The sequence below is a fragment of the Chamaea fasciata genome, unplaced genomic scaffold (genome assembly GCF_029207755.1).
Source record: "Chamaea fasciata isolate MVZ Bird 193981 ecotype frontalis unplaced genomic scaffold, bChaFas1.0.hap1 SCAF_1, whole genome shotgun sequence".
Lineage (NCBI taxonomy): Eukaryota > Metazoa > Chordata > Aves > Passeriformes > Sylviidae > Chamaea > Chamaea fasciata.
In genome coordinates this window covers 111,362,993-111,492,613 of record NW_027094086.1, presented here as the reverse complement: position 1 = coordinate 111,492,613, position 129,621 = coordinate 111,362,993, and the positions used below count along the sequence as shown (strand labels likewise).

The 129,621-nt window shown below is 39.9% G+C and overlaps 2 protein-coding genes across 3 annotated transcripts; both read right to left on the bottom strand.

The window, feature by feature from the left end:
• Nucleotides 1–8,271: 8,271 nt before the first annotated feature.
• Nucleotides 8,272–28,491, bottom strand: TCAIM (T cell activation inhibitor, mitochondrial). 2 transcript variants are annotated; one of them, XM_066193877.1, is made up of 11 exons: nucleotides 28,406–28,491; nucleotides 26,309–26,384; nucleotides 23,082–23,217; nucleotides 22,400–22,553; nucleotides 21,257–21,503; nucleotides 19,519–19,641; nucleotides 16,828–16,925; nucleotides 15,134–15,225; nucleotides 12,896–13,128; nucleotides 12,240–12,371; nucleotides 8,272–8,887 (listed from the first exon to the last, which is right to left on the bottom strand). In XM_066193877.1, exons 2-11 carry the CDS (start codon nucleotides 26,335–26,337, stop codon nucleotides 8,662–8,664), a joined length of 1,470 nt encoding a protein of 489 aa, XP_066049974.1. In that variant the 5' UTR covers nucleotides 26,338–26,384; nucleotides 28,406–28,491; the 3' UTR covers nucleotides 8,272–8,661. The 2 variants fall into 2 exon arrangements, with proteins under 2 accessions (XP_066049974.1, XP_066049982.1); XM_066193885.1 differs by lacking the exon at nucleotides 28,406–28,491 and adding an exon at nucleotides 27,664–27,753.
• A 2,269-nt stretch (nucleotides 28,492–30,760) lies between these two features.
• On the bottom strand, nucleotides 30,761–70,272 carry TOPAZ1 (testis and ovary specific TOPAZ 1). Its single transcript, XM_066193865.1, has 21 exons — nucleotides 69,048–70,272; nucleotides 64,747–67,660; nucleotides 62,288–62,349; nucleotides 59,744–59,874; nucleotides 57,698–57,753; nucleotides 54,439–54,545; nucleotides 52,131–52,216; nucleotides 51,274–51,411; nucleotides 46,864–46,927; nucleotides 45,586–45,737; nucleotides 45,285–45,377; nucleotides 44,867–44,982; nucleotides 43,930–43,996; nucleotides 42,762–42,936; nucleotides 41,167–41,267; nucleotides 38,289–38,454; nucleotides 37,285–37,449; nucleotides 36,064–36,267; nucleotides 34,806–34,989; nucleotides 33,970–34,162; nucleotides 30,761–31,369 (listed from the first exon to the last, which is right to left on the bottom strand). The coding sequence occupies exons 1-21, from the start codon at nucleotides 70,204–70,206 to the stop codon at nucleotides 31,286–31,288; spliced, it is 6,417 nt and encodes a 2,138-aa protein (XP_066049962.1). The 5' UTR covers nucleotides 70,207–70,272; the 3' UTR covers nucleotides 30,761–31,285.
• Nucleotides 70,273–129,621: the final 59,349 nt, after the last annotated feature.

Sequence of the window (129,621 nt, the reverse complement as noted above, 5' to 3'; positions counted from 1 at the left end):
CATTGCTTTTGTTGGAAGTTCAGTTATAACTGTGCTGAAGAATGTACCAATCTATCCTCTCCTTCATGTTGTGCCCTCCTTTTAGGACAGTAAAACTACAGGACAAAGCAAGTTCTTCCTTTCAAACAGAATATTAAGGGAAAAAAATACTTCTCACAAAATCTGTGCATTTGATCTGTTCATAGCAGGAATTAAAAATCTACAAAGAAATCCAGGACACGTGGTGCACTGTTGTTTTAACAGTAATTTCTGGATGAAAAGCATCCAACAAGGATTACAGCAACGCTACGCAATCCTTCATGAAAGGGGAAATATTATAGAACACATTAGAAAAAACTTCACTGACGCCACACAAGGGCTTGTCATCACATAATTGACAGCATTTCAAGTGTACATTTAGCTTACAGTCACACTGGTGCAATTCTCCACTGGAAACCCACTTCTGCAACAGTTAATAAACTTTTAAAAGTTTACTTATGGCTAAGAGTATATGTTTAAGAAATAGAACCAAAAAGAAACAAAATATGGGAACAAATAATCAGATTAGAGTATTTTATTATCCTGAATTCAACTCTGGCTCTCAAAATGTTGACATTTTTCTGGATACACTCTTCCCATAGACCCTTGTACACCTGTACATCTGGTGCACAAAGTGGAATGAGATCCTTCCCCACAGCAAGGATGCAGCACTGGCAGTATTTGAGGAAAAGAGCTTTGCTTTACCAAAAAAGAATCAGCAACAACTACAAAGTCCAAACCAGAATAACACTGAGGATAGAATAAAAGCAACTGGGAGTGCAAACTGCTGAGAAGATGGCTCCAGCATACAAGAAAATAATTCATATTGAAGCTTTGTGTTTCCTCAACTATTTATCATGCTCACGCATGATGATATATTAAAATTCTTGTTGGCAAAATGTCCATTCAAAATTAAATGATGCTTTAGGCTCACCATGAGGATTTTTGATGTACCAAGTCACGTTTGTAATAAACTTTATTAAATGCGATAAAATATTACACAGCTCCAACAGAGAAATCCAACAGGGAAATCATGTCCATTTTTGTTAAACCAAGTAGCAGAGCTTTGTCACTGGCATTAGCACAGCTCTGAGCTTTGCTAGAGATATGTTCTAGAAAATCTCCCCATAGCTCTTAATGAATAATTGAAGACAATATATAACCGAGACGCTTGCTTGCTACCTTCAGAGTTGGATCCTAGAGGACCATTAAATTAACTTTTAATAACCTATGCTATGGTTAAAGTTATAGGACACAAATATTCATTCTAAATATACTCATCATATAAAGAATAATCCCAAGGTTATGACTAAGAAAGCAGAAAGGGAAATATTAGCACAGCTTACAGGTACTCCAAGTTACTTTTCAGATATGATCTGTTTGTGCATCTTACCTACATGTTCCATGACTTTAACAGTGCACCATGATGTGAATGCTCGAATTTTTCAGGGCAGTTCTCCTTGCTTTTGTGATCACCTTTTCCCTCCAGAACCTGGGAACTGATGAGGCCTTTTGAGTGTACGGGTTCTGCACAAGATCTTACCCATCTAAATGATTTATCAGTGAGGAGGCAATTTCTGTTAGTGCCTCAGGGTGATGCTGCAAATGTTTCACAAATTTATTATCCAAGAAAAATTCAGTATAATAAGTTGTCTGCAAAATAAATTTGTAGAGAACAATGTAATCATTAGGAAATCCAGCCCATTTTAAGTAATTGCTAACTGCACCTAGGGCCTCCATTAATCACTGCATAATTGTGTTTCACCTAATATTAACTCTGTCCTCAAGAAAGGCTGGTTTATCTTTGGAATAAATGAACAGAATAAAAGAAGGGAACAGTGAGGGAATGACAAACGTTACACCAAAAAAGAACGGAGGAGTTACCAAGTACCCCATGCCATGGATGACTCAGTATTTGTATAGAACTTTTACAGTTTACCACCGAGATGAGCAGCATGCAAGAACATATATGAAGGCAGGTAGACTACATTTTGTGGGGCTGTGATGGAGCATGAGGGTTTAGAACACTGTGCCTGTGCCCAGCAAAGCTTTTGTTTTGTCAGAAGCAGAAAGCAGTTTTGGAAGCCCTGGTTTGCAATTTCTTGTATGCAGATATACCATGCTCCCTATACAGGCACACACAGCTTTACTTGGATGAGAGAATATATTTTCATTTTGGTATTTGAGAGAGCATCTTCCAGAGATTTTTCAAATAAAGGCATGAATAAATTTTGAGGCTTTTAAGAGAGACTCATGAGCTAAGAAGGCCCATCAGGACTTCTTGAAGACGCCTGAAGATACCTGCAAACACAGTAAGGTCTCTATGGCTTTCCCCTGTCACCCAGTTAGGGATATGCTACTAAATTATAATCAGAAATCTCAGCTGCACTAGGAAGGAGGTGGGTAAAATCTTGTAAGTGCCAAGCTAAAGCAATCCTAAACTTCGTTGCTCCTTTTCTTCATTTTCAGGCCAGAGCATAAACTGTAGATGAAATGTGGCTCCTGCCAGAAGATTACAGTTATGGTTTCTATACCCAGTAAAGAGGGAAAGAACCATACAGTATATGTAAATTTTTTTTACCTCCTGACTTTGGCCATGAGGGGTTTAGACCTGCAGGGCCTGTTGACCCACTCACTTTTCACCACCTCAAAATGAAGCACAGATTTCTGGCTAAAACCAGAATGCACATATATGCATCAATTTACAGCATAGCTTATTTTCCCTCCAAAGTCTGTCATGCCAGGGCAACAAAGACCTGAGCAGTGAAAAAACATTTCCAGCCATATGGGCTTTTAAATTCTTATTCGTTAATTTGATTTTCTTTTTTTTTTTGGTTGTGGTAATACAGAGTGCAAGAGACTGAGCTATTCCAGCCATCATACAAATACTGACCAAGACAAGCTTCCCTGTTACTAAAACCTTCGTGAACTGGTTAGTCACATCTAGATTAACACTTTGTGACCTTTTAGAGAAAGGTCTCGCAAGCTCAAAGATTAAACAGAGAGGAATGTGCATCTGATCATGCAATACACTAATGGCCCTGTGTTTAAATATCACCTGGCTGAAGGGATTGTGTATTTTGAAGACAGCAACATCATCCTCCAGGAATCTTCCCTTATCTGAATTATGCAAAATTGAATCAGAGAATTGACTCAAACCACCATAAGCTGTTAATTCTGCCAGCCCTGCTACAAACTCAGGCAGTAATTTAAGAAAGGCCATTCCTCACTTTTGTTTCTGTGGTTGTTTTTGTTTTTATTTTACTTATTTATTTATCTTTTTCTTAGACAAGCAGGGCTCCTCAGGTCACTTCACCCGGGAGGTTGCTGTGATCAGATGTCCTCCCCTGGGGCTGTGCAGGCAGTCCTGATGAAGACAACATTGGCTCACCCGTGGTAGCTCGACTTCTCTGAGACATCACCTTCACAGCACCCTGCCAGCAGGGTGAGCCCCAAATCATACAGTCTATGCACAGCAGTGCCCTAGCTACCGATTGGTGACAGAGATCAGATTAAAGTCACATCTAGTGCTCTTTGTTAAGTACGTAATAGCACTTTGAATTGCATGAAATTGAAGGATTTGCATTTAGTCTTCTTTTTTCAGCCCTTTGTAAAAGTTGCAGCTCTGTCTCAATGAACTGTCTGAAATCAATGCAAGCTGAAAATGGAAGTTACCCACGCCCTTGGATGATAACATAAGCAGGATTCAAAAACTCAGTCTACAACTACAACCCACTGACTCAATGAACTTGAAACATCCCATTAAAAAACAACAACAACAACAACAAAAAAACCTCTGAATGAGAAGTTCCCAGGAGCATGACAAACCAATGGGTAAAATAACGTGTGGGCTGGACAAAGCACTATCAAGGAAGTGCCTTGATCTTGAACTGTGGCCGCCAGATCACAGAGAAGTCTTGAGGGAGGACATCAGGTTCCCATCCGATTGCTGCTTTTACTAAATGGTCCCAGAATATCCCATTACAGAGAGAGGGTGCACACAGCTACCACAGGCATTAGCTGACTACTCAACTATGTCCTCGCAACATATAAAAATCAAATGACAAAGGAGATGATGAAAGAGAAACAATCAAAAAGAAATTAAAAACTGTTTGGTATCTTAATCTACAGTAAATTGCTTTGTGTTGTTCTGAGTAGCTAGGTAGGGATGTTGGTACTAAATAAGAAGAAAATTAACCCTGATCTTTTTATTTAATCTCAATGTAAAGAACCATTCATGTTGCCATTACAGCCATTACATTTGGCACATACTTGAGCTGCTCTCACTTTTCTGAAATCTTACTCCCTGTTAAAACCCAAGAGAACTTTACAAAGAAGATAAGCAGCTCAATTTCAGGCATGTTGGGAGAGTCTGTAGTTAGCATAGTTCACAGCATAGACATTTAAACCTGTGCTCTTTCGGTAAACACATTAGGAAAAGCAAAAAGGTTAAAAATCATTTAAAGTCACTAAAATATGGACCCACACAATAGCCCAAAGCTATGGAAAAGAATATCACAGAAAAGACACTTTCAGAATATAAAAGCTGGCAAGGAAATATTAAATTTCAGCTCTACTAAATAAAATATCTTCTAAAGGTTTTTTGCCTTAAAGACATTGCTGAGCTCATAATCAATCAGTCTGGCTACTTAGACACAGAGCCCCATTGGAGAGTTTAGCAAAAATGAAGTACTAAATTATTCAGCATTTAAGTAATTGTGTAAGGAATATGTAGCTGAAAAGGACAAACTACAAAATAAGATTATTTCCCTGTTACATCAGTATATACTGTAGTTTTAACTGGGCTTTTCAGGGAGATATCTAGACATTTTTTCCATGCACAGAATTGAGATCCCAGCTTTTAATCTTGTATTTTAAAGCCAAATTACTCTACTATTTATATGCAGCTGAAAAGGATCACCTTTCTCAGCTTTTAAAATCAACATTTTTACTGTATTTACAGCTATGTTTTCTCTTTCTCAGTTATGCTACCTTTTTTACAAAGAATACCCAACAAATACTCCTGCCCTTTCTCTATTACAAGTTTGCACAATGTTAAGCTTATAAAGAAATACTAGGAAAGTCTCATCTTTGTATACGTGTACTTCACACATACCGTACATGAGTATGTCCAAGGAGTCACAAGGGTAACACTTTTCAGACAAATACTAGCTATTTTCAGAAAGATAACTGGAAATTACTATGTGTAAAAATTTCAGTTTCCTCAGAATGGTTTTCTAAGCTGTCATGTACACAAACCAGATTACATTTTCCATGAAGACTTTTTATGAATTTTGGATATGCTTTGATACATCAGCTGTAATCTTCTGGAAGATTTTCTGTTTTTAAGTCTTCGTCAAGATGCATTATCAACCTTTTGAATGTCTTACATAACATGAATACAAGCCTACTAGTGCTGGAGACTGTATCCCAGCTCTTAATAGCCATAAGAACAATGACAAAACAGGCACTATTGCATGCAACTTCATGCAATTTTCACACACAGCTGTTAAAACACAGGCAGGAGTTCTGTAACACTGGAATTCACAAAGAACTGATACTGTAAAATGTTACACCAACACCTCACAAAATGGAGAATGTTGTTTGCCAGTGCCTGTATCTCAAGGTCACAGTATTAAACAGCATCAAAATAACTCGTTAAGGTGATAAATTTTGTCTCAAGCCCCCATCTCTTTTATTTTAGCATTGAATTTCCTTCTGGCAGCTGCACTAAAATACTAAACCACTCTCAGAGGCTGAATGACACGATCTGGGCATCACGGTTTATTGGCTCATGACAGATAACCAACACACATTTCAATTCTTTGATCAGTGGTAGGGTTTCTTACTTACCTTTCAAATGTATGCTGCAAATATCTGAACAGTAGAAAAACTCAAATCTAAGCCAAACAGTAATGATTAGAACAGCAAGAGATCAACTCCACCTAATTTAATATTAGGATTTGTTTTTAAAGAGGATGCTTCTTGAAACTCCATACCAAACATTTTCAGCTGCTGGTCAGAGAGCAAGCAGGAGTGTTGTGCTGGATAAAACTACAGTAGATGTTAGTACTCATTCAAATACATTTCCACTATGAGGTGACAGCACTGTCTGTTGAACAGAATTTGAGGTGTTCTGCACTATTTAAAAACACAAGTTTCAATTCATGCTTCCACCCTGCCATAGTGACAAAAGATTTTCAGAATTCTAAACCTTTTTTTTTTCCTGTCATATAATGTTAGAAATCAAAATGCAATTCTGACAGATTGAACTCATACACATTTACCTAAATGGGTAATTCTGTTACTTTGGTGACAGTCTTCAAAATAAATCAAACATGACCAAATAAACACCTACAACATGCACCTTTTCTCCCCACTGTTTTTCTAAGTATGTTAAAGAATGTAAAGAGGCCCCGTATGTTTGTAAAGGCAACTTGATCATTCACCAGCAAAACCAACTTAGAGAAAGTGCACTATAAAAAAAAACCACTTAAGACTCAGACCTTACACTGCTGAATTACTGACCTATACTCAACCTTCATTTTTATATTGCTAAACTTCTGAGCAGTTTTAGAGATTTCATATCTCCTTCAGAACTCAGGGTAAAAAAAACCTGGAACTCTCGTTTATTGCACAGTCCCTAGCCTGGAGGAACCATCAGGAAAGTAAGCTGCCATGCTATCCTTTGAGGGCTGACACATTCTGCCAGAAGATTTTGGTTATTTTCCCTAAGAAGGAATGGTGAGAATCTTCAGATGCATCCCAGACTAGAAATGTTTTACAGCAACTGCTTTACTGCAGTTTACTACACTTAAGCTCAGTCTCACTCCCCCTTGTCAAGCTTTGCCTTCTCCAACCTCCATTCCACGTCAGGGTCTCCATTACTTGTGGGAACATCCTATGCTCTATTTCATAAAGGCTCTTTGTGTCTTCTTCTCCAGCCAGTTCCAGTTGTCCATTCTGTGCTGCAGAGAGAAGGTGCAGTCACTGCTCTCAGTGATATTCACAGGATCACCTCAGGCTCTTGTTCACATCCACTCACCTTCCCTTAGACCCTTCGTAATCTCCTCTACAGTCAAACTGGACAGCTGCTTCTTCCCTCAAGCTCTGTAAGGGGTCATTCAACTCAAGCAAGAAAAAAGCCCTCTAGTAGAGTTTTTTTATTCCCAAAGACACCCTACTTCCAAAGAGCTGAAGGAAGGAATATTGCTGGGCTACAGCTGATGGGACTGGCTCACTTGCTTAGGACAGGTGGGGACACAGAGAGTAGCAGCAGTGGATGGACTGAGGGACGTCATGTGTGATGGAAGTTAATTACTTGAAGAAACTTGTCAACTGATCTTCAAAATCTCTCCTGGCACTGCCGGTAAAGCCCCTGGATTGAAGGCCTGAGGAAGTCACAGCTTCTATCCTGACATTTTAGAACAGACCTTTTTGAGACCACAGTGGGGGTTTTTGCTTTGACATCTTAATGAACAACTTGATACTGAGCCTTCTAACAGGAGAAAACAGAGAACTACACCAATTTCTCTGCTCAATACAAATAAAAATACAAGGCAAGTAAGCACTTGACAATTCTTTTTCTTTGTTATGGTAAATTCAAATCCAGAAATGTAAAGCAGTTGATCTTTCTCAAATGATATTTTGCAAAGTAGTAATCCAAATACCAAAATGCATCTTGGCATGTATTACAATGAAAAACTGTTGACATGCATTCACACTTTATTTCATTCTTTTTTCAAGAAATAAAATACCAGTAAGGATTCACACATGTGCCATACTGCAAACTCCTTGTTCTTACTGAGAAGTTCTTACTCTTGCAAACAATCCCACACAACTCAGTGCTTCCTTCCCTTAGATGTCACATTAAACTACTCAGGGTTTAAGTGTTGTGTATGGGATTTGCAATCTGTTATAGTGTTAGCAAAGAGGATTGTCGGTATTTATGGAGCAAATGCTGGAAAACAAGAAGAGAATGACATCTGCTTTAAAGTAACCACAGACAGTGTAACTGGCATATTCTGGCATTCTAAGGCAACAATGTTGGACCAGCATGTGAAATTCTGCTGTAGACTCCAAGTTAATGCACTGCTTTCTTCTGCAAAGGAGAAATACTCTGATTTTTTTTCCCCTTGTTTTTTTTTTCTCTAGTTCAGTGATAGGCAGCAATATGAAATGCCGGCATTGCTACCAGGTAACTTCTGTACTTAACTTCTGCATTCAACAAACCCCTTACGACAGCATGTAATGTCTGGCTGGAGTAGCACACTCTTTATTGAAGATGATCTATCTGGTGATATTCATGTATATTAAAAACACACATGAACACTTTTGCAGACTTGCAATTTAATGTATTTTCAGAATTCACTACAAAAATGTGGTAACTCACAACTGTAACCACACACTGAGACTCCTACAGTAGTATGGATAATGTACAGATGTCTTTCCCAGGACTACCAATACTGTGCATTGTGCAAATTGTCTAGGACTGCAATCCTTTCTCAGCAGCAGTTGGAAGAAAATCTGTGAGCTGAATACTGATATCAAAATACAGATTTAAATAATTTACTCTTAAAAACATTCATATTTATAACCTCTTACAGAAAATAAAACAATTCATCTGATTATCAGATACATCCCTCAGTTTTTCCAGTTCCAAGGTATACACAGGTCTCCATCCTGCAGCACAGAGTAGAAATGCGAAATACAAAGGTGCATGCCTTGTAGGTAGGGCAACGATTCCTCCAGCAGCCTCTTACAACAATCTATCATCTGTGCACTGGAAACACTGGGCTCCTTATACAGCCGATCCAAAGAAAATCTTTCCGTGGAAGTACTGATCAGCTCCTTCTCTGTAATCATCATCCTAGCAAATGGAGACAACACAGTGACAAAATTACAGCTGTATCTCTTAAAACCCCCGCTTTGGAATAAGCATTTCAATATATATTGAACATGTATTAGAACAAGAAATACTGAAATCAGTAGACTATATGCATGTAAACAAAAGTGTCAATTCATATACAGCTATGGTGGAGCTGAGATTTTTGCGCAGGTTGATACATGTGTCTATCTCAGAAGTCAGAGTGAACATTCTTCCATGACTATGGGCACCGCATGCCCATGGACTCACATGCCAAAGCTCACGCCATGACATCTTTTTGCTCACTAAGTAACAGGGAAAAACACAAAAAATAAAAATCCTGTGAGGCTCCATTTTTAATGAAAGGAATGAAAATACTTAAATAACACTGGAAGTTTAGGTTTTAAGCATAAAATCATGTTTATAATTACTCTGTCTTAATTCAACCAGTACTCTGTGTGTCATTAAAACAAACAACTGGTAAGTACAGTAAACAGATGCATATTAAGTGTGTTAGTACCTTTCCAGTTGCAGAACTTTGTTGACACGTTTGGACCCAATGACCTTAAAGGCCTTTTCCAACCTAAATGATTCTATGAATTTTGAATCCAAAGATTTTTTTCCTTTACCCCAGAGAAATAAGACACCACGTGGCAAGCGCAAACTACTCAGAAAGTAAGTTAATGTGTAGATTAAATTAAGTCACTGGAGCTGTGACTGATCAACTGATGAAGAGAGTTCAGGTTCAGTCAGCCCCACTAGCTTGGGCACTGTGCCACAGGAACACAGCTGCACTTCCAAGCCAGCCTGGCTGCAGACACAGCACCACTGCTGCCCTACAGCACAGACCCGGTGCTAGACAGGGGAGGAGCTACAAAGCAGCAGCAGCAGCACTGCAATGTGAATCAGCCCAAGCTAAGCACAGACACAGCTACTGAGACAATTTGCCTCACATGAAAATGCTACTGTAAGGCCTTGCCACTACTCTCCAGAGCTCAGGATGGGATCTCTGTGTACTTGCATGGCACTGAGCTCTGCACAAGAGCCCAGCCCACTCTGGCAACCAGCGACGAGCTGAGCCAGTGAGTTAACCTAGAGCAAGCCTGTCCTCTCTATGGACCATTTCCACACCACTTTCCTGAGTGCATTCCCGAACAGACAGGCATCAAGCTTTCCAGGTCTGTGAAATCAAATTCCCTTGAAGGAATTCCAGTTAGCTGGAGAACTGCAGGTTTGTCTTCTGTCACTTGCACAGGGAGGCTTACACCTTTATCACCACACAAATGTGATACTTTATAGAAGCATGGGAAGGAGAATCCTGCATCACTAGAAGACTGACATTATCCACACAGACAACAGAACTTCCTAGAGCAGCAGCGTTTGGATTTCCTTGTGCATTCTGGTCAGAATCACAGCCATTCTATGTTGTTTATTACATGTAAAACATTCAAGTCCATGTGCAAAGTACAGCCAGTACATCTCAATGTTTTTTCCTTTATCTTAGGGGCTTTTTAACCACCACATGAGGCTAAGGAAAATGAGAAGGACATGAATGAGTCCAAGGAAGCATTAAGGGGAAAAGAAGTTTCCAGCTTCGATAAAAGAGGAAATACGACACAGCTACAAAACAAAAGCACAGGTGATACAGAATGACTGTTATGTATTTCCTATCACACAAGAACAAAAGAATGACAAATTAAATCATCAAGCTGTGGATCTGTAAATCACAAAACACCTCCTCCCTTTTTCATATACACATGTCATATGTGATTCAAATATGCAATTTGCTGCCATTGGATATCTGGAGCCACAAAATGCAAAGTGGCTCAAAAAGTAATCCGACAATTAAGAACAGGGAAAATAAAAAGTCTATTGATTGCTATTAACATGAGATAATGTTTCCAGCTTCAAGTATTTTCTCAAGTGCAGTCAGACAGAAACTGGGAAGGAGTATGGAGTAAAAAATCCATCACATTTTTTGCCCCATGCATAAAGCTACTCCATAACCTAATGGATGATGGGGATACATTATGAACCAGTATAGCTGTTTACTGTTTCATACAAACCAGCAATTATCCAGCACACGAGATATGCATCTTGGCTCTTACATTCTTACAACACAGCTGCTTGTACTCTGAGGGCACAGTTTTCCTGGCTTAGTGTCTTTATGAAGTGTGGTAGTGTGAGGTTTTTTGGAGAGTGAGTTACCCAGATGCAAATGCATATATTTGCTACAACATCCCTCCCAAAATCTATACACAATACTTTCCCAGCTGTGACATGTGGACAGTTACACAGAGAACTATTCAGTAGTTACAATTTATATGGCAAAAATCTAATTCCCAAGACGGACTAGGGTTGTGGAAAATTTTTTAAAAAATCATGTTTACTGAAGTCCACCTGCAAAATGTATCTTTCCAAGTAATAAGGTCTTAATAGAGCTAAAACCACAGTGCCTTCAGCAAGACTCATGCCTAAAATAACTTCACAGAAATGTATCTGGATCTATACATCATGTATACACTCACGACACCGTGATAGTTCAACAACTCATTAAAAGCTTTTCAAAGCAGAAAAATAAAGTTGTAGTAATGACCTCTGAAAGGACAAGTACCACCCACTTACCTGTAACAGTATTTTATTAAAAAAACCCCAGTATCTCTACGTCATCCTCAAGGACACAGCATACAAGGTCAAGAACTAACTGTACAGTTCTGCAACTGAGCATGAATTCTACAGAGCATGCCCCTAATATTAAGTATGGTGCTGTAACTCCCTATAATAATCTCTCTAATCTCACTCACACCTGTGAGAGAGTACCCTCAAGCTGTTTCTCTCATCATTCTTCCCCAATTTTCATTTTCTTCGCTTTGTTAGGGACTAATTAATATCAACTAACTGACCAGCAACTAGAAGTAATGATTCTCTAGTTGATCTCAGTTATTTTTAGTTTAGATTTCACTGCTTTTTTGTCACATTTGAATTAACATTAATAAAAATTCTTCCTTTTCTTATTCGTTGAGAAGGTGTTTTCCACCCCTTAGTTGGGGAAGTAATTGTAAAAAAAATTATGCAAATTTGTCTTGTTAAGCAAAGATATTTTACTTCTGAATGAAGTACAGTTGTCTCTACAAGGTGAAGGAGAGTATTTTCTAATAACTGCTTGCATTTGCTATTGCTGGAATTCTTTACTTAGCAAAACCGATGAGCAAAAGCTCTATTTTAGAAACAAAAGGGGTTTTTCCACCAAAAGAGTATGAATACATTCTTTAAGATTCTCCTCCTTCTCCAAATAAAAAACAGGACATACAAAGACTTTAAAGAGCTAAATGTATCAGGTCACACAAATACTTACTCCTCCTTTCTTCTCAAATTCTCTCTTGCTTCCTGTGCTTTGGAAAAAATAAACCACTGAAGAGCTGCTGGATCACAGACTGTTGGGATCATGAAGTGTCCAAATTCATGTAAGCTTGGTGCATATCTGTCACTAATGAAACATGACGGAAGTAAAGAATAAGGTATTATTATTTAATGCAACCATTTATCTATTTATAGAAATTACTTTTAGAAAAAATTCTAAAGATAAAGAATATAAATTAATCACTACCAGAATGATTGGTAAAAAATTATCAAGTTTGGTTCATGAGACTACAGAAATATAGTAAGTAACACTTTTTAAAAATTCCATTTCAAAAGCAAGTGGCAAGAATACTCAAAAAATATAAACACCAGCACAACAGCACAAAACTTTTGATTTAACCCAGCACAACACTGTAAAATAGACATAACTTTGAGTCCAAGTTGAATGAAATTAAGCAGGATTTTCTCCAGTCTGATACCTTCTTAACCCATAAAAATGCACTTAAAACCTTCAGAAAAAAAAAGACTTTGACATAATGAAAACCTGAGACTGTATCACTTTTCTTCTTAGTGAGAGCAATAACCAGTGTTACAAAAAGAAGAAAAGAGTAAAAGTTCTAAAAGAAATCAACCTTCCCTGCCACTACCTACCTTTCCAGAATCATTTGCAAGCCTCGCAGACTGCGAGGATGGAAAGGTAGTCTGCTGTCACGTAGTTTATTATAGAAGGAGTTTAGAGTCTCAAAGTACTCTTCTAGAGTCAACAGAGGTTGCAGTTCTTCAATATATATTACTTGGATGCCTCCCAGGAGTTGGCTTATCCGATCTTCCAAGAGCAGTAGTCTTTTTTGAAGCTTATAATAATTTGGCAGTCTCTCAAAAATCTGTGTGTACACATGAACAAACATTTTCTATGTTACAGAGCTCAAAAGTTAATTCTAATAAATTTAAAAACAACATGAAACCATAAAAGAGACACTTAACAATGCAAACATAGAACCCAATGGGAAAAAATTAAAATCAAAGAATACCATAGGTGAGAAATAGTAAGTATATACATTTTGGGACAAGATATAATCTAACAAGCTTTAAAGTATTTTCTGTATTTGTAACATAAAGGTACCAAAAGGACATAAAAACATGGATGGATGTCCTCTATATATTCCGAAATTAATAGTCTCAGACTTAAAAAAAAAAAAATAAAAAAATAAAAAAAAATATATATATATAAAATCTGATGCCTATATAAAACATTTAGCACCACAGTTATAGTGGTAGAGCTATTCCTTACACAGTAGTCACTACCTACCATCTACCTGCTAATATTATTTTAAAGTAGTTTTCATACCAAAAAAAAAGCTGCTGCTGCAATAAGTCAAGTGATTTCAGAAAAGTATCTTTAGAAACTCAAGAGAACAGTAGTATAGATAGCAGATTGTTCTGATAGGAGATTCAGAATAGCTTCTGGCACAATAAAATTTGGTTCAGCATTTGCATTTGTTACAGAGAAAAACAGCAAAAATCCTTTAAATATTGTGGCTCTGACCAAACATTCTACAGACTGACTTGGACAGTATTCTACTGCTTCCTTCTTCTAGTAATTAGTAAGAAAAAAGTAACAGCACTTGGGACTGCTTTCTAAAATGAGGTAGAAACCAACTCACCAACCTCATCAAGATTTTCAATGACTTTCTGTGCAACATTTCACATGCTCTGTAGTGCATTTTAAAAAAAAAGGCTTTTGATTTCAAGTTCAAATATGTAACAGTCTTTTGTCATCCCAAGCAAATACCATCACTACAACTAACTACACACATTATTCCTGCATGGCATTTTGTGTGGCTTTATGATGCCTTTGGAAAAACCTGCAGCAAAGGTAAGAAAGATGAAGCATTTATCTTTTCAATGAAGTCAGTGCTTATTTTAGTATAATCAGAACACTTTTACTGCAACGACTATCAACACTCTCAAATCTCCAAGTTTTCTATTAAATTCTAGTTTCTCAGTTTAAATTCTTAGTAAATTGTTCACACTAACAAGCCATGGTTTGTTTTCCCCCCTCAGTGAAACATATATAGGCAAAAATTCAAAGCATCACCAAAAAAAGAAGATTGAGTGTTAACTTTTCATATTATTCACTAACTGGAATACAGAAATAGAATATTCTCATACTTTAGCAGGGTGAAATTCCCAACTATGAAATTCCACCAATAATCCCCTTTACAAAGAAGTATTTTTTGACAGATCTATCAGGATGTTTTAGTAACCAAGATTAAAGAAAAATTCCTCAAGTGACATGTTGATATTGCTACATATTTAGTTTTTGGTCCTTTGCATACAATGCTATCATTTAGGATGTCAGAAAGCTTATCAGCTCTGAACTTTACACAAGCAGCAGCAGAGTTGACATAGTCACTAAAGATAAAATTCTGCAACATCCACATTAGCTGCCTAAAAGAACAAAATGGAATGACAGGGTTAGTTAGTAGTCATTGACTGAAATGATCAGTTCACAGCTTCCTTTACATCTCATATTTACAAACGATTGGAATAAAATCCAATCATGGGACTGAGCTCTTTATGGATCACAAAGTATTCTGCCAGGACTCACTCCACAGACTGGAACACTGCATGACAGATTAGTTTTCTTTATGTCTAATCAGAAGTAGTACTGACTTACTAATGAAAGCAAAGATCTAGCAAAGACTGTTGTTAGTAACGGCACACACAGGATTAAATTTCAAATGCAGTGTACACCATTATGCTAAACACATTAGCTAAGTGTTTGCTTAAATCATTCATCAGTTATCTGCACCTATTAATATTTTTGTTATAGTTTAAAAAAGGCTATCACAACAAGGGGCATTTTAATTTAATTTGAAACCTTACTTTGGTCCAGTGATGGTGAACATCCATGGTCCCCAGCATGATGTGACCTGCTGCGCTCATACCCGAACGGTCTGTAAATACCACCGTGCGTCCTGGAGATCCAACAAAGCTCTTTACTAATTGGGGTTACTGCGATCATTCCTACAACTACTGAAGACTTAACTAGGCTGCTAACATGTCACAAGCAATGTATTTCTGTAGCACAAATGCATGTGAGCAGGTGCTTGTGTTATCCTCAGCCTTTTGAATGATTCTCGAAAAGTCCAGTTCAAGAATTTTTTTCATACAAACCTGACGCAGTATTTTCCTTCTCTCTGTTTGAACTTGATAGATTTTTATTTACTTGCAATTTTTTCTTATGACTGCTTTTAAAATGTGAGAAAATCTCATCAGAGAGGATATTCAAAGAATCTGTACAAATCATGTATAAAGCACATGCTATATGCTTGAAGCATATACAACGTAAAAGTTGGTCAAGTAACTGTTAGTAAGGCCATTCAACTCTATTTCAGAACTCTCAGTTTCAGAACAACTCACATGCAAGCTGTAAGAAACACTTGCACATTATGTTTTCATTCTTTTTAAAAATAGAGACAACATAAAAGGCTAATTCTAGGTGGATTTCTAGGGGGATACATCAGTTTTGAGTGTGAGTGTGTTTTTTTAAGTTGAGTACAAAGATCCTCAAGAATTCTTTAGGGTAAAAGCACAGGCAACTATTTATCAAAATAAGCTTCCACAAAAGCCTTCAGTGTGATGTATTAATCTACAAGACAAGGCTTAAGTAGAAGCTCTTGCTCTCAGAAATCAGTTTTCCAAAATCCCAAAGAAAGAGCAACACTGACTTAAAGGCACCTTATACCCTAAGGCAACATTAACTGTACTTGTATAATTACTGACAGGTATTTATCCAGTGCATTATTAAATATCTTCAAAGATGGAGACTACAACAGGTTCACAAGACAGACTTCTCTAACACTTTCAATCTTTAGCATGCTCAGGAAAAGAAACTAATTTGAAATCTGATACAATTTAAAACTACTATTCACTATCCTTCCCACTCTGTCTTTTGGCAAAGGATTAGGTGAACCCTCAAATGAAAGCCACTCAAAACTGATTTATCTGCAGACAGGCATAAAATGTGGAACTACAATTAGAGGAAACAGCTACTGCCACAGGTCAAACAGCTGTATGAGAAGAATGATAGGTCAAGCTTACAGAATATTTTAGTTTTTCCTGAGAAAATACTGACTTTAATATAGTTATTTTATGGAACACACATGAGAAAAGAAAGCAGTAGCATTTTAAAGGTATTCTGGTAATTCCTCGTTAGGGTTAGAGACCTACTCACATTTTTGTCTTGCATCTACCATGGGCAACAATCTATTGCTACCTCCACCCTTTGAGAGGTTCAGTTTAGATTTTTTACTTTCACTGCTAATATTAAGTATTTATGAAGAAGTAAACTAGAAGCTGAGTGCAGTGAATAAACTCTAAGGAAAAGTAAAGTGTTTAAAAAACACCCAGTAGCTTTAAATGTAAGTTCTCCCTAGCTTTTCAGTAAGCCTGTTGAGTTTGTTTTGGCAGCTACCAAAAGAATTTGTAAAAAGAACTAGAGCCCTTGTCACAGAAGACCTGTGCTCATTTCTGAATCAATACTGTATGAGGATATATGAAACAAGCAACAGAAATACCTTTAACATTCTCTAATATTTCAGGTCGCTGTTGGACCAAGCGACCCAGACTGTGTAGCTGGCTACAGCGGTGAGCAATGCCCCAGCTTCTCTGCCACCTAAATAAAAGTGTAATTGAAAGCATTTAATCCTCAATATTATTTAAAAAAAAAAAATCATGGTAGTTGAGATGCAGCTCAAAGTCTTATAACACAAGCAAAACAGCACCCCAACAGCAATAAAGGCAAAGGCTACTCAAAAGCTGTCCATGTCATTTGCTTTTTCAACTGATGAAAAGCCTAAATAAAATTCCAGTGCTTCTTGAAGTGAGTCCCAAAAAACAAACAAAGAAAACCAACACCAGGAAAAATAAATATAAAACCAGGCAGACAGAACTTTCCCCCAATAAGAAAGGGGTTAGTAAGAGAACAGCACCAGACAACCCAGTATTTGGTTTGGTCATGGAGCATGCAGTTTGTTTGGACACTGTGTAATGTTTGGCCAGAGGAGCAAATACAGTATGTACGGACATTGTCTTATTTTTTTTTTTTTTTTGGTTCCTAGCCCAAAGCATTACTGTGATTCCAATGCAAAGCTGCTATGTATTATTCATATTTTACAGTGGAGTAGTTTTTGTTACACCATACAGGAGTCAGGTGTTACCTTGTTGGCTTTAATACACATAGTTCTGACATCTTTTCCATCACAGACTGATCAGACTGATCGCTAATCAAATTTCAAAAATTATCCAAATTGTGAAGCTGTCCCAATGTATTGAAAAAATACACCTTTTACAGACTTTTAGTTGATATAAAACTGTCTCAAAGTGGAAAATTCCTATTCCTTTATTGTACTGTGTCTGGAATTTAGTTAGTTTTCTTCATAACACCCATATTTTATATTTTATTAACAGTGATCACAACACAACAATATTTTGGCTATTGTGCAGTGCTGGCACAACATCCAGGTCTTCACTTTTTCTTCCCACTCTGCCCCCCACCATCAGCAAGTAGGCTGGGGTGGGCAAGATGCTGTGAGGGGACACAGCCAGGCTGGGTGACTTCTACTAACCAAAGGGATATTCCAGACCATGTGTCATATTCAACAAAAAATGCTGAGGGAAAGGAGAAGGAAGGGGACCCTCACGGTTACAGTGTCTATCTCCCCAAGCAAGCATTACACATGCTGAGGCCCAACTTCCCAGAAGTGGCTAAACACCTGCCCATCAATGGGGAACAGAGAATTAATTTCTCCTTTTGTTTTGCTTGAACTCACAGTTTTGCTTCCCTTCAGCTATTAAACTTCTACCTTAATCCACAAATTTTCTTGCTTGTGCTCCTCCTGTTTCGTTCCTCCCATTCCACTGGGGGTGTATGAACAAGTGGTTGTGTGGGTACTCAGCCGCAGGCTGGGGTCACTCACATCATCTCATTTAGGGAAACCTAACTGGCAAAACCTCACTCTTTGGGATGCAGAGAACAGCACTATGCCACAGCACTTGTGAGGCAATTTAATCAAATACAAGTAATTCAAATAATTATTTGCTGTTACCTAGCAATATCACTCTGCTTTCAGCAGTACCAGATGGGAGCAGAAAAAGGTGGCCATTTCTTCATCTGTCCTAAACTTATACAAGAAATAAAGCCAGTGACCCACTTATTTTTCAAATCTCTGTGAACACTAGCACAAGGCTCCAGAATCACAAGTAATAGTGTCCTATTAAGATACTGGCTTTTCAGATTTCCAATACTCACATTCTTTTCTGAATTATAACAACGTAATTCATGGAGGATTAATAATTCTTTATGGAACACAATAATTTTAATGTATTTTAGAAGCACAAACTATTTAAGAAAATTAATATAAGCCATGAATAAAACCAAACGATGCACTAATACTGAAGACTGCTTCAGAATGTTAAAAACCCTCACCATAGCACAGTTACAGAGTGTTAGAAATTGTGTTCAAAAAACCTGGCTTCATCTTAAAGGAAACCAGGGTCTTTTGCAGGGTGAAAGGATAAAAGCATGATTTTAGAAGCTCCAACTCTCTCTTTCATGGTTAAAAAAATAGAACCTAACAGACTAGCCCTTGAAATAATCCCCCAAAGTTTCTTCTTCCATTTGTGAATACCTTCACTGCCACTTTTCCCACCTAGAATATCTCACCTCACAGCATCCTCACTCAAAGGCATAAAAATTAAAAAAGGATGGCAAATTATTTTCTGGAAAATATTCTGAAGAATCAAGATCTCCAACTGCACTCAGATCTTTCAAACAAACAACTCTCCTCTGGTGAGAAACTAAACACCAGAAGAAAGAACATTGTTATTAAGCATTCACAGGATGTCATTATGTACCATGTGCAAAGTTGCATTTCACTGCTGGTCTAGTTACCTTTGTAGATATTAATTTGAATTCAGGAAATCCAATTTTAACCAGCAAAACATCCAAACTTAACACATACACACCAGTTCTATTTCTGTGTTTGCCTCAACTGGAGTCTACCTTTTCAGTTACAAACAGAAGGTCTCTGGGAGCAGACTGTAACAGAAGAATACTTCTAGAAAAATACTCAGTGCAGTAACACTTCTTCAAATATGAAATATAGCTGTTTTGGTGAAAAAAGCTTTTAAAGTTCATAGCATAGTATTAGACAACACTTCCTTGCCTTGCTTGTCTTAATCCAAATTCAACTGATCTAATTAATTACCTGATATCTGAGAGCTGGAGTTCATGAGAGAGTTCAATTTTTAAACGTTCTAATTCTTTTCTAAGCGGCAAACTCTTTTTCAGCTTTTTTACTGCACTTGCTTCATTATCATCTAGCCAGGACCTGAAAAAGGAGGAAAAACACTCAACAGTAGAAGCATGCTGCTGTATTATGTAAGCAGTACAGGTAACACAACTCTTACTGATAATGTGTTTCAAGTCAAATTATCAGGTAAAGGGATTTTTGAAAAATAGAGGATAGAAGATGAAATTGCTAAACGCTTCACGCTAAGATGTCTACAGAAGAAACCCTGGCACTTATTGTCTTTGGAGGGGAATAAGAAAACAAACAATCAAAAACACTGACAGTTTTAAAACTGTAAGACTTGAATGTGTGTGTAAAAGGCATAAAACAACAGATCAGTTGACTTCAGGGGAAATCTTCAGAACTCTGTGATTTAAGGAGTTTCCACACATGTGTCTTTAAAAAAACCCCAAACAAACCCAAACACATCAAAACCTAACCAAAAACCCCCAAACAAAGCGATCATAGTAGACTATCAAATATGTGAGGTGGCACTAAAGGGCTAACTTAGGTAACCTTTACAGAGCTGACATGAACATAGATTAAACAGGTCAAAGTTTTATAGGTTTTTTGCCAATAATCCCAACCAGACAAACATGACTCTTTGAGTACATCAAAAATTTCAGAAGGGGATTCTGTTTCTAGGAAAATGTTACTTTTTAAGAGATTTAGCCTTTGTTCATAGTACAAACTAATTTTCATACTCTAACTTTTGCAAACAAGTAGTTCCATTCTCATTTGTATTTGAAGTAAAAAAATTCAAACTCAAGTAAAAAGGGAGGCCTGATGCCAGCTATGTATTAAAACAAGACAGTTAATATGTAACTGTATAACCTTGTAAATGTATAAAAAAAAGTAAAAATATTCACTAGAATGTTAAATCTCAGTTAAGTGTTTTATAATTGTGTATATTACAGTAGTTGTATTTGTGAGGTGGTAAGCAGGACAAGGGGCACACTTTGCTCTGAAGGTTCTTCCAGCAGAGCTCTGCACTCATTTCAAATGGCACCTAAATCTCACTGTTACAAGAAGTTTTTCAAGGCCCCAAAATGTGCGTGACCCAAAATGAGCACATACAATTTTTTTATACCACCAACTTTACTACAAAACATGCTACATGTAATGCAAGTCCAGCATTTATAACAACATTGACTTAAATATTAAGGTTTTCCTGTTGAACAATACATGAGAAGCACAACACTAAGATACCATGCACATTAAAACCTTTTAACCTTAGTTTTCATGTATTATCTCCCACCCTCAACAGAATGTGATGATATAGGTACAATAAAGATAACCATGTAAGTTTGTGTCACAGAAGTCCTATAAGAGGTAATGAGCTATTTGGAGCAAGTGGAGCCCCTGTCTCCTTTTGAATTGCCACCAATATTCCACAAATCTGAAAAACTAGATCAACCAAAACTTGATTGACCAAACATGACTGCTGGGCAAACAGACAAGAACGCTTCAGCTTTGCTGGCACTGTAGTTATTCCAGGAGCTCATTTGAACTCTAATTATAAAAACCATGGCAAACATGTTGGACAATGAAGTTTTGTATTGTTCAGCGTTTACTGCCTAGATTTAAAAAACTCAGCATTAGAACAACACCAATTTAGGTTTCAAAATTTCAGTTCAATGAAAGCATTACATACAGTAAAGTTGTTTCCACTCTCTGGGCTTGCTCTAGTTCCTCCTCAGGATCCTTGAATCCAGTAAATGAATAATAAGTCTTATCCCATTTGATAGGTCTGTTCACTGTGCTTTTTGCTTCCTTGTGGGGCTGAGAGTTCACATTCAAACTCTGAACATGCTCTGTAGACAAACTGCAGGAGTTGAGAATATCTAATACTGTGCTCAGGAGATCCCGAGTGTGTAATGTAAAACTGACTGCTCGAAACCCTGTAAAAACAAGTATATTTAATTAAAGCAATGTAAAATGCATTCCCTTTTCTTTCCTCTTACACAAGAAGCTAAACAAGGCACAGATAGCTGGAAATTATGATGATACTGTTATTTCAATACTCACTGCAAAATTCAAATGCAGTTTAACTATGTCCCATCACTTGGCTACTGGGCTTCATTTCCCTAATTAGGAAGTGAGCTTTAGACTCAAGAACTTCCAGTTCAAGTGTTATGTTAAGGAGACCAGACATAACATTACCATTCTCTTCAAAAACAGCATGATTTTATTTTCTAGCATGAGGGTCCGTCACAATTCGCTTAAGTGTTTTGAGTGTCAGGACATAGAATGTAAAACTCTTCTGTCAGGTAAGGCGTATTGGTACTGGAGACAAATACGTAGAATAAAGTGAATCAAAAGCAACATTCCAAATTTGGCAATATTTTTTGTAGTCTCAAAGAGAAGAGACAATGAAGTAAATTGAAACTTCAGATATTATACAGCTTCTGCTTAGAGAATGAGTTCCTACTGATTCTACAAGTGCCCTGACATTGTGTGCTATACACGAACTGCAATGAGGACAAGGATCCAACTGCTGCTCCAGTTAAACATGGCAATGGTATTAAAAGCAGAAGTATTATCATTTACATCTACCTTTTTTACTTCCTTGTACTGTAACCTGACCTCAGGGCTGTAATGTCTCATTCTTTCAAGGCTTTTTAAAGCTTAAGATGTTTAATTACTTGGGATGGTCCCACCTGCCTCATCTAATACAGATTTTCACGGTTTGACAGGATTTTATTCAGTTGAAAAGTTATTATGACTGCACAAGGCTAAGCAATGGTCTCAAGGAATCTCAATACAGGAAGATACATTCTACACACTATAAAAGCACCTGAAGCACTGAAGGACTCCTGAACATTAGAAGAGTTTGGTTCTCTTTCTCTTACATAAAAAGTAAGCTGAGTTGGCTTAAATGAACGAAATCCTGGTTTCTGTAGGTTCTCCAAGTACCCATTTAGCCTCTTCAGAGAGTTTTCGTTTACTTCCTGTTTTAAAACAAAAACAAACAAAAATTACAGATGATGAATTTGGCCATTTTTCATCTAAAATTTCTTAATCTTACATGCAGAATTAGGTTTCACAAAATGTCAGTTGCTTTTATCAAGTAATAATATGGTTCGTATTTCCAGCATTTATAATTGCCTTGCACGAATAAATTTGTACAGTGTACATTTGTGTACATTCCAAAACCCACTGGCTTTCAAACTTAAAGAAATTCATTGATTCAAATATAATGCACAGCATTTCAAAGGGATAAAGTCAAATGTATTATAAATTAGCCTGGAGGGATTCAGTATTTTCTTTAGAACAATTAGAAAAAATTATTAACAAATAAGGGACTTTTAAGGGACCTATCCTTGCTAAAAATTAAGGAAATGCATCTTTTTGTTCTCTGGTACCAAACATAATAAATTCTAACATTATTTTCATCTCTCTGACAGCAGGAAAACGAGAAAATTTCCATCCTTGGTATATGAAGTATTTACAAAGAAAGCATACTGAAGTATTTTTACCCTCTCTTTGGGATGCTGGCCAAAGAAATCTGGATGTACAGCAAAATAGAAAGGTCTGAGAGCATTGATGGCATCAGCGCCTGACAAAGTTCTTGACTGAAGAACACACTGCAGCAATATCTTGTCCAGACACAACCTAACAAAGCAGTAAAATGTTTATGTATGATGCTACCCATCAAGTGACAAACTGATACAATTACATTAAAATGTGACAGGAGGGAGTAAACATTCATAGTTGCAAGTACAATAATTTAAAACTGGAGAATTTAAATTAGGAGTCTGAATTCTGGATCTTTCCCCTTGGGATTAACAAAGCTGTGTTTTGACAGTGCCAATCCAACAGTTTTGAGGAATGGTAGATGCTAATGGTTAAGTAAGACATGTAAATAAGTACAGGAACTTCTACTTTCTCAAATATGCCCCAAATAAAAATTCTCCAGGCAAGCAATTCAAATTAAAAACACTGGCTTTAGTGGTATTTTTCGTAGCCACTGCTGAAGCTGCTCTTAGGAGCTAACCCTTAGATACCTCTGAACCTGTAAGTTAAAAAGTCAAACACAGTATTTTTCAAGCAGTGCCAAAATAATATTAAATTTTACCCAGGAATAAAAATCACAATTCAGTGAAAAGAAACTCTGTATTAGTTTCTGAGCTCCATACTTGTGTCCATTTAAAAAAAAAATCTACTTTCCTGAACATAGAAAACATCAAGTAAAAAGACAGTACTTTTTGTCCTTTCATTGTCACCGAATTACAAGAAACCAGCACTAAAAGAAATTTAATGGTAGAAGATTCTCAGTTCTGTAATGAGCACACTTGTGCAACAAAAGACTGAAATGGAAAGAAAAACCAAGTTCTGCATTAAAAACCACCAAAATATTCTGCCACAGCTCAAAGGTAATATTCAGGTTCAACAAACTAAGAAGCAAGAGAGCATATTAACATATATATAACAGCGAGAAAACTGAATTGGGAGATATACAACCATAGGTTTCTCCTTCAGCTGATTTCACAAGCTAACAAATTCAACAGGCCAATTTCAGTAATCAACATTCATTTGAGTTTGCTAATCAGAAGGGCAGGGATTCTGATCTGTTCAGCAGTACAATGCAGCTTCACTCCTCACAGTATCATTCAAACTGCAACCCCCAAAGAGGAAAATATATGGCAGATTAGAGACAAAGCTGCTTCCAACTCACGTAAAATTAATAGCTTTATTAATAATAGTTAGCAGGATTGTTTCACAGAGAGCTGTTTGTCCAGCATCCTAGACCAAATAATCATCCTGGACACAGAAACATGAGACTCTCAACTGCTATCATTAATTCTAAAAAATCCAAAAAAATCCCCAAATTTTTGCTCAGACAATAAGCAGACAGTTTTATTTTGGCAAATGATAAATGACAACATTGGAGCTGTCAAGCAGAAGCAGTGACCCATACTTTACCTTTTTCCTGTCAACCTTCCCAGCTCTTCAATTAGAAACATGAAAGCAATGAAGACTAATTTTTTCTGCCTAAGAGGTGGGCAAATATTTAATCAGCAAATCTTAAAAGTCAGCTTGCTGAAAACAGAAGTTATTGTAGAAAAGTGGGACAAAAACCTCATGATGTAACAAGGCCAATGGAATTCCAAATCTGTTATGACTTAAAAACAATTTTCATGCATGTGGATGAAATGTGAGTAAAAAAAAAGAAAAAAGATAAAATATATTACTGGCAAACACTTCTACCTCCTTGTTGGCTGCATCTCAGAGACTCTAAGACTAGGACTAGTCATCACTACAGCCCATGATCCAGCTCAAAACAGCAGGAGAAGGTGAAGTACCACAGCAATATAATGTTATTAGGGAGGGTGAAAGCTCTTAATGACAAAATCACAGCACAGTTGCCCAGTGATGCAGGAAAAACACCTCTATTAGACTAGGCAAGACAGGAAGCAAAGCACTCTGGATAAAAGTCCACCTGGTCATAGGCTTTACCATTTTGGACCTGGAAGCACCAAAATAATTCTTGCCCAGAAAAAAAATAGGAAATTTTTCTCTTTTTTTGGGCAGCAAGTAGACACAAAACAGTAAAAGGAAAAAAAAAATTCCAGCAAAGGAAAAAAGTAAACTAACCAGTTACCCTTCCGATTGCAGTTGACTGCTATTCAAGAAACTCACATCCCCCTAGACCAAGCTGCTAGGAGGAAGAGGAGCTCTGTTCACCTTATTTGTACACCATTTCCCACATCCACTCTCAAGCTACACTGCATGATGTTTCCAGTTATTCAGAAAGAAAGTTCAACATACCTGGAAACCATTAATCATAAAATTCCATCTGATATTCTACATGAGAAATGGCCAACTATGGCTAACTTTAGTTCCCTTGTTTTGTATCTAAACAACACTGTCATGCTAGAAGGAAGGCTCAGGATTCCAGCCAAAAGTCTATTTTGAACTTGCTTAAAAGAGAAATGCTCAAAGGCCAAAATTAGTCTGCGTGACAGAAGGAAGAACTCATTCACTGAAGGTGAAAGACAGAACTCTGAGGCATCTTTCAAGTGAAGTGACAAAGTGAGTAAATTAAAATGGATTTTGAGGGAGAAAAGGCAAGAAAGATGTTTATGGCTTCCCTCACAAGGACCAAAGATTGTTCCAAGAGCTTCATTTAGATCTGAAGAGCAGAGAAAGGCTTCATATTAAAATCAAGGTCACAACCACCGTGAGGACAGCGTCTCCACGACATGAAACACAATCTCTACTAGAACACATTATGCAATCATACCCCAAGACTGATTTAATTTATTGGTTAAATAATTCCTTTCAATTCCCTTTTTGTTCCCATCTCTCCAAAGTTCTACTTTTTGGCGTACAGCTTTGGCACTGAAAAGCTCTGGTAAATTAAGCTCAGAGTTACAGACTTACATATTTTGAAGCACTAAGCTTTAATAACTCAATAACGCAGTAATATATTGGATATCATATTCATATTCCTCCTAATTAAGCCATTTTAAACCCCTTGTTTTGTTAAGAGCCTTTTTAATGTCTCACTTGAGGACAGGCATATGGCTTTGGAGGATTTTCAACTGTGGATGCTCTGCTGAAAGCTTCAAGCTGGAAAGATGAGAATGTCAAAGAAATAAGCATGAAACAAAAAAACCAAACCAGTTTCACAAAAATGCAAGTCATAAGCAAACACTGAAACATATGCCAAAGGTAAAATTAGGTCAGTAAGATGCCATACCTTCTCACGGTTCTCAAGCAGCAAAACATTGCAACAACTTAATGGTTGAGCCAAATTCCAGCCATCCACTAACTCACTTAAGGAAAAAAAGGAAAAAAAAAATCCCTTTTAGAAATGGACATGGATAATTTCCCATTATTTACTAGTGTATTTTCTAAACCTTGGGTGACAACTTTTGAAGTCACAATAGTAATATAAAATTGAGCAACCACACATAAAACCTAAAGCTTTGCGTAAGAAAGCTTTCAGTCTCCTCTACTAACAGTGAGTCTCGTCAGTATTAAGAGTTGTTAAGATCTTGAAAAGAGTTATTAAGATCTTCATTTGAGAATGAACATTTAAAAGCACTCCAGTTAGGGAAAAAGATTTCCTAAGAATTTAAAAAGCAAACAAATAGAAGCTTTCTTTAAGCACTAACACATGGAATTCCATGTAAACTTTTACTAAGTCCTACACGCAAACAAATACTAATACTTTAAAACACATGCGCCAACTACTTTATGGGAGGCTAATAAAAAACCAGGGGGAAAAACACTGTCATACAACAATGCCTGGAAATCTTTATCAAAGGTTTGCTGATATTCATAAAAATGAATTAGCAATTCCCTCCAGTAACTTCTGCACTAGGCAACTATAGGTTAGAGTTTGCCAACAGGAGACAAATCACTTAGCATATGTCAGAGTGCAAAAATACACCTAATTATTAGGGATTATGAGGTAAGCTCCCTATTGGCAATGTTTTCAAGCGTTTTTTTTTAAATACACTTTGCACTTATCAAAACAGCATGCCTCTTATATATGCTGTTTTAAAGAACCCAAGACGAACAGCTATCAGAGAAACATCATCCGTGTTCTGATATAGCATGACACTTCCTATGCCGACTTTGCAAAACACTTGGAAGTTTCAGAAGTGCATATTACTAATACAAATACACTTAACCAGGAACCTTAATTTTTAGTCGAGGCGGACAGTGGGAGGAAAAAAAACCACTGAGCTAAATATTCCCAAAACATTTGATAATTTTTGTCTTCTGATCTTCAGATAGGTAGGCAAAACAGTAATCATGTGGTTTTCACTGTCTGTAACAACAATCCTAATCATAAATTAAATACGTTAACAAGCTCTCTGGTCATAAACCAGTTTTCCCTCACTGCAGTTTTAGCTTCAGGCATTTGGGCAGAGGATGGAAAAAACTCAACAATCTCACTTAATCCGCGGTGACGCTTTATATAACCAGACAAAAGCATCATTGTTTCTTGCTTTAAATGCTCTATTAACTGCTTGGAAATCGGTACACTGCTTAGCTGAAAAACAAAACTTCCTGGGTTCGACTCAGTTTCACCTGCAAACCCACCTCAAAGACAACCCCGCTGAAACACACACAAAAAAAGAATTATGCCGCAGGAGCCTTTGGCACCCCGACGTCGCAGACGGCTGCCAGCCCCCAGCTCCTGTCTGCTCCAGGTGTTTACCTACACTTGAGGCAGCGTGGAGAAAACAGCGTGAAAATCAACAAGATGACAGCGCTCAGAAAAACAAGCTCGGGTGAACGTGACTCGCTCACTGCTTGAAAGGAAATCAGCTGCAATGGTCCGACCACTAATAATTTTAACTACTGAAAGCAGAGCGCTGGTAGAATTCGCTTTAAGATCCACTAAAGGCAAGGTCCTCCCCGAGGGCGGCAGAGCTGACCGCGATCTGGCTCGCGGGCCTTTGGCAGCCTCAGGAACAAGCCGCGGGATAAGGAGCCGCCGATGCCGGGCCGGGCCGGGCCGGGCCGGGCCGGGCCGGGCCGGGCCGAGCCGAGCCGAGCCGAGCCCCGGGGCCGCGCGTGCCCGCGCGCACGTACCGCCACGCGCCTGCCAGCGCACGGGCGGCCCCCGGTCCCCGCCCCGCCGGAGGGCTCCGAGCGACGCGGCCCGGCCCGGTTTCAAAGCAGACTCCCCCACACACCGCCCGGGCTCGGCCTCGCACAGTCCTCCAGCCGCCGTCCGAGCGGACCCCCCGCGCAGGTGGGGCGGTGGGCCGCGCTGCCTTCCCTCATGCCCTCCCCTCGGGGAGAGCCGCGCCGAGGGCCCCCGCCCGGCCCCGCTTACCGCCGCGGCCGGACGGCGCCCGCCGGGGCTCGGCCCCATCGCCCCCGCCGACGGCCCTGAAGGGGGCGGGGCCGGGGGATTCCCGCCGGGGGCGGGGCCGGCGCGCGCCTGCGCTCCCGCCCCCTGGCGGCTCCTCCGCTGAGAGGCCGCTCTGGGCGGGCGCGGCTCTCCCCGCCCCGGCCCCGCCCCCGGCGCCAGGCGCGCGCCCCGCGGATCCCGCCCCAAGGGCGCCTGAGGGAAGAGACCCCTTCCCACTCCAGAGGCTGCTGCGCCCGTCAGCGCTGCTACGCCTGCAGCCGCTCCTCACGGGCACAGAAGGGGAAAACCCCGACAGAAGGAGTGCCTGCCCTTTTGCGGAGGGAATGGGAGCAATTTAGCCAAATGCCTGTGTGCGCTTCACGTCGCCTTTTCTGCAGAAAGAACACACCAAATAGGCGAAGAACCAGGCGTGAACTCTGCAGTCCCAAAGGGAATGCAAGAGCTGCTTTCCTGCAGCTACACAGAATCAGTTAGCTTGGAAAAGATCTCTGAGATCATCGAGTACAACCTGTGACCGAACACCACCCGGCCACTAGAACACGGCACTGAGTGTCACGTCCAGTCTCTCCTTAAACACCTCCAGGGACGGTGGCTCCACCACCTCCTTGGGCAGCCCATTCCAGTGTCTAATCACTCTTTCTGTGAAGTAACTCGTCCAATTGTCCAACGTAAACATCCCCTGGCACAGCTTAAGACTATGTCTTAAGTTAGTAATGCTCGATGTACACATACATTTACACACCCGTTTTTCTTCCAAGGTAGTTGATGTCAAAATGCAGCTGATACAGGGACATGGAACCTGGGAGCAAAAATGTCTATTGCTGCCAGCGTTCGAGAACAAAAGAACATTAACTGTTAGGGATTGGAGTTATTTGCATGTCATCTATTGCATTTCCAGCCAGAAAAGGTTAAAAAGAGAACTGTCAAGGTTTAGGAACTATCTGTAGTTCAGTGAAGCCTTAAATCAAGTTAACAATCTCACAGCCCTTGGGGGATTTTTATAATTTCCATAATGTGCAACGTGTTTTTCGCTTCCCAATAGAAGCCAATCAGTTATGTAAGCAAATTGGCTGGACAATTATGCAAATGAAAAAATAAATTTAATTGGCTGAACAGAAAAGCGTGCTGTTTGTTTCACCTGGAATTTATTTTAACTCCCTGAGGAATAAAATAAATTTGGAGAGGTCATCTGCAAGTGCCATTGCCAGATACCAGCTTTACTGCTTAGGGTGCACATTTTCAAACTGAACACCCTCATCCTGCCCCAGCCCAGGAATTCATGCTTTTTAGCTAAGTCTCAACATTTATTCTGCTGATGGCTTTATCTGGGCACAATATTCCCTATCCATACCCAGGCCACATCCCACTAGCTCAGCAAGAGCTGCACAGATTTCCAAAGGGAAAGCTTGTTTTATACCAAATAAAATTATCATCTGAAAAAGTTTGTATTTTGAGGTCTTGAGCCCTAACGGAGAATTTTAAACATTCTTGCTTCTTAACTCTAAGTTCTACAAGTGGCAATTGGAACTGTTTCGTCCTTGCTGTTTGTTTCTGTTTTCCTCCTTAGCCAAAGATCAAAAATTACCATCAGTTTCTCCTATCATATGCAATGGTCCAGAACTCTGAGAAAATCATGTCAGTATCATTCTGATACTTCACATCACTCTAGTAATTAAAAAAAAAAAAAAAAGTTAAAAAAAAGTTAAAAAAAAAAGGTTATGCAGGAGTTAAGACTGAAAATATAGAGCTGGATTTGCAAAAAAAAAAAAAACCAAACCTAAAAACCAAAACCCTCCAATAAAACCACAAAGACTCAAGATGCATCTGGAGAATGTGAAAGGACAAGAAATGTGAATAATTGCTTTTACTGTGGCTAAATTTTACTAAGCAAATTTAATTTTACTACTTCTCCTCAAGTGAAGCTCTCACTAACATCCATTTGAATTCTTCAGTGAACTGAGCACAGCCTGTAACCTTGGCTGTAGCTGGCACTTCCAGTTAAAGCTGGAAGCTGGCCATCACCACAGCTGGGAGTTTCAGCCCAATTTATTCATGAGCATTTGCTACATTGTGTGCTCTGGTGTGGTGAAGAACTGCACAGTCTGACTGATTTCACACTTTCTTAACCTCCTCATGCAGCGTGTCATTCTCTAGTGGTTACAAGATATTAAGCTCTCCACATCTACTTTGCTGCTTGACTATCTTGTTGCATATCTAAAGAGTGTTAATTACAGAAGTATGAACAGAATTAAATAATTTAATGACAAGACGGACTCATATTTTGAATGCTTTATATAAATATTAAAAAACGTTTATTAACAACAACTCCTCCAAAAATGCTCTCCCCTCCCACCATCATTGTTCTCACCTCTGTGCCACGTTTTGAAACTCTCAAAATTATCAATATATTGAAATGAAATTGTGGTTAAGTCTTCCAAACCACATTATCCTGTCATTGTTACAAGAAACTGTCCACACCCAACAAAAATAATCTTTCCAAGATAGCGTAATCAGTGAAAACTGAAGAAAGATTTTCACAGAGGGCATTTCTCACACATCTATCAACATACTGAAGGACAGCACTGAGTAGACAGCATTGTCTACTCCAAAGTACTGAGCACAGCACAGGGAAGTTTTTACCTGCACATTTTTCCGTCTCTTTCTGCAACCAGGTAAACATGCATTTTATTTCCTATATGAAAAATGATACCAAATAAGCTGTTCAATATCAAACATCAAAGTTCTTTCAGCTTAACTTACACTAGGAGAAAGCAAAAATACAGATATTGTCTACTGAGTGGCTGGCTCTGCAAAACTGCATTGCCTCCATTGTACTTAACTTTATTCTTCAGGGTATTTTTTCCATCTTTCCAGGCTTGTTCTCATTCCACAGTGGAGTTTTGTCCTGTTTGGCATATGCAATTTCTGTTATCAAAATACCGAGAATGTTATTCAAGAAACTTTTCCAGCCTTCTGATACACATCAAAATGACGAGATTTGCACCGTATTTCACGTGGACCCAGACAGAACAAAAATGTGAAACACAGGACTTAACAACAAAGTTGTTTCCATTGCCCACTGGTTTATCATGGTGGTACAGGGAGAGACACTATATTGACACAAACACCAGAAGCCTCAGTTGTAACAAAACTTCTGAGCAACGATGTGAGGAGCTTGCTTTGCTTGTTAATATAAAACATTAAGATTACATCCTATCAGCTGAAGGTGACACTCAGGAGATGGAGCCAGAACATTGCAAAAATTTTACACAGTTCCAAGTTAAGCTTGAAGGTCAATGATTAACCTCTGTCTGAAAAATAAAGCAACATTTGGAGTTTTGTTCTGGGGATGACCTAAGGGAAAATTCAAGGTTGCTTATAGAGGAAAAAATTCTGCTGTCTCTAGAACATCCAAAGTTTTGAAGCCATACAGATTACAAAGAGAATTTTGTCCTTCTGTGTCTGTCAAACACACTAATAGCCACATCGGGTACCACTCACAGAAATATGGGATTTAGCTGAGGGTCAGATAGCCTCTGTCTAATTCCAAGGGAGATTAAGCCACAAAGGATCTTACAAGAAGTAATTAGCAAAAACTACTTTGTCTCTTACTACCAGTTTTAGTTTGTCGGAACCTTCTAAAATTGCTCTTTTCCCTAATGTTGGAGTGGCTGCAGGAGCATCAGTTTAGATCCCTCACCTGAAATCTGATTACTTCTTACCCAGCCTTTCAGCTACTGGGAAGCAAAATCAGCAGAATCCGGTTGGATTTGACCAGGTGGATACCCTAACAAATGGCAGAGCCACCTTCTTGAATGTGAAGGGGCGGAACCCAAAGTCTGTTTGGACCAGTGCCAACTGTACTCTTAAGACTGAGGTGAACGGCTCCTACAGAAATGCCATCTGGTACCATTCACACTGGATCTACCATTTTTTACAAGGCAGACAGACGATCCCTACAGAAGAATGATACCCAGTGAAAAGACAAGAACCTCTATCCTAGCATTTTTCTGTAGGAGGAAAGTGGTGATCTTGGTGGTCACTAGATTCAATCCTCTCTCTTCCAGTAGCAACTCCCTAACAGATTGGATGAGAAGTGGTATTGACCAGGACCTGGCCCTGAGGAGGTCAAGAATCCAACAACTGACAATCAGATTAATGGCATAAACTCCAAGACTGGAGTGGCAACCTCCTCCAAAGAGAAAAGCCCCTGACACCAAAACCCTCCACACAACCATCCAGTACTAAGGTCATGACAGCTTTCATGATTTAAGCTGCAAAGAACACATGCAATAATGCTGCAGGAACTGGGAAGAGACTTGTGCTACCCCAAAGGAGAGACATTTTTCAAACACTGGGGTCCTGTGCCACCATTTTGATCTCACTTATGATAGAACAGCCTAAAACCTCATGAACTTCTATACCCAAAAGAGCTTAAGTGTTCAGAAAAAAAGGCTTTAAAAGGGATGGAGAGCAGGACCAAAAGAGCTGTATTATTGTCAAGTTTGTGAAGGTTGGTGCTGGAGATCCAAACTAACAACACTACGAAAGTGGTGAGCTCAGTAAGTACCAACTTTGACAGAGGCAAATTACTTTGACAGTATTGTTCTGCCATGAGAGGCTTTCTGGTACTAAATGTCTGGTTCTTCTTACTCAGGCTGTAGAGTGTGACTTGAGCAACTCATGCTCTGAATATGATTGGTTTTCAGGTGGAAAAAAAGCAGAAATCCTGAAGAAACAGGAATGGTGGAAGAAGCTTGCTACAAGTCTCCATCTCATCATGCAGTTGGCAGAAGCTAAAAGATGGGCAAACCCATCTCACTCTAAGACCACAATCAAGGGAGAAAGCAAATTTTCCTTTTCAGTGGAAGTATCCATATATACAAATGTGAAACCATACACAAGCTATTATCTATATCAAATAAATATCTAATTAAATTATCAACTAAACCTTCAGCTGTGAGCAACGTGTGTAGGCTCTCAGTTCTGTGAAGAAAGGTATCCTAAGTCAGGCATGTCTCAGGTGCTTTTGAAGTTATTTTATTCTCAGTGCTTTCTCTTGGGCTTTTGGAGCAAAGAAATTAAGATCTAAGGTGCAAACAGTTGGGACAGTGACCTCACAAGTTACCGTGAGGCAGACGAAAGGAAACAGGTATTACTACTACAGACCATGAATGAATGTGGAAAATGTCTCACTCAAGAACAGTAGATGCACTCAACCAAGGCACTTTTATCTATGCTTATACTACACTTGTATGATTACCTGCTGGGAGAGACAAGCTAAGTGCTAATTGTAAGAATGGAGAATGTAGGCTCTGAGGCTGCAGCTTCCTCATTATCTGGTGATGCCATTGCAAAATATCCATATAAGTCAGTGTGACAGTTTATATGGTAAGGGGAAAAAATTACTGTTTCTGAGCTACTGTCTGCATTATCATCAACATAGTATTTAAAACCACAACTCGAGTTTGAAACCTTGCTGTAAATCAGTGGGAACTATTTAATAACTACTGAAACAGCCAGACCTTCTCAGCCCATTTCATATTCTCCTGAAGCCATTTTAGAGCAGATGAATAGTCCAGGCTGAAAACTTCTTCCATATTAACATTCATTGTCATATGCTTAAGAAAAAGCTTTGGATCAGATAAATGAGCCGCTTGGATCAGCCTCTCCACTGCCCCGAGATAGGCACTGTTGTTCTGAACTGCATCTTCAGATCTGTAAGGGAATTTTAACAAATGTAAAATTAGGTGCCATACAGGCACAGTATCACTTGCCCAACACTTTGTACTGGCAGGAAAACTGCAAAAACATTAAAATAATGCCTTGTATTTTTCACAGATAAATATTATGCTAATTTCTAGACAGATTACATTATTGTTCTGAAGAATTAAAAAGTTATAGAAAGTGTATTTTTAATTAATGGTAATGAAAAGTAATAGGTTTTAACACCAGTACAAAGTAGCTCTGCAATATTCACAGCACACTTCATGAAAAAAAAGTCTCTGGGCTGGAAAATTCAGTGAAGGAATACAAACCATTTAATGAACTGAATATAGCAAGAATTCATGTACATGCTTGAATCCACAAGGTTTACTCAGTTTTGGCACATAATCACTTCTGGAACAAGGCTGTGGCTAAGTGACATGCCTACATTTTTTGCAAGAACAGAACTTACTGTTTAAGAAAACAAACAGATATACAGTAGCATATACATGGTAACGAGACTAAAAACTTCTCATTATCCAAGGAACAAAATGAAGAGGTGTATTCTTTGGGAAGGATAAGGAAAACAAGATCTATTACTTACATGATCACATGAACAAATACAATTAAAAGGGTACATATCTGACAAACAAACCTTTTCAGTATTATTTGAAGTGGCAGACTAGTAGTCCTTGGACTTTGAATATCACTGGCATTTGAAACAAGAAATATTTCAATGGTCAACAGCATCTCAACTTCAGACAGGTAAGATGGAATGTTCAGAAGTTTGTGATATAAATTTCCCTGCAGCTCTGGGTAGCAACCCAGTGATAAAGCATCTGAGAGTAAATGCAGAAACATGAGGAATTAGGATTACCAATACTAAAAATCGATCTGTTTTCTTCTGGGTCGAAAAACCCCAACCCTAAACCCTTAATGGATTTTACTATTTCACCTATGAAATGGCCTGATTGCGAACATAGCACACAGCATTCATGTGTAATACTCACAGTGGTAAAATGTTTGAATTTTTTTTTTAACGTGAGTTTTATCAGCTGTGATTAAAAAGCTCTGTCAGAAGTCTGACACACTTGGGACACCAAGTGTGTGATAACACAAGGACAATTTAGGCATGTCAGACAGAAGATTAAATCATGGTCAAAGTGAGAGAACGTTTGAACAGCATCTCCTGCTTTGTTCCCCTATCTTCTGTCAAGTGATCCCAACAACCCAACATACACAGCATTTCAGGGGAAAAAAAACCAAAAAACAAAAGATGAGGAAAACCAATCATTTCAATGTTACCAAAACCAAATATCCATCCCAGAAAGGATGGACTCTTAAAGCAGTCTGGTAACCTCAACAATTCTAAGACAATTGAACAGTAAATAATGTGACAGTGCCTAGAGACTCTAAGCAGAGTGGCAGACCCAGTATCATCTTAGCTCAGAAATGGAGAGTTATAAACAATTACAGAATATTAGATTTTAGTTGAAAGGAATTTTCTTATACGTAGAATAAACTAATTAGCCAGACTTCTCAAATCTTAAGTATTAATAATTTTACCACCACATTGATGGTGGTACACTCCTAGAGAGAAGTATCAGGAAATCTAATTTGCCTAGATGAGAAAGTGAATATGATGCACTTTTCAACCATTTCAGGGCTCACATATCTGAAATTCTGAAATTAAATATAAAGAATTAATTTAATCACAATTACACTTATGTCATCCAGGTAGTATGCACTGATTCTTATTTTCAACTCTCTATTTCCTAAAAAATATTTTGGTTATAAATAAATTCCTGAGAGTGACACAGAAAGTACTGTTTTTCTTCTTAATCATATTGAAATGTTATGAGCACATTACCCAAAGAATTTAAGGGGAGGATATTGTTTAAGAAGCAACTTACTTTTGTAATAGGTCCTAGCTTTGGACCATAAAAAACTTCTTCCCAAAGCTGTGATTAATCCTCTAAGTAGAACAAAATCAATAGCAATTTTTTTGGAAAGCATGAAGTCTACTGCAGAAGATGACACCCCAAGGTTCTTGTTCTCAAAACAGGCATTTATCAGCTTGTTAAAAAGGTAGCTGTATTGAGAAGCATCTACAGTATCTGAAATGAAATTAAGAATATAAACTACTGAATTAATTCAAACATAAATCTAGTTGAAGGAGTGTTTCTCAGTCAGTACCTAAATCAGAACTCTTGCTTCTATCAGCAAGATGGAACAAGGCTGGGATAATATGAATGCTTAATTCATCAAAAATCTTTTCATACAGTAGTTCACATTGTGAAGGACAAGTGTTAAGGTTTGAGTAATAATTTGCTGCCAAAACCAACCGAATCAGATAAAAATACATTCACTTACTCAAGTCTATAAATACAATCTTCACCTGATCTCTCAGGTTTAACATTTCCAGCAACAAACATCTCCTTGGTGTTCTGTTTCTACTCTTGCTCTGAACTGTCTCCTTTTGGGCAGGACTGAGCAGCCTTGTATTCACCTCACAAATAAATACATCCTTTGAGTACTCTAAAGTAGATGGTCTTTCAACCGATCTCTCCTAACATACCTAAGAGCATACAGTGGCAGTAGACTGAGACCTACACACAGGAAGCAGCTGAGGTTTCCTCAGTAGAGCCCAAGTAACTATCTATCTTATTTTGAAGTACTCATCCAAAATCTGTCAGATAAATTGAGCCTGAAAGAGCACTCGGTTCTTAACATGGTATGTAAGAGACACTTAGGTTAGCTAGCTCAGTTAAAGAAAAAAAACCCCACCTCATTAATCTGAAATTAAGATAAAATTAAATTAAAACATCCCTATTTTATCTCACTGTACAGACTTGTGTATGATCCTTAAAAATTTAACTGGTCTTTCCTGTTGCCGTGTTTAACTGAGCAAAAGAGGACAGGTGTGTATGCACATCCAAGTGTGTGTGCACAAGTGCCGCAAGAGTTGCGGAGCACAAGACATTTTAACAGACACTATACTCTTTGGAAAACAGAAACAGGCTTGAATAAATCCATCTTACTTCTTCAACAAAGTTTAGCTAGAGAACATTACAATAACACCACAGCATTTTTAAAATTTTAGCTCTTAACACAGGATCTTTTTCTTTACTTACCAGAATGTTTCTGCAAACCGGGTAAGTTCTGCAGAACTTCAAATGCCTGCCTGTACAAATTCTTCCTCAAGTATTTATGCACTATTGCACATAACAGATTATGTCGATTGAGGATGTCCATTTTATCACAGGGCGACAAAGGTGTATCTGTGATCCACTCTGACTCTGTGGCAAACAACAGTGCAGTGTTATTTCTAGGAACTGGAACTTCTGAGACTTTGGACCATTAAAAATGTACTGTAAACTGTACCATGACACAAACTTCAGAATTGCACAGAAAGTGCAATATACTCGATATACTAACAATTCGTTCTTTATAACCAATACTCCTTAGACTGATTCCCTGAACCTTCATATTGTACATCACCCTTTTTGTAAATATCACTGCAGTAAAATGGACTGTCAGTGGCATATATAGATACGTATATGTATCTATGTACAGCTATAAAACTGAACAAATTTACATCCTCAACATCACTTTACAGCATACATTCTATTCTTTATACTTCTGAATTTCTTCTCTCTTCAGCAGATCAGAATTCCAAAAAGCCATATGTAATAATTGCAGAAATATGGTACTGTTCTAAAGCAATTATATTAAATGGGGATACTGCAAGGTGCAAAGGAACACTGCATCGACCCAAGCTGGAAATTTGACACTGAATGTCCCCTGGTTCAAAGGAAAACTACACAGGACAGCGTCATTTTCCAAGCTGCACTCCTCCCTCATTATGGCAGATTTTTGGGTAAAATGGTGCTGATAGCAGAATACTGTGAAAACTTCTGAAAAAATCAGGCATTAGCTGTAATATTTCTTATACATATCAAGAAGAATATGTAACTAGTGATCCATCTTACTAACCAGTAAGATGGATCACATTTCCTTTGTTGCCCCAGTGTTATTAATTGTATTTAGTAACACAGACCAGCTTATAACTTTTATCTGAAATATGTCATAGAAGCAAACTGTTCAAATTTAAGTCAAAATTGTAAGACAGGCTTACCTCTCAATACCTTTGTTGCTCCATCCAAATTTCCAGAATGAAGAAAGATTTCTGCAGCTTTATTAACAATCTGACATCTGGATGCTGACCTCCCTGCACCTACAAGTCCTTTCAAGTGTGTAAAATGTATCTGTAGCTCATGCAGTTTATCCAGAACCTTCCTTCCCTAGTGTAAGAGGGATAAGGGAAAGGCAGAAGGTCACAAAAAGCAACGATATCAGTGAACACAGTTTGTATTTACATAAAATAGAACAGATTTAAGTTAGTGACACAGATTTATAGGTATCAATGGAGTTATCCAAACTGAGTCAAGGGTGAAGTATAGTAAAATTTCTAATGAAGAGTTTGGGTTTGACTATGTAGGCAAAAAAACTCTACCAACCTATTGTCAAAGTGCTCCAAATACACTATTACCCAGGACATTATTTCTACCTTATAATGTCCAATAGAGTATTTTTAATATACTTTGTAATTTATTTGTATTTGCTTACTTTGTTAGTATTTTTAATTGTGAGTCCATTCAGTACTACACAATCTACAAAATCCTAAAAGATCATATAGAGAGTTTTCATTTTGCAGCAGAGATGTAATTGTTAACCTGAAATAATTACGCCAGCATAAGTCCAAGAAAACACTGATGACTGTATGCAGCAGGGCAATAAACTGGAAGAAGTTGGACATATCTGGCCAACACTGTAACAATCAATGACTTTATCATCAAATTCCAGATTGATATTTAGACTGGAGCAAATCCATTACTACCTTACTTTCTGAATCACCTTTTAGACAAAAAAGACATGTTATCAAGTAGACACCACAGGACTAGGGATTTATCTGATACATATAATGGGGTGAAACTGGTAGAGAGAGGTAAGATTGACAGCTTCCTGAAGCAGAGATAAATTTGGGATCTGCCAGCTCCAATAAAAATCATTCAGAGCAGAGCCTCATTCACATTCTGATATGGCCTACACAAGCTGTCTACAAAGCTGTTTGAGGATCTTGGTCAGTAATCTCTTGAGAAGCAGGTTTCATACCTAACACAACACTCTCAAAGAAACAAAGGTATTTTGCTCTAGACATGAAAGAAATCATAGTATTATAAGAAGTGTCTACTTCTAGTAACTCATGTGGTACAAGAATAACACTACATGTGTTTTTCACACCCTGCACCTCTGAAATTAGGACATGAAGATGAATCTCCTTAAAATATCAGGGATTGTGCAATCCAAGATCAGGCTCTCCCTTAAGATGGATCTGGAAAACAGCTAAAATGTGTGAAGGCACACAAACATTATATGCTGAAGAAGACAGCCAAAACCCCAGGCAAACTAAACTCTTCAGTGAGCATGTGAGCCCTACCACTCCTCAATGCCAAGATTAGATTCTCCCTTCTGTGGTCGGAAGTATCTTGACTGTTCTAACTGCTAAGTTTCATGGAACAAAAATACCTGAAAAGTTCTAGTGCGATATTACTCAAGTGCTAATGCAAAGACCCTCTCTCCTTTCTACTCTTAAACAGTACCACACTGCGCTGCAGCTTGATAGGGACCTGGTGAAGGCCATTCAACTCAAGAAGCCAATGCTGCAAAATGAATGATTCATCAGAACAGGTATCCTGGCTCTAGACTTAAGATGCCTTAAGATCAGACTAAGCACCTCTATCAAGTATCTCCTGGGACCTGGCTTGACCCTGGAAACAGACTGAGCAGTGCACAGGATTTTAACATAACAGAATTCCTGAAGGTCATCCCCTAGAGACAATTGTGCAAAAGACAATTTAATTCCTCAATGCGAACCAGAAAGGGTTCCCTGATGGTAATTTGCAAAAAACAGGCAACTCAAAACCTCAAGAGACAAAAGGGGATGAGAGCATTTGCTTTTGTTCATAAAAGTGCATGCTTGAAATCATCTTCTATGGGATGAGGAACATCCATGTACAGCACAATTACTAGCTGAAAGGATCAAGCCCAAGTTCAGAATGTGATCCCTGACCAAAACACACTCTAAAATTGCTGGGGGTTTATTTACTTCTTTTGCTATCACTTTTCATGTTGCTTTCTGTAGGAGATCTGGCTTGGTATGCACTGGTTCCTTCCAGGATAAAAAAGACAAATTCAACATTGAAATGGATCTTCCTGCTGCGAAATTATGACCAATACTGCCTGAGGCCTAAGTAAAACATCCAGTCAAAAGTCTAGTCACTTAGCCCTGGCCCTGTGTAATATTTGACAGTAAAGATATTATTTTAAAGGTATTTCTTTGTGATGTCTGAGTTTTGCAAGATTCACAGAACTTAGATTCAGTGGAAGAAAAGCACTTCCAGCAGTGTTCTGGGGAACAGGCAGTTCACCAAGTGCAGCCTTGCTATGCTTCTTTTCTGTCTTCCTGGCCTTATCCATTCCATTTGAGAATGGATGATGCAGAAGCACCAGTGCAGCAAAGTGCCCAAACTTCTCTAAATATCACTTGAGTTGGGAGGTCTCAGAATGCAGCATGATTGCCAGGCAGAAGAAAGTGATGTTTCTGGGAAACAACCCCATCAGCACTTCACCCCAGAATCTCAGGAAGACCTGTCTCTCAGTTCACATTCAACCTCACCTCAGAAAAATCTCACAACGAATATGAGCAATCAGTTTCTAGGTTGCAAGACCAAGTTATAATGGGTTCCATAGAAGACTACTGCTCAGAAAGGCACAATAAAATGCTTTGGTCCAGCTGGACAGTCAGGAAGTACTAAGATGGCAGAGAGGCAGGTGGCACTAGAGGTAGGTGGCACCAGCCATTCCACTAGAGAAACACAGTTTAATATGCAGAAGAGAAATTACTAATTATTTTTCTCTTTTTCCTCCAGTCAGGTTCCTGTAGCTCAGCGTACCTTTACCCACTGCAGTACTTTGTGATATGAATACATCACGCTTATCCCAGTCCTTCCAATGAAAAGTTTGTCTGCTTTATTATGGTGTGAATTTTTCATTACTGGAAAGAAAAAGAAAAAGGCTTTTAATTTTTTTTTTTTTTTGCATGTAAATGCAGTTTTAAAGAAATTACATATTTCAAAAACACAGTAATTGTGAAAACACTAAATACATTTTCTGAACTATCTGCCATTTAAAGTAGCAACTTCCTAAGTCTTAACACCAGAAGCCAGATCAAATAACTATAGTTTATTCAGACAGTATTTCATAGTAATCTAAGTCATCCATAAAATGCTTGGACATGTAATGGCTATTTTAGTAACATCATTATTTGTAAAGTAAGCTTTACATTTTCTGGCATCACAAAGAAATTTTGGTAATTGCAGAACCGAGTAATTAGAGCCTCTTTGGAAGCACTGTTAGACTTTTAGAGCAGAGGTCTCAAAGCAGGGTAAGAACACAACAGTCCATTCAGCTGTGGGAAGGAAATATATTCTGCACTATTAGAAAATAAAAATAAACAAAATACTTTGTAAAGTACTGTTTATTTTATATTTATCTCATATTTGTGATTCCTATTTTTGTGTATGGTTAATAGTGAATTTAAGATATTGGTGTAGTAGCACATGAATACAATATGTAAATAAACCAATTGTGGGTGACTGCTCAAAAATTTTTCACTGATGGAGGCACCTATCAGCTGGGAGACCACTCGCTCTGGGAAAAACAGACTAAGTTCCAAGCTCTGACAAAATCTCCTCCTGGTGTCACAACTGGAAGCTCTGACAGCTTTTTTATAATATGAAAGTCTGTGGTCAGAAAGCATATATCACATATCTGAAATAAATATTCATTTTGTTTTAGTAGATAACACAGGTTGAAAAATATCTCAATAATCCTTTATAAAATGATTTAACATCCCACTGACACTTCACCAAGCCTCAGTAATCTGCAAACTTATTAGGAAGAATGATACAGATATGCAAATGAAGGGGCATAGGGAAGAAACAGGCAAGAAAACCTGCCAGAACTATTAAAACATTAGGTTCTTGAGCACCCAGCCCTTGCAGAAACCGTTGTGTCTTCACAGAATAAAATAATTCTGAAAGTCCAACTTTGTAAAAAAAAGAAGTACAAATTATATACATGATGTACCTGTTCATTGTGTTTTAAAATACACAACTGTATCTATATTTATAGCACTAAAGCTTATTTGTGCTATTAACAGTGTGACGCTTCAAATGACAATACTTAAATACATTTGCCGTTGTCCTGAGCATAGGCCACTTTTATTGAAAGATCATCAATTCTGGGTTCTCTTTTTGATTTCACAAAACTCCACTGTTCCTCCTTCAGAATCTTCCTTGACTTTAAGTGTAAGCAACTATGCACTTTACTTCTACTGGAAAATAGCTTCCACTGAACAGTACAGCTGCACCCCCCAAAATTTAGAATATTCTAACATAAAATTAACTAATAATCAGAAAACTATATGAATTAATTTTAATCTCTTTTAAAAACTCTACAAAAAACACTCCTTGCATCGTAATTTTACCTGCATCAGCAAAATCACAAAAAGGGACTCCTGGTCTGTCTGTCTCAGAATCTTTGGCTAGAACGTCAGCAATAGAGATAAACAATTTTTGAAGATCATCAAAATGTTCACATCCAGTTCTTGCCCTAAGATACAAAGCTCCCAGCTTGGTCCAATCCCATTTTTCCTTGCAATGCTGTAAAGAAGGCAAAGGGTAAATATAAGCAAACCTGAGAACCAAACACAAAATACATTCAAATTTGAGATATATACCTATGATAGACTTAAAGAAGAAAAAAATGGAGACCAAATGCTACTGCCAAGAGCCTTCATGTTCATACGGCAGTTACATATTGCCAAACTTGCATGGACTGCTAATTACTTCTATCCCTCAAGAAATTAAATTAATTTTTTCATGTCATCACCCCAATTGTGAAAGCTCAGAACTTATTAATCCTATTTAGGAACTGGCATTTATTGACCTTTTTTTTTTTTTTTTCCCATGAAGCACGCTGAATTTATGGTTATTTTCTATATGAATTAATCTTCTGCTTGCCAGATCACTTGATGACTTTGGTGTTAAAGGAGTAAAAAAAATCAGTACTGTTTTTTTCCCTTTTTATATTTCAATCTCTAGATCTGCACAGGACATGTGATAATATGTAAACTGTATTATAATTGTGCATAATGAGTAATCTGACCTTGAATATGAAAGACACAAGTGTCCAAATACAGAATGTTTTACAGTATTTTCTTATTCTTTAAAATACTGCTTAATGTTGTCAATTGCAGCTTTTACAATTATATATTGTAAAAGCTGTATTTTTATATTAGATATGAATTCTATCTGCTAAATAATGTATTAAATAAATTTTTGGTGAGGAATGATGTACTACCAAGCACAACAAATGTAAAGCAGAGGAAATAATTGCCCAAAGTTACAAAATTTTTGAATGTGATGCAAAACTAAGATAAAAACTGCACGTATGTGAATTAAAATATTGACATTACAGAAAGGCCAAAGACAATTTTCTCCTGCATTTTAAGCCTTCGCAAACATGGCTTTGCATAAAGGTATTTTATCATAAGCTCACTGTACTTAATAATAAATCCCATCAATTAAAAAATATCTACAAATTGCTATTTCACATATGTTTAAAAGAAGTCATGAAGAATGCACATACTGTACCTGAATTTCAGCCACGGCCAAGTTGAAGTCAAAAATCCATGTCTTTTCAAAATATCTTTCCTTAAATCTTCCACATGAAAAAAAAACCCAAACCTTATATTTTAACACATCCTATTGAACTAGCAGAAGGTGAACAACAAATTATCACATACGAGCATTAAACTGATGTGATTTTTGATCCTATTTGCTTCACATTACACAAACTGCAGACTGAAAATGCTCATTTAAAATCATGCCAAGGGAAGTTAGCACATGTATTAAACAAATAATTGAGCAGAGATATTTCCACAGATGCTGCATATTTGGTTTCCACTAAGAATTAAAGGTGTATGAATCACAAATTTAGTTTCTCAACTTGTATGTGCATGTGGATGCAGATGATACAAAAATTAGAAAGGATCACAATCTTGTTCAAGAGATGGGGAAGTATCAGCAGTTTTTGAACAGATTTAACATTTTGCCCAGCATATCCCAGCTGTACTCAAAAAACGACCCTCCTCCCTAGTGGTGTTGGCACAAATGTTTAAGTAGTCACACTGTAAAGGAAACTAGAAAACTACTTCAGATTATAACTAATCCTAGAAGGGTTGTTTATTGTAGATGTACCATTTGCTTATGTGGGCCTAAATGATGTATTAAACCATGATGTCCCTAATTTGGCTAGCTACATAAACTTCTATCACAGCTGGCAACAGGTTGTATAATGATGATTGATATGGAAAAATCAAATAATTGTGGTCAGAATCCAAGTTTTGATTTAACAATGCTTGATCTTTGAAACACAGTAGATTGACAGCACTTTAAAATACAATTAGGTGTTATATGATAGTATTTTCATTCAAGATAAGTTTTAAAGATTCCACATAAATTTATAAAAATAGATGCTGAAGAAGGAACTAGGCAGCTATAATTAGAAAACAGCTCCTTAAAGACATACCTGGATTTTATGTTTGAAACAGTAGTAATTTCCCAACTGGAAACTTGCAATTGGTGAAGTAACTTAATAATGTAGTCAAAATGTTCTAACTCAAGGAACATACCAGCATCAATGAGCTATAATATCAAACAAGGTAAGAAAAGTGAGCATACAAAAAGCTGTGATGACTTAATGCCTCTTCAGAGGTAAGTGGCAAACAACATTGGGAAAAAAAAACACATTGCAGTAAGAAGCTAAGAAGCTCAGTCAAAAACAAAGGAATAAATGAAAACTAATACCACAAATTCAGTTATTCATAATAACACTTTTAGTGTTATTTCAGTACTGGTTTTAAAATTGATATGTTTGAGTTTTAAAAAACAGGCAACGTATTTCAGAAATTCCAGCACGCAAACAAAAGTATAAATGAAACTTGTACCTTACAGAAGGTATTGATTAGTGTAGGCACAGCATTTCTTAAATTCAAAGAAGCCACATGCTCAAAAACTTTCAGAAGAACGTCAACAGCTGGCTAATGCAGACAAAAAAAAGCACAATCAGTTTTGCAACTCTGTTCAATTAGAAAGCTCAGAGATTTTATAATAGGATATTCTCAATTACTCCCCTCACCCAAAATTTGAGTACCAGAGTAAAACCAAACCCATTACTATAAATGGCATAGTACTCAAAGAACTAAAATTATGAAACTAAGATTTAAAAAATATTACAAAGTCACCTACCAGTGTCTTGATTTGTACAATTACATTCAGTATCTGAAATACTTCCTGCAACAAACAGTTTTTGAGCAATGAAACAAGAAGGTCATTCAGCACTTCAGAAGCAAAATCCACACCAGGTGCAACTTCTTTGTAATACTGCACAAATATTTGGACTGAAAAAGCAATTAAATTGAATTTCACTTGGGGTTAACTGATGCTAACTATTTGAACAAGTTATTTCCTTACATTTTACACAGCGTAACAACATTTAATTGTCCAAGACATTATGGGACAGGGATATGGAGAAATATGGGTGAAAGGATCCAGTTCAAATACAGTGTTAACCTTACCAGAACCAGACTGACTATTCTGAAATATCTTGTATCACTGAGCTGAGCACTGTAGGCCCTGTAGGTTCCCAGAAAGTTTAGCTGATTTGGTGCAGCATAAGAAGAATGCAGAAACCCAGGTCAGATTAGGTACATGCATCAGGGTAGTAAGACCCTTCCACACAGGAAACTCTAGGAAGTGAAGTGCTGTACTACAGTGGATGGTCTTACAACCTGTTCCAGGGCCACCCTTCCTTGACAAACATGTACTGTGGCCTGCTGGTATCCAGTGTTACCCATATTAAAAGACTCAGGTGTTAAGCACGGGAACACTGCAGCACAGGGTGCAACTGCTCATTCTGCTACACTCTAAGAAGCTTTCAAAAACTTAAAGACTGCTCAGGACCAGTATAAAAGGAATCACTGTCCAGAGTAAAAACAAAAGCCCCTTCTGACTGAACTCAAAAGCTCAGATGGATGTGAATGAACTGCAGTCCCTAAAATGTGTTATTCATAATCATTTGTGTATATGGTGTAAGGACTAAACTAAAGCAATTGGAGTTGGGTGCAGTAGGAACACTTAATTTCAAGAACTTCCATTCTCAAGTATTTGGGTTTTTCATGTCTGACCAGGGTGACCAAAAGCACCTTAATAAAATTTGGGTTCTGCTAAACCTCCTCTCTGCCCTATTTACATATTTCTACTCCCAAGTCTAGTTACAGTCAGGTTAAGTTCATTTTATGTGGAAGTAAGATTTCTAAGGACCCCCTGAGGTAAGTGCATATCTAAATTTCTAGCCTTACTGGGAAACTGAACCATGAAAATGCAGGGATTGCATATATACTTTCATTTGAAGTAAGAACTTTTTATTCATGGCTCAAGTGGCAACCATTTATCTCTTGACAGCCTATTTAATTTGCTTTAAATAAGCTAAATAAAGATACTAGAACAGCTACTACTATACCATACCTGCACGTTTTAGGAGGCCTGATTCTGTGATACTAATGTATGTCCTAAGAATTGCCATGCAAATCTGTAAAAAAAGTAAAAAATTATAGTAAAATCAACTTTCAGTTTATGCCAAACAAAAGAACTACTGACAAACACGAGTTCTATTATATAAGAGCTTTACACTGCTTCCATGTAAGCCATACATACTGATAAATGATATAAGAAGGTAATGGGGTCTGTAGGCAAAGGCTCTGTTAAAAGGCCAGCAAATCAAACAGAAAAATAATACAGATGAAATGTTTGGGAAAAAGGCTCCTAGGACAAGTGCCTGCATGTGTGTGTACATACTCATAGCAAACAAACAAACAAAAAGGAGAATTTGAAATCAAAATTAGTATAAATGTGGCAGACTGTAAACAAAGAAAGGAAAGCAAAAATGTGAAACGTGGTAAGTAAAAATTCCATGAATGTACCAAGTAAGAAAAAAAATCACCCAAAAAGGAAGCCAGTAACACTGATTATCACAAAAGATCATTCATAAGGACAGAGAACAAAAAACTCAGAACTAACTTGATTTAATGAGCCATTTCAACACTGACTTGACTAAAAAAAAAAAAGAAATCCACACCTAGATATTGTAATGTTATTTAGTATTGGAACATTCTTGTCTTAACATCTTAAGTTGTCAGGTTTGTGATACTTACACATTTTGCTCCATCTCTGCAGATGAAGAAATAAAGATGACTGATATTATATCTTAAAATTCCAATTTAGGGAAAACCCCCACTCCCTTTTAGAAATTCTCTGTCACTTCTGGAACATTAGAGTCTTTCTGTATAACCATGTAAATTGGTCATATTTAATACTATTTCATGGAATAGTTAAACATCAAGAGACAGAAAATGCCCTAAATTAGTAGTCATGGTATTACAGAACTGAATCAGGTTTATTTTTACATGTAACTTCAAAATGACACAGGATTCACTCATGAAGTTCATTATACAGCAAATTAATTATCATCAAAGCAAAAGATACTGGTTTATGGCCAAGACATCTTTCTTGTTTTAAAACCATTAACCTGTTTAGATCACCAAGGCAAAGAACACAAAAATGGTACATGTAAGTATAAATAAAGCTTATTGTTTTTATTTGGAAGCACTATCACAATGTTGGGCTATACTCCAAGACACACCTTTCAGAAAATCATGTCAAAATTTTTATCATTTATATACGTGAAGTGTCACTTGGGAACAGGTTAACTCAATCCAAATCTACACTCCTAGGTGGCTGAGGGCATTTCCAGGATAAACTTTAGCACATGCTTACAGTATGGAAATTAGTTTGCTTTCTTTTGGAATTCGTTTTTTTCCCTTCTTTGAACTGACTCCCAAAAAAAGCCAAGATTGCATCTGGAGCTCTGACTGTTCCAAGTATTAGTGAAATTGCTTGGACAACCACTTGTAGTAGTATTCAATCTGTATTGCTGTACTATATTAATAAAAGAAACTAAATGTGTTATTCATTTACACCTTCTAGAAGGCTTCAGTTGATTTAGTTGTTCCAGTTTTGAAAGGTGTAACTGCACCCACAGACTATGTAAAAATGTGAGAACCTTTAAATTTTGAGTTAGCTGTAATAGGTTTTGAATGAAGGTATGTGAAAGAGATTATTCCTATTTTCAAAAGGCAGTATCAATCACACTACTCTGTCATCTATCAGTTGATTCTGTGACTCATTTACATGACAATTTAATAAAAACCATAATAAAGGCCTCTGTATCTTATACAACCAACCAACTCTCCAGTAAAAACACGATCCTACTACAACAACACAGAGGTGCTTATTCAGAAGAACAAGCACAGGAATTCACTAAATGCTTCAGCATCTCCCAGTCAGTGCCCACTCTCTTGTTTAAATAAGGGAGAAACCCCCATACTACAGCCTTTATCTCAGTGAGATCAAAACCAGGATCCTTCTTACAGGAAGTTTCTGTACCCTGTGAAAGCTTTGAGATGCACAATCCCTATTCAGTGTGGCTGAAACTGACCAGAAGGTTCAAAGGTCATTTAGTGGTGGTTAGAGACAGTAATAAAAGGACAGTGTAGAATCTCATTTTTTTAGGAAGCCACACTAAAAACAAAAAACCAAAATCCACTACAACAGAAACATATATCCAAGGCCCTGAAATTGTAAGACAACACTAATGAAGGCAGAAATCGTCTTAGTTTGTATCCTTTTTGTTTCCAGTTAAGAGGTTCATAGGATCAAGGAAAAGGAGAATATGAAGTCACAGAAAGTAAAAATTTCTTTAATGGACAGGAGTCCAAAAAAATTAATGAGTAACGTTCACAAAGCTAAAATAAAATCACAAAGAGAAATACAGTTTGCATGACATGTTTTGAAACCACTTATTTAACCATGAAATGATTGTCTGTGCTACACTCTGAAGTGTCATTTGAGCGAAACAACTTACTGTATTAAGTTCACTGTCTCTTGTCTTTCCACTGAAGACCATGGAGAAGAGTCCAGCATCACCTCCTTTACCCTCTTCTCCATCATTGATACACATTGTTAAGATTCACCCTCCCTTAAATACTTTAGCAAGTATTTGAAACAGTCTTTTGTTTACTTCACCTAATACAAAACAGATTTTCACTGTGCGAAAACGAAAGGCATCCCTTACAAAAACCCCCCAAAACTGCAAATTTTTTCAACTTGCTGAGCTCAAGAGTACGCTGATTTTCAAAACACGATGCTTTTATGAATTCAAGCACTGCTGTATTGTGTGATCAACTGCAACTGTGAAGTGTTAAATACTAGGAAGTTATGCCTTAAAACATCAACCAATTACTTAATGCTAAAGAAAAAATATCATTATGGGGAAATGTATTTCTCTTCAAAAACTCTGGTAACTATTATCACTGAGAACACAGCTCTAAGCAAGTGGACTATCAGTCCGCATAACAGATCTCCTGAAGAGATTTATTCCTCCTGTATAAGATTAGATGCCTTTATTGCTTCTTTACCTGTTTTTCATTTATGTACTTTGGTGCCACCATGAGGTGCTTGGCCTATTATCATTTTTAAATGGACGGGTCTAAAACTATAGATACATACACAGACAAACAAAACTCAGGTGTACTTTCAGACTACCAGGAAAGCTTGGCAAGGTTTGGTGGGTAGAACAGTTGAAGTGTGCTGGAGTGCTGCACCACAAATAAAATCAAATAGAATGGATTTTTAATAGTTTTAGGCAAGTAATTTCTTAATGTGCCTGAAGCGCTACCAACCACAATTAATTCAGATAAAATAGCTGAAAATAACAAATATTCACTACAGCCTACCAAAGATATATCACACTTGTGAAAAAAGGAGAAATATTCCATACAAAACTACTCTCAAATTATCTTAGAAATTATTTTTAAAATGTCATATAAATTTTCAAAGGGGTTAGAAAGCATTAGCAAAAACATAAAGCAGTTTTTTTTTGGATACATATAAAGGAAAAGAGAGAACATTAAGAAAAAATAAAATGAAATTACACTGCTGTATTTTTAAAATTCTGATGCAGTATATTTAATGTATCAAGAAGATGGACAAGTTCTCTTAGATGTTAATTTTTTTTAGCAATTATGTCTAACAGGTTAACTGCAAGTTATTTTTTTCACTTTGATTCTGAAATTTTTTACTTACTGCCATCAATGATAAAATTGCACTCATACCAGTAAGATGGTAGGTAGGTAAGAAATAAATCTTGTAAGACCTGATGAGGACAAGTTTAGGGATTTGATATTGGTTACTTGCTTTGCTGTTTTTGTTTGCTTCCAGTTAACTTACAAAACTTTCAAACAGCCAATTTCAGAATTTTATTACATGTCAGTACAATTAGCTTGCCTTTCACAGTTCTTGGAAGCATTAAACTCATAATGTCTCTGTTAAATGTCTGAAAACACATTTACTTTGCCCATCATTGGAAAATTACTCTTGCTTGCACATATTATGAGAATTGTTGCTCCATTTAAGGAGATGACAGCATCTTAAAACAAACCCATTGTTGCACAAAACGTGCAGAAGGTAATATACCATAGATGGCTTTTGGCTTTAACAAAAGTCTTTGCCTGGTTTGCCTGAAGCCTCTGATGCCCAGGATAGAAATGTCTCAGAATCTGCTCATTCTACTACTCTATACTTGTACAGCCTAATTGTTGATGTGTGTTCTCTTAAAGCATCTACTAGTTCAAAAATGGTAACACGTTTAAAAAAAACTTCAGAAGACCCTGAGAGGAAGGATTTCTGGACATTTTTTTCACCCATCAATCTCTGATTGATTTCTCACTTCCCATATGTAACTGAACAAAGGAGATGATGTTTAGGTTTTGAAAGTGTTCACACTTACAATCTTTTCCTTACTTCAATAAATCTTTTTACCTTTTCATCCCCTTGTCCTGGAACATGACAGAACCAACATTTTGTTCTTTCACACCCACGTAAGGTCATGAAATAATATCTGCAGTATTTACGGGGCAGGTTAAGCGCATCAAGGATCTGCTGGACTGATTGAGAAGCCTGGAATAAAATAAAATTACAACAAGCAGGAAAAACCAAGTAGTATTTCTTGAAAGCAAAAATGGTCTTTGTTTTCTAAGAGTTTCAAAATATCTACAAACTCTAAATGAAAGCTGAAAATGTGATCTATAATTAATCCCCTGAAACTGTATATATCTCTATACTGTACTTGCAGCATTTCAAAGGACACAAAGATCAATCCCTTGTCATGTCACGTTAGTGTCTAATAAAACAAAAGCCTGTCTTGAAGACCACAAATAAGGATAATGCAAGAACTGCTAAATGAGATGGACAGTGAGTAGAGAGGAGGAAAAAAGGTGACAAGTTCCTGCACAGCTCTGAGTAATCACCTGAGAATTCTGCGGCAACAAACTCCTTGACCCTTTTTCAGTGCCTAGCACCATGCATAAAGCAGGCTGTCCTAAACATGTGAAACCTTGTCTACTTTTCAGTTCTACAAACACCAGTAAAGCAAAAATCATGATTTGATTTTGCTTAAGCTGAAAACAGAAATGAAGAAATATTCACTGTGAATAGCAGTCCCTTCATCACTGATTTTGTTCTCAGAAATGATATTACTCAGTGATAACATCTTTAAAAGTGTAAAAACACAGACATGTACAGATTCACAGTTTCTGACTTGATACATGGGGAACTGTCTAAATATCTGTAAGAAGTTTAGTGCCAAAGGATCAGAAATCAAAGATTTAACAACTCACAATTGCATTTTTCTCCATCTTCCATGGCTCAGTATCTCGACAATTCTTCAATAGCAGTAAAGTACTTTTCCCTGAAGATTTGTAACCTAAAAATTAGGATGAGGGCAGCAAATAACTTAATAAAAATGAATCACACTGAAACCACTCTCATTTATCTTATTTTCCTTTATATTTATAGTTCAAGTCACAGCAATGATTAATGAAAATTTGATTAATGCAGCCCAAAGCCAGTAATTTAAATTACAGTTTTCTTAATTATCCTAAAAGTGAGACTTTACACAAACTTCAAGTGTAAGCACATTTAAATTAAAAACTTCACTACTTTATCCAAGGTTTCTATTCTAACTTACAGAGATAAGAAAAGGAATAAAAATATCCAGAAGTTTTAACTTCAAAACCTACCCACTTTATCAGTAATCTTTGCATTCCAACATCACTAGCCCTAAACTTAAGCTATTTTTTCAGAACTGACAGAAAACCTTTCATACTCTTTATGTTTTAAGCAATGCAAGTAGCAAGTCTAATAAGCCCAGTCTAAGTTACTGGTTTCTCAACCATGAAACTTGGTTTTAGAACTTTAATTATTATTGAATGACAGTTTTCTTTCTTTGAAAACTGAATAATGTTAATGGGAGATAAGAGTTCAAATTTTCAACTCCATATCTAAAGACAAATGAGAGCTTTGAATGCCCTGCATTCTAGGATTCCCAACTGGCCCCTTCAAAGAACTGAGTGTTTAAAAGACGGGGTGCTTAGCCCCTTCTGGCAAACTAGTGTTACTAAAGAGCATGCAATAATGAATATTCTACTTGAGACTGCACTAGGTACACGGTTCTTAATCTCCATGCCTTCCTAACAGATAGGGCTATCACAGGATAGGAAGGAAGAACATAATGTAGAACAACGAGTACTTATCATTATGTGTTGTCACATGGCAAAAACTTGTGAAGTGAGGGTGGGCCACTCGATAAATTCAGGACTGGATACATTTAGTGACAAGACTGAGAAAATGGCCAACCACGAGCTACAGAAAAATGCCACTGGGAATTCGATCTTTTCTCCAGATTCTTGCCATCCCCAAGCACAGAGTTTTTCACCAGGTCCTTTCAGGAGTTTGTATGATCCCTTGCTGACTGTAGGTCAGACTCGTAGGGAAGCAGGCACTAAAGTGAAATAGCCAATGCTGCCTGCACAGTTCTGGGAATAAAAGGCTTTTGCCCAGTCCTAGTACAGAAAGTCTTGCTTTGGCAACTCACAAATGACTTTAAGAAGGAAGACTTAGAAGAATTATTCAGCAGGTGTACAGGCTTTGAAGGCCAAAGACATAAACAGTTTCAAACAACTGGAGTCTGAAGACGTATTCAAAACTGCTTTTTATACCATGTGTCTCTTGCACTACCTGAAAATACTGTCAAATGACATGATGATAAAATTGCTCTACAGACTCAGACTGACATTATAATTTGAAACTAAACAAGAACCCCTGTCACTGATCTTAATTCAAGAAATCCATGTTTATAAACATCCATATTAATAAATAATTCTAAAAACATTGATTTCCAAAGCACCTGTTGCAAAGAAACTGAATGCAGTATCTATCCACAAGTAATTGATTCCTGTTTTTCTCTATCTTGTACACCAAATAAACCATGCTTTATGCAAAGCTAAATGTCAGATTTGTTATGTGCAGTGACAGCATAACGGAATGCAGTTCCATTATGATTTCTCTGGCGGCACAGACACTGAAGAGGTATCTGTCCCACGTGTGAAATATACTGGGTCAACACGAAGTGCTACTTACTAAATCTATGCAATTATTTGATCCAGTCTAGTGAATGCCTCAAAAACATTTGAATTGGCATAAACAACAAAGTTCTCACCTTCAGCAAGGTGGGCAAACCACTTTAGCAAGTTTTATAAAGAACAATCAACCAACCAAATCTGCAGTCACATTCTCTGACCACAAATAAAGGAAAACAAGTTACTTGCTAATAACACACCTCAAACACAATGTGTCAGACATCTAACAATGCAGGCACTGCTGTACCATTGAAGTATCTGAGAGGCATAAATATCAGATAGAATTATTTCTATTTGACCCTACTGAATAGAATTCTGCTAAAAACCCAACCCCAAACCTCTCACTAACCGATCATACGAAAGCTAGCAGTTTTGCTTTTATATATGCAAAGTAAAATTCCAGCCAACGTCTTCAGGAACTAAAGACAGTCCTTAAGATTTCACAGGCAAATAAAGCACCCCCAAAAGAAAAAAATTCTAAAGGGTTCACCAACACAGCATACAATACCATGTGTCAAGGATTTCATCTCTGTAGCTTCACTGGAGAGATTTTCTTTTCGGTCATTCAATGGCAATCCTGACAGCAATTCACAGTTTGCTTTGTATTTACAGTCACTGTTGAGCATTTAAAAAAAAAAAAATTGTTAAAATGAGTTTGTTCACCCAAACTAACAGGGCTTTCTTTCATGTACTGCATGCCTCAAAAGAGGGATTAAGTGTATAAAAGATGAGAATTTCTTCAACACTTCACACAACACTTCAAAACTTGCCATAAATTTAAATAGCCAGCAGTCCCAACAATTTTACTTTCATTACTCTCATTTGTCTGGTCCAATGTGATTATGATTTTAGCTGAGATTATTCTGCCCTAACACATAACCATACAAAATTCAATAAATAAGTAGAAAAGGCACCTCTGAACCACCTCCCCCCCCCGCCCAATGCTGAGACGATTTCACCTCTGAAAAAGCATCTACTTAACATTAGTCTGTTATGCAATGTCTGCCAAAGGAGTAAACCTCAAGGCTTTTCAAATTACATCTGAAGAGTCAACTGTTGTCTTTTCTAAAAACTGACTACTGGACAGAAGATTTAGGTGATTTCAAAGGGAACTCCAATTAAAGACTGCACTTTTATTCCCAAATATGTACATCCCAGAGAATTAAATGACTGAAATGTGGTGCTTTCAAAAAGAAGCTAAAAATAATACTAGCAAAATACTTGGTAATCTCTTCCATATTTGTAAACAAAGCCACAGAAAAATATCATTCCCTTTCATGAGATCTTGCTCTCCTTCCCACTTTCAATTAAAAATTCTGGTTTAGTGCAAAGGACATTTTAACCTGCTTGCTCCTCTGCAGACAGAAACAGAGTAGCTACCTCCTATAAGGGATTCAAGATATTGAATACTTCTCATAGCCAGGATAATTCAAATAGTTCCTAAACTTCAGGATGTTTTCAATTCAATTTGAAATAAAAATGCTACAGTAGACAGGAAGAAATTCCATCTAACAACCCCAAAATTTTCAAGATCAATCTTTATTCTCGTCAATGGTTCAATTTCTAGAGGGAACAAAAAAAAACCCTGCAGTTTTAATTAATCAGAAATTTCAAATTACCACATAAAATCTTCTCATGCTTCCTCATGATGCCAGCCTCAGTTCCGACACAACAGGATTTTCATAACTGTTTCCCTTCAGATTTCCTTAATCTAGACACGGAACTACACACAATTTTGCCAGGAACTGTAAACTATATAGCTCTGCAAGTATTTTTTTTTTTTAGTAACAGCATCACTAGAAGTGGAGTTCACTAAATAAGAACAGCAACTACATTTTCTTCTAGATAAAACTTTGCAATGGTAACATTTTTCAATAAAACTAGAGAAAATAGTTCAACTCCAAATGAAGGCCTCTTCTCTAACCACACAGAGTACTGCACTGCACTGCACAAACATTTTATTCAGCACAATCTACTTATTCTATAATATAAAGAACTATTTATGCTGCTAAGGCAAACTTAAATGGGTATTTTATAGCAGAAGGAGGAGCTTGGAGCTCTCTAGTGGATTAACAAAATGATGCAGTATTCTCCACTGACAGACTTCTGGCACACTCAAGTCTGTCACAGAAATGTGAGCTGTGTTGGGAAAAAAACAGTGCTCTCTTCTACATCAGCTAAGGCTCCTTGGTTATTTTGAAAGTTATTGTGTCCTACTTCCAGTCAGGACAGGGTTAATTTTTGCAGTAGCTAATTGAGGACGACTGCTCCTAAACCACAACACTCAAAAATGTGTTACTTCTCTTCTAATTACTTAAGAATTCCATCTTAACTATACCTTTCCTAGAAAAACTTCTCCTACAAAAAATTCTCTGTCATTTCTGGACTGCTGGTAAATGAAAATGTCTCAGTCTGACACTAATTCAGGCTTGGACAATCACCCACCATATGAATTTCAACAAGGGAAAGTGACAGATTCTGTACCTGGGATGGGGCAACACTGGAAGTACAGACAGGCTGGAGGAATGAGAGGCTGGAGAGTAGCACTGTGGAAAGGGACCTGGGGGTGCTGGATGACGGCAAGTTGAGTGTGAGCCAGCAGTGTCCTGGCAGGCAGGAGGGCCAAGCATGCCCAGGGGGCATCAGGGACAGCATTGCCAGCTGGCCAAGGGACAGGACTGTCCAACTCTGCTCTGCACTGGTGTGGCCTCACCTTGAATATTTTGTGCAGTTTTGGGTGCCACAAGGTAAGAAAGGCACTAAACCATTACAGAGTGTCCAGGGGAGGGCAATGAAAATGGTGAATGGCCCTGAGGGGAAGGCTGGTGAGAAATGCCTCGGGTCACTCGGCTTGTTCAGATGGAGAAGGTGAGACTGAGGGGTGACCTCACTGCACTCTGCAAGTTCCTCCTGAGGGGAAGAGGAGGGACAAGCACTGATCTCTTCTTTCTGGTGACAGGACCCAAGGGAATGGCCTGATATGTCAGGGGAGGCTTAGGCTGAATATTAGAAAAAGGTTCTTCACCCAGAGGGTGGTTGGGCACTGGAACAGGCTCCCCAGGGAGGTGGTCACTGCACCAAGCCTAAGAGAGCTCAAGAAGCATTTGGACAGCGCTCTCAGGCACTGATATTACTCTTGGGAATAGTGCTGTGGTGGGCCAGGAGTAAGACTTCATGATCCTTATGGATCCCTTCCAACTCAGCTTACTCAGTGATTCTGTGATTCTGTAAATCAGACTAAGAAATGACGTGTACAATAAACACTGCAAACACAGCTTGAAGCAAAAACAGTAAAGCATGTCCTTAACTGCATGTGACATGTTTTTAAGCACCTTTTTCTACTGCTGTACAAATATTTGTCAGCCTGAATTTGAATGAGATCTTTCATAAGCAGACAAGAAAAATGAAAAGCTTCACGATTTATTACTATCTTTTGGTTCTGTTAAGTGCTATCGTGGCAAGAAATGCATCTTACGCCACACTCACAGTGAGATGCAAAAGAGAGACACCGTCATGAAGTTAATATATTTTGCCACCAGTCAAAAGACAAAATAAGCCCTACTGTCCTGTCAGGCCACGACTATACTTGTTCTGTACTTTGTAGAGTTAAATTATATTATTTCACATATTTATTTTCTTCATCACATAGTTACAGTAACATGGAAAACTGAATTAAATAGTGGTGGTGTTCAGGTAACAACATCACGTTTTATTTGTACAGTAACTGGGGAATACCACAGGTTACATGAAGGACACACTATATGTACCTTTTTTCAGCTTCACTCTTATTTTCTTCTTCAACACCAGGCACTCCATCTGCAAGCTTGAAATGTGAAGATATTTAAAAGTTATTTTCAGGTATAGCAAAGCACTACTAAGCCTGTTATGCTTTACTCTACAGACTTGAAACTGTCAGCGATCATTGCAAGGTGTGATAAGACAGTCTTAACTGTAGAAACTGTAATTTGGTGTGTTGTAAGGATTCCTTTTACAACACCTTTGTTAATGGAAATACTGCCTTTATACTCTGTTCTTTAAAATAGTGATTGTTAATTGGAAAAAAAGGTGATGTGACTGTATTCACTTCTCTTTCCTTCCATGATAATCTCAGCAATTTTTAGGCCCACTGCCCAATTTTAACTGTGCCTGACAGATGTGTGAAACACCACAAAAGTTATTCCATCAAGTTTAATGAAATTTAAAACTGCACCAAGGAGGAATTTAAGCCTTTTGCTCAGCTCTACACAATCGTGGATAGTTAAAAAATCCCCAACAATACAGAGAAAAAAGACACCACAAAACATATTTGGAGGAGAGAATCTGAAAAGATTAATACAGAAGGATGTCATAGAATCCTGGCTTTGTTTCATCCATTATTCATGAAGTAACTTAGGACTTCATATTCTATCACAAATTTATTATAGCCAAAGAATGAGAGATGCATATGCTCTCATCGGATTTCCAAACTTTATTTTACCAGTTCCTGAACAGTTTTAGCATTTCTCCATGGTTAGTTTTTGCCTTTCTCACTGGATTATTAATTGGAAAAACTATCGAAAAAGACAAATCTGGAAATCTCCCTGAATAGTAGAGTACCTGCAGTAAGTGTTCTGCCATTGCATCCCCCCTGCAAGTGTGCACTGCTATTTTCTATCCACATACAGAACAGGTTTAGGTAGGGCTTAATATGCATTTTGTGGTTTGAGTTTGGGTTGGGTGAAATTATTTGTACATATTTTCTGCTGTCCAACACAGCAGAGAAAAGCAAGCACTAGGACACTGATTTTATAAAGCCACAAGGCTGTGAAACAACCCAGCTGGGACTGACCTGGTAATATTGCAACAAGTACCTCACCTCCAGTAAACCTTACAGTTTGACAGACCCTTTTTGTCTCTCCAAAAGATCAGGAAACAAAATTGCACTGTTAGCTTTGTGAATTTGTTAGCAGCCTCAATTCCATTTGCTGAAGGAAATGTTTCCCTTCTTCTAAATGATTTTGAAAGGGAAACTGATTCTCTGCTGTTTGATTAACTTCCCAATTACTTACCAATTTTTAACCATATGAACTTTAGAGTTTAACTTAACCAGTTAAAACCACTAGCCACTCCTGAAGTAGGGGAAAAGAGTAAATGCTATCAGCAATTATATATGAGTAGCACGGAGATGTAAATTCCAATTCATTATCAAAGAAGCAGATAGTATAAAACTTCAGCAGATCTTAAAAGACCTAGACTTATTATCTAGAGGAGGGAAGACAGAGAAAGGTCAGATAAAGACAGTGAGCATGAAAATGATTCCCTCTGGACAGCCAGAAGTCTGTATGTTAAAGGCCCTTTTGGGCAAGTGATGAAGCCCAGAATGATTCTTCTTCAATGCATGATGGCTATGCAGCTCCCCAGCTCTCCAACACTGCCCCAGCCTTCTCATACTGAGAGGCATTTAACAGCAACATTTAAAATTAGGTATGTTATGTAATAATGTCATATATGCAAAGCATACTCACAGGTCTACACTGGAAAAGTAATTTTCATACCATTGGGAATACAGCTTTACTGCATCAACTGATATAACAATATCCTGTTTCACTTCAAATTTGAAGCTTAATTGTTGGTGACAATTAAAAAAAAATCAAGTTCTGTCAAGCAAAGATTATATTGCCAATACACAGTAATTTATGAAATGCTAATATTCTTTTTATTATAGGAAATTTAAAATTTTGTGGATAAAACAGCATTAGTAATTAAAATTATCCAATTATGTGGATTGTAATTTCTGAAACTATTTAAAGAGAGACAGCATAATTTCTCAGTACCTTTTCATCCTTGTCCAAACTCGTCAAAAGTTCATCTAGTTTGCTCTGTTGGGTAACTTTGAGAAAGTCCTCACCAACATCTCCTAAAGGACTGCTTCCTCTGGAGGAGTCGTGGGTTTTCGCATCTTCAGCTGAAAGTGTACAAACACATTGCTTTATCTGTTTCCCATGCTACAAGGCAACAAAGCTTTTATTCCCTAAATATTACAAAGGCTTGGAACGAATGACATTTAAGAATTCCTAGGACTTCCTAAATGTAAAATCTATATGGAAAAATATTTCATGCTTAAGGCAGGAACTATTTCAAATAAATATTAGGCTGAATCTGCAATTAAAATTCTGTCCAAGCTGTATGTTCTTTAATGGTCCCTGCAGAACAGTACAACAGGTTTACTTACAGAATATTGAATTAGTATTTTAGAAATAAATTCAGTTAAGCTTTTTTATGAAAACACGGCCAAAGATATGTGTGGTAATTTGCTAAGCAAAAAGACTTAAGTCTTTGTTAGAAAAGGGCATAAGTTAATCATACTGACATGATGCAACCCTGAACTAAATATAGAGAGCTCTGAGAAACTCCAAATTCCTGTAACATAGTAAACTCAGTAAGAATTTAGTGTCAGGAAATTTCAGCACCTTTTGCAGATGCCACAGGAAATGAACAACACACTTGGCTGGAACTTTCTGAAATGGCTGCTTATGTACAACAGAAGAGTTCTGCATAGAAAAGAAATTCATACTGGATCACACGAATGACTTTCAACTGCACTGTGAAGGTCCACATACCAGAAGAAAGAATCAGGTTAGTATTGGAAACGCTTTTCTCTTATAGTCACTGGTCTCTGTGATCACCAAGTACAAGACACATCTAGCTGAAGACAACGCTTCCACTTGAAAGGTAAAGAGGACTGATGTCATCCAGAATATTTTAACTGTAGTACTTTTGCCCCTTCTTAAATGGTGAAGCCATGAAGGCAAGGAGCCATGACCTCACTAAGTAACTCAGGGCACCAAAGCAGTAATGTATGTATTTCTAAATAAATACATGAATAGGCAGTAATTAACAAAACCAGGTACCTTTCTTTTGTTCTGTGAAGGTCTTTTTTAAAACTCATGCATGAAACGTAAGCTACTGTGTGCATATTCATCTAAGATCATGATAGGATCCTGCTTCTCAGATCTGGGAAGAAGGACTTTAGATACCACAAAAAGAACCAAAGACTTTCAGCCTCAAACTTTGCCAGAACATGAAGTAAAACAACAAAGAAAATGCAGAAGTTACTGAATAGTACAAAACTTGTTGCCAGGTTTGGCTCCAAACACCTCAACATTGCAGATTCCATGGCATAGGCCCCAGTCTATTTCCATGACCAGAGGCCTAACTGTGCACTTCCTCTTGACTCCTCCTCAGGGAACTCCTGTCTATTTCTTGGTATCTGAGCTCTTAAAACCTCATTACCTTTTACTTTGCCTTCTAATACCTGAAGCCTGAAATCTTCTCTTCCCCTAATAGTCTCTAGTCACTCCTTTCCAGAAGGCATTACCTGCTGAAATCACTTTTCCCACACAACCATAACACATTAATTTAGAAAACCAGCACAAGAAGCACTGTGTCACAGGCACCTTTCGAGCTTGAAGCAAAATCAACACCCAATGCCAAAATGTCAGATCAACAACAAGCTGACAAACTGATACCAGAAGGGACACACCATGAACCTCCAAAACCACTCTCAGCAGTCTGTGTGTACACCACTGTCAGTAATGGGCTTCTATTCAAAGTCAAAATCCTGTGCCTCCAACCTATCTAGTAGGAACTTCTACATTAGGTATACTTTGCACAGCAAGCTGCAGAAAACTAAACAAATCACATTCATGTGCTGCCTAGCTGGACTGTTCTGCTTTACATAAGAAGAAAAACCCCACTAAATCAGAAGTAGCCTTATTTCATTAAAAAAGGGCATACTTTAAAAACAAAACTGGTTCTCTGTGGAATGGGCATAGCATCCACAAAAAAAAAAAACAACAAAAAAAGAGGACAACCTGGAAATAAACCTGATTACCAAATTCTGCGTGCTGATGAACACAAGAGAAAAACCACCTCTAACTTTAACCTAATCTCCAGAGCAGTATCACAGGACTCAGGATCTTACTATAATCCCAACAACTAAACAAATTCTTTGCCTAAAACTATCAGAGAAATGTAAAAAAAAACAACCCAGAACCAAACAAAAAACCTCAATCCAACCCAGCAGTACTACCAACAGACAAGTACTACAGAGAAGTACATGTTCCCTCTATGACTCAGGGTTGTGTCACTTTGAAAGATGTTGATGTTGACCCAATATGCATTAGGAAATAAATTGCTGTTACAATAAAAAGGTAATACAGAACCAGAAAAGGCTTTTGTTTTGTTTTGGGGTTTTTTTGGGTTTTGTTTTTTGAATTTTTTTTGTGAAAAGGAGAAAGCCTTGGTTTTGCCACAGAACATCTTTTTAGTTTCTTTCTTCTTTTGATTACATACCAAAAATTTCCAGAGACCCTTACCTTTTAACACCAAATTACAAGAATTTTCAATGTTGCTTGACATTCCAGATTCTTGCATGCATCTGTTTTGAACAAAAAGTATTATTTAAGATTTCCATCTTGCACAAAAGCAAGAATAGTCTATTAGCTACATAAAATCAAAGTTCTCAGTAATACTTTTAGCCATGGACAGAATCCTTATATCCAACACACTGTTTTAAGACTCTCTTTAACTTTCTCTTTTGCCTTTCTTATGTTCATCCCTTCAGGTATACACTTAAACATGTCAAGTAAAACCAAGACATTTCAAAACCCAAAATTTTCAGTAAAAGCTCATGATCTCATTTAATCTTTGCCTAAAATACTGAGAAGTTTTCTCTGTATAGCAAAACAAGAAAATACGGCGCTATTGAGCCAATTCATCAGTTTCTAAAAAAATGTGATTTATAGTAATTTTATATTTGAGATTATTTGCATATCAATGACTCTCAAAAAGAGCAAGAAAAACAACCGTCCATAGGAAGATACTTACTTCACCTATTTCAAAGATAAGTCGGGGAAAAATAAATATTTCTTGTTAGAAAAACTCAGGAGAGACAAATATGTATTTAAATGTTACATACAGAATACATAAAGCTCCATCCTGATCATCACTGATTTTAAAAGGTTGTACCTGGTGAATGACACCAAGTGTAATGACAGCAAACTGTCCAGTCAAGGCAACAGAAAATGGCAAACAAAAGCATATGTGGAAAAATTAAGTTTTACAGCCCCTTTCAGGCTTCAGAACAGAATGTCTTCCTGACGCCTGGAAGTGACCAGCACTCTTCTCTATGTAAACTGCAAGCACCAGAGAAATAACCTGTTGAAGTCCCAGATGTATTTGGTAAAACTCAACAACAGTAACAAAAAAATAGTGTGAACTGGCCATGATCTGGTATTATCTGGTGATATTGCAAGTTACCCAATAAAACTGTGGTAAGGTCTGTTGCCTTATTTCAAAATTCTCATATTTAGGTCTTTAATATGGTCTTGACTGCTACCAACTATGGTTAATCCCCATCTAATAATCTTTACATCAAATTATGGAAGGTAAAAAGCAAAATAAGGAATTTTGTCTGTTTCTTTAGCAAATCAAGGGGAAATTCTAAGAAAAAAGAACCATGCATTTTTATTTTCCTTGGTTAATGGCAAGCAAATTCAACAGGTATCAGAAAGAAATGAACACTTCTTCTAATAAATTTACTATGCTACAGCCTAGCTGCTTCTCAAGAAGTTGGACACTCCTACTACAGACTTGCCCTGTTCTCCAGAGGCATGTTTTGGCAGAAATTTTATTCTATTAACATCTGAAAGTTTTATATTCTCATTCATAAAAGTGTTCAGCACCTCAAAGAAGGTTCAGCACCTCACCTTCATCTTTTGCACATGGGTTTAATGAAAAGGAAAAGGATAAGGAGAGTAGTGAGTTAAAAAAAAATCAGTTATAAGGTAGTACAATCCTGAAAATAACTGTAATGTTACTTAAAATACAGGTAACATAAAGCCACCTAGAAAGACCATGCAAAGAAAATTAAAACATCCATCCCAATAAAAAAAACTAATAGGAAAAAACTTCATAGGAAAATCTTGCATTATTTCTATTTAAACCTTTTTTTTTTTTTTTGTAAAATGCAAAAAAATCAATCTTAAAACTTTTTCACTGCACACAAGTATCAAAGCTTAAGAGAGAAAACAGACTAAACAAGAGAGGAGTTCATCCTCTCCATGAAGAACTACTGTCTCATTTACAAAAGCTAGTTTCTACTTTAAATTTCTTTACCCCGTCCTGTGACTTTTATTATAATCTCAAAACCCAGTAAAACATTAACATCTAATGATTTACACCAGGAACTTGCTGAATGAGGATGCAGGATCATAAACCTCTACAACACCTTAGCCAAATCACACATCTGAAAAATATTCACATGTCTGGGGATAGGAGAAAAAGAGTGAAAGAGAATGTCAGAATGGAATACTACTGTAGAGACAACCATTTACTCTCACAGATTCAAGAGAAGAATAAGCTACACCTAAAAAGTAAAAATATTTCTAAGTATCATACCACTTTTTTTTTTTTTTTTTTTTTTGAGAAAACTGCCTTCAAAGGGTATCTGTTCTCTCCAGTCGGGTCAGATTGAGAATATTATTTTTCACTATCTTTGTTTCTATTCTCATACTTCATTTAAACAAGCCCTTTAGGACTACCTTGTCCTGCAACTAAAAGTTTATCCCAGTTCTTATGAAGAACACATTGATTTATCTGCATTCAGAATACTGTCATGGCTCAATCAAACTTAAGACACTCAAAATCAAAAAAATAATTTCAACAGAAATCAGTGAAATTCTCTAAGGAAGCCTGACACTACAACTACAAAGTATACTGACGTGGGATAAAAGTATTTAGGAATATTGTGATAAAAGAAGAATAATATGCATACCTAAAACTACTCTCTACTGAATATGTCTTTTCTGGGATAACAGGAGACTCGGGCTTAATATACTCCTTTGTGCTTTTAATGCAGTCTGCAGAGGACTCTTTCACTGGACAATTTTCACAGCGTGCAGGTGCAAGTTCCTCTTCATTACTGGTTCCAAAAAGGTCAGGGTCATCCTGAATCACATCAATGACAAGAACATCTTGGTTGTAAGCTTCAAGGATATCTGGTACATTTTGACTTTTGCGTTGTGAAAAATTCCCTCTTGATTTTCTATCACCATTTATTTCTAATCCAACAGTGTGGTCGACTGCATTCCAAGAACGATCAGGAAAACCAGACTTCAGCACACATTCAGCACCATAGAAAGCAGGCAGAGATGGCTCTGGTTGTCCATCAAGAAGAGGATGTGGACATGCAGAAAAACGTCCAGGGAGCACGGACATCTCATCGGAGAGGTTTACAGAGCCATTGTGCTGGAAGTCCTTACTGTCAATCTCATCTGCTTTTTTCTGTTTAGAAGCTGGAGATGTAGCATCACTCATGACAGGAAGAGGATGCTGCTCAGATTTTACCAAGAAAATCTCTTCACCTGTCTTCTGCCTTCCTGGACTAGTGCTTTCAAGAAGCTCTAGTGGACTGCAAGTTTTGCTTTCAAATGAACAGAGAGATTCCAGTTTCTTGGATTCAGGTTTGTTCCTGCATAAAGGAATTTTGAATTTTGTCAGGTTTCCAGAGGTGAATGGTTTAATTAGGTTTAAATCAGAAAAAGTCGGGTTCACTACTGACACTTTGGGGCTGAAGTTCATACTGTTGGTGTTATTTGCAGAAGTACCATTCTGGACTGTCCCAGACAGGTTTCTGCTTGTCACCATTACTTTACTTTTATCCTTCTGTTTTGTTGTACCATTCTGTACTGTCACAGACAGGATTCTGTTTGTCACCTCTGCTTCATTTTTATCCTTTCGTTTTGTTGTGCCATTCTGTACTGTCACAGACAGGTTTCTGTTTGTCACCTCTCCTTCATTTTTATCCTGTCGTTTTGTTGTACCATTCTGGACTGTCACAGACAGGTTTCTGTTTGTTACTTCTCCTCCATTTTTATTCTTTCGTTTCGTTGTGTCATTCTGTACTGTCACAGACAGGTTTCTGTTTGTCACCTCTCCTTCCTTTTTATCCTGTCGTTTTGTTGTACCATTCTGGACTGTCACAGACAGGTTTCTGTTTGTTACTTCTCCTCCATTTTTATTCTTTCGTTTTGTTGTGTCATTCTGTACTGTTACAGACAGGTTTCTATTTGTCACATCTCCTTCATTTTTATCCTTTTGTTTTATTGTACCATTCTGGACTGTCACAGAGGGGGTTCTTCCTGGTACATCTCCTTCATTTTCACCTTTTTGTTTTGCTGTAAAATTCAAGGTTGCTCTAACTTTTCGCACATCGTCATGGTTAAAACCCAGGGCACTGCTATCTGTATTAACTGATTCCCCATTTTCATTGTTCATTGTCAAAGTCTCATAAAAACCCACAGGAGAGGATTCCATTGTTTCAAGTGAAGCCTGACAGTCAATATTTGGATCTATCTTTTTATGTGTAATTTCTTTTGCAATTTCTGCCAATGATGTATACAAACCCAGCTGGCTCACATTCTCAGTCACTCCACTGAGTCCTACAGCTTTAACACTGCTTTTATCAGGGGAATCCTCAAAAGCAGCTTCTAAAAGTCTTTTTCCCTCTGAGATGGACCTATGATTTTTAAGAAACCATTCAGAAGTCCTGGCACAAGATTCAACAGGCCAAACTTTTTTACCAGTCATGGGTATTGTTCTTTGACAGGTAAACTGCTGCAATTTCTTACTAACTTTGTTCAAATTTCCTCCTGTTTTGCTTTTGTGATGATCAGAAGCTTCATGGATCTGAGCTAACACTCTCAGGCTACCTGAGGCAGCTGCATAATGTGCCACACTGCTTGAATTTCCTCCTTTTATTATTACAGAGAGCTCAGATGTCTTCTTCAAGCCAGTTTCAAATGCAAGTAATTTGGCATTCTTCTTTCTCCAGGTTGATACAGTTTGTACCTCATGAGTATATTTTTCTGTATCAAAATCTGATGTATGATCACATGAAGCTGAGAGAGTATGATTTAGTCCTGAAACTGCAAACGAGCTTGACGTGGCAACTGCTGCTTCTGTCCGTAACTCACACTTCTCGCCTTCACTAGCCATGTCTGCAGATTTCTCGGTGGCTTTCATCCTTTTTCTAGGCTTTCTACCAATATTCCACTTTTTTCCCCTCAAACACTTGCTGCTTTCACTCAGGCAGCATGAAGCACAGCCTTCTTCATTTTCATTCTTTTCTTTATTAGATGATAAACCACCTTTTGTGAGTGATCTCTCATTTTGCATTCTACTAGTGCTGCAAATTCTATCATTCAGGTTTCCAGTACCATGGGCTACATGGAAGAACCCATTCAATTTATAACTGTTGGTAGTTCCACTGGCTGAAGGCTTCACTAATGTATTGATGTAACTACAGTCCTCTAACATCACAAATGGATTCTTTTGGGTTGCACAGAGCAGGCCACTACACTGGTGTAGGGCAGCACTGCAATGTTCAGCATCGTATTTTGCAGACATATTCATCACTTTTTCAGCTGCAGTCACACTTGAACTTTGCAGGTGCGTGTTTTGACCAGATCTGTGTTGCCTTTTTCTACACTGCACACCTGGCTCTTTTGTTACAGCACTGCACAGAAAGCTCTTGCTTTCAGTGTCACCTGAAGTAGAAACTGTAGAAGATCTAGAATAGTGAGATTCCTTTTCCTTGGAATCTTCTGCCCTGTTTTGCTTTGTCTGAACTTTCTTCACAGCCTGTGAAGTACCAGAGTCTTGCCCAATGGCTTTCAATTGTTCCTCTGCTGATGAACAAACCAAAGAACTGTCATTAAAGAAAATTCTTAAAGAGAAGAAGACTACCCTATTTTTTAAAGAGAACAAAAACCCCCAAACATTCAAGGCTGCTAAAGAACATGACACTGTGTGAGGCTAAAATATTTCTGGAAGTTTTATGGTTTTTTTAAAATAAACACTATTGGGACACTTAGAGTAAAAAGGATGTATTATCTACAGAAACAAATGCAAAGAGGAACAGAACCTTACGGTGTCATAAGGACATTGTAGTTGTATATTGATTGTGTATTCCACATGGGTAGAAAAGAAATTAGGGCAAATCTGGCAAGAAAATGCAGATACTATCTGCACATTCAGCCTTAAAATCTTTTGTTTATACAGCAGGTTCTCTGTAGTAGGAACACTTATTCATAAGAATATCTTTCAGAGACACAGCCCAACCAAATGTATCAGACTGACCAAGAAGATCCAGAAAAATTGAAGGACTTGCATTTTTAGCGACTACTACTTACTATTTGAAAGCAAATACAGATTATGTAAAAAACTGTGCATCTGAAAATTTAGACTAGAGAATGGGCTCAAGAGTAAACTAGTGTAATGTTGGGGTTTTCTAAACCTTCGTTTTCAAGGTAAAACATAATGTTAATGCCTCAGTTTTTCAGAATACAGTTTTTTACATAAAATATTAATGATCTACAGCAAGTATTTGTCATCTGAATGTATCCACTTAAAAAAAAGAATGTTTTTAGACAATCATCCTGAAAAAAAGACTTTTAAAAACTCTTCTTTCAGAATTGTTCCAGTTTGACTCAGCATTCTCTTCAAACATCAAAACACATTGCTTCTATATCTTTTGGGATTTTAGAGAAAAGAGCAACTAAAAAGTTCTGAGAGCAAACCTCAGCATCCTATAAAGGCAGACACTGAAACAAGACAGCATCATACATAACCAGAAATAAACAGATAATAGATGAATAAGGAATTGACTGTCTTTTATACTGGCATTGCTGAAACTGCTGCCCCCTTTCTTGCTTGTGGCTGACCACCTCTGCAGAAATAGGGAATACTTTTGAGGGAAACAAACTCCCAGCACTTCCTACCACAGGCCTGCCTGTTTCTGTCCATACCCCTCCCCCCCCTCTCTACCCCCCTTGAAGGGCTAACTGGTCTCCTCTCCTTGGTGTTAAACAGGCTCCTTTTCTCCTTCAAGGAAACCCTTTCCTCTTTCTGAAAATCTGTCTCCTTTCAAGACTGGTGGTGTTCACAGTATTGGGAAGCACACCCTAGCTTTTATCAAACTAAGTTAGCAGCCAGTTTTTAAATGGGACTTACTGCAGCACCAATCTGGGAGCCCAAATTCTGGACCTGCACTTCTACAGCTCTACCAGTGCTTACCACTTCTCCCTGGGCTGTCTGGTCCTTTCTGAGGGCTTGAGCTCTGCTGCTCTTCTTTCATGCAACGCTTCTGAGTCTTTCTTCTAGTTGTTGGTTGTTTTTGTCCACTCACATCCTGCAGCTTCTGTGACAGCAATGTATTTCTGTTCCTCATACTCAGAGATCCTTTCCTGGACTCTGGACACAGTGTATGCTGTTCCAGCAAGGCAGAACTACCCCTCTCTCTGTGACTATGTACTTTTGGTTTCAGCACTGATCTCCTCCTTTTCTTGTCCAAGCATCTCCTTTCTTTTTTCTGTGTCCCTAGTGTTCTTGATCTAACTAATGGACACCTATTCAACTTCTCTGGTACATCAACCTCTTCCTGGGGTTTTGGTTCAGACATGGTTTCCTGAGCACCCAAATTCTTCCTAAAATTTGGGATTTGCATATTCTGCATCATTATGGAGTCTGTGCATTTCGCTTCAGTACTCCATGTGACCTTTACGGGTTGAAGACCTTCTGGTTCTGGAAAACAGCATAGTCCATGTCCCTCTGTGCTCTCAATTTCCCTGTTCAAGGATGGGACCTGTAATTTTATTTCCATAAAGGAATGTTCGCCTTCTTTTCCTGAGCTCCTTGAACCCTTGTAGAAACCTGAGAAGTTCAGGTCTTCTGAGCAATGTTCGTTCCTTTCAATCCCTGCTGAGAACTTATCCTGCAAAGTAGTTCCTGAGAAAAATAGCTGTTGACTTTGACCTGTCCCTCTTAGAGTCTCTTCCCAGCACATTGCTGCAGCTGTGGCTGCTGCTTGCCAATCTTCACACTCACCTGTGTCTGAAACTGGTGAAACTACACCCTTGCCTCTTCTGGGAGACTTTCTGTGTTCGATTCTCTTGGGTTTTTTACCTGGGAATGTCTGTCTGTTCTCACCTTGTTCCTTCTGCACAGGCACAGGAAGAGCAAAACGCTTAAAGGAAGCACCAGAGAGCCTAGCAGGTTGTGGAAAGGAAGGTAAGGGCTGCTCAAGCTTCCTCTTTGGTGCCAAGTGAGGATTCTTGACTACCAGCTTTTCCCCTGGCTCACACCCTCTCTCCGAAGAGGCGGGGCTGCTGACCTTTGGGTCAACCTGCTCCACCTCGCTGGCTCTTACCACCTTCCCTGACCTCAAGTGCGGCATCTGGCTGGCGCAGGGACAGAAGCAAAGCCCACAAAACCCACTCTCCAGCGCACCTTTGGCTGCAACCTCGCCTGCCCGGCACCCACAATGGGGGCAGGCCCGACCTGGAGCAGGGAACAAGCCCTAGCAAGCTGCCGCCTCAGGGGACACCGGGGGGAGCCCACACCGACAGAGAGCAAGCCCAGGTCGCCCTGAGAAAAAATACGGCCACTGACAAGCCCTTCCTGACACCCCCGCGCACACACCCGGTGCAACCTCTCACACAGCAGGGCGGCGAAGAAACAGCCCCGCACCCCTCCAGACTCAGGAAGGCCGCTGCCTGCAGCCTCCCGCGCCACTTGCCGACCCTGTCTCCTTTACTCTCTGCCCTCGTCTACCGATCCGTCCCTCGAAGCCTCGTCCAAGCGCCGCCTGCCCGCCCAAAGAGCCGAGCAGCCGCCGCGCCGGCGGGCGATGGTGGGGCGGCGGCGTGAGGGCGGCTCCGCGGCGCGGCGGGGCGAAGCGGGGCGGCGGCCGGCAGGAACACCAGCCCGGCTGCGCTCGCTCGCTCGCCGGGGCGGCCGTGCCGCCTGCGCGCTTAAACCCCAGCGCCGGCCAGGCGAACGCGGCTCCTTCGGGCGGCCGGGGCCCGGTGTCGACAGCCCCCGCCCAGGCGGGCGTGCCTTGGCTTGTGCTGCGCAGCTGCCGCGCTGCCCCCATGGTGCCCGGAGGGACGTGCGGCGCTGCCGGGCCTCGCCACGGGCACAGGCGCAGCCGGGGCCTCATGGGGCACCCAAGGTAGCGGGCTTCGGCTTGGAACTGCCGGAGCCCGTGAGCAAACGCCCGACTCGCCCCCCGCTCGGAGCCGCGTGGGTAAACAGCCAGGCTCACCCATATCGTCAGGTGTTCCATCCCGCTCAGTGATGCAGTGTTCCTTCCTTCGAGCTCAGCGCTTCAGAAGCTCGCCAACGCGGAGGGGCCGTGCGGTTGTTTCCACACAATCACTGAATGGGTCAGGTTGGAAGGGACCACAGTGGGGTCACCTGCTCCAACCTCCCTGCTCAAGCAGGGCCATCCCAGGGCACATGGCACAGGATTGTGTCCAGGCAGTTCTTGAATATCTCCAGTGAGGGAGACTCCACAGTCTCTCTGGGCAATGTGTTTCAGTGCGTGGTTATGTGCACAGTAAAGAAGTTGTTCCTTGCATTCCAGCAGAGCTTCCTGTGCATCACTTTCTGGCTGTTACTTCTTGCCCTCTTGCTGGGCACCACTAAGGAGAGCCTGGCTCCATTGGCATCCCCCCATTAGATACTGGCAGACATTGATTGATGAGGTCCCCTCTCAGTTATCTCTTCTGGAGGCTGAACAGGCTCAGCTCCCTCAGCTTTTCCTGATGGGATGCTCCAGTTCTGTGATCAATTTTAAAACTCTCCACTGGACCTGCTCTAAGAGCTCCAAGTCTCTCTTGTGCCGAGGACATCAACTTTGTGTTTCAAGTAACACAGATCCTTAGGACTTGAGTTGGGGGGAGAAAATCACTCAAATTGATTTTATAGTCAGAAAACAATAGAAGTTGGTGTTTGAGCTTTGAATGGGGTGATAGTTTCAACACAGGTGGAGACCACCAAATCTTCAGGACCATCCACTGCGTGATAATGTGAACATGTAGAAGTTAGCCTAAAAAAAGCAATGTTGTACAAAGACTGAATCTAAGTGGCAGGTGTTATGAAAATCCCGAATTATTAAACTTAATAAGGTGGTACTCTAATGGCAGTGATGCTGTCAGTGAAATTGCATGTGGTTGATAAATGACTGTGTCCTAAAGCAGTCTCTTTTTGTTTGCCTCAGGTGGTCTCTGAGGGATGAAATACCTTACTCAAATTCATTTCACCATGGCTTAGTGCTTTCTGGTGTTCACATTTCATACATCCTAGTTTGAGATCCATGTATAAAAAATAAGGTTCTTTATGTCACAACTTCCTAGAAGTGCAGTACTGTGAGTGTAAAAGAGTAGTTGGAAAGGTGTATTTTCCTAATTGGCATTGGCTCACTATGTGACTTCAGCTCTCGTAACTCACTTTATCTCCATTTCTCCATCCAGAGACAGAGATAATACATTTCAGTCCAAATAAAGACAGAGAAAATTGGATTTTTGCTAAAATCTTTCCATAGATGAAGAAAGAACAACAGGGAGGCTGGGTAATGGTTAAATTTCATTTGCTTATTGTCTTTTTAGATTGCACGTACATGCTTAAGTACAAAAAGTAAGCAAATGGCTAACTAAAATTAATCGAAGCAGAAAATACAGATTTCTTAGGCAGTTTCTCCTGTGGCTCAGTATTGTGCTTCTGGTCCTTGGGACAGAAAGGGCCCAAAAAAAGGGAGTTAACTGCATAATATTTATCATTGTCAGTGTTCTGCAAGGCTGGTATTACGTAAAACATTCAGCTCTGGTGAAATTTAACCCTTTAACCTTTCAGTTCAAACCTTCTTCAGTGTGTAACAGAGTCTTTTAAGTTTTATAGCAAGATGAAGAAGATATGCTGAAAAGCAGTAGTAAAGGAAATCTGGAAAAATGTGAATTATCTTACTTCTAACTCTAATTTTTAGGATTTTAGTATTTAGTCAGCTATTTGCAACTATGAGAACTCTCCTCAGACCAGATCTTTATGAAATGAATAAAAATCTACTTGAAGTGAATACTAATTAAAGGCATTCTTCATTAAAGTACTTTGAAAAAAGCACTAGAGCTTCAGAAAGGACATTTTGAAGCAGCTGTGGATTATGTTAAAAAACAGATTGCATTCAGTTTACAATGCTGCTAAAAAGAGGTAGTATAAACATTGTCTTGCAAAGTGGATCAATTTAACCATCTTTTAAAAATACTTGAAAGATAAGAGAATTTTAATATATCGGCATATTTAAAGAAATCCTGTGTCAAGTGTTTATTAAAACTGTAGGTTATTAAAGTGGAAAAAACTTTTAAAAATCATATAAACAGCTTAAGGATGAAAAATTAGTTATTTTCACATTTCAACAACATTTGAATTAGTAATACTGCAAGGAAATGTTTAGACTTTATTTTAAAATTATATCTTGTTTAGAAATAAAGATAAGTGCTTGTTCTTCTTGAGTTTTATAGTTATCTATCTCAATGCTGTATCTAAATTTTAGAACTAATCCAACTTTTGCTGATCCGTTGCTTTGTTTCATTGATTTCTTTTTCATTCTAGACACTTCAAGACAGTAATAGAAAGATGAGGTACCAGGTGTCTGAAAATAAAAAGGGAATTGTGGTGCCCAAAATATTTTTTCCCCCAGAATTACCAGTATACTTAGAGATGCCTGGCAAATTTCAAGCGGAAAAAAGGAACTTGTGTGACTACATTTATGTAAAGTCCATAATTTTTTTTTTTTTTTCTCAGAGGAGTATGTGCACTTGCCTCCCCAACTGATGTAATTTACTCAATTTCTCTCACTGCTGTGGAGAAATTGTGGCTGCAGATCTAACAATGATACATTTGAGCAATCTTCCAAAAGTTTTTGAAAGATTGAAATTTATCAACACATAATCCAGCTACGTAGGTGAGCAAATCATATGAATTTTTTATTGGGCTGTATTTTAGACTTTGCTAATGTACTCACCTAGCAACAGGAATTAAGCTGTCTTTTTTTTTTAGCCAGGGAACTGGAAAGAATTAACTTGAAAATGAACTCTTTTTTTTAGTGAAGCAATGTGAAAAATGTCCCCTTGGACCACTTCTTTTTACACTGCTTGCATCTTTATGCTTGACTGAGGGACAGATTTGTTATCTCTAGCAAACCATGGTGAAAAGAGTTTGAGGATGCTGTAATAACTGAGACTGAGCTCCAAAGAGTATGTCTAGTCTGTTACATTCTTAAAACACACCAAATTGAGCCCTTAAATGATATAACTAAAAAGGAAAGAATTTCAGTCCGGTATGTCTAAGAAACTATCCTTTTATAAACACACAAATTTATTAACAGTTCTGAGCTATTGGTTTTGCAAAGTTAGAACCCAAAGATAGTAAATGTTGATATGATTTTTAAGTAACTTCTTTATCCCCTGCTTTCTGTTCAAATACATGGGTGCTTTGGAAATAGGTGTACTGCTAATCTGTTGAAGTAAGAAGTTGGCTTTTCTCTCAAGCCATTCATGTATATCCCTCTAAAGTTGCCTTTGCTTTTCACTTCAAGGCTCTGGAGTCAGGAGCCACCTTTGATATGGCATCTAATGAGAACGCTGCTAAATGCCCTTGTATTGGGCTTGAGGTACAATGTTTGTGGTCAGCTCATGTCCTTGGTAGCTCCCCTGTGTAGGTGTTGACCCAGTTCACACTGACAGCTGTTTCCTGTCTGCGCTGACACTGTGAACTCTGTTAGACAAGGGCCAGTAGGGTGGTGAGAGCAAAGATACCTCGGTGAAAATACATGATCTGTTCTGTGAAACTACTGAGTGATTACACTGCATGGCAGACTAGGTGAATCCAGTGAGTAGCTGGATACGTCAACCTTTATTTTCGTGTCTGTTTTTATTCTAGAGCTGTACAGGGCAGATTAAAGTAACTTCATTTTCTACCAGTTTTAAATGAGTCATTGGAGGAAAAAGGACAGCTGCTATATTTTGTAATGAACCATCTGGCATTTCTTGGTAGGTCCTCTGATTCCTAATTTGCTACTGAATTGTGACAACATGAAAATCAAAATTATTGATTGTATGGAATCAGTGTTTCCCTCTGGCAATTCTGTTTCTGTCAAAAGATAGTCATAGGAGGGGAAACTGGGTTTTGCAATCCTTGAAAGTCATCTGTATAATTTGCCTTTTTTTTTTTTTTTTTTTTTGTTTTGTTTTGTTTTGTTTTGTTTTGTTTTGTTTTGTTTTGTAATTATGCTGCTTGAGATTTATTCTGGGAGACTGACTGCAGATGATCACATCTGATCTGAACCTTACAGATGTGGCACTAATCAGTTTTAAGGTTCTACAAGGAACTCCTGTGTAAGGTTTGTATTCTGTTTTACTCCCTTTCATTCATGTATCTTTAGAAGTTTAAGAGTAAACTAGCTAGCTAGCTAGAATTAGAAATTTAAAAAATACACAAGCAATAGAGGATTAACTGGTCAAGTAGAGGACGACTACACATTCAGTCTCGATTTATTTTAAAATTGTCTATATAACGCATACCTTTGCTTTCACATAGATAATACATACCATGTACCTACCACTAAGTCTGCCTTTAGAATCAACACCTTCTAGTGGCTGGATGAAAAAGATGGGAATTAGGAGGAAAGCATCTGCACACCAGCAGATACATGACATCTCCATCCCGCTGCCACAAAAAAGATTATAAAATGTGATTTCTAAATGAGAAAGTTAAAAAAGGAAAAGAGGAAATTAATTTGAGTAAATCAGAGCTGGTAAGGGCATAGGATTAGAAATGGTAGGGGTGCAGTAAGGTATAGATATAATGCAGTAAACCAGTAGATAGTCAGGGAAAACAGTGCTAGACAGAACACAGACAAAAAACCCCAAATGGCTTCAGAAAATCACTCTTAAAAACCAGAAGGGAGTGGTGAAGACTAAACACAGTAATAGAAAACTTTCCTGTGGTTTAGACTGACTGAAGAAACAGTGGGGGATCATCTTTAGCAGTGCTCCTAGGAAAAGTAAAGAGAGCCTGAACTTTGAATAGTGACAGTGATCAATCGCAAACTTGGGACCCCAATCTGAGACCTAATTCATCTTGCTGTTAGGCATTGAAAGTGACTGGCTCCTACGTTCAATTTCTTGTGCCTTGGTCATCCATTAAGGCCTTACATCTTTGTCTACTTAGTAGTGTCAAGGTGGCTGACGTACTGAGTGTGAAGCCTCAGAACAACCTGCTGCGTCTTTTCTTCCTTGAGTGATTCATCCATAAGCATCGAGTCACTCCACATTCCCCAGTAGGTTACATAGTTTGTATATACGGTTTTGAACCTGAGGAGTGTATTTGCAGTTACTCTGTGTTTTTAGAGCTGTAGATCTGGGAAATGTCTGCTACTTACATATTTATAATTTTTTTGAGGCAGTACTACTCTCTAGCAATGGGTGTACCTTCTACAATTGATGAAACCATGCTGACTGTTGTGCAGTGCACTAATTGTATAGCTTCCCCTAACCAAAGCAGCATGCATCCATTTTGGAGTGTATACTGACTTTACCACTGAACATTTTCCCACTGACATATCCAGGCTAATCTATGGGAGGAGTTGCATGAAAGCTGACATTATTGGTTCACATATACAAGAGTGCAACACTTGCTGTGTAGGAAAGAGCAGAGTAGATCAGAGATTTACTTACATTTGCATTCATCTGCTTTTTCACATGTAATTAATTATGCCATTTGAAAACAACAGATAATGATCTTCAGGTAAACCAGGCCCATACTAGGTGCTGTAGTAAGGGTTGGAGGCAAAAAATTTTGATGCTAAGTCAAACCAAGGCACCCATTCAGCATAGAATTGCATCCAGCATAAATTACTTGCTCAATACTGACATCACTTGCATATCTTCATACTTTGGTGGGCTGAGTGGCTGGATCATAACCTCTGAGTGGTATCTCAGCCATTTGCATTTCGTGTATGAGAAGACAGTTTCATTTAAAGCCTAAATACTCTTTGTCTGTGTGTTCTACTACCCAGCATTTGGGGACAGACGATTCCTTTTTCACCTCTTCACCTAGATAAATATTTTTCTAATCAGCCTGGGGATTGTTGATGTGTTTGTGATGGCCCAGGTTCCATGCTGTGCTAACTGCAAGACTGTCCACTATTTGGCTTGGCTGTCATTCAGAGGGTCAGACTGAGCACATAAGTAACTGTGGAAAGTGTGATTTCTGGAGTCATTGCCCCTCAAGCAACTACTCTGTTACTGTGGAGAGCTGATCGGAATATCTCCATGCTTGCTGGTGTAGACAAATATGTAATTACTGAAGAAATTAGATGTTTCACTGTTACAGGAGGAATTATTTGCTGGACTGCCTGTCAGCCTTGCCACTTTCTCTAGAAATTCCTTTGACACAACATAGAGAAAACATTCTATAATAATATAACACAACAGCTCTGAAACCCTATTATGAATGTAAGTTTTCGGTATAGTATTACTGTTACTATTATGTTGGTAGAATTTTTAAGTGAGTAGTTTAATTCCTGGTCCCCAGGTCAGTCAGCTGAGGACAATTGAATGAGCCATCTCAAGTGCTAATTTCATGAAGATGTGAAGACTTTCTGAGCAGGCACTGTACATGGATGGTTTAAAGACTTTAGTTCATGATGATAATTAAAATTGTAGTTTCACATTCACAACATTTGGCATGTTGCTCAAGATGAAAACTGGGGTGCTTTGCATTAATCATGGTGTGATGATCAGGTAGGAAATGAGGTTATGTATTCACACAGCACAGGGTACAGAAGTAAAGAAGAGTAGGTCTTCTCTGATGTCACAGTATCTATGCAGAAGTACCTTCCTTACACCTCAGGAGCTTTTCTTTCAAATGTGTAATTTCTTTCACCTGTAAGAAGGCTGGCAATAAGCGATAATTCTCAGTGAATAGCAATGTTGTTGTCACCATTCAACACACAAGTCAGAACAGCAAGGCAGTCAATTTCCTTCTTGGCTGCAGCAATTGTGTTGCATTCACTCTTTGTGTGCCTGTTTATGGCAGTCATTCCTTCCTGGTCTCTGAGTAAGTACTGGGGAATTTTGTCTAAATTTGACTGTCATGGGATAGAGACCAGGGCTGTTAAGTTCCTGCATATTTCAGGAAGATGGACATACATGTAGATGAGAAATCATTGATGGAAAGAAAGACTTACCCTTTATTAAACACGAGTGAATCCACAGAAAAGAGAGATGTCAGATACTAGGTCTTGTCCCACTGCTTTCAGAGCTACAGATTATAAGATCTTGAGCAGGATTTCAGGCAAGACTGAAAGGCAAGGTGTCAAGGGGACATCTTGCTTGTGAGGGGAGAGAACTTCCACGAGAGTTAAAATTGCTGGCAGAACTTTATGACCAGAAGGCCCCAAATACTGTTCCTGAGGGAACAACTTCCTAAAGTTGGGGCACACAAGCTGTAAAGCAGCATTAATCCCTCCATGGAATCATATGTTTCCATACATGGCACATCTGAATGATTTTCAGGACTGTTCCTTGGTCCATGGGAATTCAAAGGAAAATAATTTATATATGTAGTTCGGGTTGTGTGGTGAAATTTCAAACGAATGTAAACAATATATTTATTTACATTAGAATGATACAATTTGCTTTTGTAAACATGCAAATAGTTATTTATCTTTGCAGCTTATGTTTGAGTTTCCTACTCTGTTTTGAACCGTGAACAAGCCAGGTATTTGTATTCATTTCACGTGCTCAACAGTCTGAAAATAGACAACTGAAATCAGTCAGTTGCCTTATGTGGGCTAAGAATGATGCTGGCAGGGATTCAGGTGATCAGGGCTGGGTGAATGCTGAACTGAAACCTCTTCCTGTGCTACAGGAATACACTCAGTCCCTTGCCTTTTCCCCCACCCACCCGTAACATTTACACTTCAGGTAGTGGTTTGTCACATAAACTGCATTGTGGTCTTCCTGGGGGCTGTCAGCTTGTTTGCTGAGGAAATTAGTATGTGTAGCCAAAGACAAAGAGTTATTTCCAATCAGGAATCTGTTTGGATGTTTTTAACTAACATCTTTTCTTTGGAGTAGTTACAGGCTTTTGTGAATGCAATATGTTTCCTTACTTTATAGGCTGTATTTATTAAAACAGGTGAATTAAAAAATTGCTGCTTCATTAAAAAAGTGAGGCACTGTATACAGCATTTGCTTTTTCAGAGACCTGTTTTCTGATACCCTCATCCTCCTCTTCTCTTTCTCTAAGTAAATGTTTTCTGTGAAATGAGATGGGAAAGTTACTGTAAACAGCTCAGAGGCTGCACTGAGCCCTTACATTCACTTTGGAATTTGTTGGTGCAGCTGAACCTCCTGGACTGCCAAGAGGCTACACATGGGGTTGCGTAGAGCTCTGTGATGGGTTTTCTTGATCTTGTCCTTTTATGTGTGAGTAGATGCTAAAGGCACACCCCAGTGTGAATGAGAACTGATATTCAAACAACAAATCTCTCCATGCTATAACCTCACCTTCCCCATGCTTAAACACTCAGCTTGGGCTTTGTGTCTGTTTTTCACTTTCAGAGTGACAGGTAAACCTGCTTGACCAGCCTGTGCTGGTCCCATGAGCTGGAGCGTGTGCTCTGCCACCGCAACCAGGCTTCACACATGTACAAACCTCTGCGTTTTGGGAGAAGAAAAAGAAACAGGAGAAGCAGGAGACTACAGAAAGAGAAATCCTGGCATGCTCTGTGAGGACACTACCATTCCTTTTCCCTTGTCTGCTTGCTGCTCCACCATGCATGAAAGCTTCAAGCCATATAATATGAATTAGTACATAGCCTATAAAAAGGCTATAGTATATTGCCTGTTTTTGCTATAAAAACCAAACTAAACCAGCACGCCTCATTAGTCAAATGGAGATGCAGAGGTACCATTCTGAAACGAATTATATACACTGCAATAGTATTCACTAGGACTAACAACCTATACATTTTATTATCCCCTTCCAGATAACCCTTTATGTCATCCTTTTGGGGAGGCTTGCTTTTTGAACTGTAGGCTTTTGGGTCAGGGACAATTATTTTGGGTGTTGCTGATTCTCGGAGTGAGGCATCAGATGACAGAGCCTGCAAGTTGCTGCTGTGCCCTCTACCTGTGAGATAACAGTGGTAACTTTTGCAGGGGCAACTGAACAAAGAATTTTATCATATACGGCCTTTAAATATTGACTAATTGATTTAGCACTCAAGAAATATTTGGGGCTTGTGGATTTGTCTATTGAAACTGTAAACAGCTGCTGCGAGCAGTCTCCAGCTGGATTCAGAGAACACTGTTGGTCACAGTGACCTTCCCTCCTGTTCATTTGTTGTTACTAAAAATAGTTGGAAAAAAGAATTAATCAGGACTGTCAGGGCTGTGAATTTGGACAATTCACATTATCCAAACTCTGTTAATTCCTATGTTAAAATGTACCTTTGTGAAATGAAACCATTTTTATAAGAAGGAAACTAAAGTATGTGGAATTAAAATTCCAGAGGTTGTTACAGCTAGGTATTTATATAGATTTATACACTCAATTTTCCTGCTATTTTATGAAATCCTCATGATAGAAATTGTTTTCCAGAATCATAAAATGTTTTAGCAGAAATATAAGCTGTGGGTAGTAGATTGGATTTTTCAGGAATGAATGGCTGCCCTGCTTGCAAATTCAATCGTGGAGCAAATGACACAGTTGTGCAGTGAATTTGCAAAGCTGTGGCCACGTAGAGATGTAAACCTAGTAATATTTTGATTCAGTGATAAACAGGGAGCATTTATTTGAAAACATGATGGATGACTCTTTCTTGATTGTTAATCTATGATGACATTCTCAGTGAATAAAAAGTAAATTCTCACTGGAAGTTTGAAGACACAAGCAGACTTGTCTCTGCTAACTCAGTCTATGGGGTTACCAAAAGAAGTGGAAGAGTTTTTCAAACAAACTAGATTAATTGGCTCTCCTAAGTGCCTCTGGTCTTTAAATCTCTGATATATTTTGCCACTTTACAGCGTGCATGACTGGTTAGCTGATACTGAATAATGCCTACCATTCCACCAAGAATTTCTGGATATTTTTCCTGTCTTTCACTCAATGTAAAGTTTATACCTTAAAATAATAGAACTTAGTTTGGCTCACTCTAAGCTACATCATATTAAGGGATCCTTAGCTTTCAGAGGTTTTGTGTTGCTTTTGAAGAAGATCCAAGAATCAGGGTTTTGCCAAAGATGTCCCACCCCAAAACTGTGAAACCCCCAGGAGTATCACTCTGTATTTCCTTCTGTAAGCAAAAAGTTTAGACATTTTTCATTCATGTCTTTCTGGCCGTGCCTGTGCCAGTCAACAGGATGGGATAAGGAGATCCCTGAGGAAGGACAAATCGAGGTATTTCCCACAACAGCAGCAGTATGGTGGTCTCAGAGTGTTGCCTATACCCTTAACCATCCCTTCTGAGGTTGCAGAAATTCTGTCCTGCAGTATCATTTCAGGGCAAAAGTTTTCTTAATTTCTGTCAAAGGTTCAGACTCCTCCAATGAATGCTTTTCTGAGAGAAAAAATAAAACCCTGCCAAAATTTTCCACCTGGCTCTTGTTGTTAATGCAGGGAGGATGCATGGTGTTTTTCATAGCTAATAAAGATGTTGATGTTCTATTTTATAATGAACCTTAGTTTTGACTGTGGAAATGTGTCCGATTCTTCCACAGATTTAACACTGACATAATAACTCAGCAAGTGCTATGCTCACTAGGTTAGATCTCTCACCTAGCAGCACCTTTAGCTGAATTAACCCTTGCCTTTTCTGTCTCAATTTTGAATGTCTGAAACCAGTCTCCTTGCAAGGTTTGAACACCCAAAAAAATTGCTCAGTCCACGGGGCCCTGCCTTCTGTTCCTGGCTTCATTTTGGCATCACTAACCTGTAACTGTATTGAAATGACTTCTTGAATAGGACCTTAAAATGCCATCTTTCTGTGTATCCTCGTGCTTTCTGTGAAGTCCTCTGAGCTGTCAGTTGCTCAGGTAATTGTCTGATTAGCCCGTGGTGGTTAATCACTTTGTATTTGCTGAAAAGAAGGGCAAAAAAGCAGGGAGCTGGAAATTTTCTCTGTGTGTTGTGTTTAGGACAGGCGGTGACAAACGCTGGTGCTGGAAAGATTTGTCCAAAGTGTCTGTGTTCCCAGCAGATGGTGCTGCACTGGTGGCCATGAGTGAGGGATGTGTCCGGGACTGTCAGCTCCTCGTTCCAGTACCATCCCTTCTCCAGCCCTTTGTGAGATGCAACTTGAGATGCAAAATTTATTGAGGGAAGGGGTTCTAGAGGACGCTGGAAGTCACCACTGTGCAGTGTGGAAGTGTCTTGTTTACACATGTGCATAGGTGCTTTGCAGTCTGAATTTTTGTGGTGTTTTTTTTATGTTTATGTTAAATCTTTAGTTCATTTGCACTTGTGGCTTTGTATCATATTCCCTCAAGGTTTGCATAATTTGTATAAATATACATCTTTCTTCTGGGGCTAGAAATTATGTGCACCTTCATTTTGTCAGTCATCTTAGATGGGTCAGGGCAGTGCTCCTCTTTCATTCTTGACTAAAGAGTTATAGAACCTTTTGGTAAAAAAAGAAAAAAAACTTTGTTTCACTTCCTTCTCTTTATTATGGAGTGATTTGTAAATATGAAAAGCACTTAACAGGTAGGTAAGTAAAACTGCAATTTTTATAGTTTGCATTATAAAAATCATATTTTTGCCATTGTAACCACAAGCACTGAAATGAGGAATTAAAAAAAAAAAAAACCCCAAAAAAACCCAACAGAACAACAACAATAAAAAAATAAAATAAAAAAAAAGAGATGAGTTTTCTCTAAGCTCTGGCTTGTGCTTCTCAAACAAGAAGAGACTGGTAACAGTCAGAAATGATTTTGGAGATATCTTCCTGCCATGTGGAGGACTATTTGCCTGTGATCCATGTAGTGACTAATAGGGGGTCAAAGGTCCTGAGCAATGGGGAGGAGACTGGCAAAAGTAGCTTTGTAATATTAAAGTCTTCTCAAGATTTTGTCTAATAGTCTGAACAGACTAACTTTTTAGGGCAGCCTTCATATCATTGGCATCTTATGTGCCTCATCTAAATACATTTCATAGTGCTTAAATGCTGTGTTTTAAGTATGTGGGAGGAAGAAAAAGCATGCACAAAATACTGTGAATTACACCGTGCTTTGGAATGAAACTTGATTTTTAAAGACCTTACTACAAAGGTCATAGTAACAATGTATTAGAACCCCTAGCATTATTTAGTAGTAATTTTTTATCAATCCTGGAGTCAAACAACCTGATTGTCAGTGTTGAATGTAATCAGGTAGAATGAGCATATAAGAAATCTTCACAAGCAACAAAACAAACCAGCTCAATGTTTTCCTCTTGCAGGGCCATGGCCTTTTCATCACATTGACCATGTAGATATAGCAGGACTTGCAGTATTTTCTTCTTTGCCTTTGTGATTATCACTAAGCAACTGGCCCCTCACTGTTTCTTGGCTCCTCACTGTTTCTGTGCTCAGATCTGGTTTAGAGATATTTGCCTAATTTTGAACTTCTTCTCTTTTAGAAACTGCATCAGGAATTAATAGACTAAAAGGAAAGTGCCTTGGATGAGTGACATCTCTTTGTTGAAGAATTAGAAATTACATTGTCTTCTCCAGCCGTCTATGGAGAGAACATGAGAAGTGTCTCTGCCACCCCCACAGCATCCTACTGCTGTTGAAATTTTTCAGGTTTGGAGAAGGTGAATTTTGGAGGTGCCTACAAACAATATAGCAAATGTATGTGCTTGCACATAAATGTCCTAGTTCAGCAGTTGAGTAAATCATATGTGGTCAGTACAGTTCAGATGGTTTTCTACACTGCAACACATGACACAAGACACTTCTATGCAGAAATCCAATTTGTATAACCTGTTTCCCCTTGAGGATGAAATCCATTGAAAAAAAAATCTTTCTGTACTGCTCCTTTTAGGTTATTTCCTGGGAGGGGGGAGCTCTGTATAATCACAGAGTTTGAACTGCACTGCTGCCTAGAATCTTAGAATGTCAAGGGCTTGGAATGGACCTTAAAGGTCAGCTAGTCCTAGTGCCCCTGTCATAGCCAATAAACTTTTCTGTCCCACTCCAACATGTGTGTTGGAGACAGTGGGACATCACACATTAGATATGGGAGAAATAATTTTTAGATATATGCCTAGATTCCCTTTCTACACACTGGGCATAAAAACGAGTGCAATGAGAAGTGTGTGTCCTACACTAGCTCTAGTCCATGCTCACTGAATCTGCTTAAAAGGAGTGGTAGCTTTTTCCAGAGATGCTAAGCTCTTATATATTGCATCGCAAATTTTTCAGGGTATCAGCTGAGTAGAGCCTTTTGTTAGCCTCTATTTAGTATCAACAAAGAGAGATAAAAGAAAAGGATGTCCTGGAGATTTTCCTAGGGCAGACATCATCCCTTTTTATTCCACCATGAAATGAAGAGACATCCCTAAAGGTACCACACGTTTATGATACAGGAAGCACAGAGATGCTTTGCAGTAAAGCAGCAAGATACAAAAAATTATGTGCACCCCCATCATTATGAAATGGCTTACATGTCATGTCTATAAAGTGGCTGTTACTGACATGACTTGCATGGTTAGTTCCTGGGAGAAGCTGACCACCTTCAGTGTCAAATATCTTCAGGGAATAAAGGAAAATCAAGTGACTCTCAACTCCTTTTTTTTTTTTTTTTTTTTTTTTTTTTTTTTTTTTTTTTTTTTTGTGTGTGTGTGTGTGTGTGTGCTTTAATCCACTTTTTTAATTCAAGTTTTAATTCCGTAAATGATCAGGTTCTTCAATTCATCCTTATACCCGACTTTCATTAATAAGGAGTAGGAAATTATCTAAGAAACTTCATTGCTTGATACAGATGATTGTGGCAAGTTAATTACTGGTTCAAATTTTCCCCCTTATGACCAAAGTTTCAGAGAGCCTCATGACAGAGTTATGGGACACTGCTTTTCTTTGAGAGTAGTTGTCTTTCGTTAAAGACTAGTTTTACAGCTTCTGGTATTGGGTATTTCATTTGAAGAAACTTCATTTTTTTCCAGGGAGGTAAGAGCCATTCTTCTCTCTCTGGTGAGACTGAATTGAAGGGGGGCATATCATCTTGGTAAAGATGGTATGAAAAATCCCATTTCTGGACGACAGGCATAATAGGAGATACCATTCCCACATTCCACAGACACACAAGGGAAAGCATGCTTTGGCTCCAGACAATCAAACCTTTAATTGTAAAGCTAATGCTGATTTATTGCAGAATACAGTGTGATTTTTTTCCCTTGGCGCTTACTCAGAATAGTCAGGTCTCTCCCCTTTCCCTTGTGCCATTCCCGGTGAATGGCATACGCCATGGACTAAGGTAGCTGCGCTCATGCCTGGAGTCGCAAAACTTCCCCTTACAGCAGCACAGCAAGCTACCATTTATTTTTAATTGCTCCCCACCGTGTAGGCCAATTAAGGATGAAGCCAGCAGGGCAAGGATCACTGGCAAAGCCTTTGAAGGGAGCAGACCCAGCATTTGCTTCGCCGGAAGGCTGCCATTCACACATTTGTGCAAGAATGCAAACAATTGGGCTCACTCAGTGGGATCAAGTGCTATCTAATTCAGTCTGAACCACTTTCTAGTGCAGATGGCAGTGAGAGTGGCAGCGCCGCTGAATATTATCCTCGGGGTTAGAAACTTTCCAAATGAGATTTCCATTCGTGACCCTCCCCATTTCAGCAGGAAACACCTGCTAAAGCAGCTTTAGGAAATGCCTCTCATTAGCAGCTTCTGTTTGAGCTTAAGTTTTCCTAGCCGTCCGAGTTCAGCAGGCTTAAGAACTTGATCTTTTGATAGTGTGAAAGGGAAAATATTAGAGGATAGTGGGTACAGCCAACATTTTGGGCTCATGTTTTCTACCACCTTAGTTATTCCTTTGAAATCCTTGTTTGACATATTTATTTTTCCTAGCTTTTGAACCTCCTAGAAAAGAGGATTGCTGGGCATCCTAAACTGCTTGGCCATTCCCAGGAAATCCTGGATGAAGGGTTTGCTGGTTAGATTGGAATTAGCAACCCAATATTTTTAATGGTTTAGGGAAAGAATGAGTCTGCAAATTTGATCATGAGTGTTGTGAGCAGTCTGTGCTTTCCCACTCTTGCAGAAGAGACCCAGGATTTATGTCCAGTTTCACAAAGAGCTGGGAAATACCAACCAGCGTGTACAAACCCAAAAATCACTGCAGAGAAGTAGGAAACTCAGTTTTATCCTGGGAAAAGTTTTCAGGAGGGCTTGCTGTTCCTTGCAGTGGGTTTTTACAGCCCGTCAGTTGTGGCTCACATGTCAGCAAGGCTGTGTGCTCAGTTTTAGGGACACACAAACGCTGAGCTCGGGAGGGTTTTGGCATCCCTTCATGTCTGAATGCACAACATGCAGGTAAATGTTAGTCAAAATAAGCCCAAATTCTGTCTCTATTCTTCTGCTCATTGCATGAGGAACCTGCTGGTATCCCCATGAGCTGCTTTCCCAGGGAAGCTTTCCAGTTACCCACTGGTCAGGATGGTGAGAGCAGTGGATGCAGCCAGTGCTTCTGCCTAATAACAATGACCTGCCCTGCTGATCGTCTGCACATCTCAGTGATGCCAGCTCCACAATTTTCATCCTTAAAAAACAATTAATTTATAAATGCCTCTGTGTTTTTCAGTGGAGGAGAAGACCCTCTATGAGAAATCTTAGATTATTAACAACCAACCTTTTAAGAATCACTTAAAATTCTGGCCAAAGCTTATATATATGCATAGGGGTCTTTTCTAGTTCAAGATAGCCTTCAAAGTGCTCATTAAACTTCTTACCTGGGTAATTGTTTAGTCATCTCTCTGGGGAAGCCCTGTGTGACTGAAAGGGCTGATGTCAGGTTTTAAATGCTATTCTTTATACTACAGCAATGGAAAATGATGCAGCTGAACTTAGACTGCAGTTCCATCATGAGTAGGCAGGTTTCATTTCACATGTATGCCATGCAGCCTGGTTTTGCATGTCATAGAAAACAGCCACTCCCTGTTTTGTCTGTATATTGGATTTCCCCACAGAAACTCCTGCAAACATCTATGAGGCAGAAGGCCAGTGTGGCTTGGGTTATTCCCAGCTGCTTCCTGCCTCCCCAGGCCCCTGCAGCACATTTCCCTCCTCCCTTCCCTGATCTGCTCCTACTGGCAGCATAGCCACTGCAGCCCAGCCAGTGGAAAAGAGGAGCAATTTTCTGATACATGCCGTGCCCCAGGAGCATTGGCTCCCCAGGCTGCCGGGCTCTCACTGACATGGCATTGATGCTGAAGATGAGAGGACTGGCATGTCTCTAGGGCTGGAAAAGAAATGGAGCTTCTGCGATTACTTCTGTTCTGATCCTAGTTTCTCTCTCCCTGTGTGACTGCTTTTTAAGATTTCCCTGCATGTAGACTTCTGGGGATACTGCAGCTTTCAGTGCCACATGAAGTCATTGTGAGGATCACTTACTGATGGCTGTTAAAGCAAGCCAGCTATTAACATTGCTGTTTTCCTTTTTGTGGTTACATTAAATGTATTTCAGCAGTAATGTAAGATTTAAATTAAATTTCGTCTTTCATGACACCAATATACAAAATACGTATGAAATTAATTGCCGCATTCTTTTTTTTTTCTTTTTCTTTTTTTTTTTTCTTTAGATACCCATAACATTAATATGTTAGAAAGATGGAAATTCTCAAAAATTCTTTTCTGGAAAGAAACTCAGCTTCTTAAAACTGTGTAAATAATAACTGAAAAAGATGTATTTGTGCTTTGCTGATAATAGAGTAATATGGTGTCTCTGCACACTTTAATCTGGCATTCGGTGATTGTACAGCATGGTGATCTAACAGTCTTCAGATTTCAGAGCCTGGATTCAGCAGTACATGCAAAATTGTTTTCAGCATGGTAGGGAATTGTAGCAAGGGAAGAGACAAAGCTGTTCAGTGTTAGACAAGGGTTTACCACACCTATTGCCAGTAGTGTATGTTTTACAAGTTAGGATATGGCTGAATGTCTATTTATATGGCTGTTATAGAAATATATGTGTATGTGTGAGTGTGTGTTTGGAATGTGATTTTTCAAAAGCTGGATATGCATTCCTGTATGTAGTTAATCGTTTCACTATGATGCTTGTATCATGAAAGCTCAATAATTGTGTTACAACCCCCCCAATATTACGATGGTTTGTCTTGTTTTCTCCACAATTGATAAGTTCTATATTACATCAATACATCAAAACCAAGTTTATCTACTAGAATAGGAACCTGTCATTTCAGAGGAAAAAAAACCTGTTAGATAAAAGTAAACTAACTTATATTCATGAGCACCTATCAGCTTTTAATAAAATAGCATCTAGTTCACACCAAATGCCATATCCTGCCTTGTGTTGACAATGCTATCTCAGCCTGGGGATTTGACTTGTTATATTTGCTTCCCATATTTTTGTAGCCAGAAAGTCTTTGAAAGAAAGCTTTTGTTCTGATTTCTTACTGAGATGAGAATGACATTTCCATCGACAGGGAGTGGCTAGGTCTGCAGGTGCTGCTGTAGTTTTGGGTAATTTTTTTTGTGCCTGTGGTCTGGAAAGCGTTCTCTTGCATCTCCCGAGCCTTAATATGTGTTAGGGAAGCTGAGATGAGAGGACAGAGAGTCAGCCTACCATGACTGCCCATGCTGCTAAAACGGAGTGTAGGAAACATAGCAGGTGTTGGAGGCTTTAGGTATCACACCCATTGCGGCTGAGTGCAGGCCTGCTGGGGAGGGAAGTTGGCCATGGCAGTACAGGCAGGCATGGTCAGGGAGAGAGGATGGCCAAGCTTCAGGAAAGCAACTACAGATAGAAAGAACAATCTCACTTTGGAAACAAGAGATGGGAAGAAAAGCTGGCTTTGGCTGTAATTGTGAGCGAGACCCCCAGGACCTGGGTTCACTATTTGCTTTGGCTTTGGCTCCCTGTGTCATAGTGGGTAAAACAAGTGCAGCATTTCTGTCTTTCAGTCACCCATGTGCACCCAAGGAGTTCCTCAAGGATTAAGATGATCATAATGTAAAAAAGCTTCTAGTCAGCAAGGTCCAAACACCTTACTAGTGTTCTTTGTTTGAAGGAATTTCTTTGCTGGGGGTCTGTACAGTTCAAACCTCTACCGCTTTTCCCAGGAGCCATCTGTGGCTTTCAAAAGACAGGTTTGTCCTATCTGGGTACAAATATTTGCCTTTCAGTTTTCATCTGATTTCTGTAGATGGGCAACACCCACTATTCAAGAAATGTATGTTTTCTCTTGCTAGAGGGATTGCTTTTCTTTCCCCTGTTGACACCAATCACAGGATCAAACATGTTCCTGAACCCTTGCTCGGGTCACAGAGCTGTAAAACCAGCACTGCAAAGGAGCTAGCATGAAGCCTGTGCTGGCTCAAAAAATCAGTGACGCTCTCCAACATCCCTTTTACATGCACAGTGAGGGGAGACAGCACAAAACTGGAATTACTGCATGTCAGCAAATATCTGGAATAGAACAAATGAGGATGTGTGTTTCAAAGAGGAACTGGACATGTAAATCTCCAGCTTGTTTGAGATTTATTGATCTTTCATGGTCATACTGAGAAACAGTTGTACAGGGGATGGTAAGTGGTATGCCACAAGAACTGTCCAATAAGACTTTCTATCTGTGTATTTCAAATCCCTGCTTTTATCACATAAACACTAAAATTAGAAATGTGTTCTCAAAATCATTATGCCCAAAACATTAGCAAAAATTACTTTTGCTAACAGTGGTGCGTTTAATTCTTCTAGTGCAGCCCAGCATCTATCTTACTAGCTCAAATTTGCATTTGATGTAACTGCATGCCATGGATTTTGTCACCAATTATCATTCTTTTCAGGGGAGGATGTTTGTGATTTGGGCTGAAATATGCTAATTACTGAAAACCACCGACACGTGAAGAACTCAGTATTTCAGCCTACTCCCGATACCAGCGAGAGCGGTGAATGTGAAATACCACCTGTCAAGCACTCGCAGCAGATACAGCACACAGTCTGCAGTGTCCTGGGGGGTAAGAGATGTGGGAAATAAAACTGCTGGAAGGGGCGATGCTGCTGCTTGCCTCTACGATCTGGGCACGGAGCAGCCCGGCAGCGTGGCATGTCAGGAATTCCTCCGCTGAGTGGGAAAGGCAGCATCGCAGCAAGCTGCTGAGCTCGGCAATGCTTCCCGTTCCAAAGGGGGAAAAGTTTGCAAGGGGATTTTTTTTTGTTTGTTTCTTTAAGAATCCATACTTGCAAACCAGCGACTTACACACAAGAATAACACCGAGGATTATTTTGAAAGTGCTTTAAAAAGATTCCAAGAGAAGGGGACTGCTGATTGTTCAGAGCCACGCAAAGCTGTTGCTGCCTATTCATTTCATTCATCCTAAATACCCAGTCGCAGTTTAATTCCTAGATGTACTGTATGCCCTTTCGTGTATAATCAGCCTAATTTGTCTTCAGCTGCAAGCAAGTGAACCAAGATTCATTTAGTTAAGCAAGCTAAGCAAAAACATTCTTTGCTCACAGATGGGTAAGCCAGCCGATATCTTAAGATAAATGAAGGGAATTTTGTTTTCTTTTCTTAGCTACTGTAAGGACTCCTACGGACGGAAGAATGACAAAACAAATTTTGTCCCTCCATGTCTTTAATTAGTTAAACAAGGCTAATAGATCTCATCCTGGACTCTGGAATCCTAATTTGCAATATTGGATGTTGTTTTGACTTCAACTGGCACTTTTAACAAATAGACTTTTCACTAGAGGTTTTCAGAAAGACCACATGTAATATTAGGTGAGAGGTACTTAATTAATGTAGGAAAGCGCCAACAAACTATCAGCCAGCGCTGACTTGTCTTGGATTTGAAATAAAAGGTATTTGCTCTGTGCTGCCTGCTTAGCAATTACCATTAAATGTGTGTGGATTTAGGCCAATTCTTAATGAAAAAGGGGCCAGCTCACAATAAATGTCACCCGTGTTGTCTTGGGTTACCCTTCCAGCATGGTGAATGTATCAAACAAAATACAAACATTAATCTGGCTGACCCCAGGGCAACCAGTGGGAGGCAAGAGATCAGCTATCACCCCCCTTATCCCTGTGCCCTGTCTGAGGGCACAAGGGAAGAACCAAATCTGCCCATCATACCTCCCACATGAAGAGCAAAAAGATTTGCAGAATAGCTTCAATAGGACATCATGTTGTCAAAAGAGAGTGTATACAGAGCAATGTGCTGGGAATTGAAACACTTTTAATCCCAGCGATCAATTTGCATATTAGCATGACTTCCTACCAAGAGAACTGTGCAACCGTTTTTCAGCCATATCCTTCCTCCTGACTGTGTGCAGGTGGAAAGCAGGTGGAAAGCAGGTGGGGAGGGGAGAAAAGTCCACCTTTCCAGGCATTGGCTTTTTTTTTGGTAGAGTAGCAAAGTCCAGGACAATTTGGAAGTGTCTCAGCCCTTAACCTCAGTGTTGCATCCTCACAGGGTCAGAGAATAGGTGAGCATGAACAGCTCTTTCTGCTCGTCTCTGTCTTCCTGGGACAAATTCTAGAAGGTGCAGGAGCAAGGGAGGACAAATCCTGTTCTCTCCCCTGGAACCAAGGAGCCCCTCTAACTAGGGATGCAGGGGAAAGAGGAATGGTTTGCTCTAGAGTCGATGGAGAAGGAAGCTTTGCAGTGAAGAGGTTACTTTAGGAAAGAGGGGACTGTATCTCCCCAAGACTATCAAGAGAACTCAAAGACTGTGAAAATTGCAGAAATTCTAATTCTCCAGCCTAAAGTCTTCTGTCATCATCATTACCTTCCTTCTCTTCTTTTTGAACAGTTTGCAAATGGCAGTTTAAGGTAAAGATTTTTTTTGCCACTGTCCTCTCCCTGTGTCTTCACCTGCTCCTGGCCAATCTGTACAATAGGCATGACAAGAGACACTTTTTGCATGTGAATATTTTTCTAATTCAAGCACTGTGCAAAGGGAAGTTCAGCCCTGCCTGGGGTCAGGTCTCTGCATGCCCTGCTTGCCGGATAGAGCCTCTTCTCCATTTCAAGCTCCTTCAGGTCTTTCAGCTCCTCCTGGAACACCTGAAAGCCAAAGCATGTCCTGTGTATTGCTCCCCCTGGTAAACACGGGCTCATCCTGAAGCAGGTCAAGGTAATTACTTGGAAAATAAATTCTGTTTAGAGAACTTGTTATTTCTTCAGGTTCAGAAGAAATCAGTCAGGCACAGCAGTCAAATGGGGATTTTCTTCATGATCTTCAGAAATATGAGATAAGCTGCAGTTATCTGGGAAGGTAAAGTTATATTTTGCCCTGGCCACTCACCAGTGTAATCATGCCTTCAGTCTCACAGCCTCAGCTTCTCTGTGGTAATGGTGCTCAGCAAGCCTTTCTCTTCTGAGCCAGCTTCAGATGCACCAGAGGAGCAACCTTTGGTATCCACCTGCAGCCCTGGTTGCCTCCCATTAATTCCCTTTGGCCCCCTGCCATTTGGATGAGTTCTTTCTGTTATTACCTTTTTTTTTTTTTTTTTAATCTCAAAAAGCAATCAAATTCGTAATAAATTGAATTACTTTTTCAGTTACGTGGTTGTTTGGGTAATTGAAGGAAGTGGTTAATTTTTGAGCACCGTGGGTTATTCACAGCACTAAAATTAGTTTTTCTTTTGTTGGACCAGAGATACATTTGCCACTAACACAGTTGAGGCACAAACCAGTATTTAGATGAGAGGTGAAAAATGAAAAATGCATTGATTGACCAAAACCTTCTGTGCCATTGAACACTGTGCAGTGATCTAACTAGCAGTGAAACAAATAACTTATCACAGCATTGGAATTACATTCACGTATTGGGAAATTCTCTTTTTTTTTTCTTTTGTTCACAAAAGGACTTGATCACATGCCATTATTCAGAGACTAGCTGAAATCTCTGCAGGCCTTTGCTCTGTAATCTAAAAAGCCCTTTGCTTTTACTATGGTAGGCTTTGGCAGCTACAAGAAAATGCAAAATGATGGCTGTGCTTGTATTGATTATCATCCTAATTCTGCTCTCAGTGAAGTCCATCACAAACCTGCCACAGCCTCCCGTGGGAGTGAGTGCAGGCTGTGTATAATTGCAGTTACTTTAATACAAATTTACTTACTTGACACTTGAAATTCTGCATTCTTACTGCAGTGATGCTGTGAGTAGCATTAAATGAAGTCTCCCAGAAACAGGCTGAGACTGCTCATACTCACCTATGGCCCTGTTTTCCTCACCTACAGTCCTGTTTTCTGCTGGAGGAGTGACAGCCCCTAGCCTGGAGCAGCTTCTGTAGCAGTGCAGGGCTTTCTTCTGCTTCCCCAGGTCACCTGTGAGATCCCTGCGATGTGCTGTGTCTTTGTGATGGATGCACTGCCCACTGGCAATTGCTCATTTTGATGCTCTGCGTGATGTCTCTGCTTCACGTCTGGTCCTTATCTCCTTATTTGTTTTATGACCTCCCTACCTATTCTCATCTTCAGTCACTCCAAATTCTCTTTGTTGCCTACTTTTCCTGTTTGGTTTGCTCAGTTAGTAGCCTGCATCTGGTTTTTAGGTCACGGGGAATGAACAGGCTCTGGCTGAATGCCGCCTTCTTCAGGTGGCATGTATCTATAGTTTTAAAGCCATTCAGTGCCTTTTATGAGTTCTTTGCATTGTCCAAACGCAGTATGTATAGACATTTAGCTTTGCCAATAGGGCACCTTCAATTATATCTCTAATTCAGTCTGCATGAGAGGGGGTCAGGAGGCTGGGGCTTTTTGCAGAGTCTATTTTAGGTTTGTGGGTTGGGCAGAGTAACAGGAATTAAGCAGTTTCTGCCATCTCTTTACGAGGGACAGTGTAAACCTGAACAGCCCTGATGCTGTGTTGCACTCGGGAGGATTCACCTGCTCACAGCTGCTCTCTAAGTGTGTCACTGGAGCAAAGCCTCTTGACAATAACCCTTGGATTACCTGCTTCTGCTGTGTGCCAGCACAAGGTCAGGACCTGGTTTTAACCTCGTATTAGATGTCAGGTGCCTCCATGTATCCACTTTTTGCATACAAGAATCAGCAACTTAAAAACTGGCTGTTCTCTCTGCCTGCAGTTCACCACCTGCCTGTCAGTGCAATATCCAGGTTCTACAGAGAGCTGCTGAGGGAGGAGGCAGAGCAGTGTATCACAGCCTACTGGGTTTGCCTATCAGAGAAATCTCTCTGCCCTAAAAGATTTGAAATACCTTAAAAGCATCATTTGCAAATGCTAATATGGAGAGTGCTGGGTACCCAGGGGGTACAGGCATCCAGTTAAACCTTTAGAAAATGTTTGTCCCAAAGCTGGAGGGGTCTTGGATTTGTGTTCCCTATTGAACTTACAACCTGTTGCAAAGAAATAAATTAAAGATCTCCAGCTTGTCATCTGGTATAGTGCTGTGTTTTGAACTCAGTATGAGAATAAAGTTGGTAACATGCTGATGTTTTGGTTTTTGTTGAGCAGTGCTTACACTAAGTCAAGAATTTTTCAGTTTTCCATTCTCTGCCAGTAAGGAAGGAGGTGCACAAGAAGTTGGGAAGAAGCATAGCCTAGACTGTTGCTCAGAAGTGGCCAAAGGGATATTCCATACCACAAAACATCATGCCCAGTATATAAACTGGGGGAAGCTGCCCAGGAGGTACTAATTTCTGCTCAGTGGGTGCCCGGACATCAGTCAGTGGGTGGTGAACAACTGTAGTGTATCAAACATCACTTGTTTTACTTGGGATTTATTTTTCTTTGGGTTGTTTTTCTACTTTCATTGAATAGTAACAATAATAATAACAAACAACAACATAATCACCATGATGATGATGATGATGATGATGATGATGTTTTACTTTGTTTCAAGTCTTAAAAATTTCAATTATTACTATCTCAACCCATGAGTTTTTACTTTTTTCCAGTTCTCCTCCCCATCCCACTGGGACTGAGGACGTGAGTTAGGGGCTGGGTGGTGCTTGGTTGCCATCTGGGGTTAAAATATGACACAGTTAAGTATCAGCAAGTTATGTCTATCCCTGCAAAATCTTGGGGACCCCATGACTACTTTAGGGGAGGACTGTGCAAGCGCAGCTGGTGAGAATGTTCAAAATTGTGACCTCGTGATAGGCTTCTGGTTCCATGGGCAAAGTCCATACTCCACAGAGTTGGTAGATGTAACCAAAGATGAGAACAGTTCATGCAGCTGATCTTTTCATGGCACTCAGATGAGTGCACCCAATCCCGTATATCCAAGCTCCAGTGGTCCTCTCCACAGAGATACTCTGTACTCTCACAGCAATGGGATGTGGCTGTACTGTGTGTAATTATTTTTTTTTAAAATTTGCTGAAGAAGTGAGGTGATCACATTGCCTCCAGGGAGCTTCCTGGGTGACTAGAGCAGAGAGATAGGTTTAGGAGGAATTTAGAAATTAAGCTTGCACAGAGAGTTTGCTTCACCACATTTCCTCCAGCCTGGGAGCAAAGACCACTGGTTAGGCTGGAGACAGCTATGTAGTAGAGGTTGTGATAAAATTCAGTTTAAACAGGGAGAATACAGTGCATAATTTGCAGCAAACTGTTTTTATGTCACAGAATGGGTAAGGTTTGAAGGAACCAAGGTCCTTCAAACCTTTTGTCACAGAATGTGTAAGGTTTGAAGGTTTGAGGTCATCAAGTCCAGCTTCCCTGCTCAAGCATGTCAGGCTCATCAAGCTCAACTTGTCCTATGATCTAGGCTCAATTATCTTGCAAAACAGAGCTTCCAACTCTGCAGAAAGTTTAGAGGCAGAGCCCCATGAAGACCCTGAACACAGCTGGTTTGCACCCTGGATTGGTGCTGCTGTGACTTACACCAGCACACACTGACAAGCACTTCACGGGAGTCAATCAAAAGTGACGTAGAGGTGTCTTTTCCTTCCTATCCCCATATTTTCCCCTTGAGGTGATCAAATACATAAATATTAATTTGACAAGACACTTCTTAAATCTGACAGGAGAGGAGAGACTTTGAGAGTGGGTACCAGCCTTAATGGGGCAAGTTTCAGGCAACTTCTGGCCTGTTGCTGAGTTCCAGAGATGCAGGTGGGTAATGGCAATGTGTTATAGGGCTCTGTCCCTGCAGACAACCAGGAAAAGAAGAGGGATGTGCACATGTATGTATGAAACTTGGTGCCTCCATAATCAGACTGGGGAAATTTTCATGTGTGGCTGAGAAGCTGTGCTGAATCCATCCGTGCTTACATCTGTTGCAAATGAGTGATTTTACGAAGCCCTTGGTGAAATATAAGCCATGATGGATTTTTTTTCCCCCGCTCATCATGAAATCAGATTAAGGGAGTAGCAGAAGACATCAGATGAAATAGGGAAGGGATTCCATCAGGGATTCCCCATCTGGGAAGGGCCTGTCCACTGGCTGCCTGCACTAAGGAAGGAGGTGAGGGCCCAGGGTACCAGGGGCTTGTATGAAGCCCTGGTCTCTGGTTCCTATTCAGCTGACATGTCTACAAACTCACTGAACACTGTAGAAACTACAGGGGCTTCTCTGGTAATTCAAAAGGCAGCATGTTTTATTCCACTTCAAAGCAGCCTACAGAACTCATTTTACCTGGTAGTGGCACATGACAAAAAAATTTGAGAGAAAAAACTTCCCGTTTCAAGTTTTCCAGCCTTCCCAATGCAGCATGCTTGAGAACCAGCGTCCCAGCCCTCTCTTTCCCAAAGATCAGGCACTGACTCTCCTGCAGAGGCTGAGGCTGAAGGCACAGCTGATCATCTGTTGAAGCTGAAGAAACTTTTTCTGGTTGAGACTTTTGGTTTTTGTTCAGCTGACAAACAAGAATTATTGGAAACTCATTTGCATTGCAAGTGTGCATTAAAATGCATGAGGCGTGTAAGGCTGGGGCTGGTAGAAGAAAAATGTGTGCAATTTGTGGAAACTGTGGATTGTTATGACTCCTGAATTGGCATATTTATATGCTTCATTGTTCTTAGATTTGGGATTTTTGGTTTGTCAAATCTAGTGTGTGTGTGACATACATACCATGACAGACTTTTTGTTGTTTTTTTTTTTTTCATGGAAGACCTTTCAGTACAACCAAGGCCAGAGCATGGCCATCACTACTGGGCAGCAGGCTCGATGATCCAGGAGAAATTCTATCCAGCTCAAATCATTCTTTTTCAGGAATACAGTTGCCAAGCTATGATATTTCTTGAGAATTCATCATACTACAAATCACAGTTGGGGAATGAATAAAAATCCTGTCTGATGTCTCCAACTGAGACAGTATTTTTAATCTTCCTTTCTCGGTTGTCTAAAGGCAGTAAAATTGAAGGCAAGATTAAGACCTGTTATGCACAGGATCAAAAATTTTTTTGAGGCATAACATTAAGAGGTGTTTTTTGATTTGGGGATCCCAAAAGCAGTGGTGCTTTGGAAAGGTAATATATGCAGACATGTACTGATAAATGACAAGCTCATTTGTCTTAGTCCTCTTTGCAGAACACCTAGAGGAGCTTTATGGATCCTGAAAAACTTCAGATTCTTGCAGATAGAAAAACCACTGATGCAAGGAGAACATTTTAAATTCTTAACCACTTTTCATATGCTGCTCTATGGGACTAAGAAGTCATATAATGCCATAGCGTGTAAAACATTATGTCACTAATTATATAAATTGTATTCCTTCTGGTCTCCTAAATACACAAATAAAATTTATGAGACTGTATCACAAGTTGGATATTGCCACATAAACATGATAGATACTGCTTTTTCACCAGATGCATTCAGCATTCCTCTCAGATAACAGATTTATTGGATAAGGTATTTTCCATCCCCAGAATGATGCAGGACAGCCTCACCATTACCTCCAGGAGCCCTGCAGACCTCTACTGTACCTGCTGCAAGCTCCTGGTCCCTGTTGTGCCTGAAACCACAGGGCTGTGAGCTGGGTTACCTCACAGCACACATCTCTAGTGCCTGACAGAGAATGAGCTTATTGGCAGCATGAGCAAAGCATCAACAGAAAAGGAAAAAAAAATTTAGTATCTTGTGGTTTTTATCTGCCACAAGCTGCCAAAGAAAAGAATTATTGACCACTGCTGGTGCTGTCTAATGCTAGACTTGGATTTCAGGAGTCAGGAATATGGCAGGTGTATGGGAACTGCGAATGGATGAGGAGAAGAAGGAGCCAGGGAAGTTCCTTTTGTTCAGAGCTGCTCTGAGGGAGGGGCCATAAAACTGGCATTCTCTTGTGTGACAGAGATGGTGACAGAAACACCCCAGTTCTCAGTGAGGGATAATAAAAAGGGAAGTTGCATAGCTTCAGGCAAGAACAAGTTATCCCTTAAAAACACAGGGAAAAATACACTATATTTTAACATTTGCGTGGCACTTTTAGGCTAGAAATTGTTAGGAACACTAAATATTATGTTCTCTAATGTGTAAAACGGTGACTAATACTATTACATTCTGTTATACAAGAGCCCTTGGGATGCAAATCAAAGAGACACAATAAATAACCGTAAAAGAAAAAAAAAAGAAAAGGAAATAAGGAGAACAGAGCCCCATTTCTCATTTCAGTGGAAATGTGCTCATTGACACCAGACTCATGGAGACATTTCTCCTCCCTGCTTGGGCTGCAGAGCCCACACCCTGTACAGGAAGAAGGGAGTAGGAAAAAAAGGGGTCTGGCTGTCCACTGCCTGCCAGAGCAGCTGTGCATGGGCCCTGCCTGACTGCAGGGGCCCCCTGTGTGTGTGTAGTACCCCTGGTTATAGACCAGACCCTTCCTTCCCCTCACCTATTTCAAACCAGTGAATGTAAGCAGCAGTGCTGCCCAAGCCTTACATTTCTGAGATGTTAAAGTAAAGCTCTTGGTGGGTTTTTGAGAGGCAAGCAGCAGCTTTTCCTATGATAGCTCTGTTTCAAAACTGCTGCTTGGGGAGAGCGGCATCTCACTGCCACCCACTCTCCTGACTCCTGCTGGACAGTGCTACTGCTTTGCAGTCAGGGATACAGCCTTCCTTCCTCCTACGCTGTGTCTGCATTATTTTTTCTTGTTTTTTTCAGAGTTTTTACATCATTTGTATGTGCTATTATCAAATGAAATTGCTACAGGCTGGGAGAAGAGTGGCTGGAAAGTAGCCCAGTGGAAAAGTACCTGGGGGTGCTGGTTGACAGCCAGCTGAACATAAGCCAGCGTGTGCCCAGGTGGCCAAGAAGGCCAATGGCATCCTGGCTTATGTTAAAAATAGTGTGGCCAGCAGGACCAGGGCCGTGATTGTCCTTCTGTACTCAGCACTGGTGAGGCCACACCTCAGATCCTGTGTGCAGTTCTGGGCCCCTCACTGCAAGGAGGACATTGAGGTGCTGGAACGAGTCCAGAGAAAGGCAACAGAACTGGTGAAGGGTCTGCAGCACAAGTCCTGTGAGGAGCAGCTGAGGGAGCTGGGATTGTTTAGCCTGGACAAGGGGAGGCTCAGGGGAGATCTTATTGTTTCCTAGAACTACCTGAAAGGAGGTTGTCGCAAGGTGAAGTTTGGCCTCTTCCCAGGTAACAAGCAACAGGACAAGGAAATATGTCCTCAAGTTGTGTCAAGGGAGGTTTAGGTTGGACATCAGAAAAAAATCCTTCACTGAAGAAGTGGTTAAACATTGGAATGGGCTGCCCAGGGAAGTAGTGGAGTCACCATCCCTGGAAGTGTTCAAGAAACAGCTGGGTGTGGCACTTAGTGCTATGGTTTAGTGGTCATGGTGATGTCCCACCAAAGGTTGGACTCAGTCTTGGAGTTCTTTTCCTAACTTAATGACTCTATGACTGGTTTGTAATCAGTTTTGGGGGGAAGCAGGATTGTGCCTGACCAGATCTGTGGTTGCTGTGTTGAGATGACCACCTTGGATCCCAGGCAATGGGGAATGGTGGTGAATGCCATTTGTCCCTGCTGTAGCAGGATTTTTGCCGCAATAGCCCACACTATCCTGTAGCCAAACAGATGAGATGTGGTTAGGGGGTCATTCTGGGGCTGCTACAGCTTAATGTTCCTACCTGAGACCTGGGTAAGGTGACAGAGCACACCCATGACAAGTTCCTGATGGCATTCCAGCAGGTGTCAATTCTTACAGGCAGAGATGGCCCTGTCTCAATGCCCCACACCACTGGTGACAGCCTGGTCAAAGCCCCAAACAAGTCACAGCTGTGGATGTCCTGCAGGTCCTGCTGCTTGCTGCTACTGGCTCTGCAGAGGGGCAGGGTGCTGGAGGCAACGTGCAGTGGGAAAACCCAATCCAGAAAGAGAGTAAAAAAGTAATGGGATTGTTTCCCTAAACCCAGATATAATAAGCAGAGCTTCATGAAATGTGCTGGGTGAGTGCATTTTGCATGCGGCTGTTTCTACGGGAGTAATTTTTTTCGTTTTGCTTTTAATTAGCCAGGCTTAAATTAGTAGCATCTACTGTTGATATTCCTCCTTGAACAGCCAGAACACTTTCAATCAGGAGACTCATTAATATGCAAAAAAGTGATTTGTTTTGATTTGAGTCTAGAAGGGCTCCCCCCCCCCCCCCCCCCCAAGTTTCCATTTCAGTATCTTCTGTTCTAAATGAAGGTGAAATTGCTGTGGCCATGTAGGAGAACTTGGGTTATCTGGGGAAAGAGAAAAGTCTTGATGGAGAGCTTCAGAAACTCCCATGTGAGTTGGTATTTGTTCTGCTGTATTTTACTATCCTGAAACAACACCCTGCCACGGGATAGCAGGAGACTCACCCAGGCTGCTGTGCTCCGTCACAGGATAATTAAAATGAACACCATACAAATATTTTTTGCTTCCCAAAGGTACTCAGCTATTTCCTCCTCTCCCAACCTACAATTTTGGATGGGAGGGAGGTGTAAGTTTTTTCACTCCATAGTTCCTGAATAGTTCCAGTGTTTGCATCACTGTACTTACACTGCAGAAGACTGATGCTGACCTGCACATATAAAGACAACCCAACAAGCCTCATGCATGGCAGACAAACTTGGGTCTTGCTAAGAATGTCAGGTCCAAGCACCATTTCCTTGCTGTGAGTTTTTTGGGCTGATGTGGCAGCAAACTTAATTTATTTGTCTAATCTGGAAGTCTTTGGAGAGGTATTGGCATCAAGAGTTAAACTGGGCTGAAATGCTGAAGCAGGTGGCTGAGATGCAGTTTTGGGCTGTAGAGCATCATGGGTCTCCTCCCCACCTTGCAGTGGTGGGACTTAGTCAGCCTCTTTATAAGCTCTGTCCTATCTGTAGCACACTATTTTAAGACCACGGGTCTCTAAATCCATTTGTGTGAGATACCCAGATGGGGATGATCTGGGCTTTTTATTACTACTTTTGTGAGTGTTTAAAAAACCCTGCTGTGGGTCATAACCCTGCTGTGTTGTATGCGATGCACATACAGAGAAAGCTGGGGAAATGCTGAAAGGAAATCTGAAAGGGGACAAATTTCTTGGCCTTTAAGCTCTCTTGGCACAGCAGGAGTGGCGGAAGGGGAGACCCATGCCTCCCCAACCTGCTCCCTCATGGAGGCATCTCAGGGTACCCAGACCCTTGCCACTGCACTGCAGAGCAAGGTCAGTGTGGGTAAAAGTTTTGCTCTCCGCCTTAATGCTTATTTTTGTCAGAAAAATGTCATTTAGAAACGGTTTGGACTTTTATTTTCCTCTAAGAAAATCCCAGAGTCTGTCACTGTTAATCTGGGTTCTATTCAATAACAGAGTGTCTGACTTTTTCTATCAAACTGTTTCCAAATATGGATTTTTTCTTCTATAAACATATGGGGGAAAGTTTTTTTGTTTTGTTTTGTTGTGTTTTTTCTTTTTTTTTCTTTTTTTTTCCTTTTTTTTTTTCTTTTTTTTTTTTTTTCTCCTTGATCAAATGTAGCAATGAGACTTGGTGAACACCAGTCATGTGCTTAAATTCAGAGACTTGATTTTTCAGATGCAGAGTCAGATTTGTCTTGGGTTTGAACCAAACAGATTGTGAAAAACAGTGATTTACAAAGTGCAAATCATCCGGTCTGGCACAATTTGCCTTAGGCTGGTTGTGTAATGACAAGTGTTGAGTAAGAGAATGTTACCTGATGTTCAAACCACCTCCCCAACCAGGTACACCTCCCAGCTGGAGATGTGGGGACACGAACTCAAGAAAAGAGGCTACCCCATAAGAGAGTCAGAAGAGGACCTCAGTGCAGGGTGAAGTCCCTGTGCCCCGCTTCAGCTGGGGACCTCCCTGTGAGGCCACAAGCAAGCCAGAGAAACAGCCCCTGAAATGGGGCTTTGAGTAACCCAGTGACAGAACTGATGGACAAACTGATGGACTGACAGACTGACGGACAGACGATGTGGGTCCAATGAGTAGAAAGTGTTCCAGGGTGCTACAGCCGTGGCTCCTGTCTGTGCTCAGGGACAATTTGATATTCAAAAAGCCTGTGAAGAAAGGGACTTGGACTGCCAAGCTGTTGCCTTCAAAAGGAAGAGTTTGTGATTGAGAGGCATAACAGCAATGCCTGTAGGTGACATTTGCTTGGGAGGATTGGAAGGACACACTTTTAGTGTGTTTTCAGTGTGCCTCTCTTCAATTGCAATTCCTCCTGACTCCAGGGAATTGGAGCCCAGTGTGTCCCTGGAAATTAAAACAAAAACTGGCTTCAGTGGTATTTTCTGAAATGCGTTTTCATCTCATTGAATCTGTCCTAAGAGCAGCCCCAAAGCATCCAAGATTTCATTTTCATCTAGTAGTGATCAAAAACAACATCAGCAAGGAATAAATAGACAAAGCCATGCTGCAGGGATATTAATTCACATGACAAGGCAGAGCAGTTTGCTTTATTAAAAAAGAAAGCTCATGTGAGGGTTTTCTTGGTCACTGAGTATTTCAGTCACTATAAACATCTGTATTTTGCAATCTGGTATTTTTTGGGGTCTTGTCTTGGAGAGAATAAATCTTCAGTTTCTTGTGAATAAAGCTGCAGCCCTGCTGAAGGTGCCTGAATTTGTGATGTGCCTGGGACACAGGCAGGCAAGGACAGGGTCTGAGGGGGAAGCTCAGCTTCATCAGGATGGAGCCATCAGTGTTAATGGTATTTGGCCATTGGGAATTTGCTTGCTCATTCTGGCAGGGACAGGGGGGCTTTTTGGTGAATGTCTCCCTTTTCCCCAGCACAAGTTTAACTCCTTTGTTTATCCCCAGCCATGTGGATTGTCTTTCACATGGGTTAAAACAAGCCAACTCCACCCAAAGCTGCCCAGGACTAAGCCACTATGGCTGCCCTGGCCCTGGGGCACACACCACCTCCCACGCAGGCAGCTGCCTGCATGCCCACTGCTGCATTGCTGTGGGCTGGGAGGATTTCTGCATTTCTTTTTCCTGACAGCAGACAAATCTCCCCCATGACAGGATGAGTGATGCTGTTCCCTCTGCAGGTGCTGTTGGGAGCAGTCACCAGATCCACTTCCCTTACCTTGTCATTAAGCAGCAGAGACATTGCCATTTTGAATTCAAGGCTCAAAGCCCGTATGATTTTGAGTGATAAAACTAGAAGGGCTCTTACAGCAACACAGCTTCCAGAATGCGATTCAATACTTTTGGGTTTAGACTAGCAGAAAGTGGGAAGAGATCAAAACCCATTCCTGGAGGAAAAGAGCTGCTGCTTCTCACCAGAGACTTATCACACACTGCAGCTGACATGGGAGATGCTGTCACTGTGTGATGGATCTCCCTGGAGGTCCCCACAAATGAACAAGAAGAAATTTATTTGGAACAATAAAATAGTAAACCAGATGTGTTGAAATCCAGCAAAGGGAGAGGTTATGCAGTGCAGGAGTACTTTCCCTGGTAACACCCTGTGGATGTGCAGCAGTTCCCCAGGCATTTGGGGATTTTTAATCTCCAAGAGTCTTCTGCAACATACCTTCAGAGCTGGGTTATGTGCTGACCCACATGGCTGTTACTGTGGAAACCATTATTCCAACAGTAAAAAATATTAATGTAAATAGTCATGTAAACCCCCTAAAAAGGCTTAAGCCTTTTGCCATTTATCAAGAAATAAGACTGTCAAGTGTGTGGGGATAGCAGCACCTTTTCCAGAAGACTGGCTCTGTATCAGGTGAGGGTGGTGGGCACCTACAAAAACCAGCACAAAGCTCTGCCTCCTCAGACCCCCACCAGATCTCACATCTGCAGTGGTGAGATTCAGCTGGAGCTGTGGAAATGAAGCACCATTTGCAGAGTTCACAGCTGTTTCAGTCCACGGCTGCTGTTCACATGGAGAAGTTGCTTTCCTAAGAGCCCAGGGACACATGCTACCACAGCTACACATCCCCAGTGGCAGAGACACCAGGGTAGAAAGAGTTCAGGGCATGACACCCCTATGCAAAAGAAGGAATTAAGGTTTAATCATCTCAATAACCACTTCACTAAAGGCATATAGCAGGCAACGTATTGGGATGCTGAGTTTTTGACATATGCCAGAATTCTCTAAAATTGAACTTTTCTTCCCAAACTGCCAAAATTTTTTAGCTGAATCGTGGAGATGCCATACACTCAAAGTACTAAAATAGACCTCAGACATTTCAGACATCCCAGCTCTGCTTTTTTTGTACTATTCCAGACCTGGAATGAACCAGACTATCACAAGCCCTTGCCCCAGTCTTTGCAGACAGAGCAGCAGCAGGGACAAAGCTGCAGTGGTACAAGGGTGGCCACCTGGTGCCAGCCTCCCTCCTGACACCCAGACCATGCCCCTGTGAGAAGAGGTGCTTTCCTGGCATGAAGTGGGTATCAGAGTGCAGCTGGCTGGATTGCTTTGTACATCATCATTTTCAAAATGGTCTTTGACAGCAAGAGCTGTGTGCATTAAGCTTGCATGCGTGGGTGGGCAGTGCTTTCCTGCTAATGCATGGTTGGAGAACTAGGTCTAATCAAATGCAACGTTAAAACTCATTTATAGAGGCACAAGTAGTTAGTCTTGTTAAGGAAGGAGGCAACTGTTTGTCAAAGCATCATCATATTTTTTTCAATTTCCCATATACATAAAGACAAAGAGTATGACACAGCAAAGTCTCTGCTGCTTTGGCTTTTAAGTAGAGAGAATCTCCTTAGAGGATAGGTTATAAAACTTCTCTGAGTAGTTTATGTGATCTTCAGAGACTGCTTGCTCCCTTCTGTTGTTTACATCAACCTTTGAGCGAAAGTTATCTAGACTTGGTTATTTAGCCTAGTGATTTTTATGCTCTTTGTAGTGCCATTTCACTGCACAATGGGGATGTTTCTGGCCCTTTTATGTACACATTTGAGGCCTGACTATATACTGTGAGGACTCTTAGTTTTTCTAAAAATACCTATCTAATATACCTAATATGCTGTGTTTAAAACAGTAGCTGTGAACAAGCCTCTTTTCCTCCTCCTTAATGTCACCTCTTGCTCACCGTGTTAAGATGCCTGAAGACTGTTTCTGTATTTTCTCCCTCCCGTTGTGAAGCTTTTATAGCACTGAAATAAAACCTGACTCAGGTTTGTTGGTACCAAAATTCAGCCCCACCTACTGTTTGCTTTGCAATGCTGCCTGAAATATCATTTTAATTTCACATTAGTTGCTTGCCAAAGAGGAAGCCCAATTAAAGAGACGAAGAGGAAATCTGTTAATGGCACTTTTCATGAGGAACACCACAGTAACAAAGCAGCGTGCATGCGAACACAGAAAGTGAGAGATGCTGAGCCCCACTGTGCCTGTCAGCTTGGCTGTTGTGTGCAGGGAAAAAGGGAACAAAATTTACAAGGCTGCTACTCTCTGAAGTGGTGTGTGAGCTGCTGGTGAGCCCAGGAAGGAAACAAAAAACCCATTCAAAACAATTGAAGAACAGTGTGGATGTGCTGAGGAAATAAACCCATCGCATTCAAATTTCAAAGGGTTCAAGGGTGAAATTAAATACTATTTGCTTAGATATAAGAACCACTTTTGGAATAACAACCCCATTAAAAAAATCCCACAGGAGACTACAGCCCAGCATTTCAGGTTTGATAGACTTTTCTCTTTTTTCTACCCCCCATGGCTGAGTACAGTGTTTTATTAAGGTTATAAAATCAGGCCTTTCAACAATTCTAATGGGGTATTTTTGCAGGCTAAACTTCCACTTTTTTTTTACAATAATACACAAGTAGGAGAAAGGATCTGTAAAGCACCAGAAAACTCTCCAAGTGTACCCACACTGCAAGGGCCTCTTTTTTGGGGGGCTGTCCAGAAACCTGGTGAGCACCTATTTTTCCATCTCAGCAGCCAGGACTGGGGCTGACATGAAGAGGAACTGTAGGCACTAATTAAGAATAACACTCCACAAATTTAAAACCCACACTGAACTATTTATTTTGTACATTCACCTTTTACTGCAGCACGTGCCAACTGCTGAAGGGAGCAAACAGAAATTGGTTCCATCACCTGAATCTGACAGTCAGCTTTTCAACCAGCAATCCTCCTCATGAGATGACATGATCAGGCTGCTTGATGACGAGCAAGAGTGCTTGATTTTCAGGAGCAGAGCTGCTTTATGGGCTGCATTAATTTGCTAGGAAATCGCTTTAGAAGAGCATAAAGGGTGATATATTCAAGTTAGAGTTGTAGCACAATAAATGCCCCAAAGGTACCTCTGAAGTGGGCTGTTCCCATGAAATTCTTTAACAAAAGGAGCTGAAAATGACCTGTCTCTATATATCATATTTGGAGAAGTATGGAGATAGTCTATCAGGTCACCTGGCAGTCGATATTAAGCATTAACATATCTCAAATGTTATGTGTATCTACTGACAGAAACTGAATAGGTCAAACAGGTTTCTGGCTCACAACAGATGATGAAATTTAGTTCCATATATGAATAGCTGCTCATGTAAATTGGTGTGTGTGTGTGGGTGTGGGTGTGGGTGTGTGTGGGTGTGGGTGTGTGCATGCAAGGGTTGTTGGGACTATTTCCTTGATGCCTCCTGTTTCTAAAGAATTTTATGCATTACTCCATGAAACAAACTCAGTAGAGAAAAGTTTCAAGCTTTAAAACAAGGTTATAATAAACAGTGAGATTACCACACGGAGCACATAGTTTGTGTTAGCAGAAAACAAGTTTAATAAAACAGTGTTCTTAAATGTTGGATTCACAAATTCATAGTGCATGAATGAGAAACGCGGTCTGGTTTTTCCTCTCATCAAAGACAAAATCCCAGTGCTAGCCTGCATCCACAGGTTGCCCTCCTAATGTATGAATGAGCCTCCCAAACACCTCTTACATTGTTCAAAAGGTATTTGACTTTTTGCTATAAAAGGAAGTCAGGGCTACTTGTGCAGGGAGTACACCTGAACAGAAAGATTAGGATGGGTTCAATGAGACCATCATTGTCACCTTTCATTTGCATTTCCAGGCCGTCCCATGCTATTTCAGATCTTGTGCATATCCTGAATCTCCCCTACATCTATCTCCCTGCCAGCCCTCCAGGATGGAATTTAAGTAACTTTTACTGCCATCTTCAGTCAGATGAGTTAGGATATTGAAGAAAACTTTCAAAAACACCTTCATTGGTTCTATGTTGCTTGTGTAGTTTCTCTCTGCTACTCTCCATCCTTTGCTTTAGACATATCTAGTGGTTTGTATCATACAAGGGAACAGCCAGACACACCTGAGAGCATGGAGCCATCCTGAGGAGAGGGAGGAAGGGAAAACCCACCAAAGAAAACCCCATCCTGAGACCAAGAGCATATGCCTGCTTCCTGAGATCAAAACTGAGCAGTGTTTCAGTTTGACTTAAGGGATTGTATACCTGGCCACCAGGTGTGTGCCGACCTCCATGTACATGAGCCAGATTTGGATGGAAAGCACTCTTCCGTAACCCACTCCTCCCAAACTAACATCACACTGGTGGTGTGGTAAAAAGGAAGAAGCAAAGAAGAGCCTGTTTTTAAAATCTGAAATGCGTGGCACATGTTACAGGGTCACTTGGTTTGAGTGTGCCTCACTGTCCCTCTAACACCTAGGGATTTATGAGGCGCTGTTTCAACAATGTTTTCTCTATTTTAAGGACTGCAGTTATTGGTACCACTTCTAGATGACACCACCATTTATTTTTTCAGTCATCACAACACACCCAGGGCTGGTTTAGACAGAGGCACGTTAGCAGGGGCTGACCAGGTTTAGTATCAATAGCAAGGAGTCCCAGTTTTTCCTGGTATGTACAGGACCTTTTACAGAGACTACGCAGTTAGGTGTCAGAGATAGGGAAGGGATCAGAACAAGTCACAGGCAAGGACCACAGATGCGACTGTCAAGGAGAATCACACATGGAGCTTGCAGAGGGGTTTTATTTACTGTTTTCCACAGCTTAATAAAAGCTACCTGTTCCTTAACATTCATATGCATGTGAATGGGCAGTGACCACACTGCTGACAGTGCTGCCCTGTGCCTGCTGAAGCTCTGCACTGCACAGCGACGCAGGGTTTCGGGGCCAGACCCACAGAGATATTTAGGGGCCTAACTTCTATTTCAGACTTCAGTGGGAGGCTGGTGCCTAAATAGGAGTTGAGCACCTGATTACCTTTGCAGGTCTGGGCTTGTGTGGAAGCAGCCAGGAGGTGCTCCACGTCCCTTGCCTGCCCACAGGAAACGCTGCTCCTCTCCAGCCGGCGGTGGAAGCGTGGTGCGGTGCGACCCTGGTGTTGTGAAGTAGCCGTTCTCCGACTGGTGACGGCCTGATTCACAACACCAGCTGCTGCACAGCACCTGAGGGGGCCCCTGGCCAGGCTCCCTGCTCCTGGGCTCCTCTGCATTCTGTCCTTCTCCTCTGCAGTCCATCTTCTACACCATTGTGTGCTGGAAAGCAAAGTGACAGGGTTAGATATATTGATCCCACCACCACTTATATACCCGTCTGTTTGAAATACAAACGTGTGAAGGGTGTATTTTCTTTCCAAGAAAAGAAAAAAAAAAAAATAGAAGTGGCAAACTGGCTTGACACTCAAGATCTAAGGCTTTGCAGAGGTGGCCATTGCAGCGCAAAACAGCAAACGTGTACAGCTGCATTCCTGCAACTCATTCCCTGTGCTCATCTCATGAGAGCTGGAGGCTGGAAGGCGGAGAAAGCAACCTAGAAACTCAGCCAAGCCCTCAGAGACATGGGAGAAGCAGGCTGCTTTTTCACAGATCCCAGGATGTTGTTGAAAGGAGAGCAGTGCCCGAGAGACCACTTAGCTTCCTGAGTGCACCGTGGCCATGAACCTTCAAGCCTGACTCCTGTCTGCTCCTCTGAGGTGGGTGAGACACCAGCACATGTGTGGTCCATTCCCAGAAGCTTCCCAGCACACTGGCATTCAGGAAGGTGCTTCCCCACTTCACAAATGTCCCGGCCTGGAGGCCCTTCATTCCCATCCAAGGCACCCATCCCTCAGGAGCTCTCAGAAGTTGAGGGACACAACCCACTGCTGACCAGGAAAAATGAGCTTCTTCTAAAATCACAAGGGGAGTTATGGATTCTGGGACTCAAGGGAAAAAATAATCTTCCTCGCCTGTGCAGGACTGACACTGGTGAGCATGCCAACCATCATAGCATGCAGACAGCATGTCTGGAGCAGCACAAGGGCTCAGGGTTGCAATGCTGCACCACTACAGAATTGGTCTTGGGGAGGGCACAGCTCCAGGTGGTCCTGCAGCTTTTCAAGCAGACAAAAAGAGGTGGAAACAAACATGTGGTTCTTCCTGATTTCCCTCAAAATGCTGCACTGGTGGTACAATGACTGACTTGTCAGGGTTGGGTCATTCTTAAGGGGTTACCAACAACTCCTTATTGGGTTAACTAATCTAGGTACTTGTGAAAAACAAGCAAATAATTGATCTTGTGAGACCTTCAGCAACCAATATCCAAAAGAAGGCAGAGTTTCTGTGAGTTAGTTCAGGACTATCCCTGGGATGAGGACTCATTGTGGAAGTCCTTAAGCACATTGGATAGAAAGAAGGTGATATGCAGCCTAGTATATATCCAGGGAAAACTGCTGGTTTTTAATAGTTCTCCTGAAACGGGTTGGATTTGGAGACATAGGGACCATCCCTCCCTCCATGCCCAGTGCCCAATTTAATCCAAGGGAAACTTCATGCCTTGTCTTTTCCCTGCAGAGAAGGGAGGCGTGTATAGACCCTGGGCAGAGAAGTGAGTAACATATGCACTAGCAGAAAATATTCCAGAGAGACAGGTTATGCAATCTAGTTGCTGTAGGAAAGAGATCTAAATTTCTTGACACCTGTGCATGTATGCACACTTGTAAGGTCCCAAACATGTTGTACTAACAGAGTTTTTATTTAAAGAGCAGTTTTCAAAATTCTAACATGTTGAAACAAACAAACAAAAAAAGGATATTTACATTTTATGTGTATCTAATATGCCTATCTGCCTTCAACTCTGAAAGGAAGAACCAGAAAGCTGAACTTGTGTTGTGGCCAGTGCTGATCAATGGTGACCTGCTAATGCTGGATGGAGAGGAATCATCTCACCAGAGCAAATCTTTCACTGGCTGTGGTGGCACTGAGCACACTCAGTGAACCACATTGTGTCACACACAGAGCAATGCCAAATACTTTAGAACATTCTCTGTTCCCTGGGAACACTAAAGTCTGCCACTAGTACTGTGGGTGGGAAAAGGGAAAGCAAATGATATGAGCATTTTTCAAGGTTGTTGAAATCCTTCTGAATCCTTTAATACAATCTGCACTGAAGCATATCAGATTACTTTAAAAAAGCACACTACCATATATGCATTGCTTGTAGTCTGGAAGAAGCAAATTTAAAGGCCTTTTCAAGTTAAAACCCAGAATTATATGTTGTACAAATGAGAAATGAACATTTAATCTATTTTCTCTCCCCTTAATACACCAGAGACGAAGGTTGGTTTTCTGCTTCTTTACCCCCTCGGTCAAATAGTCCAATGTAGTCTTAGTGCACATCTAAAATTTTTTAATTTATAGTTCTCCCATTTTTACTTAATGTGATTTTATTTAGTCACCTACTGGCAATAGCATTCAGGTTCTTTGGCACTACACGGTCTGAAAGTCTTTTTGTGATTTCAGCTCGATTGCACGTTGGGAAGTGTAGAATCTCCTGAACAGCTGAGTAACACAGAGTGAGGGAACGGCATCCCCCCATGGCTGGCTGGGTCCAGAAGCCCTGAGGAAAACCACCAAACCCAAATATTTACTTTAGGATAACACTAGTGCATTAGGAGAAGAAAGTCATCTCCTATAAATAGGAAAATAAACTTTTCAGTTTGGGGGGGGGAAAAATCCGCCTACAAAAACCCACCTAGTAACACAGATAATCCTGCCTAGGAATTAGCATTTTTGTGTCTGTGTGTATACATTTATATATATATATATATATATATATATATATATATTTAGAAACAGGAAAGAGTCATAAGAAGCTGTGCCAACGAGCTGGTTTCTGTACACTGAGTTGCAGGCGGAGAGCAGGACTTGGGCATGGGGGGTCAGCACTAGACTCAGGGCATTGACTGCAACCCCATCCTGAAAGGTTATTATCACCCTTAATATCCCATGCAAATAGATTTTCTTGCTTTGGTCACAGCAGTCTATTAATTCAGCCCTCTTGTCTGGTACATCTTTATCCTCTGCAGGTTAATCCTGCCAAATTCCCTTGCTGTAGTACATGTCACACAGCATATAATATCCAACAATGCAATTTTGCTAATCCTGTTTTATCAGCTTTGTTGCCTTGTCTGGTCAATCCAATAGCGAAAAACCGCACATAAGGTTTTTGCCAAGATCTCCCTCTCTTTTGCCCCTCCACCCCCTCCCTTTTGTATGGTTTCAATTAAATAGTTTGAGAGCAGAACATAGCATTTGGATATCTGCCAATGTCCTTCAGAAGCAGAATGTCAAGGCACTTAATTATATAGGTCTCCCAATTCTTTCAGGCGCCCCACCTACCCAGTCAGCTGAATTTACTAAATGCAAGTGTAAAAAATCAGCTCAAATCTCCTTTTAAAACACTCCCCATGCATTAAGGACTTGAAGATGGCTGAATAGCGACATATTTATCGCCCATTATCTTACTAAAAGATTAAACAAATGAGTAAAGACTGTCTCATTAACAGTTCTTTGTTGTCTTGTTTACTGTTTAGTGGACTCATTAACATTAATTATTAGAAGAGGAACATCAATTATTGCAATAACCTTTGTCAAGCCAAGCAAACTGACTGCTTAACAGCAAACAGATCCTCGTTTACCAGGCAGGATTTGCATGGACAGAAAGAAGAAAAAGAACCCCATAAAATCCTCAGCATCACTCTAAAGCAGGAGAGATCCAGTGTCGCTTGTTAAGTCTGGCATCAACGGCATGTCCTGCTCGAGACCTCTAGACAGAGAATAAAAGGGCGAGTAAATTCTGAGGTTAACTCCACGAGACTTGCTTACCCAGCTCTAAGTAGCGAGATGTGAACAAAGGGATCCCTACTTCCTCTGGCGCTTGCCAGGCTGTATTTATTACACTAATTATTTTAACGCAGGGAACAGCCCTTTCTCTCCCTCGTCATCAGCGCAGTGCATATGCTTGTATAAATATAACGCAGACTGCAGCATCGATTTCAGGATTCTCCATCAACACGCTGCTAGAGCTGACTGCTTCACTGCCTCAGGTGAAGGGCATTCTCACGGTTACAAGATATTACGGCTCAGGCTTTTTCCTCCTCCCTTCCCTTCTTCCTCTGATTTCTTTTTCCTTTTGAGAAAACCTTTCCCAGGTGGAGATCTCCTCCCCTGCCTGAGCAGAGATTCGATGCTGTAGCAGTATTTTTAAGACACCGTATATTTCAGCAGCTCTGGCAGGAGTTAAATACCAGCAGTAGCACATCCATTATTTAAAATACTCTGAGGAAGAAAGCTGAGTCACACTAAGTTGGATCTGTCACCTCTGACACTGCTTCTCAGCCTAAATACAAGTGCTAGCCTATGCTCAAGAACAGAATGAACCTATGCAGAAGGATCCTGAGCCAAATCCAGGTTTAAGATTATATTTATATACAAACAGAAACAAGGGCATCAAAGTGCTGCACTTCCTGCAGATGCTTCCACAGCTACATGCAGTGAGGAAATATGCGGATCTGTCCTTACACCAGCCAGGTTTTAGAGGACAAACCCTGTGACAGCTGCCCCATGCTTGGCATCAGTAGGAGCCTTCCTCCTCACCACCGGCCCCAGCAGCAAGGTCCACCAACATCTTTCCCCTTGCTGTCCCTTGTAGTACATTGACTGTGTCTGGATCTCCCTGCTAATTAAAATGTGAAACAATTAAGCTGTTTGCTAAATGAATGATTCTGGCCCTACAGCCTCCTGGCCAGAGAGAGAGGTCCGCAGAGACAGCATAGCCTGTTACCTCGGCATGAATTTGTGCTGACAGGACAGTCCATCCGTCTTCACATCTTTGGACAGCTGTGCTTACCTAGCAGAATGTAAACATCTCTGAACTTTGCTTACTGGATAAAAGGAAGCATTAGTTTCCTATTGCATTTCCTCCTACAAGATCAATCATACACACACAGGCCAGGCACAGCATCCCTGTGTTTGTAATTAATCTCGTAAAGGAAGAACATCTCCTCTCAATCGATTGCTGTATTTGTATGCAGCCTTCCTGCAAGGGAGGGAGTAGAAGAAAATAAAAGCCAGTAGCAGAATAATAATCAGCTGATTTCTTAATAAAGGCTGGTACATGCTATATATGCACAGCAAGATGCTTTTTTAGGTGAGCTGATTCTCTGTTGGAAAAATCACCTTATAATCAATGTTGATCATTAACATTGAGGACTGCAGGACTGCCTTTGGATGTCCTGAATAGTGTGACTCTGTTTGATTGCAACAAAATTCAGAAGGATTTTCTGGCATTTTTTTCTGATCTTTTCACTGAAACAATACACATGTACTTCAAAATAATCTTCCAGATGCTTCATTGTCTCTCGATAAGTGTTACTGACTACAGACAACATAACTGAACACCACACAGTCTCTGTGTTCACTGCCGGGTTTGCTCCTAGGAGACTCCTTCCCAACACATCTGGTCATGAAGGATGTCTCATTCACATTTCCCTTACTGTGTATGGGGATGTTTAAAATCCAGACTAGGGAAATATTTGTTAAGAAACCAACAAACACCCCCACAACACAACCTGCTAAATCATCCTCTTTATGAAGAATAATTTCCTGCGCTCTCAGAGAAAGAGGTGTGTGCTAAGTTACTGCCCTTCCGAGGCCGACCAAGACTCAAATTAGTGGGCAGAGGGAATCAAATGCATAGTGTTTAAAAAACAAAAAAGGTTAAGTAAGTGCTTTTCAGCAGTTCTGAGGGCCCAGGCCTGCTTCTTTCCACTGTTTTAGATCCGTCTGTTTCATTGCATGACGTGCACTGAGCTCCCTGACATTTACACTGGGCCAGAATATTCTTTATAATGAGAAAATAAATAGTCTCCGAGACATGTTCAGAAGAACTGTACACTTCTGATAGGCACCATACTAGTCTAGGGTGCCGCTGCCCATTTTGATTTAAAGGAATAATATGAAGATTTGCTTGCTGAATGCAATATTGAGACAAGTCAGCACCCTCTTCCCCATTAGGCAAACAGCAGCAGGACAGAACCACTACCATTCATGACAGAGCTCACTCTGTGGTACTTCACATAAGCTGCTTTACAGGGTCTAATGCTTACATGATCAAATATTCAGAAATATTGAATTGTACATATCCGAGAAGAGAAAAAAAAATCCATATATTTTAGGAAACTGATTTACAGCAATAGAGAACAGCATCGTTATAATCACACTTTAAAATAAAATGCAGGTGTGGTATTATCTCCGTGACTGCCAACACTGCAGCCTCATCTGCAAGGACTGTGAAGATCTGGAAGCATTCTTCTTCCCTCAGCATCCTGCCGTTGCATCAGGTAACAATGCAGTCCTTGCTAAATGCTCTGCTGCAGTACAGCCTCTTTCAGGACAGAGGCTGATCATTTTTATTTGTACTGGTCCCTTCTAATTTAAACATCTTTTATATCCACAAAAATGGAAGTTTTGCCCCAAAAGAAAAAGGACCTCAAATATCCACAAAATACCTAAGTGTACCATTTTCTTTCAGTGGACTCAAATTATGCAGTCTTCACTTGGATATATATATGATTTTCATAAAGAATTGGATGCCAACACATCCATTTTAGAATTTCTGTATCGGAAAATACATCTATGCAGTAACAAGTGGGTTTTCACCTGGGAAATCTATAGCTCATTACCAGATTGCCTGTTCACTGTTTATAGGAACAGCCAGCAAAACCAAGTTACAAATCATTGCTCTGAATCCTCCCACCTCTATTTATCTGCTCCCTGCACCACAGAGGGACAGCCCTTGGACCAGGGCTGCTGGCATCTAACCTGAAATGATGGACGCTTCGGGTACAGTGTTGGAGTGGCCAGCACCTCGACTTTTCCTCCCTCCCAGCCACAGGAAAGGGCATCTTCCCCCAACACCAGCAAGGAGATTTCCACAGCTGTGACGCGAGCAGAGGCTTGGACACGTGCGTCACTCTTAGGATGCCTCCACTCTGCCCCTCCTTTACCAAGAAAGTCTAGATGAAAAGTGTAAAGATGCTGTTTGCAAACACTGATCACTATAATTAAGGCACTGTTCAAACATGCAGCGTTTGATAAGGTGCAAAGAAGATACAGTCTGGTCACCCCTCACTGGCAATGTAAAATACAAGTGGTACATACTCAACTAAAGGACAAATGGTAAGCCCAGGGCTGGGTAGTGAGTGTTAACCTCTGCCTTCCCTGTGTGCCTGTTTAACAGGAGACTTCAGACACTTGGCTGGCTTGGAATTTTTGATGCCTTGCTAGTTGCCTCGAGGCTGCAAATCTTAGAAGATGAGATTTTCCTGTGGCTTTTGACTTTTCTGCCTGAAGCTCAGAGAGCTGTGGAGCAGATAGAATACAGGTGAAAGTAACTCACTACAAATGATAATTCACTGCATGTTCTAAGTAAAACTTACATAGAGTGATAAAGGAAGGGAATTTTCCTATTCCCATTTCATCCACATCCATGTGACCATCACTGTCCTTTGCCCCTACATGTACTGCTCTCAGGTCTGGAAGACCAGTAAATGCAAATCATTCTTCAGGAAAAGAAGATCCCAAACTCCTTTAAATTCTGTCTGCTGTTTGTTACATGTTTTTTCACAACTAGCTACCCTTTTGTTGCCAGAGCTAGAGAGGTTGGAGACACACATTTGTCAAAGCCAGCAGGAAGATAATAACAATTAACAGAATTATTCAGTTCTGTTGAAGCCAGATAAAAACCATGATCTGCATAAGAATTCAAAATTATATCCCTAATGAAGTTTCTGATCTCAGGTATTTTTTCCTAAAAAAAAAAATCCCAAACAAACAACCAAACAAAACCAACCAACCAAACCCCAATCCCCCCTCAAAAACCCTCAAAAAATCCCACAAACAAACAAACAAACAAACAAACGGAACAGCCCAAAGCAACTCCTATGGGTAAGGATGCAGAAGCTTCCCTTCCTTTGCAGAGTCACACCACAACCTGTGTTAGTGCAAGCCAGCTGCACAAAGCCACCCCCTTTTTTTGTAATCAAACCAGTAAGAAAACAAGAATTAAAGTGGAAATACTTCAGAGATTTCCCATTAAAGCTGCAAACTTGACAGAGAATCACATATGGTCAGTTGTACCACACACACAAAGTCACAGTCCTAAATCCAGCTGGTCTCCTTCATCAGAACAGGATGCGTCTGTCTAGCAGTAGTCACTGAAAGAATGAAGCAATCTCGGATCTGGAAGATAGCAAGCTGGAAGGAGGCATGTTTGAGGATTTCGTTTAATTAATAGCAATAGATTTTATTATCCTCTGCCTCCAGTTTTGCTCTCGGTTCTTTTCATATTTGCTCTCTATTAATGAACAAAATATAATCAGGAAAACTAAGCATAAAGAGTTTAATTAAGCGCTTTTTTTTTTTTTTTTTTTTTTTTTTTTTTTGCGGGGGGGGGGGGCCCAAACAAACCAGAACAACAAACATGCAACAAAAAAGCAAGACCACCATGTATTTCAGATTCTTACTATAAAATATTCATGTCTCTATGGGGGTGTGTGTTATTATGGCACTAATTTGTTTAACACAAACAAGCATAAGCAGCTGAAGATGAAAACCTGCACCTAAAGACATGGCTGACAAAACATACTCATATGTGCAAATAGGATGCTTGGGAATAAAGCTAAGCTGGGGTTATTTGCACAAATAAGTGTTTGGTTTTTTGGTTTTTTTTTTCCCTTCCCCAGCAGAGCTGACAATAAAAGTACCCCTGTCATCACCACAGCCTCCTGCAACGTTAACATTCAATTCTTCTGTGTGTGCATGTGTGCAGGCAGCTTTTGTTAGCGTTTGTCTACAAAATCATAATAGGTGTCTTTCCTTGTGCACTGGCTTGTGTGATAGCAGTTTAAGAGACAAAACCAAGCCCTGTCTTTAATATAGTGTTATCAGAGGCATCTCCCTTGGGGAGGTGTTATGGCCATCTAGCAGACACCTAGATGAGATATGTGCTTCTTTGGAGAGATACTGCTACAAAGCATTTGAGAGAAAGAATGGATGCTTAGTTAATAGATGCGCATAATTACAAATCTGTGATGCTCCTTAATGGGAGATTTTGACAGGCAGTTTTGAGAGGTATCATAAAGATGTGCAATAGTGCTGCTGAGTTTGTAACTCATTCCCCTGGAATCCTCCAAGCTTAACTTTTGTTAGCTGTAATTTATTTTTTTTTTCCCACCTTCAATGATTATTTGGAGAACCCAGCCCATTGCTGCCCTTCCCTCCCAAGGAAGTGTGTTAGAACAGAAACATGCATCCAGATTTCCCTCATCTGCACATGCTGGGCACAGGCACTGCATCACAACTGAGCAGGATTGATTCTAGTGGAGGAGAACACTGCTCCTGTTATTAGAGAGGTTAATGTGAAGAAGCTACTACAGAAATGGAAAAGAGTTAAGGTGAAAAATTCAGGGTGAGATGGGGTGTTAACACAGCAACACATCTTGGGAGGCCAATCACCCTAACTCAGGCTGAAAGTATATGGGGCACCATGTTTTGCTCTCACTATTGGGACCTGCAAAACCATGTGTACCAGCTGGGCATAATGGAAAAGTCCTGAACCTTGGAGGCAAGTGACTGGCTGTATTTTCCTGTGCTTTCCCTCTGCATGCCCGCACCCCAGCACAGCTGAGGGCAAGATTTCTGATTCTTGCTATTCCTGTCCTGAAGAGGCAGGGTGGCCTGATTCACCGCTCAGCTGGTTTTGCTCCTGTGATTTCAGGGGATGGCCTAGATGTGTTGCAAGGAATTAACCCCTCGCCCTCCTTCTTGCACGTGCCATTTTGCTGTGAAGTGTAATATCGAAAGAAACCACTACGACAACATGTCTTGCTGTGCGTGAGAATGACCAGCAGAAAGCACAAAAAAGCCCAAGCCCTGCTTGCAGACTGTTTTGAGTACTTTAAAGCAGCCTACATTTGGCTTTTTTCCCTGTCCTTCCTTTGGATTTCTATTGTACCTGTGCACCCTGGCAGGAGTTGATAATTCTTGCTAAAATCCCCTCATTGGCCTCACTGTCCATCCAACATCAAAGCACACCAATGCTCCAGCAACCCAGAAGCTCCCATATTAACAGAGCAAAATGTGACTGAAAATGCTCATGAGATCACACGTGTGGCAGGTTAATGTGGACTATTTTTGAAGGTGAAATGGAGGTGTTGAGGTCCAAGGGCGGCAAGTGGCACGCTCCCAGCCGCAGTTCATGATGAAACAGGCCACCGGGTGTCTGCGGCTTTTCAGAAGCCCTGTCATGCATTGCAAACATATTATGAAAGGTTTTATAAACAAATCCAAAGGAGGTTATTAAATTCATCATTCTGTGTGCAGAAGGCATGAAAAAATTGTTGTGAATCGGGTAAGTAAATAGAAGTCTAACAGCAAATAATAAAATGACATAAATAATACAAGAATGATGACTAGATTGCTGTATTTTGAGTGGATTTCAGACAGATGTGAAACAGGTGGTAATTATTTGCTACAGTGTAACTGCAATTTACTTGAATTAACTCCATAATACATTTTGGCCAGAAATCCTGGTATCAACGCAATGTTTTCTGAACTTCTTTAGGGAAAAACATCAGTTGTGTATCAAGTTGCATTTCACCACAGCACTCGTATTTTTTTTATCGCCAGTAAAATACAAACATTAAAGCAGATCTCTAAGGTCATACAAGCAGCCAGGGCAGCAATGAGCAGGAGCTCTCAGCAGAAAATGGACACTGGCTCCATGCAAGAGCTCCCTTCCTGTGGATTTCACCCCAAATTCCAACAGAGGACCACACCACATCTCCTGCTGCCATGCCCAGAAATTTCTCCCAGGCAGCTCCATGGACCAAGCAATGGGCTTGCAGGGTGACTCCTGTGGCTCTGCTTCTGTCAGAGACGTAGCTACTGCATCTCTCCTCGTTTCAGGCACATAAACTAATTAGAATCATGTTCCAGAGGAAACTTCCTCTTGGATTTGGCACACAATTCTTTCAGCACACAATGATGAACAATCTTAATTTCCTTTCCTACAGACGATCCTGTCAGCTGTATTAATAAATTAAAATGCCAAAAATAAGAACAGCAAAAAAAAAAAAAAAGAAGAAAAAAAGCATCAAGCAAAAAGTGTTAAAATTACTGTGCAAGACATGTATTTGCTATATTTAACCTTTTTACCCTACAGGATGATAATCCTAAAGTGGAAGGAAAAATGTGCTGAATCACTACATCTGAAAAAAAAAGGTATTCTTCTTCGAGCAAAATGTACCAGCCATGTAACGCTGAATCTGAGTGCTTTTTGCCCTACATTAAAATACTTACTGAACTGAGAGAGATTAAGGAAAACCTGAGATCTTCGCAAATGCATGCTGCAGAGGAGCGGGGAATTAAATCAGAATTCATGTAGTCGGAAGTTGGTATTCAAATGGTTCTGTGAAAGGAGCGCTCTATCTGTTTTGATAGCCCAAAGCACCACAACTGCTGCAGGACACAGGCACTACATGAACATCAGATCCCAAACTGCCCACCTTGTTCAGGAATCAAAGCAAGAGACCCAACCTTGGTGATGCTATTCACACACGTTATAATTCAGTCCTGCAAATCCTTCATCCAGTGGCGAGGCTGATAAAAATGTGGGGGAAAAAAATGCAGATCCTCGCTGTAATTTGAAAAAGTCTGGTGTATGAAACTTGTCAAACACACAGGCAATGTGCATGAACAGAGCAAGCCTCTAAAAATGTAAGCAAATGCTGAATTTTTTGAAGACGTATTTTTAAATAGAAGTCGTATTTTGTCAGCTAAAACATAATTTTACAGAAACTGTTCCTACCTTTCTTGAATAAGCTATGTTACCATATGGCAATTTCCACCAATGGTGGCAATAATATCTTTTTATAAAAATAATATCCTTTTTCCCCTCAACAAGCTTTACAGATGAGCATAGGAAAAAAACTACACTTGAATTAGGCAGATGCTTATGACATTCCTCCTGGCCATATAATGTGATTTATTGAGTTATACTGCAGTCTTTGGTTTTTTAACCAGATTAAGGCTGAAAAAGAAGCCAGCAACTAAAACATTTTTCCTTTTTTATTTGTAGTATATTTAGTTATGTTGTATTTTTAGTTAAATAAAGTTGTGGAAGAGTACAGAAGCTACAAGACCTAATGGCCCGGATATGTAATTAATCAGATTTGAAAAGCAAGGACCATTTATCTACATAAAACAAATAGAATCTATCCTATTAAGCTAACCCATTCAAATCACAAACCTGACTGCTGCTGGTGAGAATATTTTGCTTGGCAAAGGTCCTAAAGGTTCTAAAATTATGTATGCTATTTTTATTTCTTCCTTGGATTGGATTAGTTACTAAGCAACTGAAGTGTTCAGTTCTCTTGGTTAACAGACATACTGTATTTCATAAAACTGGTTACTGTATAGGACCAAAATGCCCATGAAGAAAAGATAGAATCGTGTTTTTTGGGGGCTGTTTGCTTGTGAATGGTTTTCTGTGATGGACTGTCCCAGCTCACATTTTAAATGTACATAATTACTATCTGGGTTGCAAGTTTTTTCAAAGTTTTATGTCTAGGTTAGATTTTTAAGAAAAGAGGAATCTCCAAGTCAGCGTCCTACTTGACAAGGGAATTTGACCACTTTTCATTTCCTAAAGATGCCACTACGGAATTGGAGGTATATCATCAGTGTAATGCTCTTTGGTGCATTAAGCAGAAATAGGACACAGCTTAATAAAAAGGAAAAAAAAAAAAAAGGTAAAAAACTGGCAGGGAACATAAAGAAGATGCCCTGAAATAGCTCTCCTTTGGAGTGAGAATGGACAAGAATTCTGGCATAGAGGCAGAATACTGGCAACATCCTTTAAAGCATATCCAAAGGTCCTACCTTTACCTGATTTGTTGATATCACTTTAACGTATTTATATTCTTTGCACCGTCATACTAGGGTGGAAAAAGTACTTCAGCTCTCCCAGGTCTGTGAAGTGTGCTGCTTACTGATGCTGAGCCCTACAAAAGCTCCATGGTGCACCAAGCTGTCCAACTTCACAAACTATCTCTTCCTAGTGCCCCTTAAACAGCGTAAAATGTGGAGCTGATGGTGGTTTGATGTCGAGCCTTGTGTTCTTGCTTGTTTGTTTAACCCCAGATGAAAGCTCTGGCACCGAGAAGGAGTGATATGCTAGCTTTTACATAAAGTTACTCTAAAATAGTCCTTGGGAAAATGTGTACCACCAGACACACCCTGTAATATTTTCTGAAGTTAAAGACCGTGATAGACAAATCAGCTTCCTCTCTTTCTAAGCCAGTGGATTGCCATGTGTCCACGTGGATGGTGTGGTGTGGCTATGGATCCCAAAGGTGCTCAGACACTCCTCAGACAGGCAGAGCCCACAGGTGCTTCTGGGTCAGACATGAAGAACACACACTTGTGTGCCCAGCTGCCACATCAAAGATCTTCCCTGCCCTTCTGCAGCTTGGTCAGGTGAACTGCCTTTCTTTGCAGCCTCCAAGAAAAAAAAAAAAACAACAACAACAAAAACCTGTTAAAGCTGGCAAAACATTTCTGAGCTCAGGGTGCACCAAGTACCCAACATGGTTTGCTTAGTTGTGGTGCAGTGAGGCAGAGCCAAGGTCATGTGAAGGGGTTGCCAAGCAGGGCATCTCTTCCCTCTGCAAATCCTTATGAAATACCTGGTGGACAGAGGGACAAAGAGAGGTGCTGGAGTGTGTATCAGTCCTATACAGCTGCCTATGCCATCCGTTTGTTCTGAGTAATGTGTTTAAGCTCATACACATAAATAGACTCTACGGCATGATGATAGAAGTAATTCAAAATGCTTAAAGCAGCTGCTCCATAAATCATTTGCATTCACTGGGTTCCACCTGGGCCCTCACTGTACTCTCCTTCCTCTGCTTGGTTTGACAGGCTGAGCACAAAATGGGTCACTTTCTGTTCCCTTGAATATTTTATCATTAAAAAGGGAAAAGCAAAAGGTCAGTGTTCAAAGGGATTCCTTGTCCACATCTCCGTGCAACTTCAGCAATCTGGGTAATCTCAGGACCAGACCCTTCAAGATGCACACAAGACCTCTGACAAAATCACTGCCCTCATATCACAGTGCTTTCTCCCGTGTGGCTCCTTGCTGTCTCAAGGTTAATCTGCACACACACAAAAAAATCTACTTGTAGGTACTAAGGCTGACCCGCAGCATGTACTGCACTATTCTGGAAAGTAGTTCAGGCAATTCAGCATCTTCTTTCAACTGCAGTCTATTCTTTAAGCATTCACTCTTCTACAAGTTTTAACACAACACTTAAAAAGAACCATTAGTGATGCCTGTGTAGGTAGCACTGGACTGCAAGACAAAAAATGAACCTACCTTCTGCAGCACATCTGCACTCAAACCTGCTCGCTTAAGGACCCACAGCCTTTGCACAAGCAAAGATCCTTGCCTGAAATCTGACAAATGAGCTATTTCAAAATGAAAGGGAAGAAAAATCCATAGCTGTGGTGACTCCCACCTCTGTTCTCTGCCCAGCTGCAAGGAGAGTGGAATTTTGATCATTTCTGTGGTCCTATTTAAGCCCAAAGCAGGCAGAGCTTTACCAGTGAGAGCCAACAGTACAAATGCCATCGGGAATGGTGATGCTTTTTTTCAACCAGATACTGCACCACAAGACAGGCTGCTGCATGACTCAAAATAAATGTACTTTGCGTACATTTGGGTGCAAAGCACATTTAATTTAAATTCTAAGAATGTCTCAGCTTTTCCATCAGGAATTCCTGGGGTATCATCCTGAGTCAGCCATGAGGAGGACAGGAGATGCAGAGGATCCTACAAGGTTGTTGCTGGGGAAGATGGAGAAGGAGACTGAGCAGTGCCTCAGCACCTACCAAACCAGTGTCGTCATTTTAAATGATGTTTAAATACCAGTGTTGAATAGTGACATGAGTGAAATCTACTGGAAACACGAAAAATTTAAAAATCAGTGGGGAGGTATGAGATGCTGATCTGCAGTTCCAGTAAAGGACAGTCAGCAGTGCCAGTAGGCATGCTACGCCGTGGAAGCACACCAGGACCCCAACACAAAGCAAAGCACAAAGCCAGTCCTTTAGTTGGCTTTTTTAGGGTCAGCTTCTCTTGCTTCACCAACCCTTTGCCTTAACGTGCAGTGACACAGCAGTTCCACACGGAGCATAATGGCTAAGGCAAGCTAACACAATTTCAGGTACAGGCACTGTTATTCCCAAGAAATAATATCAGAACCAATGTTTCAACACTGGAATTGCCATTCTGCAAACCACCTGTCATACTATTTCTTACAATGCGGCAAGTGCACAAGAAAATTCTTCGGAGATCTTTTTTATCGGATGCAATCCTGCCAAATCTTGGAGCAAAGCTGCTAGGAGATCTTCCTTTTTGACAAGCGCATGGTCCTCCTGACTTCAGCAGGACTGCTCACTTCAAGGTCTACTTGATCTACAGCTGAGCTTTCAAAACACTCCTTATTTTGAAGTAAATAAATGAAGCGAGTGGTTGAACCTTACGAAGGAAAGAATTCTAATAGAAATGCCTCACCAACCTTGAACTCTTAGACCTTCAATTTATTTTCCAATACAAGCCTATACTCCTGCAGCTTGCTCTTGTGGGGTGCAATGCACCAGTGACTTCTAGGACTTCCTTGCACCTGGGGATTGTCATCATCTGCTTCACTCTTGCAGTCTGCGCTCTGACTGCCCACCAGCAGTAATACTCAAACTACACTACACAGGAACTCAAACCACACTCTCTCCATTTCCCAAACCACAACCATACAGGCCAGGCTGCTGATTTAAATCAAAATACTCACAGGTTTGCAAAACCAGGTCACAGGGAGGGGAAAAAAAAAATCCTGTTTTGTAATGCCTGGAGAAGGTACATGTGGGGGAGATGGGGTTTCTTTTCTAGGAAATGAAATACACAGGGAAACTCAAGTAAAGGAAAATGAAGCCTCGCTTCTGAATCGAGACAAACGGCTGTCTTCCTGGCACAAGTAAATTAAAGGTGAAAGCTTTGTCAGGAGCTGTGCTCTGTGGAAGACAGCTAGAGAAGAAGAATTTAAGATTTCTGGGACAGGAAGAGTCACAAGAGATGAACATTGTATGATTTAATTATCCAACTGGAGGGATAAATTAAGCTTTTGACTAGGAGTTGCATATAAAGAGAGCAATTAGACTTCTCTTTAAGAAAATTAGCATACGGTTTAAGAAGGGAGTAATAATTTAAAATGCTAGTATGAAATTGTTACTTATATGCAATGGTAATAGATCTGGATGCTAGACAGACTGAACTAGATGCTCCATTGTTTTATATCAGTATTCCTTTTCCAAAGCCAGCAGACCTGGAGCTGGTTTTTGCCATTAGAAGATGTGCCCCAGTAAGTCCATCTTCAGTATGGACACAGCCTCTACCAAAATTCATGGAAGTTTTTTCTATTTCCAAACCCACACTGCTGCTGTGTATCTTGGATATGTATTATTCATAGATTATTAATCCCCTTAAAATAGGTCTGTGCTGTGAATCTGCTCTTGAAATGGGCTTTACATATATGCACATATGCTTAGCTTGAGTTCAAGTTTTCATGACAGATTTCTGTACAACACTAGCCTCTATGACTATTAATCCACTCTTCTTATAAGGACGCCTGCGTGTTTGCATATATCTGTATAAATGCACCTTTACTCTCCAGGCTCTGCTGGCACTGCATTAAACAATTCCACTGAGATGAAGCTGTTTCAGCAAAAAAAAAAAAAAAAAAAAACAAACCTGCCAAAACATCTCCACCAAGATTCAGATTTCCCAAGTGGGTAAATCAGTATGAGTCCTCTGACCAAAAGCAAACCTTACCAATCTATTCTAGCTAGGGAACAAGCCCTAAATAATTCTAAAAATACTTAGTAATTTATTCAAAGTTAAAATTAAGTTATTTTCCACATCAGAAGGATATAGAAGCTTTTTTCTACACTGTGCACTAACTTGCAATAAACCATGCTCTCTGTTTGGAAACCTACCAAAAATTGTTGAGAAAGATTTCATCAGTACAGAGACGAGCACTTTTGACCCCGTGTAAGATTTTGCTATGGTCTCCCTATTTGAACAAGTAACAATTCTGAGGAAGTCAATGTTTGCTCTGCTATCGTATTTCTATCTAGTAGCACTTTCCAGAGCGAAGAAATTGCTCTATCATGCGTGCAGAAGCACTTGGCTTGCACATAAAAAGTCCCCGGAGGGTTAAAAAAACAACAACCCTCCACTTTTTGAAACCCTATCAACATGCACACAAATTGCACACCAAAGAACTGGCTAGTATAAATTTGAATGCACTTAATACCAACATGAGGAGCAAGACAAACTCTGAAGCAACAATCCGTCCTTTTTGCATACCTTACTGTCAGATCGAATGTTTAAAAGAGGATAAATTTTTTATTTATGATCTTTTACCAAGCACTTTTATGCTCAGATAATCAACTTCTCTAATTAAAAAAAAAAAAAAGAGAGAGAGAGAGAGAGAAAAGAAAATCTATCAGTGCAGGTTTTAGTGCATTTAAATAAGCATACATTAGTTTAATTTTCATGTTTGAAGCCCTGGGATCTCAATAGTGAAATCCTAATGTGATTTGACCTCTTTTATACAGAAAATAGGTCAATGAAAAGAAGATATAACATCTGCAGCTCTACACATTTCCTACATTCACAAAGTTTTTATTGCTAGTAGTACTGGAGGGGAAAACATCAAGAGTAAACATACACTCAAAAGGTATCAGTGTGTTAGTCACCAGTTAGGAACTCCATCGTGTACACAACTTCTCACTATAACACACCACCAGCAATGACTGGGGTCTACATTTACAGTGAAAAATAGCAGCTCTACCTTTTATAAACCAGATAGCGTGACTTACTCTGAGCTGAATTTCAGCTGTGAACATTTTGAAGAGTGTAAGAGCAGGAAGCGTCGTGATGACTGAGGCTGCTGTGGGAAAGCTTCCTTGGTCCGATGGCAACTGCTGGGATGGCTGATGCCAAAATAACTCAGATCAAAATTACAAGGTACTTATACAGCTTGAGTTATAAGATACCAATATAACCTAAAATATGGCTTTTTATCCCTATATAACCTGAATCATAACTTTTATACCTATATAACCTCATATAAATAACTTTTTTATACAATGTAATGGCTAGTATATGGTTAACCAGTTGCTCAATTCTGAAAAAAAACAAAGAAAAAACTCACCAGGTGGATAGCTTTAGAGATAGGTAAGTATAGTACTAATGAAAAATTGGCAAGTGCAAAGCCAATTACCCATAAAACAAAGAATTTAGGCTGGTTAAGACCAGACAGACCAAGGAACATGGTAACTGCACATGCTCCAAAGAAAAAGCTGAAAAGTTCAGATGCAAAGAAGACGTTGGAAGGCTTCACTGAAGACCCCATGACTCCCCGACTGGAGAGGTGCAAGCACAGTGCAAAAGAACTCTCTAATAACCATGAGATCACACCATGTAAATTAGTTCTGGCGTGTATGTGATGATGCTGTAGTGACACAGTGATACTAAGCAATACCTAGTGTATAAATATACCACAGGACTTGACAAGGCAATAGCACTAGCTCTGCAATAAACAAATACCTGCTCTACAGACATCGGTCTACGGGGATTTTTTTCCAGCCTATCTTTTGGGCATCAGTGGCACTGGCATTAACTGATGCTGATGTGGTCCTTATCTGCTCCCAGGGGACTGTTTAGTCAGGAGCAAATGTGTGTCCAGGCTGTAGCTCTCAGGGACACACCCCAAAAGCCTTGTGCCAGGAGGAACAGACCTGCTCATGCACACATCACACTGGTGTTCCCCCCAGAATAGACCACCCACTGACGGCCAGGAGCAAGTCTTCAGGAAAAGGAGTATTTGAGCTTTTCTGTTCCTATGCTGACACTTGGTGCTTGGATAAACATTCAGGTGTTTGTTTATTTTTTCCTTTATCTGTGCAAATCCATGAAACACTGCCCTTTGGGAGCAGGTTTCTGGAACAGCTGCCCAAGATGACAGGTGAATATTTATCTCTCTGTGTGGTTCAGGATGTAACTACCCTTTGTCTCCCACCCTGCAGGTCAAGTTCATGTGGTCCAGGCAGCATTTCTGAGGAAGCTGTAGAGAAACGTAGGGAGCGGGCTGGAGCTGCCAGATGACCACATTATCTATCTATCTATCTATCTATCTATCTATCTATCTATCTATCTATCCATCCATCCATCCATCCATCCATCCATCCATCCATCCATCCATCTAATCTATCATCTATCTCTCCCAGTCCCTGGTGCCACTCCATCATGCAGCATTAACTGTGAGCTCTAGTGGGAAATTAAATCTCTCCACAGCTTCCTCCTACTCAGGGAAGTTGCCACTCCCCATTTTAAGTTTACAGCTATGCATCACCAAACAAGCCCCAGGAAAGAGGAAGACAGCCAGACTGATGCTGAATGCCTTGCTCAGTGTCAAATGGCAGCCAGAAGCAGAACTGGAAATACAAGCCTGGGTTCCACCACATTGTGCAGACTGTAGCTACCTTTGCTTGTTTAAAGTTTGGCATACGCTTCTGAAAATGAGTGCATGATGAGGAAACACTGGACTACTCAATGCCTTGTGTTTTATTCTAACACCACCACCAGTGGTCCATACGGAGCTCTTCTCAGACTTAACTGTTTTGAAAAGGCAAAAGATCACATTATTCCCAGGTGAAACCAAAATTACACCCCCACCCTTTTCTACATTCAGGAAAACTGACTGAGTACAAAGTATCACAGATACTATTTAGCAAATACAGGTTGTACAAACTTACTTAATACAGAATTTTTATAATACACTGGCCCAAGCCTTTCTTCTGTATAACATTGTGGGATGTCATGGTCTTACAGGGAAACATGTCTCCCTGTCAATCCTCTGCGTTGCTGTACATAGGAACAGTATGCCTGAGTTACTGCTAGCATGGGTGTGAAATACATTAATGCAGATCTTACAAAAGCTAGTTTTGGAAGTTTGTAAAAACCTGTACATTCTATTGAACAATTAATTCTGGCAGCAAGGCCTTTAATCCAATAAAACCTCATTATGTCAGTAACAGACCCCATGCAAAAGCAAATCATACAGCTTTAGTGTCAATTCCTTGCCTGGTCAATGTTAATGAGAAGGGCTGAGGGGGGATTTCCAGGGGTTCGGATGCTGCTTTGCTTCAAATGCAATTTTGTTTGATTTGCCTTTTTTTGGCAGCAGCCTTTAAAAGACAAGGGGCCCCATGGCATGCCCAAAGCACACTGGGACCATTTGTGTGCAATGTGTGCTACAAAGAGGTCAGAGCCAAGACCAGTGCAGTGGCCACTGCTTCTGGTTGTTCCCTTGAATTTTAACACACCCAAAGCAGGACATATCCCCTTCCCTTTTGCTTTCTAGTAGGTTCCGTCTCACCCCAAGATCAGTAACCTCTCCCCTCATTGCATCAGTCTCAGTCACACAGAGATAAAGACTTTCATTTGTTTTTCAGGAGTTAGGGAGAGAGAGGGGAAGAAAAACATCAAAAAGGAATAAAAAAGCGCAAAAGCACCAGTTATGGAGGAATTCAGTGTTTTCACCACCTCTCCCCCCATCCCCAGCTTTAAGCATCAGCTCCAGTCAATTCCACCCAGACAATAAAGTCATTTATCACTCAAGGACCCGCACAGGTTCAATACCTGATGTAAAGCAGATGATTGCTTCCATTGATTCAGATGAAATATCCAAGGAGAGCCGCAGCCGGCCGTGGCTAGAGCGCATGCACCATTTGTGATGGTTTAATAAATAAACC

Bases quoted from the DNA above. Each gene is read 5' to 3' on its own strand.
- TCAIM (XM_066193877.1), bottom strand. From the start codon at position 26,337: ATGTTTTGCTGCTTGAGAACCGTGAGAAG. The intron at 16,926-19,518 runs GTAATTAATTAG...ACTTTTATTTAG, and splicing joins CTCCAGCTCTCAGATATCAG to GTGGCAGAGAAGCTGGGGCA. The intron at 12,372-12,895 runs GTAGGTAGTGGC...ATGTTTCATTAG, and splicing joins TTGCAAATGATTCTGGAAAG to TGACAGATATGCACCAAGCT.
- TOPAZ1 (XM_066193865.1), bottom strand. From the start codon at position 70,206: ATGCCGCACTTGAGGTCAGGGAAGGTGGTAAGAGCCAGCGAGGTGGAG. The intron at 45,738-46,863 runs GTATGGTATAGT...TTGCTTTTTCAG, and splicing joins AGGCCTCCTAAAACGTGCAG to TCCAAATATTTGTGCAGTAT. The intron at 38,455-41,166 runs GTACGCTGAGCT...CTCTTACACTAG, and splicing joins AAGTACTGCAGTGGGTAAAG to GGAAGGAAGGTTCTGGATAA.